The sequence below is a fragment of the Gavia stellata genome, chromosome 21 (genome assembly GCF_030936135.1).
Source record: "Gavia stellata isolate bGavSte3 chromosome 21, bGavSte3.hap2, whole genome shotgun sequence".
NCBI classification, from domain to species: Eukaryota; Metazoa; Chordata; class Aves; order Gaviiformes; family Gaviidae; genus Gavia; species Gavia stellata.
In genome coordinates this window covers 14,905,031-15,031,284 of record NC_082614.1, presented here as the reverse complement: position 1 = coordinate 15,031,284, position 126,254 = coordinate 14,905,031, and the positions used below count along the sequence as shown (strand labels likewise).

Genomic DNA, 126,254 nt, shown 5'->3' with positions numbered 1-126,254 from the left:
CCTTAATGTTAACTGTAAAGGCCTGGGGGAGTACGGAGACAGAGGCTTTACCGCCCCGAGCAACCTAGCTGTGAAGTGAAGGAGTATCGAGCCGTGTTCGTGTCGAGTGTGTGACCTGCTGGCGTTAGTCCCTCTTCACTGTGTGACCGGGTGAATTGCTGTAGTCTCATGTTGGTGCCGGAGTGACGCCCAGACTGCGTCGCTGTCGCAGGCTTACACTCCCGTGGAGAGGCGTCATGTTCTTTGGGTGTTTTTGCTGTTGTTGTGGTTTGTAATGTCCCAGTACTAGTGACGAGCCTGGCCAGTAAGTGACCGTGGACCCTAGTGAAGCTTTGTGTAATGCTGTGTCAGTGTCGTGGATCCTGTGTTGGGGACCCTTCTTCATCGAGCTGTTGGTGACGCGCCGTGCCGGCGAGATGGCCGAGGAGGGCAGCTCTCCTGTGTCCCACGCATTCGAAATCCCCACAGGCAATAGGTGAATGTGTGTCTTTTCTGATAATTGCTGTTGGTTTTGGTAGAATGGTTCCTGCGCCCTTGGTTGGCCGGCAGCCTGGGGAGCTTGTTGACGAAGTCCGAGGGGTTATTTATGGTGGGGGGCCGGGGTGTACGTGTCCCAGCTCGCGCAGGGCTGCGCCGGCCTCCTGCCAGGGGTGACAGAGGCATAAATCCTGCTCGGGAGGGTGCATCCTTCGGGGCGAGCAGTCAAACAGAAATACGGGCTCATTCCAAAGAGAGAGGGACGTTGAAGGTGTGGGCGAGATCCCCTTTCGCAGGGAAGCCGGCGTGACCTGCAGGGAGGACGCCGGGGGCTGCCCGTGCTCTCCCTCGGCGAGGCGCCCGTGGTGCTGCGTGCTCCGCAGCGGTCCTAGCCCAGGAGGCGCGTCCCTTCCCACGCCAGAGGCTGGCTCTCGGGGACTGGTCTCAGAGCAGTGTCACCGCGTGCTCCTCCTCTTGCTGCCCTGCTGTGGGAGATGCTTGAAACGCAGCAGTTCACCGATGCTATATGAAACGCACATTTTCTTAGGCTATTTTGGGCAGCTGGCCAGGTCAAGAACCGCTCTGTGCGAGATGCGCTGGCCAAGTCAAGAGGGAAGAGCTTGAGAAGCGTGTAGGGGACATGCTCCAAACCTTGGTGCTCTCCGAGTCCCGTCTGAAACCGTGCTGGCTGCTCGTGCCGTCGGGGTGATAATCTGAGGCAGGCTTGGGGGGGAAAACAGATCTTGGAGGTCAGCCATGGCAAACGGAGGGATTCGCTCATGTAACACCCAGGCTGTGAGTGCAAGCTCTCCCACGTTTTAAGGTCTCCATTGAAAGCCATTCTTAATCCCCTCTTAGAGGTGGGGGAGAGAGCAGGGCTGCAGCAGCCATTCTGAGTCTGTATTAATGAAAAATCCACTCTCCTGAGAAAGGGAGCCACGTGTTTTACTGTCCTAAATGCCCAGAGTTTACCTTTTTTTCCTTAAGCCTAAGACTCCCCCATTTTTATATTAACAATGTGAGGAATTGTAGGGTCTGGCAATCAGTAGATGCCCCTCCTTAAAAAGTCTTAAATTTGATGGATGTTTTTAGCTTAAGGCACGATTCCTGTTTCACCCATGAAACCTGGTTTGAAGCAAAAGCTGCTGCGTGGGGGGTCCCTGGAAAACCTGCACAAGCTTTTGGTTTTTAGGGCTGAGAAAACGCTGGGTCGTGTTCAGAGTAGGACTGAAATACCCTCTGCCCGATGCCAGCGTACCGTGGGTGCCTGTGCAAGTCCAGATCTGCAATGAATGTCCTACCTTTCTATCACCTTTACTACCCTTGTTTACACCCAGAGTCTGATTTGTGAAAGGGGGCAGACAACGGGCGCGCGGGAGGCCCCGGGGCTGTTCGCTGCCCGTGGGGCTGGGAGCAGCCGTCTGGGAGAGCCCGCGTGCCTCCTGCCCGGCGAGCCTCTGCCTCACCGCGCTGCGCTCGGGTTTGATCCCGGCACAGTTTGATCGTCAGCCTCGGCTTGCATGGTTATTTTTCTCCGCTTTATGTTACACCGGCACCTTTCTCAGCGCTGCAGATGCTTCCCATTGCTGCCTGGCCGAGGGAAGAAGTGTAGGGGGGTCGGATTTGAATAAATTCAAAAAAATTCCGTTAACTGATGCAAGCGAACATACATATTTCCTTCCTGTTTTCTTGAGTGCCTGCCAAGTTCTGCCGCGTACCAACCACTGCTTCCCCGGGGGCACAGCTCAGTGCAGACCGCCTCCCCTCTGCCTGCGCTTGGACTCGGCTCTCGCTGGACCAACCCCACCGCTTCGCTCATCGGGCTCAGGGCTTCGTTGCTGTGTCGTCGCGACGCTGTCGGGATAGAGGCACAGTTTAGTGGGAGTCGGCCTCAAAGCCAACGTGCACTAGAAGCACTGGTGTGCCATTTTGAAGGGTTTTGTAGCCAAATCTATGATGCTTGCAGACTTCGTTAGATTTGTTGCATGAGAAGGTAGATGTGTTTGTCCTCTCCCACGTATTGTAATTGTTCTTTTACAATTGAGTGCCTTAATAATAGTTTACAAATACTGTGTATTTATGCTGAGCTGTTAAACTCTGCTGTTTGCTGTTCTTTTTTTTTTGGTGCTTTTGGTGTTTCCGGTGGCAGTGAGACCGTTACTACTTCTGCATATCGACCTCCCGTTCCCGCTGAGCTCAGCGCTGCTAACCGCTTCCCTTCTGCTCAGTCTATGGCAAAACCAAAGGGCTGCGTTGAGACGCTGCCGTGCCAGCCGCAGCTCCCGGTGCCCCCGTTTATCTATGCATTGCTGCCGAAACGCAGACGGGGCGGCGGGTGTCCGGGGAGAGGTCCCATCGATGACCGGCCGCGCTTTGCTCAGCAGATTGCCGGGTGTGAATCCAAACCCAGTCCCGTTCTGCCAGAAAACCCAAAATGCACAAAACTGGCACCTTATTTCCAGTCCAGGCTGTGTCGGTCTGTGTGATAGCAATAGCTGTCCTCCTGGTTGTCCTTTCCGTGAGGGTGTTGCTTGGCTCGGTCGTGTCCCGCTGTCCCCGCTCTGCGGGAGAGCCGGCTCCCGACCCGGGAGGTGCAGACCGTCCTGGTTAGACCCTGACTGCAGACCGGGAGAGGAGGGGTGGGTGAGTAACGTGTAGCTGTTCCAGTGCATTGCTGTACTCTGTGATAACAATGTTCCTTTTATTTCATGGTATTTCTTAATTCTGGTTTTATATTTAAATATGCAGTATCTTTTGTACTGTACGTTCGCGGTAGGGGACGCATAATGCACTTTTTTTTTACTTTTGTTTGTAAAAATGTACTGTATATTTTATGTGCTTCTTGTGAGAAAAATAAACTTTTTTGTTTTCCTTTTACAATGAGCTCTGCAGCGTTTTTGGAGGTGGGGAAGGATCAGCCCGGCCGTGGGGAACAGGCCCCGCGGAGGCGGAAAGAAAAGGAGGCGACAGGCGCGTATCATCGGAGCAGCAGCCGCCGTCGCCTGCCTCCCACGGTCCCCTGCCCCATGTTATCTCTTCCCGGCTGTCCTGGCTGCGCTCCCCTTTTTTTTTGGGTCCTGGCTCTTTTCTGCCGCCCCTGAAGGCCAGATCGGGAGATGTCTTTGTCTCTCGGCCGTGTCCTTGCAGCGCTGGACGTGTTTCAGCTGCCTTGCTGCGACGGTGAGCCCTGCAGAAACGCACCCGAGCTGCGGCACGGGCTCGCTTGCAGGTTTTTTAAGGGGAAAAGGCAACGAAATAGAAATACGCTTAATTCCTGGAGGCAGGAGCAGAACTGAAACCTGTCATTCTCCGCCTAGCCTCTTTTCAGCGACCCCGGGCTGGGTTTAAGGAGAAGCCGCTCGCATTTTGGCACGCGCTCCCCGGCACTGAGCGGATGTTGGCAGCGGAGCGGTTGTGCGTGTGAAAGCGACGCCTGCGCTGTGCTGAGCCCTCCCCGCACGGCGCGCGGAAAAGTACTTATTTGGAGAGGGGCTTGGTGCTACTGCAGCGATGTGGGCTTTTTAGTTCCCACAGACCTGTGCTACAGTCTCCTCTGAAGAGCAAACCCCAGTGAGAAAGCCGAGGAGCTAAATCCTGGGATGCAGCTCTTCCGCCCTGAGCCGATCCTGCTGCCGCCCCGCGATCCACCCGAGGTGGGACCAGCCCTTCCCCGGCATTCACCAAATTTTGCCTTTAAAGGCAAACAGCGAGCATCTCTCTCCTGTGCCCATGTTACTGCCTGGGATTGTTCTCGCTCTCAAAGCTGCTTCAGGGAGGAACATGTCAGTGTTTACCTTGGCAGGGTAGCAAAGGGCAGGCTGGGGATGCTCTCCAGCTTTGGCACACTTGCTAATTGCCTCAAAGAGTCGTTAACCCCCACCAGAAGTATTTGCTTTTCAGGGGGTTTTTTGGGTTGGTTTGGCTTGGAGTTGGCAGCTGTCTGTCACCCATCAGTCGAGTGCAGCAAAGCGTGATTTACCGCCTGCCCCGGCGCTCAGCCCGGCTGCCCCGAGGAGCTGCAACCCTCTCACCAGGTCCGGCCGGCCGGACCTGGGCAGGGACCGGCACTTGCCACTGGCTGCGTGATGCTCATTTGCCAACTCCTTATGCGCACAGAGCTCCGGCCACAAACTCATTGGGGTGAATTAAGTGACTTACGTCCTACCGCAGCCTTCGCAGAGGCTGGGTTTGATTCCAGTGTGATAAGGGTGCAGCAATACGCTGTGTGAGAGCAAGGGGCTGGGGAGCATCTTCCTTTCACCCTGCAGCTGAGTGTCACCGCGGAGTCGTATGTGGCACGTGCTGGCTGATGGCGCTTCGTGTCACCGGCGCATTTCTGGGCTGCGCTCACAGCTTTGCAGGGACTCGCGCACGGGCAGCAGCTCACCAGCTGGGAAAATAATCTGCAAAGAATGGAGGACGAAGCCCTGGGCTTCGTGGGATGGGCTCGTGGGGGTTTTGGGTCTTCTCCTTACACCTGAGAACATCTCCGGTGGAAAAGTGGCTCTGACCCCAGATGCGGGAGCAGGGTGCGGAGCTGCTCTGCCGCTGCGTGGGCAGGTACCCGCTGCGGGAGCTGCAGCATCAGGAGGTGGAACCAGCATCTGACACTCCCCTGCTGAAGGACAGAGACCCCGGGCTGAGTCGCCCCGGCACGGAGCGCTTGGCTTTGTGTCAAGGCCTTCCGAGAGTTGCCCAGACATGCTTACACCATGACACACGAAGGAAAACAGTGGGAGCAAGTGTGCGTGTGTACAGCTTTTACACCCTGGGGTTAACGCTCTCCAGCGCTGAGCCACAGTGAGCCGGCAGCTCCGTGCTGAGCTGGGAGCCCCAGAGGCGCCCGCACACCAGAGCTCTGGTTTGGGGAGACAACAGCTTCCTCGCTGCAGCGTGATTTGGGGTCCTTGGGACAGAGTCTTTTCCTTAGCCAACGCCATTCTGGGGTCAGATGTTGGCTGTTGGCTCATTTAATTCACACTTCGTGTGGCTGATTGACAAGATGATGCTCCCTGCTCGTCTCGGCTTCCCAAAGATGGAGCTCTCCCCACCGTAGCTGTTGGCAGGTTTGCATCTCCAGAGTTGCATGTAAGATGTCACACGTTAGAGAGGCACCACGAGACAGGACTGCGAAATGGCTGGAGGGTGCCCTGGGGCTGCCGGTGAGTTTGTGCGTCTTTTTTTGTTCCTGTTATGATTGAAAGTTGGTTCTTTACGGAGCGGTTCTTGTTATGGCCGAATGTTACATCCTGTTGTGATGTTGCTATGGCAAAGCCAGGCAACATCTGGAGCAACACGAGTTCTCTCCAGCGACCGTCGGAGCATTTATTTATAGCCTTGTTGGCGAAAGGAGATGCCTGAGCATGAAGCCTCCGGGGGCAGATCATGGCAGGGGCACGGGTGTCCTCCTGGTTGGGGCCCGGGGCGGTGGGAAGACGCGAGGTCCGGCCGGGCCCCTCGCCTCGCCTGCCCGGTGGAGGAGCCCGCAAGCAGGACCAGGCAGTAACCAGAAAGGAGCAGATCTCCTCCAGGACCCTCTTGACTCCCTTCTTTGCCCCTGATGGGAGGAGGATGGTTCCCTACCAGCGTTTCCCAGTTTCATGTCTGCGTTGGGTGACCCCAGGGGTGGTGAGCAGGTATTGCAATGATGTTACTGGGGGAAAAGATCAGGTTTGGCAGGTGAGTGAGGCTGTTTTTAGCGAACGAAGCGATGCGCACAGAGAAGCAGCAGGAAGGACGCAAAGGGCCACTGCTGCACTTCAACGCCAGCAGCCCACTGCAGCAAAGCGGAGAAGCTGCTGCTCCGGCAGTGGGTCTCCAGCTGCCTGCAGCCCCAGGACGATGCCGCTGTGTCGACTTGCACTGGGTGGTGGCTGGACAGCCACGCCAGCCTCTGACGAGGTAGAAATGTCAATATTTTTCTAAGCAGAAGCTGAGAGTCGGCACTGCCGCTGTGAGACAAGCTGGTTCCTGCCACGGATGGGCAGGGAATGCAGGGCTGCAGCAGGCCGGGGCCGAGCTGCGCTGCCGGTGGGGCTCCCTCTCCATCCAGCCGTGGCAAACATGCTGCTGTTCCGAGTACCTGCGGTGGCAGGTCCTCTCTGCGTGCATGCACGCAGGCACACGTGCATTTCATATTGATAGCAGCACCTCTGCAGCTTCAGCCAGGGGAGCTGCTCGGCTGGGGAGCGGCTGATGAGCGGTCGGGTTTGCTCCAGCCTCGGCCCTCGCCCTGGGCATTGCGTATTCCCTAAAAGTCTCTTCCTCTCTGGTTTGAAGGATGGGGCAGCAGCGGCGACGTTGCTGCAGCTGCCATTTCCTTTTATGCAGACGGTTCAGGAGCAGAAACCGCGTTGCTCCCGTGTCAGACTTTCCCGAGCGTTTAATAAGCAGCTCGCAGGGAAGCGGTGCAAAACGCTGCAGGGCAAACCCGGGTCCAACAACCCTGCTGTGCAGCTTCCACACCAGCCCTGGGCTCTACGGTCCGCACACAGGGCAAGCCAAAAAACCCAAGACAGTATCTCTAAATCATGATGGTTTGTGAGAAACCCAAAATGCACGAGGCTTTGGCGTGGGGACCGGGGCGTTGGCTCAAGGGGAAGAACCCCGAATTATTGATCACGTCATTGTGCCAACGTCAAGCGTGCCTGAGTCTGGCAAGTTTATCCCACGGAGACGTGACTTGGCTTTCAAATTTGTCGCTCACGCATCTGGCAGTAAATTTTGCTGCAGTATTTCACTACCTGGCGGGATTGGTGCTGCGAGGTGCCCCCCCACCGCCGGCGACACCAGGGAGTATCGCCCGCTCCTGGCGTGGCTCGGGAGCCTGGCCGCCGGCCCCGGTCCTGCTGGGAAGGGGTTGTGTTTGTTTTGGGCAGCCTCGGCAGGGATTTAAAACTTCCACTGCTAACAAATGGTGTTTTGTCTCGCTGCAGAGCAGCTCTGCAACGTGCATTGATAAAAAACCGTCCCTGCGAGGGGGCCTGGCTGGCTCCCGGGCTGATAAGGGCTGGGATAACTGTCGTCCCTCGCTCCTTCCCCTTGACGGTGGCTGGCACTAGCTCCTGAGCCGGCTCACGGAGCAGGGGACGAGGTGGTGGCATCGTGACAGACCGTGGTCCAGGCGTCATCCACGCAGCCCGTGTGAGCGCGCTGGCTGCGCTCAGAGGGCTGCCAGGCTCCCTGGGGGCTCTGGATGAGGCCCCAGCAGGATTTTCCAGCCCCGCTGCGTGCCAGCGGCATGCCTTTAGCCTGGGGCCGGTGGGCAGGTCACCGGGGGCTGTTTGCAAACTCTTTGGGCCGACGTTGGGGTAACTCAGCCCCTGCCAGGCAGCAGCACCCGGCTCAGCCCCGGCACCGCGGAGGTGCCTGAGCAGGCTGTGCCGCTGCCTGTGTCTCTTTAGGAACCGTCTAGGTGTTTTCCTGCATCCCGCCTTGGGATGCTTCCCTGGATCGGGCTCGGGCAGCCGGCACCTCGTGCACCATAAAAGGCAAAGCTCTGGGGAAGAGCTGCTGGGGCGGGAGCCGCGGCCGCCGCTCGCTGCAATGCCAGGCATCCCGGCTGTGTATAAACGGATTAGAGCCCTCCAGCTCCCCTGCTCCCCCTCCTCCCGGAGAGTTTACAGGAGCCCGTTTGGCAGAAGGATTATCCGAAGGGAGGAACTTTCTACTCGGAGGGTTGTTTAGAGAAATGCCCAGAGCGTTAATAGGGATTTTCGATAAGTTGCATTTTGGAGTCTCCAAAGGGAAACTTGTTTCTGAGGCTGCTGTCGGGCTTCTCTGTTTATCTCGGGCAGTCTTTTTAAAGTCACAGCAATTCCCTTAGCAATAACATATTCCCGCAGATTGTTCCAGCCAGTCCATCTCTGCCCCGCATGCTCTGTGCAGGCGGTATCTCTCCCCGAAACACTGGGACGCAGACCAAGGCTGCGCGCCGCTTCCAAGGAAGGAGCGCTGGGGGAGACGCTCTGCGTCCGTTGGGCGCAGGGCAGGGAGGCAGGGAAGAGTGCCAGGGGCATGGATGCGGGTTTCCAAGCTCTCCGTGAAACCCACGGAGGAGCTGACGGAGGTGATCCTGCCCAGACGAGCCGCAGCAGATGACCTGGCAGTAAATCACGCTGGAAGCAGTGAGATCAGAGGGAAGCCAGGGAGGATCGCTGCACGGGACCGTAGGGAGTTATCACTGCAGCAGGTTGGGGAAAAGAGGAGAGTCCCTGAAGAAAGTCGCAGATGGGTAGCAAGTCCTGCCTGTAAAGTGGTACCGACCAGCAAAGTAGAAGCTGGGGGGTACTTTTACAGTTATTCAGGTGGGATATATTTGGGTAGGGACCAGCGTAGCATCAACTCTGACAGCTGTTGTGTCAGGAGAGAGCCTCCTGCGCTGCCGCAGAGGATGGGCTCCATCACGCCAACATGCATTTTCATCTCTGCTGGCCATGAGGCTAAAAAATGCCGATTCACATGACCCAGGCACGGAGGCTTCCAAGCTGCCTCCGTTTCTCCCAGTAGCGGAGGAAGGAGAAGGCGGTGCTGAAAGTCTGCCGAGACCCAAGGTGGGAAGAAATCTTGGCTGGCCAGTTTCAAAGCATTTGGACCAGGAATTACGGTGACTGAGCTCCCGGCCATGGAAGCCTCCACCTGGCAGTACTATGGATATTTACGGGATGACACAAGTAAGGCAAGGGGGAGAGACTGCGCTACTTCCCGGGGAGCCTCCGCAGGGACGTGCGAGGATTATAGTCTGCTGCAGCTCAGGCGGGAGGGCCTGGGGCACAGGCTGGAGAGGGGGGACCTTCCCGACCCCAGGAGCGACACACAAGCCCCGGCCAAGGAGTCAGAGATGAGCAGCAGCGGGCAGAGAGGGCAGCGGGGGCTGGCAGGGGACCCGTGCTGGGAAGACCACCCCGTGTCGAAAGGGTGCTGGAGAGGGGAGGAGGGAGAAGCCCCTCCGAAGGTGTACGAAATGGAGGTTGGGCACAGGCGAGCAGGCACAGGCAGGACGGTGAAGCCGGTGGTGTACAGGCTGGAGGAGAGCGAGTACAGGCGCCTGATCGAAGAGGCAGAAGCGGAACCTGAGGAGGAATGGGAAGTGCCAGAGCACCAGGTACCTGTGACTCAGGAGGGCTACCCAGGGGATGGGAAGGCGGCAAGTCCGAGCCTAAACAGGCTCAACGCTTTCCAAGGAGTCCTGCGGAGGCAGATAAGCCGTTCGGACTCTGAAAGCAGCGCAGACAGCAGGCAAGTGAATAAACTGACCCTGAACTCTCCCTCGGAGGGAAACAAGCCGAGTGTCCCCATCAGGTCAGATAGCTTCGAGCGAAACGCCATGCTCATGGATTACATTTTGCAAAGCAAACAGGAGGCAGCAACATCTGTTTCCTACGTCCCCAGAGAAAGCAGCAAGGCAGCTGAGAGCTTCAGGCAGGCGCTGAGCTTCGCCCCCCAGCCTGACGGCACTCCGGACCTTTGCCAGAATGGCCAGACCGGCAAGGAGGATCCGGCCAGGAAGCCCGAGCCAGACAAGCAGGTAGTGAAGAGCCTTGAGACAATGGTCCCTGCGGTTGCAAATTATGCTTCGGTGGCTAGAGACACTGAAAAGCTTTCGAGACAGAGCAGCAGCCAGCTCCTTGAGAGCAGGGAACAGCTCGGAGGTGAAGCAGATGCAGGGATCTTCGATTCATACAGCCAGAAAAAAACCCCACCGGCCCCTCCTGTCAGGTCCCACAGCAAAGAGAGCCTGGCTTTGAGTATGAGCAAGACTGTGGCAATGACAGAGGCGCTGCTGGAGCCCCGCAGCGATGCAGCGAAGCCTGCCAAGGAGCAGTGGGCAGCTGCAGGCGTGGAGCAGCTAACTGGAGGCAGGACTGCAGGAGGAGGGGGCTCGGAGGAGCCGGAGCGGAAGGGGAGGAAGAGTCAGGAGGATGAGAAAGTGCTTAAAGTTGCCGACGCAAAGAAAACCTTCGAAAAGCCCAAGCCGGCGGAGGGGAAGGCAGCAACGCCACCGCCCAGCACTGCCAGAAAAGGTGAGGTGTGAGGGCTGTGCCACAGGCGGGCTGGCAGACCCCGGCTCTGCCTCGCGGTGCCGTGGGGCCAGGGGGGATCCGGAGCATGCCGCAGCCGAGGGTCGGGTGGTGAGGGGAGGTGGGAACACGGCGGCTGTGAGGCTTTCCAGAAAATACCCGCCTTGTCATAGCCGAGCAAGAGATGGGATGCGCTCGGGGCACGGTTAGCAATCTATGCTCGTAACGAGGCAGGATGAAAATCGGGTCTACTAGCAGTCTGGTAAAAGTACTTCTTGCAGTGAAACTGTTTAATGAGAAAGGGATTTGCTTTTTAAGCCTCTCCTGTATATAAATAAGTATAACATCCAGTACTCCTATACTGCTTTTCATGAATAGATACAGTGCAGAAGCGCCCCTATGATACTTTCTCCCGTGATCATTGGGATTATTTGCCTCTGACTCTCTCGGCATTGGGTGAGCCAATATAATTTTATTTTAGCTATGGCATAAAAAGGAGGCATTGTTTTCCTTAGGTTCTTTTTCTCCTGCACTGTGACTTAGCTAAATAAGCCTTTCAGGAGAATGACATCAACTTGGAAACCCTTTGACTGAAAAACTATGGCTAAATGAACTTTGTTGAAATTTTACTGGTCAAACAGCAGTTATGCAGAAATAGGGAGAGATTAGAAATGAGTGTTTGTTTGAGAGGTTGGATCCTGCAAGGACATATTAAGCTGGTTAACTTACATCTTCTGTTTATTGATAATCTGCAATTCTGGATTTCCTTGTAAGGGAAAATAAATGTTTTAAGGCACAGGAAATCTATGCTAGCTTTGGACTGAATAGTGCGTTTACTTAAAATAGGTGTGATTATCCCACGGTGCTTGGTAGATTGTGCTGTCATTTATTCTCATTCACAGAAGTCACGAAACCAAGTCAGAATATGAACATTGCCACTGAGATATTGTGTGTGTGTGTGTGTGTGAGTGACAACAAAAAGCCTACAGTGGTGAAAAATAGATCCTACCCTCTCAGGAAGCATCTGAAGACACATTATCATTCCCACTACGTAAAGAAGTAGGGTTGTGAAATATTTGTCACTGCAAACTATCTGCTGTCTGACAGGCTTAGGCTCTGTACGTGAAGCAGCGCTAGTGCTGGCTTTATCGGGGCGTCTGGATCTACGCAGGCTCTCCACTCCTCCTCGAGTGGGAGATTTGTCTGATTAAATGGTACAGCTGATCCGGCGTGTTTTCATCAGCCGGATCAGGCGGAGGGATGTTTTCATCAGCAATGAGGCGTGCATCCTTTGCGGGGAACAGGAGGAGCAGGTGGATGCGATAGGGGATCTTACAGCAGAAGGGGGTTGGAAGGGACTACAAGAAATCATGCTCCATCCCTAAGGCAATACCGGCTGCAGCTAAATCACTCCTGACAGATGTTTACCTACTTGTTCTTCAGGAGAAATAGGGAGGGAGGGTCAAGACAATCTATTTCAGTGCTGAACCGGGAAAATGTTGCAATAAAGAAGAGTCGGAATAGCTTCTCGTTTTGCTATAGCTGTGACAGTCTGGTTTGGGTTTTTAAAAATCTGTTTCTGAACATGTATCTTCCCAAATCTCATACTGCCTAACTGAACACGAACATCTCCCTTATATTTACCATGATTCCTTTCTTATACCTCTGATTTTTCCAGCACCTTTGGTCCAACTTGATCCTAGACAGCAGGGAGAGAAACAGAACAAGATGGCAAAAGGATTCAAAACGGGTTGAATAATGAGGACGAGACTAGGATATGTGATCAGTGTAACACGGAGTGCTACAGGAATCGCAGCGCCAAGCCTCACGTTACTGCTCGCTGCTCAAAGCCCCTGCTCATTACGTGGTGCCTGGCTGATTTTTTTCTGCTATTCAGAATGATAGGAAGTGTCAATCCCAGGATATTCGTGTTGTAAATAAACTACAGCTTGCTTTTTCTTTTTTTTTGTTTGTTTTGTGTTCTGCTTTCTTGTCTCTCTCTTCCTAGTTAATCATCTGGTGCAGTGGAGATAGCAACAAAGAAAATCCCATCTGTTGCAACTAATTGCTTCATTTTTATTTGGTGTCCCAACATTTTAATTAGGTAGTGGGACCACCTCCCCTTTATCACGAAAATAGGAAAAAAGAAGGAAAAATATATTTCACGATCCTGTACAATGATGGAGAGGAAAAATACGTGAGGAAACAGACTAGCTTGAAATTAATGTAGAGATTTCCTTTCACTGGAAAAACGGTGGGCGGCACATATTTCTACACTTTTCCTATAGACGAGTTGGTAGGGATGCGTATGACATCTGTATTACTGCGTATAACATGCATGAGCGTGCATATATGTAGTAATAAATGTGCTTTATGAAATGTATTTTAAATCATTGATAACAATAGCATAAATTATTAATACCCATCCTGACCTAATGTTCACTTATTATCCCTCGTCAATCTCCAGCGTCTTCCATCCACGCCGAGCAGCGCACAAGCGATGTCATCACACGTGCTCGCTCACCGCAGTGCGCTTCCATTACCCTTTGGGGAGGGGGCTTGAAGTTCTGAAACCCAATTTACTGGGTCTGGAAGCAGCGCAGGGACTCATTCGATGTCAGACAGAAAGCTGGGGCAGACCTGGGAATAAAACTAAGGGGTGCTGACTCCTAACCCTCTGCTTCAATTCACATACTCCTCTTTCCTCCTTGCCCACATGCCCTGATAATACTCTCGTACACTTCTCCCTTCCTGGCTGTTATTTTAAAAATCTGATTGAACGTATTGCTCTCCTTATCTTCATTCCATAATTCTACAGCTCCCCTTTCTGGCCAAGGATTGAATAAGGCCGAACTAAAAGGATTTTGCGCTCTCTCTCTCCCCAGACAAACGCTGTGCTGGAGCTGGGGAACAGATCAGCACAGGGCAACACGTCCCTGGGCACAACACGTAATCCCGTCCAAGAGACAGAATTGATTAGCCGTAATCAAGAGCTGTTACGTGGTGGCTATTAGTACAATTTTGTCTTGGCAGCTGCTCAACATTGGATGATCATTGAAATGACCCTTAAAATCCGGGCTTGTAAGCAGTTTAATAAAGCTAGCCTCACCATTCGGTATGTGCGCAACAGACATTGAGAAAACGAGGCAGAAAGAGTGAATCTAATGCTATTCCACGCACAGAAAATGGCTTGGGGTTTTTTTTCATTGCAACCCATTCAGATTTCCCTGCATAAAAAAAGCACTGTATTCCAGTAACGTTATGTGAAACATAAGATGACATCACCGATTTCAATGGGAGCAGCTCTTCTCAACGCTGCTGAATCTGGCCTTGTGTCGCTAAATCGCGAGAGCCATAGAAGAAGAAATATAAAAATAGGCAACTTTCAGGTGGGAGAACATAATGCTTCCTGTAAAGTTATTTAAATACAATAATAAATCAAAAGGCTTCAAGAAATAGATAAGCAGTGGACACAAATGTCCTCCACAGGTTGTATAATTTGGATGTCTGCAAACCTGAGGTCTGAAACACAAACTGACATGTCTGGCATATTTTGCGTGACTTAGAAGTTAAGCTGCAAAATAACAGGACTTTAAATTGCTGATCTCTCTAAACCCTCCGTAAGCCGTTTCCCTTCATTCAGAATATATTTAGCAATGAGGATTTAAGCAAATTGAAATGTTCAAGACAAATTCATCCCTCAAGTGCCTTTCCTGGGTCTGAGCGACGGGGTTGCCGTCCGTCTAAGATTGCTCAGAGACTCCAAGCCAAGGTGTGTAATATCAGCTGCAGGCCAAAGAAGCCATCAAAATTTCTCCTAGAAAGAGGTGCCTCAGGTGTTTGTACCCTTCTTCACCTTTTTGAACTAATAGCACCGCACTGGCAAGGAAGGCTGTGGGGCATACCGAACGCGTTGCTTATAAGGCATGTCAGGATCATCATAGGAACAAACCAGTGTGATTTATTGCAGCGATGGAGTTGATGCATATTTGCAAGCAAGCTAAATTTAGCTGCTGACATAAGTTTCAGAGGTGGAGTCTGTAGACACGGTGCTGTTTCCGTATAAAGGCTGTGAGATAGACTGCAGCAATCGTGCTTCGATGTAGCGGAGGGTAAAATATGTGGGATGGATAAAACCAGTGAAATGTATTTTTGAATATATTCTGAATCTTGTCTGCAAAATTTAATAATCAGGCGTGTTGGTACTGATAAAATAGAAGGACAAACTTTGTTGTGTCATTCCTTGTAGCTGCAAAAATTCGGTAATAGGATATTTTCCTTTACAAAAATTAGAATTTGTGACATATTTTGACAAGTTGTTAGGCTTACATCACTCTGGCTATAATTTAAGTACTGTTTGTTATAATGATTTTATTCAGCTGAAGTGATGAAGATTACTGTTTACAGTGGAACCAAAGAGCATGTGTAAAACCTTAGCCATTCCTTCTGTTGTTAAAGCCTTCAAGCCTGAAATTCATGTCATTTCTTCATCACCTTGCACAGTGAGCTCTTGCGATCTAAATGGCTCATTAATCCAGGTCAGGATCTGGAGCATTTCCACCCAAATGTTTAAGGAAGCGCTAGTGAAAATTCAGCAGGCATCGGTTCCTGCCGAGTCCATCCTTAGTGACCCTTCCAACGCCATGTCGAGCAAGCTGTGCTGCAGGAGTATTCGTCCCTGCAGCGACAATGCGAACCAGGAACCACTCGTTCAGGTGGCAGTTATCTAGAGGATTAGGTTTGAATCGGATTGCTCAGGACAAATTTCACTTTGTGCCCTCTGTGCATCGCTCTCTTTTTAGATGGATGCCAAAAAATCTCCCTTGGTTTCTCTTCCAAGCTGTTGGGTAGTGCCGGGTACTGCTGCCTTCGCTGTTGGTTTTCAGTCCAGGATAAAGCATCACCTGCTACATGATTAAAATATCATTTCAAGCTTGCCTGTTTTGAGCTAGAAGGAGCTATACATATGTATATTTTTAAGAACCATTTTATATGCTTCTACTAATAGTTTTTTACAAAGTTTTAAGCCACATGCAGAGGTTCGAGACTCCGAATAAATTAACAGCCGTGGGACTGGCAGTCGAGACACTCAGCTCTATCACTGACTCATTGTGTGACCTTCAGCAAGTCACCTGCCTACGTGGAACATATGAATCACAATCTAAACCCACTAAACTACAGATTACCTGCAGGTCTGCGCCGATGCTGCCAAACTGCTTTTGTTTTCTTCTTTTTTAGCTTTAAAGAGATTGTTTGAGGGAGGAGGGTGGAGAGTAAGTGTGCTGGGCTGGCTTTCAGAAGGAAGGTATTAATTTCATGGTAATTGGTGCTGTGGGCAGTGCGTGGCAGCGCTGCAGGCTTGCAAATCTAATCTTTGGGTGTATAGTTTTTTTATCAAGGTGTTGCTCAGTATGTAAGAGAGACTTTCCTGCTTACTGAACCAGTGGTTAAACTAGTGTCAAAGTTTAACATATGTTGGAGGACATTTGTTTGTTTAATTTGTAGCTACTGTGGCATCTGATGTTTCCATCAGCTGTAATCAGTCAGACCAGCAAGACCAGGACAAAAGTATCTCTGCGAGGCTTTCCGCATGTTTTAGCAGCCAGCTATCACTTAACAGGGGGTAGTTCACAGCCCTGGAGAAGTGTGGTGGGGGTAGAGGAGCGTTCTCAGCTCAACTCATCACGACACACGTATTTCTCCAAGTTCTGAAGGATTCTAAGGGGAGTTAGGGGTGTGTTGCTCCCCTGAAAAATTAGGCCCCTTAAGCACCTAACCACATGCAAACGAATTTGCAAATATTGGCTAAAACGTGTAAGGAAGCTAGACTAGCTTTTGGTTTTGGCCATGTATGGTAAACACTGTGCAACGTGGGCGCTGATCTAGCATCATTCATCCACTCCTCATGTTCCCTGGAGGAACAGAAACACGCAGTCTTTGAGAGCGGTATTACCCTGCGTGCCTTGAGGTATTTGCTGCACAGGTACACACCTTCTTGCCGTTTACTGTATTAATAACCGTTAGCCTCTTTCATCGCACAGCAGATAAAAAAAACCCTCTTTACAACCACATAAGCCAGCATCCCCAAAAGCAGCTTTTCTTTCAGCGCAATGGGGAGAATCTTGTTTCAACCACTCTCCTGCGCTTCTCATTGAAGTGTGATTTTTAGCAGGGGCTTAAGCTCTCCTTTTGTCACCGTCTTGCCGGCAGTGCCATTTTCCACGGCAGCTACAGGCCCCAGCAAGTCAGCATGACAAACCGAGGCGACACGGTTGTTTTTCTCGCAGAACTGTTGGTTCTCTTCAGCGTGGCTCTGGCCGACGGGCTCTAGCTGCGCCCCGCTTGGCCGAGGGCTCACGGGGAGCCGCATCGGCGGGGCTGTGCCTCAGCCATCGCACGGGCGCTCGTAATTTTCGGTTGTGTTGCCACAGCGCCCCAAACCCTGCCTGTCCTTTTGCCAGCACATCCCCACCTTTGCTGGCACGCCGGGTGTCTGAAGCAGAGGAGGGGAGCGCCATCCCAGCGGGGAGCCGCAGCTGGGCCTGTGAGGGACGAGGCCTGAGGCAGGCTGGGGAGCGGCGGGGGCCGCCGCGGGGCGCCGACCCGGCACGGGGAGAAGCGCCTGAGGGGAACCGGGCTGCGGGGGCCGTGAAGGGGAGAGGGGAGAGGCGGGAGGGCGACGGAGCGCGGGCCCGGCCCCCTCGGGGAAGGTCTCGCCGCCGCTGAGGGGCGGCTGCCGCGCCGCGCGGGCCGCACCGGCCGGCCGCGGGGAGGGGGAAACGAGCGAGCGCGCGACCACGCGTGACAGCGAGCGCCGCGCCGCCACTGGCCAGGCGAGCCGCCACTCACCGCGCCGCCCCCCGCCCTCCGCCGAGAGGCGGGACGGGAAGGCGCGGCACCAGGCGGTGCCCGTAGCGAGGGGGCGTGGCTCCCCGTGGGAGGCGTGGCAACGAGGAGGCGGGGCCTCACGCCGGCGCCGCCCGCCCCCGCCCCGCGGCGGTCAGTCGGGCGGCGGCGGCGGCGGCAGCGGCAGGCGGCGGAGGCGGCTCCGCCGGGCTGAGGAGCGGACGCGGGGAGGCGGCTCGGGATCGCGGTGCGCGGCACGGGGAGGGGGGAGAACCGGGGAGCGGGGCGGCAGCGGGACGGCGCCCTGCGGCGCGGCGGGCGGCAGCGGGGGCGCGGCGGGCGGCCCGCCGCGGGGAGGCGGCGGTGCCCGGCGGAGGGCGGCGGCGGGCGCCGGGGCCGGGCAGGGCTGGGCAGGGCAGGGCAGGGCGGGCGGGGGTCCGGGCGGGCGGGTTCTTCCTGCGCGGGGCCGGCCGTTGCCGCCGAGCCCTTCCTGAGGCGGCGGCCGCTGTCAGCGCCCGGGCCTGCGGGGGGAAGCGCCCTCCCCACGCCGGCGGTTGGGCGCCGCGCTCAGCCCGGGGCTTCTCCCCCGCTCTCCTCCTTATTAGGCAGCGGAGCGGCTCAGGGTCGCGGCGGGTTCCGGCATCCGGCCGGGGCCCGCCGGTTGCCGGCAGGGCATGGCCGAGGCGGGGCGGCCCCGCCGGCGGGGCCGGGCTCTCCCGCCGCAGCCCGGGCGGCCGCACCTGGCTGGTGCCCGCTGCCAGCCCCGGCCGCCTTCCGCGCGGAGCCGAGCGGGGCTTTCTTTTGTTCCGCGGGGCTTTTTTCCCCTTTTCCTCCCCCCTCCCCCCTTTTTTTTCTCACGGCGATGCAGCAGCAGCTCGCTGGCACCGGCGTGTGTGTCGCCCCCGGAGCGCTGCGTCCCCGCTGCCCCCCGGTGCCGTTGCAGAGGACAAAAGATGACTGGAGGGTTTAGTTTTGGTTTGGTTTATTTATTTATTTTTTTTTCTTCACGCCGGTGTTGACCGGCTACACGTCATGCCGTTATTGACGGCTCTTCTGCGTCCATTGGGGAGATGCGTTGAAGTCCTGGCTTGTATGACACGTCCCTGGGCTTTGTTTTTCTGTGCAGAAAGCCACCGTGGTTTAATAGCAATATTTCAAAGGCCAGAATTTAAAGGTTGGTACTTACCCGTCCTTTGTGAAATTAGCTGCTTCTCCGCTGACGATACACGGGAAGGCGGCCGACGTGCAAGCGCACAAGCCTTCAGCTGTAGTACCCCGCTCTAGACAATGTGATGCTGTGACTGCACAGGAGACAGGTCTGGAAAAAAAAAAAACCAACACAAAACACAAAAAAGGGACTGAAAGCTGACTGGAAACAAAAGTAAAACTGATTGATGCAGTTTTATTGTTAAAGATAAGTGATATGCATTAGTGTTGTGGGGTTTTTTTTAATAGCTGTAGTTTCAGTCCTGCACACGTTTGTTTGAGCACGTCTATTCAGCCTATTCATGCCGAGGTGCGTGCGGATTAGCGCAAGCAAGACCAAGGATGATAGCAAAACGAGAGTGACATTTTGAATATACTAGGCTGCGGCTGGCTTTTCAGTTGGCTGATACCCGTTCTGGTTTAATTTTAGGCCAGGCTGTATCCAGACTACCCGATGCTATCCTCTCTCTTCGTGTGCCTCTCTAAGCACGTGCGGGAGAGAAGCTCTGTGCCTGCTGGAAGTGTGGGAAAATGGTGTGAACTGGCAGAGCCCATCCTGTGAGAAGCGTGTTCGCATGTGCTTAACGTGCGATGGCTAGAGAAAACAGCAGGTATCTTGTGTGTGAGGCAGGAGAGGATATATTTGATTTTCGTTTGAATAACAAGCATTGAATCATCTTTTCTGCTCAGGGGGAAAAAACAGATGGCCGTGCACTCACTGAGACGTTTTATTGCAGCTAATATTCATGTTTGCTAATGGCTGTGTACACAAAGGTAGAAGATCAAATACTGTTGTGATAAAGTCAATGCGTGTTTATTTTGTGTATATGTATTTTTTTTTAGTGTTTTCAGTAGCCGTAGTAAGACCTGACACACTCGGGTACATGTCAGGGAGCATTCGCTTTGTGTTTGTTTTAATACGGCACTTCATAATAGTAATTTTTCAATGGTCACTTGTAGCCTGTTATACAGATCGCTTTAATCAGCATTTGTGTGTCTCTCTTTATGTTCTCTGTTGGCATTACTCTATCTTCTAGTGAGCTGCCTTTTCAAACATCATTGGATTTTTTCAAGTTAAATCTTCATGCTTATTGCATCTGTCACTTCTGGGATTCACTCCAAGCAAAAGGCAGAGATTCAGTTTAATGGCAATGAGAAGGAATGCGCAGAAGGGTAAAATATCAGCTTTCCTGAGCGCTGCAGCAAAGGACGCTGAGAGATCTGCCCTCAGTAACTGTTCCGTGCATCCTGGTCAAGCTCGATATTAGACTTTAATGATGGCTTCATAAAATGGGTCGTTAAAGCACCACGTTGCCTTTTGATCATGAGAGAATTGATGTTACTGGTTTTAATTTGATTATCGATTCCGAGGAATATAACTTGGATGCCAGCTTCCTATTTTGAAGACATGAGCAAAATGCTTCCTGGCCTGGGTTTGCAGCTTGGTGAGGTCATCGGCGCACCACTCCCAGGGCTAGGAATGTCCTTTTAGGCAAACTCACAGGCACATTTTCACTTGACTGTTAAAGTACGGGTTTGTTTGTTTTGATTTTGTTTTACCGAGGCTTTTGTGATAATCTCAGTCCTTCTCTAAGGATGTGTTGGAACAGAAACTCACTGAGGATTTGAAGTGCCCCAGTTTAAGCGTTTACAGGGCATATGAACAAGAATTAAATGTCTGTGTTCTCTTCTAGCTCTTTCCCTGTAGTCTCCCCCACCTAATATTTTTGGTCTGCTTGTGAACTCTGAAATTAGTCTGATTAGAAACTGCTTACAGCTTCAGTTTACAGTCACCCTCGTTATGTAGCCACATGTGAAAAGTCAGATCGGCGGCGGCTTTAGGCTGACAGGACGCGAACCGACGTTGCTTTGTCATGATTGGCACAAACGCAGGCGGTGGTGGCATTGCGGGGGTGAACGCCAAGGCAAAACTGAGGCAAAAAGGTTTAGGTTAGCTGAAGTGGCTCAGGACAGCTAGCAGTGGAAGTGGATTTTTCTGGGTGTGTTGAATATACTGGTGTAGTTGGGAATCAGTTACTGGGCCCTTTCTTTCGATTTGCCAATAGGACTGCTTTGTTCTATTTTTCCTCCTGTGAGTAACTATACTAAAAATGGATTATTTGTTTCTTTTTGAGGTTATAATCGTTCAGTACATGACTCTTCATATGTGTTTTTAGATGATGGTGTTAGGCACATAAAATACCAGGGTGACACTAGAACTACTCAGCTTCTCGGCGTAGCGGTGATGAGCCCGAGAGGTCCCGCCGGCAGGTTTGGCTTTGTGCCGGAGGACTCTCCGGTGCAGAGTCTGGCGCTGGTGGTCCTTGGAGGAGAAGTTCCTAATGGAATACACCAGCCATTAGCTCTGTTACCAACCATTACTTGTGCGTGTGCCTGTGTGGGTTTGTGCAGCGAATACAAATCTGATCAGAGTTAATGGCTGGATGTGGAGGTAATGACGTAGCTATAAAGTAGAAGGTGACTGTTGGGCAAATAGATAATTTTACTTTACACCTGTCCCATGCAGTTCTTCATGCCAGTAAGACATATGTTATCTCTTTACAGCGCACATCTTCGTAACAAGTCACAAATGAAATGGAAGAGGCTTTTATGATGGAATACCATAAAAGCTTTAAAGTCCCACTCTGTAGGTCAGGAACTAGCAAGGAACTTGACAGAGAAATAATGAAAATGGTATCTGCTGCTGCCTCCCAAGGGGAGAAAACACATGTTTTTCTTTTGGAGGCTGCCAGTCTGCTGGTGCTCTCACGGTGCTTGTCAATAGGAGAGGTCGCCTTGGTTTGGAGGTGACAAAGTAAAACACAGGCTCTTTGACCATTTCTCCTCTTTGCTCTTCTTCTTCGTTAATGAGTTAGATACCAAGGTGGTATCACCTGCGTTGGAGAAGGGACGATAGCATTTCTTCAACATTATCACGTTGCTTTTTCAACATTATTTGCTTTGTCTTATCCGAATTTTGTTGATGATAACAATAAATAATATGGTTTTTGCTATGAGCATGTAATGGCTCTTTTGACATCTGGCCGTCAGTGGAAGAAGCTGGATGTGGTTGGATCGGTTATAGTGACTCTGTTTGACATTGAGCTGGGCCTCTCAATCCATCGTAATTAGGTGGGGGTTTTTTGTTTTCCCTTTTAATAATTCAATTTGAAAAAGCAATGGAAATAAAACAGCGGTGGGATCTGACTTAAAGTGATGAAGGTTCAGCCTGATGCAGTCAGGCGCGCCGAGATGAGCTCCAGCTTTCCTCTGGAGCGTTGCTGAGCTGCGCTTCAGGCCAAGTGTTCCTTTTAGGAAGAACCATGGTTTCCCTGTGGCTCTCCAAATCTTGTGTGGCCATAGCATCTTTGTATGTAATCTATGTACATATATGTCTGTACAAGCATATATATAATCTACGCCTGAGCGAGATTTCGTAAGACTAGATGGGGATGGTGTGCCTAAAACTACACCTGGTTTGCATCCATGCATGAACCTAGGCAATACGTTTCACCTGCAGTTCCTGGTATAAGTAGTCCCTGGAAAATGGACTTCAAATCACTCTAGTCAGAGTATTTAAAATGTGGGAACTTCCCCTCCCTCCTTCTCCATCCCCCTAGTTCTGCATATAGTTGCCATAGAGACCGTGTGCTGTAGTCCTTGAAAATCCACTGTTTATCTCGCATAAACGTAAAAACCTGCTGTATTGAAACATCACACTTTGAAGCGTCCCCTTCCCGTGGAAATCTGATAGGGACTTGACATCCTACGGTACTGCACGTTGCCGTATTGGACGTGTGTCAGGCACAACCAGACAAACTGATAATGGGTATAATTAGCACCACCAGGGATTAGCAGGCAATAACAAATTCAAGCAGTAGTAAGCACTCTGTCCCTTGGGAGCCAGGCAAACTGGCAGTGCTGGGCAGATGATCACTTGCTATGGAAGATAGTCATCAGCATGGTGAGGGCCTCAGCTCAGCGCTAGTATTACCTCTTGAAATTGCCTTTTTTTTTTTCCCCCCTTTCACTTTAAATACTTAAAAACCTCACAGTTTGTTAGTTCATGCTGGAATCTTGAACACCCAACTGGCTCGGGGTATATGCTTGGCATTTACTTGGCATTTTTCATCATACGCTGGCCAGTCAGTGTTCCAGTTGTTTCCTGCGGTTACCCGTGTGAAAGGGATTGAGATCCTTGTTTCCAAGTTGGAAATGTGAAGTTAAGCATTTTGCTCAGGGTCTTGCGGGTACCAGGCTGGGAATACTTCTAGCACGTAATGCTAAGTGTACTTGTTGTTTTACAGGTGGTTTGTATGTTTGCACCAGCACACGTGGTGGGATGTGTGTGTATAAATGGCCATTCTTACACTTAGCTTTTCAGCTGTTCATTTCTTACTGCAGCACTTACATTCATTGTACTGTATGTTGGAGGTTGGAGTAAATAGGCACAAAGCTGTCCAGAACAGGAGGTGGATTAATTTTTTTTGCGTTTTCCGTGAACGTTTTTTTTTAAGGTTTATTTTCATTTTTTGGATCTGCTGAGATCGGTTTGCAAGGCAGGAAGAAATCCTGAGCCAGCTTAGACAAACATGAGTTGCCAGACATACTTCAGCAATATATACTTCTGCTTTAGCGCGGCATGAAGTGTAGGCACCAAACACTTCCAGCTGAGTGCCATTGGGCCTTCCAGCATCTCTTTCCTGGCCACTGTTGCTTTCTGGAGCAATTTGTTAAAGTTCTGCGTGGTGTTTTAAGGCACTGTGGTTTAAAGGTGGGCTACCATGGTTTGGCCTCCTGTTTCCCCATGCTTTGGATGCATGTGTGTTATCTCTATACTCTTCACTTTGCTCCCTGATGTCTCTTTGGGAGTGAAGGTTATTATCTTTTTGTTCTTTAAATGTAGTGCTTGCCACATGAATCTTCTGGCCTACTAGGGGAATTCTTAAGCACTGTGAAAGATCCCATAAAAACCAGCTGGGGCTTATCTCAGCGTAATACTGCCTGTTGTTTTGGCTGGTGTCCTCCAGATCTGCTGTAAATGCCACAGGGACTCTCACAGGGCTGGAAGCGTGGGTTGCACGTGCAGTAATATGACTGTCAAGCCAACAGGTAAGTAAAGCTTAAAGGTCATCAGGCGCAGGCTGTAGTTCTTCATGCCTCTTCTTGAAAACAAGTTCCCCAGCTGAGAGCAGCCAGCTGCAGGTCCCTTCCCCGAGAAATCAGCCTTTGCCCGGGGTGCAGTTCCCCCATCAGGGAGCTGTCATGGGAGCGCTGGAGTGGTGGGGACAGCAGGTATACCCCTTGTCCTTGGCACGGAGTCTGTGGGTGTAGGAAGGTGTTTTTCCTTCTTGCATCTGAAATATTTCTTCATAGCATAGCAGGAATGTTTATTAAAGCTGCTTACTAAACTAAATACTCTTTCCTAAGTCATTTTTTTTCTTCTTGCCTGCCTAGAGAGGTGGGAAGGGTGCTCCGTGTTGCACTTGTGGCTTGACACCAGCTCGCCCAGGTTGCTGCCGCCTTAGCTATGTTGTGCAGCGGCTGGGGCTCTGCCGCAGCACAGGACAGCAGCCTTGGCCTGAAACGGATCAGCGACAAAGAACATCTGTAGGACAGAGGAAATGTGTTTGAACTTGGAACCCTTTGCTAAAACAGATGTTTGAGGGGCTGTAATTGGTACCACAAGACAGGGATTTAAAATCAAGTTAGCAGATTGAACTATCTGGATTTGAGTTTTAGCCTCCTCCAGTCCCTTCCTCCCTCCCCCAGCCCTGATTTCAAATTGCATGTTACGGAAATGGGACAGAATGACAATGGTACTCTTTGAATTATAGGCTGCTTGGCCAGAAGAGCTGGCAGGACAGCAAATGGAAATCTGGAGAAATACACGCCAGTTCCAACTGTGAGAATTGAGATTCCTTTTGCAGCTTATCTGTACAGCATTAAAACCTGAAACGCATTTGCGTTGTCCAGTCGGAACCTTGTGCGTTCTCCTCTGCTGAGGATATTGTCTCGTCTTTGACAATTAACCATTGTTGGTTTTATTTCAAGAGCGTCAGAAGTTCAACATGTGTGCCTCACCTGTTGGATGGGTGTTATTGAGTACCTGGAGAAGTGAAAGTTGCTAAATTGGGCTCTGATTTAGCTAGCATTTGGATGAAGGTGTGTGTGAGGGTATGCTAACCAAGCCCACTACTATTTTTTGGAGTAGAGAGTCTCCATTCAAAATTGCAGTGTGATGGACCGCGCTGGTCTGTGCTGTAACTCTAGTCTAACCGTGACGCTGTCCAGGTCTCTGGCCCATTGCGTTTGCCATTACAGGGCTGGAAACAAAACTTCAGACGCCCCGATGGTGGTGTATGGCTGCAGCGCCAGTCCAAGAGGCGCTGCCATTACGCTTGGCCATCCTCCTCCTCTCTGATCACGTCCCCCGAGGCAGCGATGTCTTCTCAGCAGGCTCCCAGCAGGTCTGGGTATTGTGCTCCATCCAGCAGACCAGCGGAGCATTTGTGGTTGGGCAGGGCCATCTGGAGAATGCTGCATCCTTGCTTGGTCAGTCTGACTCACACTTGGCTGGTCTGTTTGTGAGCCTCGGTTGTGCTGATCTGTTGTTTCTGCTTTATTTTGAAGTTGTGAGGAATTTGTGTCCCGGCTAACTTTATGTTTATAGCGGAGGGCTTTCTGCAGGTCTTGGTTTCCTGATGGTGGCTCTTGGGCTGTAGTGCTACAGCGCTCTTGAAGAACTGGGACCTGCGACCTTTTATCTATGAGATCGTTTATCTCCTTAAAACATCTGTAACGTTTATAGTTTCTTCCTGTGGATACCACGGCATGTTGTAATTGAGGGGGAATAGAAAACAGTTTATCAAGTCCTTTGGAGACTTTTTTTTTTGATAAATCTTCTTGTCTTTTTTTTAAGGAATGATCCAATTAACTGTAAGTAAGGAGAAGCAGTGTAATGTTTCCAATAATGTCTTAAAGCCACCGGAGTTTAACAGGAAATGTGCTTACCTTAGAAAATACTCTGTTAATCAAATTACCTTCATGTCTGCATCTCTTGACTTTTGCAGAATGGGAAATCCCGCCCATGTTATTCTTTCTGTGCTTTAGGCTCCCAGTGCCTGGGTACTGCTATCTGCTTGGCTTCTAGCTTAAGTTCATTGCTGAAGAGGACAGACTGCATCCTGTATCGGGAGCTGAGTGTCAGGCCTAGTGGCTACCGGTGAGCTCCTCTGTCACACAGATAGAAAGACACATGTTGGTCGTTTATTTCATTTGGGCACGATTGCTTCAAGTTGTAGGAAAAAATGCAGTTGTTTTCCGCTGTTAGCACCCTGTCACGTTAGGAAAAAAGTGCTTGTGCCTTAGCTGGTTAAATTGGGAAAGGTGGGACCTGGTGGTGATTTGGTGAGGAATTAGTGAAGCTATGGTGGGGAAGAGCCGTTTCTCTGTTTGTAACAGCCGTCCTTGGCTGGTGCTATGCTTTTGCCCATTTCCCAGGTTAAATATAAAACCTTGCAATGTGTCTCAGGAATATGGTCTGGAAGAAGCTTGCATGTAACCTTCAAGAGAGCAGAAGAATTCAGCAAATTGGGGTAGCAGCTCTGAACAGATTGATACTTCCTTGTTAGCTCTGTTGCGCTGATAAGAGAACTAGGTCAGCTCTGTGGAGAAAGCATTTTATCTGCATACTTCTCTTAACTGGAATCCTGGCGCTTGGCTGTTGTAACAGGCTTGCTGACTTGCAGCTCTGTGCAGGGGGTTGTGCTCTCCCATCTCATCTTTTCCTCGGGGTCAAAGTGTGGTCTGAAGCCCCGTTGCTTTCCTCTCTGTGGCATGTGCTGCTTTTACAGTGGGGGTGATGCAGGCAGTCCCCAGGGGTGTAAGTAGCATCTTCCATCATGCGGGTGTAATGTCTCTGGCTGAAGTTCATAGGGCTGTTGTTCAGCTCTGGAAGTTTGTTGCTCCATCTCTTGGCAGTGGGTGAGGATACAGTGTGCGAAGAAGCATCTCTGGTGTTTATTCCAGTGCAGAAAAGTGGAGGAGAACTAAGGCTCTTGGAGGGGAGCATATGAAAGGCTATGGCCTTTCTGTGGTCAGCTGCTGGTCTCTTAAGGTGGGAGTCTGTCTACTCCAGTGCAAAGATTCCTTCTCCTTCCCTTCCCTCTCCGAAAGCTTGTTCGGTGCCCCCCGACTGTACAGCTCAGTCTCCAGTGGGGGCAAAAGTGGAAGCCGAAATGCAGAGATGCACTCGGGCATCCAGGATGCTTAATCCACAGGTACCCTAGTCCTCTTTTCTCTGTGTATTCTGTATGTTACTTGCCTCTCTGAGGTTTTTTGCTGGGTTTCAATGCTGCTTTTATTCTCTGCTTTGCTCTCCCCTGTCTTCTGTTTTCATTTTCACTGACCTTTTTTTGCCCAGTGTGCGTTAAATTGCTATCATCCAAATATCCCCAAATACATCACCCATCGCTGCCTACGAGGTTGGCAGCTTTAGTGCCGGCTGAAAGAAGATACTGTAAAAAATGTAAACCCAAAAGAGGAGGTTGCTTTTGGAGGTTGTTGCTCTGGCATGTACCCGTTCCTGCTCCTCAGCTGCTTTGCCATTTCAGATCCAGGGTTTGTGTAACTGCTGCAGTGTGTCTCTTTGCTGGTTGCCCATCCCACGATGGCCTCCTGATAAATTATTTTGTGTAATGATTTTTGTGTGCGTTCATTGCTCTAGCTTCATGGTAGATGACACAGTTCAAATGAAGCCAGACAATGCTCTCTGTTCGCGGTAATGAGTTAACTGCAGTGTCCTTTCGTCACTGTAAATTATGGTAAATGATGTAATGTTAGACCATAAAGATACAAGCTACAAAATCGTGTAAGTAGTAAGATCCCCAAGAAGATGAATTGCATACCTGGAAATCTTTAAGTAAAACTATCTGTTGCATCCCTGTGTGCACGTGAAAGGAGTGTCGGCCACAGCATGGGAGATGTGCACTTGAGATGAGCACGCACAGGGTAAACGCTTAGGAAATAACACGTGCTTCTTGATGATGCCTGGAAGATTTAAGTGTTATAGGCACTTCTGACTTAAAGTTCTTCATGTTATAATGGTCTTAGTATGATTGTCTGAAAAACAGAATCATATCAAGTATTTCACAGGGTAGAACCAACACCTTGCGCTTTGTCCAGAATAGCAATTTCAGCTTATTTTAAGGTTTGGGTTATGTTACATTTTTGAATGTGCTGGGCTCCCCAGTTGAGATATAATCAAATTCCCTGGTAGTTTGTGGTTTAGGTTCCCATCCCAAAATAGAATCTCGCCAGTGGTATAACAGCTGGAAATTTCAGTATTAAGTTCATATTCCAGCTTTTTGTCTTTAAAATGAAGTGAAATCAGATGGCAGGGTCTTGCTCAACCTCGACTAAAGTAACCAAAGGCTGAAAATAATCTGTGCACAAATATGATGTATTTTGGAATTGTAACCATCTGTAGTAGTGTTCACCCGTGGTTTAAATAACCCTGAACATCTGAAAACAAAAGTTCTGTCAGCAGTGGACTTAATATGAATTAATTTGAAATGGTATACCATAGAGGGAATAGCATTATGTTTAAAAGTAGAGAACTGCATCAAGGTATTCATGGCTGTTCCTTTTTTCTGCCAGAGGTTTCGTGTGAAGTCGTAGGGCGAGTTGAAATTTTTGTGGCCATGTGATATTTTTTTTCCCCACTTCCTCTCTTGCCTAAATATTGCAAGACTTAATATCATGAGACGGAGTTCATTGATTCCCTTGATACTTGGAGAGGGAGATGAAGTCCTCCTTCAGCCTTGCTGGTGGCATCCTGGTTCTCCACCGTGACAATGGTGGCAATTTACTGCTCTTGTGGTCTAATGCCAGTCGTGGCCCTGAACTCACTGTAGGACATGTGATCGCCCTGGTCTCCCGTGGCGGTTCGCTTGCTCCTTTGGGGCTTGTCAGCCCATGCTCGTTTGGTTTCAAGGAACGGATGGTCTTTGCTGCCATTTCTGTCTGCATGGCTCAACTGGTGGAGCCGGCAGCAAACGCTTGCTGGCTTGCTTCCCCCGCGGATGTGTCTCACTTCCCTTCCTCTGCCAAAGGGGTGCTCCAAAATGCTGTCCTTAATGATCTGGCAGACTTATCTTCTAGATGAGTGAGTCTTCTGAGACATTTGTAAGACACTGTCCTGTGCAGTATGGTAAGGCTGTAAAGTATTTATGTGGAATATGTGTGCAACTAGACTAAGCACAAAGCAGCATATGCCCACAGGCACACGTACGTGTGTTGGCGCTTGAGTACAACATGCTGTGCGCACGCATGGGTTGCAGAGAACCCACGGAGGTTGCACAACCAAGCGCTCTGAAGTTAAGAAATGCCAGAAGTGAGCGATTAGGAAATAACCTGGGTAGTATTTGTTCCCTTTTTCACATGCGGTGGGGTACGGCTGTTAGCTCAGTCCTCGCTCTGTTGGGCACACAGTGATGGCCGCGGTGGTGGGATGGAGGTGTCCTTGTCTCTGTGGAGCAGGAGGTGCGATGGGATGGTGGTCTCTTGATGGCTTTAAAACCTCTGCATGCTTATAGCCTCGGTTCCATATGCGGCTCTGTACCTTATCTACCATGTGATGTTCAAAGTGCTCTGAAGAGTGAATTACTAGATTCCTTGTGGGCTTTTCTGTGGTGCTTATCTCAGTGATGGCCAACTGCTCTGCAGATGTGGCTCAGCCCTGCTGTGAGGGAGGGTCTTTTCTCTGTGCTGGGCGCACTTAGGCCTCAGGTTGAAACATCCACGGCCTGATTATTGGCTTAGGATTATAACATACTTCCTTTTTTTTTTTTTTAAAGAGGTTTCAACTCTGAGTGCTCATCGCTTTTGCAGATGAGGCCCAAGCAGCTCAGCCCAGGTGTTCGGAAAGACCTTGGGCTTGCACAGTCAATGCATGTCACTGGTGGGACTGTCCCCTCTCCCTGCTGGCCCCAGTACCCTGTCCAACCGTAACAAATGAGGCAGGTGCCCCCGGTATTCATCATCATTCATAATTGGTGCTGGTGGCATTGCCCGTAGTGCATCTTGATTTATTTTTTTCCCCCTCCTTATCTGCTTCTCACGTAATAGTTATCTGAGACTGTACGTTTATTCCAAAGCTGCAATTGAAGTGATGCAGCCTCTTCAGTAAGGCTCTAATTCTGAGTGTGGGGGCTCACCATCAACAGCTACAACTTAATCTTGATGTTTTCCACTCAAGGAAGAGCCTTTCCAGTCCCAAGTACCAACCTTTTGTAAGTGCTGTTCTCCCCGTCCAGCGGATTTGTATCTCCTCACACCCCCCCCTTTAACAGTAGCCTCCGGCTGCCTGTGACTTAAACTAGCTTTTTATTGCAAATGTCTCTTTCCAGAAGGGATCACAATCACATGGGCTGAGCAGGATTTTGCCATCAGTGGGGGGTTTTCCTGTAAGTGTTCCCTAGCAGGATGCGTTTCCTCTTGCATAAGCAGGCTGAAAACCCTCCGAAGCCACAGAAATACATCTGTTGGATTCTTGAGACAGATAAATCCTTTATAAACAGGAAAATGGGCAAACCCATGGTAACTCTTGTGACACATCGTGATGGGAGATCAGAAAGAAATGGAATGAAAAGTATCACTGTGCAAGCATGGCTGACGGCATCCTGCATTTCTAAGGTCCTTTTAAATGCGGACACGAAGGCCAGCGCTGAGCCGCACGGGCACAGACAGTGGGAGACAAAGTTAGATGTTTGGTAAAATTCAGCTGGAAGTCACTTGACATTTGGGGGGGGCGGGAAAAGAAGAATTTTGAAGGCTCTTTCCGATGTCCCCAGCAGGACGTGTAAGATGCCGTGCGTCGCGGAGCGGGATCCAGGAGATCAGCGTGGTGGTAGATCTGTCAGCACTTCTATTGTAGTGGTCTTTGCAGGGTGTCTAACGCTTCTGTTTTAATTTTGCTGAGGGCTGTAATTCTGGCAAAATTTAAACTCCTTTCAGCTCCTAGTCGTGAGGTTTTAAATCCTCCAAATTTGTACTTTACAAAAAAAAAGAAAATATTTCCTGTCTAGCAAGTGTACGGAGATCGTTCCAGCTCCTTAGCTAAGATGTAACAGCGCAGACAATGATCTAATTAGACTTCCTTTTTTAAAACTCTTGCTCCAAGTCCGCTTCCTAAGACTAAATCCCTGGCACAGCCCCGTTGACCATGGATGTGCTTTCTTGCCCACTCGGGTATTTCCAAAGTCACTCCCCAAGGGTCGCAGGTGAGGTCTTCGCATGCACAATAGGGGCCGAATCAGCCTTTCCTTAGGGTGAATCACCTCGGATATCGATAATCCTACAAGTGGCCCAGCTGGGAGGCCTTGCCTCCAGCCTGCCTGCACATGGCCCTGCTCAGAGAACCTGTGGCAACCAAGTTCAGCTGTGGTTTTCTTGCAGATGGTGGAGGAGGGGATCCTTTCCACTGCAGCACTGAGAGACAAACGAGGATACTGAATGCTCATCACGTTTTAACCAGAGGCTGGGGTAGGGAGGAGATGACTTTTTTCGGTGCTGGGGATCAAGCTCACCCTGGTTTTGTTTTTCACCTGCTCGCTTTCTGTGCCGAAAGATCCGCAGTCGCTGCTCTTCATAACTACAGCCTGCACATTTCCCCCCACCTTCTCTTTGGAGAGCAGCCAGATCAAAATGGCTGTGATCCAACGCCAAGAATCACTCCCTTTGCTATGGAAATGAGGACTTGGAGGCTGCTCACCATGTGTTCATCGGAGAGTTCCTGCTAAGGATGATGAGCTGTAGGTGGGGAAGAGGGCAGCGAAGGTGTGCTCGAACAAATCCGCTTGAACAAATAAGGATATTTTTGGATACATCTGACTCTTTGCATTTTTTAAAAGTCATTTATAGAAGCCCAAAAAATTACCCTTTTCATCAAATCATAAAAACGAGGGAAATAAAGTAGTGGAATTGCACCATAGGACAAAGGGTGTTTCCCTTCCATCAGAGTGGAAGGGGTGGCAGATCCCCCAGTATCTGATATTTGAGCATATTTTTTTTTGTGGTGTTCTGGTATTGATCAAGCGAAGGAAGGATATAATTATCCAAGCTATACAAATAATCCTTCTTCTTAGCTATCATATCCACATTCCCAGCATTAAAGCGGACAAATTGCAAAACCCCTGGGCGTATGATACGTTGACACCGGGCAATTTGCTGCGCGTTAACTCAGCAAGGCAAGTTTAAGCCTTCGCTTTACCTCCTTGTAAACCATCAGATTTTAATCTTGATGCACAGTGGGATGGGAACATTGCCAGTGGGGGAACAGTCATGAAAACTGACTGTGCGCAAAGCTGGGGACTTTTCCCTCCTCCTAGACAAGTTAGACACCCCAGGCAGATGAGTGAGTAGGGTTTTGCCGCAAAAAGAGCTGCGAGGTGTGTTTTCAGAAGGGAAAGGGTCTGAGCTGTTCGCAAGCTTCCTGCGGTGTTGCGGCACATTGGGCTTTGCAAGAAGAACCATCCCTGCTTCTTCAGGGTGGCCTGGTGTCACCTCGCGTGCCAGCGAGGGATGGAGGTGGCAGGGAGGGAGGGGGCGATGCTGCTCTCGACCAGCTTACAGCTGGGAGGAGCCCTCTCGGGATGAAAATGTCTGACAGGTCTCTGAATGAGTCTACATAATAAATTAGTAACTGGGTGTGGAACTGCATTTTTTTATGATGTATCTTAATTGGGCCTCAGGCAGCTTGATAGTACGGCGTGCTTCTTGTCGTTCGGGGATCTTTGAGTTGAAATACACCTTTTCTTTGTGCGTGGTTCAGTGGGACTGGGGCTCCGCTGGGATCGTGCTTTGAATCCACCCAGGAAACAGGGCTGGTACCCCTGGACGGAGCCGTGGCCACCCTCCCCGCTGGGGACAGCCACGTGTGCGTCCCTGGGGAGCCCGCCTGGCCGCCGGCGCTGGCAGCACGCCACCTCAAGGCACAACGTACCATCTGCTTTGGCAGAGTTTCTCCCATCCATTTTGGATAACCTAATCTCTTCCTTTCCCCGAAAACAAAACAAAAACCCGCATAGCGCTGTGAGCAGAGCAGTTGTATTCCCCCCCCCCAATAAAGGTGCACTTCACTGCCAGGTGATGAATTATCTGTCCTGTGTGCGTAATGGTTTGCTCCTAATATTTCATAGTCCCATTGCATGAAAGGTACTGTCTGCCCAGCAGCTGCAGCTGCTCCAGCCAGCTGTAGAGCTGAACATGAACTCTCAGAGTGTTGCTGTGCATCATGAGTGCAAAGAGAAATCGGTGTCTGGATTTTGTGCTCTTACCTGCTGGCGGGAGCTGGAGAGTAGCTCCCGGTTTATGACTTCCCATTGCGCTTCAGTGTCACTGGGTGTGTCCAGTGTGGAAGAGGCCTTTTGTTTGTGCTGTAAGTGAAATAGTTGGCAGAAAGCGTCTTACGCAATTCTGTTGACTGATGGTAAGTACAGAGGAAGCCTAAGTTCATCTATAATACGACAGTAATCATTAATAATTTATATATAGCTGTTTTCACGTGGACATTTTAAACACCCTAATCATTCACAAAATTTTGCATTTAAAAACTACACCTGTTTTCTCCTAAACTGCGTGAGTTCTGAATAAAATGGTGGTTTGTGGCACTTCTGTAGCTTTGAAATGACTGAGTTAATTGGGGGAGATTTAACAGGACATCAGGATAGAAATGGTACCGTGAGGAACGCTGCGGGGAAGAGCCACCTACGTGCAGTGGCTGGAAATTAAATGCAGAGCCCTTCACACCCGTGCCACCAGCTTGTAGACTTCAGGTCATGGGTGGTCGAAAGCCATTGCAATCCGCTTGGCCCCTGTGGAAGGGGTTGGTGGCCTTCACCCCACACCTGGGGACAGATGTGCCCATCGCAAAAATGACACCGTAGCTGGTGCATTTATTATCTGTGTCTGCAGAGAAGCTGGTGACGCTTTTCCCCGAAGGGGTAGCGCTTGCCAGCTGGGCCGTGACCCCTCGGTCTGGGCTTTGCTCTTACCGTCGCACTGGTGACTCTGACGGCACTTGCACAGCGGGACCGTGTCAGCAGCCGCTGGAGATATGGCCAGTGCCGATTCCCAAACGCTTCGGCTGGACATGGTTGGGGGGAGCTGGTAGAAAACAAATACTCTGATTATTTTTTTTCTTAGCTATGTGGAAACTGGAGTATTTCACTTGATGGCTGTCTTATGTTAATGGTAACATTTTTCTTCTCTTCAGACATATTCTGTGACTGCTTATTTCCCAGCTCTGATGAGCGCTTTCCTCTAGTTATTCAGCTTTTTGTTGCTGTTAAGTTTTTTTTTAACCTCCAAGACTACAAAACAGCGATCATTCCGAAGTCTCTTTTTCGCTACGCTTTCATGCAAAGCCTTTGCAGTTAGAGACAGGCGTACAACCTTTTATCGCTTCTGCTGTAGACAGGCTGTGCAGAGGGAGACGTGCTGGAGCCGCATTTGGAGTCTCTCGCTTGCCAGCGTCGGGCTGGTGGGTCTGGAGCAAGAAGCTCCGTGAAGCTGAGCAGTTTTTCCCAGCCTCTGCTTGTGCTTGGGGACCTACTGGGAGGCAAGATAGGAGGTGGACTCTGCTTGTTTTTTATTTTTTTAATATTTTTTTTTTGCTTCCCCTAGAGACTGGGGCAGAAATATTTTTCTCAAATGTAAAAGCAAGATGCTATACGGAGGCTCCTCGTTCTCCTGCAAGCAAGGGAGAAAAATCTTGTACGATGGAAAAAGTCCTTCACAGATGCGAGGGCTCCATGAGGTTGCATACACGGAGGGCAATACAGTCGCTCGCTTCCAGGGTTGGTGTTGTGCCCGTGTCTTCTTCCAGGGCTTGGGTGCTGGCATTTTCCACGCCAGTCTCCCTCCTCTCTATTCTAATGCAAGCCGCCTTGAAAATTATTTTTCTCAAGAGAAGAAGTGCTACAGACACACAAAGTTAATTTGAGTCATTAGCTTGTTTCCATTACTCCTTTCTGCCCAGGAAACTAATTTTATTATTTTTTAGTGAGATTTTGGAGTTAGAAGAAAGAAATGGAAGCTAGCGAACATGTGGAACCACTTCACAGGAACACCGGATTTTGAGAGCTTGCATTTTTATTTACATCTTCTGGACCCTGTCTGACTTGAAAGTAAACAAGTTCAATCTGAGACCAGATTTATCCCTGAAAATATGTGGAGACTTGTCTAAAAACTGCTTTTGGGATTAGGAACTTCCTTTACTGCAATAAAAGAATACATTTACAATGGGAAAGCTGATGCTTAAGCGGCAAATTCTTTCTGTGAAACACCCTGGGAAGTGCAGTTCAGTTGTGTTTGGTGGAAGACAGCCTGAAACTTTATTTTTTAAAAAAAGGAAAAGGCAAAACTGGCTGAGAAGTTAGTGGGTCTAAAACCAGGTGCAGGATTAGTGAGTGAAACTGTATTTCTGTGTTGCTGGAAGCGGGGTGATGGTGCAGATGAGAGGGGTCCCGTGGAGGTCCTTGGCAAGCATCTTCTGGGCAAGCAGGAGGTCCCTGCACCTGTAACTGATCTCCTTCTTTTGACGTTCCTCTTCTCTGCAGACACAATGAGGCGAGTGGTACGACAGAGCAAATTTCGGCACGTGTTTGGCCAAGCGGTGAAAAACGATCAGTGTTACGACGACATCCGCGTTTCCCGTGTTACTTGGGATAGCTCCTTTTGCGCAGTAAACCCCCGATTTGTTGCAATAATTGTAGATGCTAGCGGTGGCGGAGCGTTCCTGGTGCTGCCTTTGCACAAGGTAAGTGCTTTTTGTAAGTTTTCTCGCTATTACATGCTCCACTTTGTTGTCATTTCAGCACTTGTTTATGAATAACATTAAGGCTGTGAAGGCTCTGCTGTGTTGTGACATGCTGCTCAGTAGTGCCATGTAAGAATCCATTTAATGTCTCTGTAATCAGCCTGATGCTTCCTGTACATTAAACACAGTAAATAAGTGGTTTGCTTGACTAATCTGAGCCACTTATTTATGGCAGAAGTTTCTACGTAGAATCATACTCCTAAGGAAGCCTCTTTATTTATGATAGCAGCGGTCAGGCTTTTCCACTGTCAAGGCTTCAGCTTTTTGAGCTCTGTGAGTATCGCTTAATTCAGGAACGCACCTGAACCTCATCACTCCTTGCAGCCTCGGGTCAGATGGATGCAAAGGAGTGGGCTGGATCCAAGAAGGGCATTTCCATAGGCCTCGTGGCCAGGGCATCTGAGCTGGTGGAGGCTGCTGCCAGCCCCTTCAGGTACTCTTTCTCTGTCCGGTGTAAGACAAGAATAATCTCGGTAAGGAAACAGCTCCTCCAAGCACCTTTGCAGCTGTCCTGCAGTTCTCCCAGATCACAGGGCTGTGTCTAGGGTTTACTATACTTCAGCCAGATTTTGTTATCCCCTAGTACCTCATGTGCAGAGGAGAGGGGCTTCATCTGACCTTGGGCAGGGAAACACCCCTTACATTCTCTGCTGTGCAGAATGCTGCTAAGTCTCCAATAAATAATCTTTCAGTGAGCCCAAATATACACTCTACTTCTTTCCCTTCTACTTCGAATTTATTTGTAGAACCCCAGGGGTGTGCTTTGCAAAAAAAAAAAAAAGTTAGGTTCCTGTCCATCAGCCATGAGAATGGCTGGATCAAAGGTTTGGAGGGAGGCTGAAAAGACAGGCCTTCCTGGTAATCTTTTACAATCCTGTGGCATAAAAGCACACAAATGAGCAGGAGCAGTGTCTTGGACTGAAATAAATTCCTGGTGCCCCCTGATACTGCATGGAAAAAAACCACAGAGCATCTTTCTGCCACCCTTGTTGGAGAGCAGTGCTCTCATCTCCCTTTCCGGTGCTTAACCAGCAAATTCTTGTGATGAAAGTCTTTCTGTAACATTATTTTGTGACCCTTAAGCTTTTCTCTTAACTATACACTTAAGATGCCCTCAGTCTGTCATCAGCCCTGTCCTTTTTTCCTAGCTCCATTTGCAGATCTGCCCTGTTTATATATAGAAATAGTGACCAGAATCGAATATAGCATCCCACATGGCGAGGGCATTGCAGAACAGAGGCGGCGAGTGCTCCCTTAGCCTCGGTTGTGCTAAGCGAAGCCAGCCGAACCCCTCGCCTCCTTAAACAGCTCTCTGGTTTGCTTGTCTTATTAGCAGCCCTTCTTTGCCAGTATTCGGGTTCGCGCTCCTCTTCGGGCCCCGTGGCCTGCTCTTGCCTAAGCCACGCAGGATGGCACCCGTCTTGATGAGCAGTTCCTTGCTCAACGCAGCACGCGGTTCCGCTCGTGTCGTGGCACAAAGGCCGATGGCAGAGGACGCGCACCCCTCTTTTTTTTTTCCTCTTAACTTCCCAATGTTTTCTCAGTCCCTGGCAGAAATTCCTGCTGATTCCGAGCGATCTGGCCCTTCGTGTTTTTAAGCGCCGTCTTGTCTTTGGTTTTTATGGTTATTCGGTTACTCCTCCTGCCCTCCTCTGTATTTGGCATTGCCTTTGTGCCCTCAGCGATGTTCCTGCCTTGCCTTACGCAGCTCCTCGATACTCGCGTACGAGAAGGTTTCACGCAAAGCTGGAGGAGCTCTGTTCCCAAACCCCCCCAGCCTGACGCGTTCTTTTGCTGGGCAGCACCTCGCTGGCTTTGCTCTAACCCCTTCCCATGTTCCTCGTTTATTTTTATAGCCTCGGCTGATGAAATTGCTCCTTCAACACCCTAACGTTTTGACTTCTCTTTGAGCGCATTTAGCAGAGGTAATCATTGCGTTCCCACAGCATGATCCTCGCTGTTATATTCAGGGAGGGGAGAGAAAAACCAAAAAAAGGTCTATTTTTAAAGCATGGGTTGGGTATGATTTTAAAATTGAGCCGTAAAATTACACTTGCTGCACATCGGTGCCTTCGGGAGGCTGCCGGGAGAAGGGCCCTCCTCTCACCTGCCCCGCGCCGCGGGGGTCACTCCGAATGGCTTCTCCTGAGGCCTGACCCTGCTTCCGCGGCCCCCGTCATCACAGAAAAGGCAGTTTTTACTCATTTTAAGCGTCTTTTTTATTTTTTTCTCCAGGAATGTTGTGGGGTTGTGTTGCGGCGGTGGCTTTTTGCTGCCGGGCGGGCGGCTCCCCTCAGGGGTGATCGGCGGGGCGGGACGAGCGCCCGGGACCCCGCACCGAGCACCCGTGTGCGGGGGGGGGGGGGGGGGGGAGGACGCCGGCGTTTCCCGCCCCCGCCTCGCGCGCGCGCACCCGCTGCCGCCGCAGCGGCACTGCGGCGGCCGCGGCTTTTTACCTTATATGGTCATGGCAGCGCTCGGGGCCGGCGGCCGCCGCCGCGCTGATTGGCGGGGGCGCGGCGCGCGGCAAGTGCGCGGCCGTTAACCCCCGCGCGGCCGCGGCCCCTCGGCCTGGCCCGTCTCCGCGCTCCGAGCCGCGCCGCTCCTCCGCCCCGACCCGACCCCGCGGGGCGGTGGCGAGGGTCCCTCCGGCAGCCCCCGGGTGGAGGTGTGAGGAGAGCCGGGGGGCTGCAGCCTCCCTCCACCCCTGCAGCCCTCCTCCACCCCCGGGGCTCCGCGCAGAGCCCGGTGCGGAGCAGCCGGCGGGGCCGGGGCAGCCGAACCGGGTTTGCTGGCTGTGGAAACGCTTTGTCTGGACTTCCTGTTTCCTTGCATGCACATGTGCAGGGGCTTTGCCAGGAACTCGCCATTCCCATGCTCCAGCAAGAGCCGCGGCCACCGTCCGAGCCGCTGAAAATTGCAGTTCCCACAGGTTGGTTGGTCTGCAGAGAGATGGCCTTCCTTGGAATGAACCACGTCCTTTTAAAAAGCTGTAACTTGTATCGGTTAATGGTGTGGAGATAAGAGTCGAGCTAATCGTCATTAACTGTACGCACCAGGGCAAAACACTGAGAACTTGCCAGCTTATTCTGGACTATGGGGGACTGGTACCGAGCAAAGTGCTGGTGTAGAACCTTGCCATTCAACTGGAAGCTTGCAGGCTTTTAGAGCTGATTTTCTTTGAGCCTTATCCCAGGCAAAACAGTAGGTGCACAGGGAGGGAAGCCTGGGATAAAACTCTTCAATCAAGTGGTGCGTCCCTTGGCCTTCGCTTGCTGGGGGGCGAGTGCTGCTGGATTAGTCGGAGATGGCCTCCGGCATGGCAGGTAGGGCCTGCGGTTAGGGAATTGAGTCAGGCACGTCAGGGAAGAAGCAGTTCTCCTGCTCGCATCTCCCGGAGATCTCCGGTGTGAGTGGGGTGGGTGCGTGCCGCTGCCTCGGTGGCTCCCGGCGCACAGGAGTGTCGTGCAAGGGCTGGGAGTCGGTGGTTCTGCCTTGGCCCTGCAGCCATCCCGGGCTCAGCCCGGACCGGGTCGATAAGCTGCCCAGGGAATTGGTGGTGGAGTCACCATCACTGAAGGTGTTCAAGGAACGTGTGGACTTGGCACTGCAGGACATGGTTTAGTGGGCATGGTGGGGTTGGGGTGATGGTTGGACTTGATGATCTTACAGGTCTTTTCCAACCGTAGTGATTCTGTGATGGGTTGCTTGGTGTTCGGGTGGTGGGCTTGTCGTCTTTGCTTCTGCGTGTCGTTCCCAGCAGAATGAAGTCAGGACTGGTGGGGGGGTTGGACTAGATGATCTCCAGAGGTCCCTTCCAACCCCTGTCATTCTGTGATTCTGTGACTGCAGGTTATCCTCTGGGATGCAGTTTGGAAGGGCTGTGCCCCTCGCTCTGCGGTGTTGGGTGCGCTCATTTCCCTTCGGATGACAATTGAAACGGGACAGAGATCCCCTCCTGTCACAGGAGAGGGGTTGGGGGGGATACACTCACCCAGCTTGGTGGGTGATCCCCGTTTTACAGCCCAGATGAAAATTGTGTGGGTTTCTTGACGTGCTGGGGAAAAGTGACTTGCAAGTACCTGGGTTTAGTGCGTGGTTCTGGTGCTGGGTCTACATTACAGCAGAACTGGACACAATTATTTATTTTTTTCCCCTCCTCAAAAAATCTTCGCTGTTTGTCTCTGCAAAGAAGAAAGCTGCTGCAAAGGGTTGCTTTTTGTTTCAGTTCATCTAGAAAGATGCCTTCAGCTGACAATCATGTTATGTAAGGCCTTTAGAAGAGGCTTATTCAGTCCCCTTTGGATATACCTTTTATTAGATTTTCCATTTGTGTGCCTGACTTCATATTGCACTCCCTTTACATAGGCGGCATTCCTATAGAAGCTGTGATGAGATGGATGCCCTGAGAGGCAATTAGCGTGTGGGTGGGTGAGTGCACACCTCAGGAATGATCTTCTTGGAGGAATATGTTGTTCTGCAAGTGACATGCCTTCGTGTTCAACCATGGCATATGTAAGTTGTTAATCAGCTGTTCCAGATCCTCATTCCTCCAGGAAGGACTGGGGGAGAAAGAAAACCCATCTTTTTCTGAATTGTGTGTAAAATAAAATCAGGAGGTACTGCTGTGATGGCATCATTGAGCCCTTCCAGCAATTTTAGGTGGAGCGTGGATGGAAGGATGCGAATTAAAATGAGTTGCTGTCATCTTGCCTTGGTTGTTGCGGAGGCCTTGTCAGTACTAGTGCTGTAGGTCTTTTTCGTAGCAAGGTCCCTGTGAGAGAAGTTTGCAAGGTTGAAGACTATGAAGGGATATTTCCCCCTAAATTTTGGTCAGACTTCCATGCAGCTCCAAGCAGTTTTGAATGTTGGGTGGAGGAGATTAAAATTCAAGACCGCTCTGCAACAACTGAATAAAAAGGCAAGACATTGGTGGTTTTTAAAGATCTAAGTTATCTTGTGACCAGTGGAACTGCTAAAACCTGGTTTCTTGCAGATTTTTCCTACATCCACTCTGCATGGAGCAGATGTTCCCCTGCTCCCTTACGCATCCTTTCTCTCTTGACCCATCAGCATGTGCGCACCTCCCATGGGTGCCTCACTAGCTGCTCGGGAGGGATGTGGGCTTGAGTTATAACTGAACCTCCCCTAGTGGGGCACTAATTTGGATTTCTTTCTTTTATTTCACCTTGGATTTTTCTCTAAAGCTGATTTTAAAAAAAAAAAAGTTGAGTTATTTATCACTGTCAGCTTGATTGCAATGGCTCATCAGGTTCTAGTGTACTAGGGAAGAGAGGGCAGGCAGTGTGGCTAATAAATCTCATTTCTCTAGGAAAGCAAGCAGCAAATGCTCTCCCCTGTCTTACGGCCAACCAATGGTTTGCACAAATACTGCTGCAGTTTTAAGGCCTTGTCAAATAATGAAAATAGAAGTTGTGCTTGATAGTTTTGTCTGCAAGCAGGCATGAAAGAGCGATTGTTGCACTTCGACAGCGCTGTTTAAAACTTCCAGCTAAACTGAAATCTTGGAAGTCCAGGGACAAAATTAATTCAGCAGAAATGGTTGGAATAGAATGGCCTCTTCCCTGGGATCTGTCCAGACTTTCTTCCATCTCCTCCTTCACTGTCTGCATTTTTACTGGTCCCATTTTATTTCGCCGTGACTGATGTTGGAGTCCCGGATGATCTATTCCCAGCTCTTGGGGATGAGCGTGTTTGACGTGAGGCTGTTTGTCCCCGTGGATCCTTTCTGGGCACTGCCTCCTCGCTCAGCAGCTCTGTGCTCTCTGGATGGGTTCTCGTCTTTCATCGCCCCCTGAATTGCAGCGGGGCTTTACCACTTCATCCCAGAACCCTGAACTTTTAGGACACAGATTAGTTTTCCTGTGGTTGGAAAGGTAGTATGCTTCTTTTACTAATGCGGGAATTAACTGCTTCAGAAATCATACTTTGGGGATGGAACTCCAGATCTTGTTAGTTGTAATGTAATTTCTGGGCAACAGGTCTCTTTGTTTTGCATCTCTGCATCTTCTGCCCGAAGGGCTTCCTCAGCTAAAAGTCAGCTGAGGCTGAAATGTAATTTTGAAGTATGTTCAGAGCTTTTCTTTAGAAACGTTAGCTGAAACGCTGGAGCTGTGCTACGCACCCAGCTCTGAGTGACAGGAGTTAGCCGTTCGGGTTGGATTTTGGGGGGTTGTTTGTGTTGGTTTTTTCCTTTTTTTAAAGCCAGAATGTGAGTAGCTGATTGTTGCAACTAATTTCGTGAAGGATTTTGCAGATAAACAGGCCCTTTTCCAGTGTAAAGCATCCTGCAGTCGCAACCAGCTCTTACCTCTACGTTCTCTGGTCAGCTGCAAACCATGAAGTCCCTCAGCTGCTGCAGCTCCTCTCCCAGCAGCGAGACCAGCCTCGCCATTGCTGCCTGCTCCACCCGCCTGCCCACACGCCTGAACCCTCCAGACTGGGCTTCCAGCGGGGGTGCCACAGCTGCTGGGGCCGCCCAGTGCCGTGGTTTTAAAAGCCCTGCTCTCACTGCTCGGGCAGGGTTGGCTTTGTGCAGGATTCCTGTCTGTCACCGCCATTTTTTTCCCTCCTCTTTGTGCATCCATTTAGGTCTGGGCGCTCCGGAACAAGGACCTTTGTCTCCGTTCTATAGCAGCCTGTAATGTCTACTGTAATGTCACAGCCCTGCAGCTGTCAAGGTGATAAAATGAGAACAGGAGCACTGCTGAGGAATTTTTGGAGGGCACAAGTGATGTTTATAGTGGTCCGGTTTGAAAGCAGTATATAGTTATGAATGCCTTACAGTCTCTTACTGCATGACATTACAGTAGACCTTTTGGGAGTAACACTCTTCATAATCTTCCAAATTAGTTATGGATGCCTTGATTGGTTTGCTGGGTGACTAATGTCTATTTGTCATGGTCACGGGAGAGCAATGCACTTCCATTACACCCTACTGCAGTATTTTCTCCCAACTGCCTCCTGCACGACCAGCTGCTGCAACCAGAGGTGGAGGTGGCCAGAAACTTCACTTGCCTGGACTTTGTGAAACCTGAGTTTGTTGTAAGGAAAACAGACAATTTAGCTAAGAAAAAAGGAATATCCTCTCAAACAGAGAAAAGGTACTAGTCGGTTTGTATTTCAAACTTTGCAGTTGTGACCTGATTTCCTTCCTCAAACTTCTGCAAGCTAAGGGCGGGGGAATTGCTTTTGCTTGTGCAATTTGATGCCACTTCCCTATTTTAAATGGCGATCTTCATGAGCACAGCCATGGGTTGGGGGAAGAAGCAGCTGTTCTCCGTGATATTTTTACCATAATCCATGAGCTGTTTCCTGCAACCAAATGCCCTTTTCTGGCAGAGAAGCCATTGTAAGACAGTCAAATTAATTCATAAAACTACCACTTCTAGGAACCGTTTTCCTGTGCCGCTTATCTGTCCCTTCTGGATTTAATAACAATTTTTTTTTCCTTCTCGTCTGTCACTTTTTTCTGACCTGGGATACATGAAGGCACTAAATGCATTAATTTGGTAAAGTCAGCTTACCACCTGTTGAAGGACCTGAATATTGAGTGTGCTTCTAGTCAGTGCCATCCAGTGTGTTAGTACTAATCCTCAAATTCACCTTTTTGGCTAACTTTTTGTAAAACACAACTCTGAATTTCAAAACTTGTTACTGTGATGTGTTGCTCAACCAGAGTCCTAATGGATTATGAGAAGGGTTTAATTTCTTGAAGTCGTACCGAGTTAATTTTAAGCTGTGTATCAGCACTTGAGATTTATTTTAAATCCTTAACTAATTAAAAGATTACATTTTAAAAATAAATAAATAAATCCCCAAACCTGCGAGCATTACGGTAGCACGAAAATGCACCCATCTGGCAGCGGAGCTGCAAGCCTCGTGGTGTTCTTGTAGGAGAGGCATCTCTTTTAAAAGGAATTGTGTTTAGAAGCATTGAATCTGGTAATTTTACAGGCTGGTGTTTGGTTTTTTTTTAATACCCTACTACAGGCTTCCTGGTCCTTCATTTGGCAAAGCCCCCCCAAATACTGTTTTTAAAGCTCTGTGTGCACAGCTAGTCCTGCAGGATGCCAGGGATAGGGGTCTTCTGCTCCGGAGAGGGGAATGCTGCTGGGAGGAGGAAGCCTACGGTGTAGCCTGCACAGATAGTATTTGCAAAACTGGCTTAGAGAGGTGGTAAAGTAACACATCTGAGTTAAAAACTGCCCATTTCTCACCTTGCTGGTTGTGGTCCTGGGGCGGTGACATGAGTTACTGACAGCCCCTCCCATTCCCCTTTGAAGGGTCACGCTTTCTAATAAAAGTGTTTTCTTTTTTTTTCTTTTTTTAAAGTGGAGCAGATGAAGTGCATTTAGAAGCATTGCTGAGGAGAGCTCTTGCTTTTTGTTATGTGTTCAGGAAAGCACCGTAGCTTCCTCTGCGCTGTGAAGATGGTTTTGTGTTTCTGACCGCAAGTCAGTAGCTTCTCTGAAAGTCGTTCGGCTTCTGCTAGCCAAACTGCAGCTTTGAGCAGCACGGCAGCCTTTTTGGCCAGTAAGCCCTTCTGTCCATTTACATCCTTATTTATTCTCATTTTGCTGTTTTGACACTATTTGTGGACCCTGGTGAGCAGCTGAGCTGGTCCTCTAGTGCAGTAGTGCTGTGCCCAAGTGCAGAAATTGATGCTGCAGGGCTGTGCATCTCCCCTGGCGTTGTCTTCCTCTGCCAGACCCTGGGGAGCTGTTGTGTTTGCAGGCAGCGTGACATCTCCTTCTCTTGTTTGTACTCTGCTTGCTCGGTTTTGTACGTTTTTGTGAATAAATATGCTTGAGGTTGCTTGAAGTTATTACATCTCCCACACTGCTTCTGAATAACGTCTCATTTTCCCCATCCTTACTCTGTCTGTTCCCTTGTTAGTAATTTTTTTCATGTGTCACTGTCAACATCCAGGCAGGAAAGGGGTGTATTTTACAAATGGTGCAGATAAGCTGCTGTTCACCTGTAACATGGTGCAAAGATATTTCTGCTCAACTTGGTTGAACTTCCCCTTTGTGCATCTGCAATTTCTTCTTGATCCAGATGGCTCTGACCCGAGAAATGTTTGCCGTCCTTGTCCAAAACAGCCGTGCCAGTGCATCCATCTCAAGTTCCTTAGCTTGGTGCCAAGACTGAGCTTTGCTGTAGCTTGCTGCTTGCCCTGCCGAGGAAAGGGGACTCGCTCCTCCGTGGGAGCTGGAAGCCGGTGGCTGTGCTGGCCCCTTCTGCTTTCGGGCATCGGGAGCTCCCTCTTGTCGCAGGCTCACACAGAGCCTCTGTCATCTTGCTGCCTTCGGAGCACTGCCGTTTAGTGAGCTAATGGAAGTACGAGATAGCTGGTTTGAAAAATGAGCCCCGTTTTAGGTGATCAAAAGCAGGCGGTGGGGTTGCCTGGTCCCTGCGGTCAGCTGGCTGTCACAGGCAGTTGGCTGCTGCTGCTCGTGCTGTTCAGGTTCATCGTGATCAAAACTGAAAGGTGAAGTTTGTGGTTTAATTTGTTCAAATTGACTTTTTTTTTTCTTCCCTCCAGTAATAAATTACTGTAAAAACTCTAAACTAAACTGACAAGCACTTGTGCAGCCTGCAAATAATTACCATAGGCTCCTCTTAGAGGATTACTCTGAGTCCTGCCTAGGAGCAAGAACAGGTAGTCACTGACGTCTCTCAGTATTAGTCGTATTTTTTCTTTTGATTTAAGTCTATATTTGTATTTAGCCTGTAATGTGACTTCTGAAATATGTTCGTGCGCATATGCTCTGCATGGTTCATTTTAATTAGATAAATTAAAATGGATGGACTATACATGTCACTTGGATGTATTAATTTTTTAAATCCTATTTCACATTATGGCATCCAAGAGGGATTACACAGACTTTAATTTTTGAATGTCTGCTTTATGGCTTTTCATCTACAACACTTGCACTTTTAGTAATTTCAAAAGCATTTGAATCACTGAGACAGTCTTTTTTTGAAACCTAAATTTGGCCATTTGGGAAATAGTGGTTGTTTTGTTTCTGTAACTTAGTCTTTTTGCATCTATATCTTGTTTTGTTGCTAGCAGAGGTCTTCAGGTCAGTAGTCTTTAAAAGCCAGTATCCAGCATTATTCTGATCCTTTGTACGTAAGACAGCGTTGAATAGGAGCAGCCTTCCGCATGGGGATGGGTAGGAGGCATATATTAAAAGATGTAACCGCCAAGGTTGGGGAATGCCATCACCAAATGGCAGAAGTGAAATGCCAACCATTTCTTCTGCATGTTTAAACACAAAAGACGACGACCCTGTCCCAGACCTCTCCCTCCTGCCTCTCTTCTCCCATCACTCATAAAAAGGCCATCGCAGCATTCCCTGGAAACAAAACCCCTCGGAGCAGGAGCTGGATTCTGGCCCTGAAGTGCAGGAGTTTCCTGCTCACCCTGCCGCTACTGCCATGTGTCTTCGATATTTTAAATATTCCTTCCTCTGTGTGCAAGACTCGACCAAGAGAGATAATGATGATGATCTAGAGTGATTATTTTATTTCCTTTCACACGGAGGAAGCTGGGGTATTAGGTGCATCAGCAGTTTGGGGGGGGTCAGATGTTTCGGGATATTAAGGGGCTCCATCAGCAAGATGTAGACCCAGTTGACAAAGTTGGTGTCTCTGCAACAGCTGCCTTGGCATCACTAGGTTTGTCTCAATTCAAATGGGAACATCTCATTAGCTTGTTTCCTTGGGAATTTTATCTTGGTAGTGAGCTCAACTTTGGCAACATGCTGGTGGCCTTCATCCTCTGGCTGTAGAGAGGCAGGTAGGGATCAGGGGTGGGTGGCTGTGGCAGTCTGTATCAGCAGTATTTATTCCTGGAAAACAGTATTGTGCTCTGCACAACTGTGTCCTAAAAACTTTCCATCTAAGCAAAATAGTTCCATGATGAAAACAAGCAGACTTGGTAAATTCAGTGACCAGCAACACTCTTCAATTAAAATTTTAGCTTGGTTATCTTTAGCTGTTGCTGACCACCGTTGTGAAGCACAGACAAAAACAGAGCTTCACCAGGCAGGCAGAGCCCTCTTCCCGAACGATCGGGGACGGACAAAGGGACGGCATCGCAGCAAATGCTGAGATACAGGCAGCAAAGCATCCCTGCATCCGAGGGGGAGCAAAGGCCTCCTGTGCTGAGCCTCTGAACCCTTGTCTCGCACCATCTGGAGTTTCCAGCTAGTTGGTGCTGGAGAAGAGTTGCTGGTTCATTTCCTCTACCGTTACGTGAGATGATTCACTTTTCATGGAACTGTGAATACCGAAAGAGTTAATGGAGAGTTAGGAAGCATCTTCCTCCACTCTGAGATGTGCTCTATGCTGTCTGTGTATTACAGCTCTCTTCCTTGTTTTCCCCCTTCAGACAGGCAGAATTGACAAGTCCTACCCAACAGTGTGCGGCCACACAGGACCGGTGCTGGACATAGACTGGTGTCCTCATAATGACCAGGTCATCGCCAGTGGCTCTGAGGACTGCACCGTCATGGTAAGTGTATTTAATTTGTCTTACGGGGCAGCGTTTGCTTCATGCAAAAATCCTGCTGCAAATGACACTTGTATTTCTAAAGAGATCTCCTATACTGACACCAAGGGCAGAGTCCTTGCTAATGTGAGAGTGGTCATGGGCATTCTGCACGTTTTGTCTTGGCTTAAAAAATGGTGCTAACTGGGCTGCAGGACCTAGCTAAAAATTGGAGCGAAAATAGCAGAGCAGGCTTTATTACCTGCGTAACAGCAGAATTTGGACTCTCACAACTGGCACTTTCTTCTCACGTTATGTTGGAGAAGGTGCAACCTCAGACTTCTGAGAAGAATCTCTTTAGCACTGAGATGGCACTTTGAGTAACGAACTTGGGCTGTGTCTTCCTGGCTTTGTCTTCAGTTGCTCTTCCATTTTTCCCTCCCCTGGGGATTTGTCTGATCTTTGGGAAGAGGAAAGAGAAGAAGGAGTGCCAGTCAGTGGTGAGGTGTTTTGATCTGTAGTGCTTTGCAGAAGACTGAGATGGTTCCTGACCTCAAATATCCTAATGGATGCAATGGTGTGTGTCGAGAAGAGGTGGGGATTGAAGGGGAACAAGCGCATCAGGTTTCAGAATTGCTTCAGCCCTTGATTTAAGGATGTCGCTTTAATTTTTTCCTATATCTACAGGCTGTGAGTAGATGTCAAAAGGTTTTTTTTTTTTAATAAATACATAAAAAATAATCCAAATTCTGCACCTGCCAGCCTTGGTCCTGAGACCTATTTTACCTCAGTCAGAGCCCCCTGAACAATAGACGACCTTGCTCCGTGATGGATGTGGAATCCCGTGTATGCAAACACAGCAGAATAAGTGAAAGAAAATCCTTGTAAGATGAAATAATGCCAAATAACTTCAGTGATCTTTGGCCATATTTAGAAATGCTGTAGGCTGAATGTTATATTGAAATCTTATTATAGATCATGTCAGATAAATTCCTTTGCTTCTGTTCATCGTTAAAATGTTTGGGAGGGGATTCATCCCAAGAGGCTTATCCTGGGACAGCTCTTGCCTGTGATCTCTCAGTCTTGGAAGCTGAAGCATGTTAACAAAATGTACTATATTTAATATTAAACAAAACAACAAGCTTCTGTGTTTGTGATGTTCACTACTGGGCTAGAACTAAGCTTTGAAGGATGGAGGAATGTTCCTCCAGAAACCAGGATCCAGAAGGGCTGCAAGTCAGAAGGAACGGTCTCTGAAACATGAGCATCAACAGAAGCAGGCGAAACTAAGGTCCATAGCTGCCTTCTTGGAGGCAAAAGAAGTTTCTAATCCAAGTGCAATGAGAAATATGTTGTGAGGCTCCAGAGGGATTGAATTATGTAGAAAAACCAACAGTGTTCAATTACATGTTGTCCAAATGCTCCTAATGTAGACGCAAACCGTCTGCAAGAATCTGAGCCTACAACTGTGCAAACAAGCTCCGTGGGGCGTGGGTTCACGGTAGGTTGTCTGCTCTGCGGTTGCTGCTTATCTGCACACACTGAAGTGAGGGGTGAGCTTCCCCTCCGTCCCCAGAGGCATCGCACATGTGGACAGACACCGCGGTGTAGCTAGCTGCAAGTTTGCACACTCGTGTTTGTGTATGGCAGCTGTTGGTGTGACTGTGTCTTGAGTGGAAGGCAGCAAGCAGCTGGGGAGGTGAACTAAGTGAGTTGTTGCTATGCGTGAAGGGACGAGCGTACGCAACTCATGATTTGGAAGATGTTAGGCGCATGTTAGCGGGAGGTTTAAAATGCAGCGAAGCTGAGTGCCAACAGCAGCGATGAAGAAAGCAAAGAGGACTAGCTAAAGACTTAAGTTGATTCTTCTGTTAAGTATCGCATAACTTCTGATGGGAAATGATGTATCCCAAATCATTTGGGACAGTTGTTAACTGGGCTGGACAGAGCTAGCGTAGGTAAAGAACAACCCTGGCCTGGACTATTTGGAAACAAACTGGATGAGCTAATGAGCCTTCCCATTTTTAATTCCTCTTCTGTCCTGGCACGGGTGATTTAGCATCCTGTTTTCTTTGCTTTTCTTTAATAAAGGTTTTGGAGTCCTGCTTCCTGAACAGCCTGTCACTGAATAAACTCATCTTACTTTAAAGGATATGTGGTTGTTCATCAGGTCTGAACTCTTCATTAGCCAACGTGAAATGAGAAAAAGTGATACGATAGAGGAAATCACGTGGCTTTCTGCAGAAGTGGCAGCTGTTTTAAAAAAATACCTTATGTTTTTAAAGATCATCTGTGCCTTAGCACTCCAGGATTTAGGATCTTAGCCTCTGCCACAACAGAGCTCATCAACGTCAGCTAGACATGTATTGAGGGAGAGAGCATGGCTTTGAGATGCTATCTAACCAATGTCTCCGAGATGAAGAGGGCTGATTCCCTGCAGCCATAACTTTGAACTGTCTGCAGCCTTTGTGTTACACAGAGAAGGTTAACTTGGTCCTTTCAAAAGCTAGAAGCATTTTCATATAAATAAAAACTCAGATCTGTAGAAGGTGGAAGTACCCTGTGAGCTGCATATAAACCTTGAACAGGTGTGGTATTTGAGATCATTAGACTAGGGATTGAAATAGGGGACTGGGAAAGAAGACATCTTTTTTCTGATACTGCTTAGCTTTGAGGCTTGGACAGTGTTAGAGGTTTAAGTATTTGCAGCTGCATCCAGATTTGATGAGAGGCACTTGCTAGGTGTGATCTGACAGTTTAAGGCAATACACTCATTACTTCTGCTGTCACATCTGATGCCTTCAGAAATAATTTGGAGGTAGAGAAGAAAAAGATGGTGGGGGGCAATATTTAGGACAGCTCACCGTGGCAAGACCACCTCTGAGCAAGTCACGGTGGCAGTGGGTATAAGCACATCACTGTCTGATCCCAGCAGAGGAAAAAGTAGAACGGACCTCTCCAAAACACTGCCTGCCGCCTTCTCTGCGGGAGCTCATGGAGGAGCAGACGCTCTTCCTTCGTCCCACGCTGGGCAGTCCTCGGGGCATGTGTTGGCCTCTGTCCCCTCCGGTCCTTGCCAGTTGGAGTGCGAAGCCGACAGATTCCTTTTGAGTTGGCAAATACGACTCACTTGAAGGGGTTCGAAATATAATGAAATACTTGTAGTCTGCAAGTGTTTAAGTATTTCCTCTTTACGCCTTGTTCCCAGTTCTTCAGAAGGTGGCCCACTTCATATGTCCAAGAGCCCTAATCAGACAAGCGATGCTGTGTAGGTGATGGCAGTGGCCTCTCTGCCCCATTTGCTGGGTTTTTTTTTTTTTGCAAGATTTCTCTCTTCTTTTGCAGAAGAGCAGGACGGGGAGTCCCCATCTCCTCCCCTCTGAATTGCTCTCAGAAAGACTTCCTTTACAGTCCTGTGGCATGCGGATACCTTCTGTGGCCTCTTCTGGTATTCTCTTTGAAGAATGATTTTCTTGTGCCAACAAATAAGGAATTACTTAAATATTCATGCTTGATATTCTGCTGAGTGACTGTAATGTACTGCAGGTTTTTTAATTCAGCTGGAAAATGTTTGATTGTATAAAGGCTTGTAGATGGTATCAGATGGCCTTTCTCAGATACGGAAAATTTGCTTCATCAGAAGGTGAACACTAATGAGTTCGCATGTAATGGCCAGAGTAGAGCTCGTTTGATTGAGCAAATTGTTTTAAAAATTAAACCAGAGCGCTTGCAATGACCTGGGCCACCAACCTCTGATAGCAGACAGTTAAGACGCAGTAACAGGACAGGATGAATCGGGACCTGCTAGCTGTGGAGAAGGTCTTATAGCCATGAAAAATGGATGCACAAAGTGCCTTGTCTTGCAGCGATGCCAGAGCAGGGATGTAGATAAAACCCAGGGCTCAGACTCATTTGTTTCATCACGTAATGTGAATATAGGAGTTGATGATATTTCTAGAAGTTGACTTAATCGTCTCTGCAGGTTGAGGCAGAGCTAGAAGAGACAGGTTTTGATTCTCTTTAAAGGGTATAAAAAAGCGCTGAAAAAGATTGCTTTATTTTCTTTCTCATGTGCTGTTTGTGCAAAACCTTTCCCCCTCCTGCTCTTCCTCTGAGACCCAAACCTCTACACACCACCGTGGCATGACTTCACTTCCTCGATCGCAAACAAACCAGCCATGTTAACTTAAAAAGAAAAACCACAAAAGCAAAAAGAAACAACAACCCCAAAAACCCCCACAAGTGGGAGAGTTGACGAACTGTTACTGATGTCCAGTTAATCTTGGAATATTTTAAGGTTTCCCTTGTGTACTCATTCTGAGTCCTCACCTTCAGCAGGCTGGGTCCTGCATCCAAAGCTAAAGTTCCTTAATTTGCCCCCTGAATCTAATTTCATCCCACGCTGAAGACAGGCACCCCACCCTGTGCAGGAATGAGTGGGCCAGGTCGCTTGGGAGCATACCCTGACCTTTCACACTCCTAGCCTTTTTTTGCAATACCAAGCAGGATTATTAGGTCAATAGTTTCTGTAATCTGCAGAGGATTACACTGGTCTGCAGCTGCTGTAAACTATAGGGGCTTTCCCTTACAGAAAAAAAATCTGTCTGTCCTCCAGAGGCTTTCAAAAAATCCTTTTCGTTGGTATTTTGCCTCTAATACCTCCCTTTCCTCTCCCACCCCCTGCGCTCGCTGGCTCACATTTAAACTTGGTCCTGGAGTTTTCTGGCACGTAAGTTACTTTGCTACGAAGCTGTGCTCACACGGAAGGATCCCTGAACCCTTCCCAGCTGGGACAACGCAAAACAGAAAAGGGGGTCTCAGGGACCTGGTCCCTGTGCTCCGGCTGCCCCCCCCAGCAGTGAGGAAGATTGGCTGCAGCTGCAGGTGTAGAAGCTGCTCTGACCCTGCTGCTGTCCCTGTGTGGCTTGTCCGCAGGTCATGCTTGGCCCAGAGGCTTGTGCTGCTCCTTGGTCTTTTCGTGGATAAATTCAATTTTCGAAGCTTCCTCCACAAGCAGGGTGAGGCTGAGTGAGTTGGGGCAGGCCACTTTATCACACCATTTCTCTCAGGGGAAGAAACGGCTGCGTTCGCCAAGGCTTGCCGTTTTCAAGGACTCCTCAAGACCCTGGAATAACTAGGTGTCTGGCTCCCTGCTTAATCCTCAGTGTAACGTCAACTTGCGTAGGTTAGTCTTCGGCTGTCATGGCCTTTTCGTCTACTGGAGAAGTGGTTTTGGTGTTTTTTCTTTTTCTCAGCCCCACGTCAGCTGTGCTGCAGCATCTGCCTGCCAGGCAGAGCTGTCAGACCCAAGCTGCTTGTGTCGAGCATCCTCTACCCCTGCATGGTGGCACCTGATGCTCTCCTGGGCACCCCTACCTCTGCTTCGGAGCCCCTGGCTCTCCTGCATTGCCTCTTCTGCTGGCGTCCCCCAGTTCTCGTGTTCCCTTTCCAACTTTCTTACTGGTTTAGGTAATACTTGTTTTCTGCAGCATTGCATCAGTGTTTACAATTAATTGTGAGGGGTTTGGAGGTGGTTCAGCGGAGAGACCTGTATACAGTTACCATACTAAGTGCAGGTACCAGTTTTAGCAGACTGACATTAAAGTTCCCCTGTCAGCAGACATGTTTTAAATTGTTGCTACTGTCAGGTTGTTATTCCCTGACTGGCAAGAAGAAAGCTGCTTCTATAAAAATTGACGGCTTTGTAACCCAGTTTTATCGTGTAATGGGCAGGTGAGACGATTTGTTGCTGTTTGCAAGGCGTGTTGTGTTTCAGCACAATCTTCTGAGAGCATGCTGTGGCTGCACTCACCAGCGAAGCTGGTGTTGAATTGGAAGTGAGCGGGACAACATCCTGCTTTTCCAGGCTAAACAGCTTTGGTTTCAACCTAATTTTTTAAATGTGGTAAAAGCCTCAGTTTATGTCATCTTGTTGCTAGTACTGTTCCATCAGGCAGGAAGAGAAAGAGGGATTTTCAACTCTTGCAGAGAAATTCTCTGCTGAGGTTGTGTGCCCATTGCAGGTTGTTCCTCCTGGGATGCTGAGGGTGCTGGGAGGGATGGCGCCGAGAGCTGCGTCGGTGAAAAGTGAAATCGTTTTAGGGTTATTTAGAGGTGAGCTGGTACACGCTGAGAATTTTTGCATCTCGGTGGGTTTTATTTAAGCAGCAGCCATCCCTGCGAGAAGGGAGAAACTGGGATCAGTGCAAAAATCCATGTCGCCCTCACGCATGTTTGTCTGCCTTGCTTCCGAAATCCGCTCAGCTCGCATCTGCTGGCTCTGACAGCTTGCTTGGGCACGGTGGGCAGGGTCTGGCAAGCCCTATTATCTAACTCCAGAAAAAGCAAACAATAGAAGGCAAAGCAAATGTGCTCTAATACTGCCACCTATCTATAAGTAGCTATAATTGCTCACTGATGGGCTTTCTATTTAATTTTTTCATACGCTGTATGTAGGTCAAATTCAGTTCAAAGATGATTGTCCAGTGCTGAATTGCAGGAATAGTTTTGGTAGGGCTGATCCTGCCTTGGGGCATGGGGTGATGGGTTTTGTCTCTCTCGTCCCTGGTCCCTGCCAGCTGCAGAAGCTGCCTCCTTCAGTGCATAAACCTGCTCTGACTCTGCAGCTGGAATTCCAGTGCTCTGCGATCCTTGGGGTTCTGTTCCTCCTCCTGATGGCACTTTCCTGAAGATGCTTGCAACAGAAGGGCTGTGTAACCAAGCAGCCAAGAAGCCAACAGGCAGTTTGCTGCATTCAAAAGTAGTTTCTGCGATGCTAACTTGGGCTGCTTTAACCTTTGCCAGGACAAAGCTGCTCTTCCCCAGTTAAATGGTATCCGAAAGGAGGTTCTAAACACAACGTGAAAACTAATTGCCAGTATTTCTAAAGAAATAAAAAGTAGGCACCAGTATAGCTGCAGTATTGTTCCTCCGAGGGACAAGCGTAATTTGAAAAGACAGCAGCTTGTTCAGATGGAATTTGAGCTGCAAGGCAAATTTTTTTGAATCCTTCTCAGGCAGCATCTGAGATGATTGGGTCTCTGGACACAGCGATAACGGGGTGTTTGCAGCATAAGTAGCCAGTGGTTACGTGCTGGCAGTGTGGGCTAGGAAGGATGTTACTCACAGATCAGCTGAAGGTTTATTGGTGGCTGGGAACGATTCCCTCCCTGATTCTCTCCTGTTTATGTTGAGAAGCAACAACTCAGACTTCTGCCATGGCATGACGCAGGATGCAGGAAGCAAACGAGTAACGCTCTCTTCAGAGGGGATGGCCCTTGGCTAACTATCTTTCCTTTCCCCTTTCCAGGTGTGGCAGATTCCCGAGAATGGACTCACCCTGTCCCTGACAGAGCCAGTGGTAGTGCTAGAAGGCCATTCCAAGAGAGTCGGCATTGTGGCTTGGCATCCGACGGCACGCAACGTGCTGCTCAGTGCAGGTACGGTGCGTCAGGGCTGTGGGGTCAACAGGCGTCTCTCCCTCGCGTTTTGCTTGCACACCAGGTATTTTGGAGAAGAGCTTGTTGACTCCTATTCCTTCTTTCCTCTCCCAGCTGCTTAGGGCTGATGAATCACAAGACTAATGGCAGTGCCTGGGAACACCGGGACGCATGGCTCACAGCCCCCTTCTTGTCTTGGCCTTTTATTATCTTCAGTTTACAGGGACATGAACCAGGAAATTGTCTGGAGGCATGAATTACAGTATTAAAATTGTTCCAGACTTTATTTGATCTGCAAGTTTCATCTGCTGATAACTATTTACATCTGCACTCTCCTCATCCCTGTTTTCATATACTTTCATAAAAAGCCCAACTGTTTCTCCTTTTCACTGATCCCTGCAAGGTATCCCAGAGTCTGGCTGTTCCTTCCACAAGCTTTCATTTTCAGCATTTTCCAACTTGTCTCCTTTACTGGTACAATCTATGCAATGAGATTCTTTTGACCACTGAAAAACAGTCACATCATTATGGAAATAAAATGGATAAGTCATTATCCATTAGCACGGTCCAAGGCTTTCATAGCATGACCTTTAGGCTGGAGCCCAGTAAAAGAAGCTGATCCTTTCAGCTGGACTGTCAGATGAGCTGTGTGCTTTCTGTTGATATAAATGCCTTCTGAGGTGTACCAGTTTGCTTTTGATCTGGTTTTCCCAAAAATGCTTGGAGGTGCAGACCTTGTGGCAGTTAATGTAATGAGACTCAGTGTGAGAACATACAAAAGGAGAAGGTGATTTTTCTTAGGTAGCTTCCTCAGACTCCTGTACTCAGAAGCAGCAAGATGTGTGTGTCCAGGCAGTCTGGCCAGCATTACTCTAAGAAACACAGAGGAGAAGGGATGCTGTCAGGTCATTGCAGTCCCCAGGGTTCCTCCTGGTGACAACAAACTGATTTTGGATGTCTTTCATGCCCTTTGGGAGTTCAGAGTGATCGTTATTTTTTGCCTCGTTAAATGTTTTCACCCCTCCAGACCCTTAGGAGAAATTGCTCAGTCACACATAGTGCTTTCCTTCCCTTACCTGGTCCTCCAGTCCTGTTCTTTATTTTGCTGTCATCTTTTTTAGGCTTTATTTTTGTCTTCTTGCTGTCTGGTCGTTGAAAAAAAACCACCCGCCTGATGGTTGTAATCCTTGTGAAACTGCTGACCTCAGCTTTTGCTGGCTGCCATTCTTTTTTCTCTGTTCTGCTGTTTCTCCTGCTGTCACTTGCCTATTTTCCATCTGTGCCACTTCTACTCTTTCTGCTGCAAATCTCCCTGACCTGAGAAGGCGATGACTGGCTGCCAGCCCGTATTCCCACATATAGAGGTGTTAGAACATCGCCTCTTTGCCCTTGGCATCTCTTGCTCTGTAGTCCTGCAGCTGAGCCAAGACCCAAGAGCTCTCGCACAAAGCTCCTGCAGTAGCAGGGGCCAGGGCACACTTTCACAGACCTCCTTCAGCTGTACCACTACCTCCTGCTTTTCCCTTCAGCCTCTTCTCTGCCAGGGACCTCTCCTGTCCCTCCTGCCCCCCCATGCATGCAGGCAGCACGTTGGCTGGGGTGGGAGCCCCATGGGAGCAGCACGTGGCCATCTGTGGGAGCAGTGCCCAAATACTCCCTCATAAACTGCCTTTTTTTGGGACAGCTACAGCACCTCTGAGAAGGTGCGCGACGCTTTCAAGGGAGGAGTTTCGTGCCTTCTCTGGCTGCTTGGTCCCCGCTCTGAGCCTGTATTTGAGTGAGGATTTGCTGCCTGGGGCTCTGCATACATGACAGTGCACAGACCATGTTTAAGAGTCAGCATCTGAGGCTCTGCAGCTGCAGCAGGTTTTATTCCTTGTTCCCTGCTGCTGTATACACCAGTGTTGTGACTTTAGCTGTTACTTTCTATTTTAGGTTGTGATAATGCAATCATCATCTGGAACGTGGGAACAGGTGAAGCCCTTATAAACTTGGATGACATGCACGTGGATGTGATTTACAATGTGAGCTGGAATCGCAATGGCAGCCTAATCTGTACAGCTTCCAAAGACAAAAAAGTTCGAGTTATTGACCCCAGGAAACAAGAAATTGTTGCTGTAAGTTTGCATGGTAATTAAAGAAGCAACTGGGTTTCACTCCAGCAGAAAGTTAGCAAGAGCGTGTAGAGAAAGAACCTTCTTGCTTAGTATATATACCATGTTTAGTCATGTTTTTCAAAGTGAGGAAGAAATTACGGAAGGGATGGCGGTGGTTGAAGGATTTGTCTGGGTTTACTGGGATTAGTGTTTGAACTAGGATTTTAGGGCTCAGTTTTAAAACCTGCAGGAGTGTAATTCCACATCTAATCCTTTTGTATAATTACAGTTCCAAAGTTGTGTATGCAAAGTGGAGATCTAGCAGCCTGCATCTGTGTCATAGCTTGCAAAGAAGTCTTCCTTCAACCTTGCAAGAGTCTGATAGGCAAAGCTGAAACGAGCCAGGAATGACCGCTTCTTTTGTGGTTTAGTGATTGGTTTCTTCCCTCAAGCATTGGGCAAAGATGGTTGGATGTTGCTCCACGTAGTCAGCACCCTGCGTGGAGGATTCTGTGCAGCCAGAAGAGAAGCCACCACCAGGTGGGCTTCCTCTTCCTTGCTAGAGGCTAATTTGTAAATCTCTTTCAGGAGAAAGAGAAAACCCATGAGGGAGCCCGGCCCATGCGAGCCATTTTCCTTGCTGATGGAAACATCTTCACAACTGGCTTCAGCCGCATGAGCGAACGGCAGCTTGCCCTTTGGAATCCAGTAGGTTCCTGTCGCGTTACTGCTTGGCTGTCATAACGTCCGCTGAGTTACTAGCCCAGACCTGAAGAAACCCACTACATTCATAGTTCATATACTTGAGCATATTCCCTCCTCCATTTACTGCCTGCTCCTGCTCAGGCTTCCTGTGCCAGAAGGTATTGCCATTGTTTAGGCTGGATGTTCACTCAGTAAAGGAAATGAGTTCTCATGTATCGATCCCCGCCTTACCAAAAGCAGCGATGAAGCTGGCAGCTGCACGTTCAAAGTGTCTGAGAAGATGTACGCAGAAAGCAGAGTGGCTGTGTGAAGGTCGCTTCGTTCTATACGTGATATGTGCAGAGCAAGACAGCAATAATCCCATCACGCTGGCACAAGACACTCGCTAACATGACTATGTCACATCTTCCCCTTGACTTTGTGAATTTTCTTGGGTCCTGTTTTTATTGTATTTTGTGATTAAAATGTCCTTGGGGGATGAATAAGCTTGTGAACATTTACAGCATTTGTTATTGTAACACACAGATCCTTCAGGGTGGTGAAGACACCACTGCGTGGTCACTAGCTACAAAGAACTGTTAATAATTTAGATCCTATGTTAACACGAGCTTTTCCATTCTTCATTAACATCCCTGGCATTTTTTTATTTCCAGAAAAACATGGAGGAGCCAATAGCCCTTCATGAGATGGACACCAGCAATGGGGTCCTGCTGCCGTTCTACGATCCAGATACCAACATTATTTACCTGTGTGGCAAGGTAAAGAGAAGCTTTTGGAATGACTGGGTGTGTTTAGAGGGAGGCTTCTGTTGAATGAATGATGCCTGTGAAATATTGCCCAAGTGTCTCGATTGAGAAAGGTAGAACCAAAAAATTAGCACTGCAGCGATGGTCAGGGCTGCAGACAAATCAGGCTGCCCTAAAACCAGTTTGATCCTCACTCTGCAGGACCATCCAGAGATGGATTTACTTCAGTAAAGCTGCTCTTAATGCAACAAGTCAGATACCGTTATCAAAACATCTGTTGTTGGTGTTGACACGAATGGTGGTAGGTTAGTGTGGGAGGAAGGTACATTTTAGATGTTATCCTCCTTGTGCTTGAAGATGATGGAGCATGTAGCAGCACTCACTGTAATTTTGCAGGGTTAGATAATAGAAAACTGGCATCACGTGCTCCTTTCTAAAAGCAATTTGTAGGCATTAAGTGCTCTAAAGTGCCCACTTCTGATGCCGCAGCTTTGGACTTCCTACAAATAGGAGCCAAAGGCAAGATGAACAAGCGATTACAAAGGAGGATCCGTGTAAGTACATTCAAGAATCCCATCTGTGTAAACAGCTAATGAGAAATACTTGTTCTGTATCTGCTACCTCTTCTGCTGTTTTAGAGACGCTAGTGTAGTAGAATTGCCTGGAATCAAAGAGAAACTGGGTTTTAGCCTTTCTGCCTGACTGTAGCAGAAAGTTTAGCTTTTTCACAAGAGGGGATGTGGAAGTTGACACACCCAGTCTTGAAGCACGAGCTCAGGTCACTGTACCACAGTATTTTGAAGGACAGCACTTACCGCTGAGAAACTGTTCAGCTAATATACTTGGGTTACAGTAGGGACCTGCTTTATGGTAGTTCTGTTGGTGCCGTATGGATAGCGAGAACACAGCAGTGTGCTGTCTGCTAGCGACTGCTGTGAGCAGCCTGGGATGAGACATACTCGACTGGTAAGCAATGGAAGTTTTATCTTGAAAAAAAAAAATAGCTATAAACTGTGAATTGCTCCATGGTGGCGTTCCCTTCTTCCTGGAAGGGAAGGCTCTCAAGTGAGACCGATGGCTGCCTAGCCTAGCAGGGAGCAGGCGTGCGGGCACGGGGAGCGCTGGCCCCTCCAGCCTCTGGAGTGGTCCTCCTTTCATTTCTTGCAGGGTGACAGCAGCATTCGTTACTTTGAGATCACGGACGAATCCCCCTATGTTCACTACCTCAACACCTTCAGCAGCAAAGAGCCGCAGAGGGGCATGGGGTTCATGCCAAAGAGGGGCCTTGATGTGAACAAGTGTGAGATTGCCAGGTAAGGAGAGAGGCTGTCAGGGTGGGTGGTGTTGCCTTAGCAAGCTGCCCCGTTGCGAGCTCAGCCATTCAGAAATGGAAAGTCCTGCTGGGTGTAGGACCCCGCTGTTGGAAAGACCTCTCTGCCACACGGTGGCTTCTGCAGTGTTTGTTGGTACTGTGACACAAAACGATTCTTGTGCTGGGCATAACATGATGTAACCTCAAAATACGCTGGGACTTAGGTTGAGTCTGTTACAGATGAATGAGTGATTATCTAGCAGAATACATTGTCTGCAGAAACTTAGCATCAGGTCAGTTACAGCCTACGCTGTCAACTTATCGATGATAAACTTTTGATGCCTAAGTCTGATAACAGCCTCCAGCTCGTACACAGCAAGCAGGTTGGGAGCTGATTGCAGGAATTTAGAGAGTAAGTAAAGCAGCAGTGCAGTCACCAGAGTGTAGCTGTGATTCAGAAAACATGGCAAAGGAAGAAGGCATCTCAGGAAAGCAGGTTTGTGTCACTGCAATGGCTCCTGGCACACCGCTGGTAGGGAACATGCTGGGTGTTGCCCCAAAGCGTTTTGATGCTCCTTTGGTTATTAATGAAAGCAGGAGCCCCTGAAAAGGAGCAAAGCCCGCACTTGCCTGAAGCACCTGAGCATTTCAGCAGCAGTGCCCAGTGGCCAGGCTGAGTGTGGTGGATTTTGTGGCACTGGCCCAAAGCAGGACTGCAAGGGGTGACCGGAGTCTGGAGGCACGTGTGAGCGGTGCGCAGGCGGCTGGCTAGCGTGTACCTGTAAATTACTGGTGTGGTGCTTGTCTCGACAGTCTGAGCAGTGGGCTGTGCCTCACTGACAGCCCCCCTGGCCAAAGTGCGACCATCTGAAGTCACCCAGTACCTAAGAGGGGAACTCTATATGCACCCAGGTGGTTTTCTCCAGCCCTTGCAGTGCCCTGCAAGTCCTAGGGCAGCCCACCTGTGACTCCATAGGGTTGCTCGTTTTCCACCGCCTCTGTCTCCTGGCACGCTGCTGTGCATGAGCACCAGAACCGAAGCCTCCTTTGCACAGTGTGTGGGCTGTCCTCACACCTAAGTCACACCTTTTCTTTTTCTTTGCAAGGTTTTTCAAGCTCCACGAGAGGAAATGCGAGCCCATCATCATGACAGTTCCTCGAAAGGTGAGCGCTATGTGCTGGTTATGTGGTTTGAAGCCAGCCTGTGCCTTCCAGCCCTAAAGCACTTGACCAATTCATCTCTTCTGGTTGCAGTCGGACCTCTTCCAGGATGACCTGTACCCTGATACAGCTGGCCCAGAAGCAGCTCTGGAAGCAGAGGAGTGGTTTGAGGGGAAGAATGCCGATCCCCTTCTCATCTCCTTGAAGCATGGGTACATTCCAGGCAAGAACAGGGATCTCAAGGTGGTTAAGAAGAACATACTAGACAACAAGCCTGCCGCAAACAAGAAAAGTGATCTCATAAATGCTCCAAAGAAAGCAGCTGATGCCTCAAACACCGTGAGTAAAATTCACAAGCTTTTGGGGATGGTGGCCTGAGATGTGATTGCCAGGGTGCTGCATCTTCAGAAGCAGTTATAACAAAGCTCAAGCATGTATGATTTGGGTACCCCGGGCCTGCGTGCCAGTGGGTGGCTTGGAGTTGAGGTGGCACGTGAGTTGTGGCGTTCCACGTGAGGTTTCTGTAGCTGTGGGAGATCACTGGGAATTGTGACACAAAGGAAAGCTTGGCTTGTTGGTACAGCCACCCACCTGCTTGGGACAGCTTCTGCGCACCTCTTTTTTGTGTAAAACCCAGCACAGACAGTGGGACAAACAAACCTCAGACTATGCAGGTCCAGAAGGAGGTCGTACAAGTTCATAATTGGGGGCTGTAGCTAACGCGTGGTATAGTAATATGCAGAAATGTCAGTCAAGTAGGTCCTTAAATGGTGTTAAAAAGCAGATAGTGGCTCAGTATGTCCTTGAAGCTTGCACTGCTGCTTCTGGAAATGCTGGTCCATGCCCTGAGCATCACAGCTGTCGCTGTGCCTGTGCCAGGCGTGCGGTATGTACTCCCCCCGCTTGCCTGCGCACCCTGGCACACTTACGGCTTGTGAGAATCCCATTCAGAGGAGCCCCTTGCTTTGAAAACTCCTGTTTGCAGAGCGTGTCCTGCCAGCTCTCCTAACAAATACATGTCTTGTCTTGTCTTTCAGCAAAACGAAGCCAAATTGGATGAGATTTTGAAAGAGCTGAAATCTATAAAAGACACGATCACCAACCAAGACGAGCGCATTTCCAAGCTGGAGCAGCAGATGGCAAAGATCGCGGACTGAGCGGGGCGAGCGGCTGGCCCCGCCAGCCCAGGCACATTCCAGTTCCCTGTTCGGCAAGCAGCAGCGTGCAGCATTCCAGTACGAGCTTTCCTGTTCTCCTAAATTCACGTCAACGAGAGCCGATGATTAAAAGCCAAGCTTTTTAGTGAAAGATTTTTTTTTTCCTGATGTTTTAATGAATTTATGTGACTGTGTCAAACAAGTCAAAAAGAATAAGTGCTACTTTTACAGTCTTTTTTTTTTTCCAGATGTTATGAATTCTTGAAAACAAATCCATTCTGACTTTCAATGTTGTGCCCAAATATCTTTTTCTAGATTTAGGGACCAATGCCACATTGTTCTTAACCATTTTTTAAAGTTGCCAAAAAAAAAAAAAAAGTTGCTTTTTATTTTTCTTATTTGCCACTTTGCAGTATTTGTGTTTTAAATTTAAAGGGACAGCACTGCGTGTGTGTGCGTGTGTGGGTGTGCGTGTGGTGGGTGTTTATACTGCTCAGAGAACAAAGCTGAAGCTATTTTGTATAAATCTTCAATTTCGAACAATCAGATCGGTTTCCTTTGCAGTGTGGCCAAGGCCGCTGCTGAGACCCCTCAGAGATCGTACGAGCTGCCTTTCCTGCCTCCCTAACGTGTCCCCATCACCATTGTCTGACAGTTTAAAGAAAAAAAATCCAGTTCTGAATGAGGTGATTCATCTCACAAAATGCCTCTTCTCCTTTTACACCCTGCAGAATTTTTAAACTAGCATCATGTTGCCCTTTAAAATAGTCCCATGTTTCGGATTCCTCTAGCCATGTCCAAACAGGCATGTTTTATTTGCTGGGTTTTTTCTTATTTTGAGGCAGAAGTTACTCTCATGCAGGAATTGTTTTTACGTTTATCCATGGAGTACAGAGTTTAAGGTGTGCCACGGGAGATGCGAGCCATGGGACATTGGCGGTCACCAGTTCTCCGTGGTGTCCGTTTCAGCTGTATGCATTGCTGTAAATAGTTGTTTCCGCACCGTCACGCTCTTCGGCTCATTGACTTTAAGACGCTTTTAAAAATCTGCGAGCTTGCAATTCTCTGGCCCCTCACATTAGTGCTGATGTTAGAAATTTAGACTCTGCTTCCAAAGCAGCGTTAGCAGTAGCTAGGTGACTACCATGACGGGTCTGCAGGAACAAAATGCCTCCATTACTTTTTACAATTTTTTTTCCTCTCTCCATTGTTCCTGCCTCCCCACCCCACCGTGCCGCAAAACTTTGCAGGAAATGACTTGTTCCTAGGTCAGACGAGTGCCCTCCATCCCCAGACCCCTGGCACTCCCAGGCCTTCGGAGTGGCAGGGAGTTGGGGAGGGTGGTTTTGATCCCAGTTTGGAGAACTGGTTTCTCACACGATCCTTTGAGGTCCTTGGGGGGAGAGACCCTGTGAGCACCCCGGGCTCGTGAGCTCCTCGTGGGATTTCTTGGATGCCTCAGCTCAGCGAACCTCTGCTCAGGTGGGGTCTCCCCTGTGAGGGGGGGCTGCCCGTGTCAGGGACGGGGCAGGCACCGGTCCCTGCTTGCAGGCCCTGTCCCTGGGGCGCGAACAGGATCCGTGCCACCCCGGTGGGCTGTGCCAGGCTGGATTGGTGCTGCCCACCCCAGCACAGCCCGTCCCCGCCATGCCGGGGAAACGTCGGCAACCCGTGTCAAATCTAATGGTGGGCAAAGGCTACGGGGTGTCCGAGAGCTGCCGGCTGAGGAGCCTCAGTACCTGTCCCCGCTGGGGATCGATCCCTGAAGCAGCTCGCTGCATCCCCGCTGTGTGTGCACGTTTGTGTGCTTGGGAGCCGCCGCACCAGAGCAGCGTCCCCCCGCCCAGGGCATCCCCGGCGGCTGCCGCTCAGCGGGGGGGCACGTCCCTTCGTCCAGGCTGAAGTGATTTTTTATCTTTTTTTTTCCATTAGGTTAGCTAGAATTCCTCAAATTCTCCATTTTTTCCAGTGTTTGCATGTTCAGAACTTACAGGTTAAGGATTCTCTGTTCTGGAGGGATGTCTGTGTGTGTGTGAAGGTGAAACCACACCGTCGGGACGGCCAGGCGACGTAGCTGGAGAGGCATGAGAACGCGATGTGAAGAGACAGAGGATGTGTTATTATCGCATAGCATGAAAGCTTCATAAAAGTGGGGTTTCTTTGTTTTAAGTGGCGAGCACAGCAGGAGGGACGAGCGTCCCCTGCCCTGTGTCCATGACCGCTGATGCTGGATTCGCAGTCCAGACGCTCCGGGTTATTTGAATGTTTGGTGACGTTTTTGTATTGCAGTAAATGGCTGAGATTATGTGTACTTTTTTTTTTTTTTTCATTTTTTTTGGGAAAACAAAACCTAACGTAATGCTCCCCCAAATGGTGATCTCTGTGTTGATTTGTATGTGTGACTTCAGGGTTGTGTGCTTGGGGACCTTTTGTTTTTTCTAATTGGAGGGAAATAAGTTTTCTGAGACGCTGGATTGAAAAGCCCAGAGACCGGTGTGTGGTAGACGGTCCGAGGAGGGCGGAGGAAAGGCCGCCCTGGTCTTTAGTTTATAGCCTGTGTTTTATTTAAATGAACTGATGCCTAGCCAGGCTCAACCGGAGTCAGTGCCTGAAGCTTTTTGTAGCCGTGATATCCCAAAAGAGAACCAGCGAAGTCCTGAAAGATGCGCTCTTATAGAGCGGCCATAGTATCTGTCCAAATATTTGCTTCCATTTTCAAAAGATAAAAGTCATTGATTATAAACTTCCTCTGGTTTGCTTTTTCTTTGACTTTCTGCATCCTGCACCCACCACTGCCCGTTAGCACCTGCGCTTTAGGTTTTATCAATAACTGGGTTATTAAATGATGGCACTACCCTTACCCACGGCGACAGAAGCCCGAGCGTGTGGGGTTGCGGCTGAGCAGGGTCTGTCCTCTGGGACTCCTCCGCTCTCATCTGCTCTGTCCCGGGGGAGCCAGGGCCCATCCCCGGGGTCGCCCATGGACCTGCTGGTGATTTCCCTGCGAGCGAACCCAAGAGCTTGGCTGGATGCGGGACTTGATGGCACGGACTTGCTGGGGGGTCTCAGGGTAGCAGAGAGTGGGGTGCCGTGGTCTCCGGAAGGAGCAGCACCGGCTGGGGGCTGCCCTGGAGCTGGGGGGGGGGGCTCGTTCTGTTCTTCCCCAGCTGAAACCTGCTTCAAGGGTGCAGGAAACCCTGCAACGGCAAAGAAAGCCCAGGCTGGAAATGGCATCGCTCAGTCCCATCCAGGTTTGAGAGCCTTCCTCCAGCGCGGCCTCTCCCCGGCCGCAGCGTTTCACCCTGTGTTTCCCAACCACCTTCAGCTGCCTCCGGTGCGCCCCGACCCTGGCACAACCTCAAAGGCCCGGCCGTGCCTGGGGACGGGACAGGGCTACTCTCTGAGAGGCGATGCTCCCCAGACACGCATGCACACTCCGGACCCGTCCCAGGGGATGCTCATCCCTCCGCCGCAGCCGCTCCTGCAGACCTGAACCCCATTTTCCATGCGTGTTTTCCCACGAGTGATCTGGGGCCGGCAGGAACCGGGACCTTCTTCCAGCCCCCATGGCCAGGAGATTTCGAGAAGGGACGGGGTGAGTCTGGCCCGTGGCACGGGGGTTTCACGGTCCTGCCGGGGGGAGGCGGAGGTGGTGGGGCTGTTTACGGCCCCGGGCAGCAGCCGCAGGGCGTTTGCTGCGGATGTGCTCTTGCAGCACCCTTCCTGTGGCTGCACCTCCTGCCTGCTGCCGTGCCGGTGCTTGCGGTTAGGGCGGGGTATTTCCCAGCCGGTGCAGCGCCATGCAGCCGGGACAACACCCGGTGGCCCCCGCAGCCCCCCGAGAGCTCCTTGGCCCCAGCCAGCCGTCCTGGGGACGTTGGTGCTGAGAGAAGGGCCCCAGCGCGAGGGTAAATGCATTAAGCCAAGCCCTCGCCCTCCTCCTCCTCTTCCTCCTCCTTGCGTGCAAAGGCCGTTTCCTAGTGTTGGGGTACCTCCATGTCCCCTCTCGGAGCACTGTGACCTGCCCCCCCATCCCATTTGTGCCTCCACCATGCCCGGGGAGGGCCGGCAGCCCTGGCACCAGGTTTGCCGTCACTTCTGCTTTTGGGGCGGCGCGAGCCCCAGCGCGCAGCTCAGCGGAGCCGCCGGTGGGGCCAAGCCGGCCAGGGGACTCCCACGGTGCGCCCAGCACGCCGGGGAGGGGCAGGAGACCCCTTTTTGGGGTGCACCCCACGCCCTGGCTGCCCTCGCCGGTGGGTGCACGCAGTCCCCGACCCTCGGTGGCCCCGCTCCTGGCGTGACGTCTTTCCCCCACCGGGCTCTCCGAAACCACAGCCGCTCTTCCGTGCCCGCCTTTCCTTCCCTGCCCGGGCAGCAGGCACAGGCGGAGGGCAGCCCGCGACGCCCCTCGGGTTTCGGCGGTTGCCTGGCCCCGGGGCTGCCCTCGTGCCCCCGTGCCAGCGCAGCCGGGCCCTCGCTGGTGATGCCTGCCGCCGCTGCAGCTCGGGGTCCCACGATGTGCCCTGGCAGAGGTGAGCCCCGGTGGGAGGGTGCTGGATCGGGGCTGGGCCCCAGGGGTGCTGTGGGTGCAAAGGGGATGCTCAGGGTCCCCCTCGGTGCATGCGCGGGTCCCCAGGGAGTGCCACGCTGCGCGCAGCGCTGGTCCCTGGGGTTTTTAGGAGGCAGGTGGGTGCTTTGGGGACGTGGGAGCCTCCCGGGGATGCTCGGAGCTGGGGGAGCACCGATCGGCGGTTGGATGCTGTTGGGTGCGAGGACGCGGGGACCTCGCTGGCCTCCCCCCACCGGGGCTGCTGGGGGGCCGCTGGTGTAAGGAGGGGGGGATTTGGGGCAGGTTTGGGTGGGTTTGCCTCTCCTCCTGCTGCAGCGCAGATGCAGAGGCACATGGTGGCCTGGGCCCAGGAGCCCTGCGCCAGCCCGGCCGGCGGAGGGGGAAGACGGGCACCCCGGGGCGGGGGTTCGACTGAAACATGTGCGGCATCCTTGTGCTTTCATTTCTGCACAGGGAATCATCCTGCAACTGCCCTTCCCACAGCAGCCGTCTCCATCGCGGCTCGTTTCCCATTTCCAGACACTCAACTTCCTTTTCAAAACTTTCTTCTCAAGCGGAGTCGGCGGGGCCAAGCTCCCGCAGGCAGAGGCAACTCCGCTCTGCCGACCGCGGCTGGGGGAGGTCGGTGGTCGCATCCTCCGGCCCCCCCAAACCCAAGGTCCCCTCTCCGGGAGGGGAGGAGGATGCTTTGCTCAAGTGCCATCCCTCCTTGGGGCCATTTCCAGCCTGAACAATAGAGCTCAGCATCCCGTCGCAGGGAGAGGGACCCCAATTTCATCTGCCCACTCTGTTCCCCCCGCAGGTCCCATGGCGCCGGGCCGGGCCGTGCTGGTGCTGCTGGTGCTGGTGCTGGTGCTGAGCACCCTGCGGGCGTGCGGGGCCGTGCGGCCGCCGGAGCCAGGGGAGCACCGCAGCGTGCAGTGGGTCTGGGGGGCGGCCGGGCAGGCGCAGGCTGAGCCCCAGCCGCTCTCCCGCAGGAAAAGGGCCGACGGCGGGCAGCAGCCCAGCACCACCGCCACCGTGCCGGGGCACGGCCACACTGCCACCGCGATGCCCAGCAGCAACAACACCGATTCCCCCGAGCCCGACCCACTGCTGGGCTCTGTGCTGCTGAAAGAGCCTGGCACCAACGCCAGCGTGCACCGGGGACCTGCGGTGCCAACCACAGCCAATCTGCAGGATGAGACCGACTCCCCTGAGCCCGACCTGCTGCTGAGCTCCGTGCCACCACCAGCGCCCAACACCACCGCCAGCCTGCACCGGGCTCTCGCGGTGCCGACCACAGCCGATCCCCTGGATGAGACCGATTCCCCCGAGCCCGACCTGCTGCTGAGCTCTGTGCCACCACCAGCACCCGGCACCACCGCCAGCCTGCACCGGGCTCTCGTGGTGCCGACCACAGCCGATCCCCTGGATGAGACCGATTCCCCCGAGCCCGACCTGCTGCTGGGCTCTGTGCCGCCAGCGGAGCCCAGCACCCAGGCAGCACCCCGAAAGAGCAACACCACCATCCCCAGCTGGCTCACATCACCCACCGAGGAGGCGACCGTGGCCGGCAGCACGGACAGCCGCTCCTCTGTGGGGCCACGCTCGGCCACCCCCCCAGCCCTCGGCCCCACCACCACGGGTTACAAGAAAGTCAAGAAAGCCGGAGCCCCCCCTGCGCCGACTCGTTCGGCCCCTTGGGACACAAAGCCGGGGGGCACCGCGGTGCCGGTCCCCTGGGACCCCAGCAGGGTGATGGGCAAGTGCCTGCTGGCCATCCTGCTGCTGGCGCTGGTGGCCGCCACCTTCATGGTGTGCACGGGGGTGCTGGGCGCCCTGCTCTGGCGACGGGCGCGGACGGCACGCCGCCGGCTCAGCCGCACCGAGATGGTCTGCATCTCCTCCCTGCTGCCCGACGGCGAGGTGGCCGCCAACGGTCCCAAGCCCGGCCCGGCCCGGCGGCCAAAGCTGCTGCTCGATGGCAGTTCCGAAGCCGACGGTGACAACCTGACTCTCAGCAGCTTCCTGCCGGAGCACTCCTGAGCCGCGGCGATGGCATCCTGTGTCCCAGAGCACCGGGGGGCCGGCGGCTGCACTGTGGGCATGGTGCCCGCTCCCCGGTGCTGCCACGCGTGGAGCCACGGGCAGGGGACCCCCATCCCCTTGGGTTCGTGTTTCGATTTGGACCGGCGTGATGGGGAGCTGCTTTCCCCTGGGGCGAGGTCAGCCCTCGAGGCTGACCCCATTAAAGCGTTATCCGGACATGGTGGTCTCTTCCTGGTGGGGACAGTGCCCACCAGCCCCCCCGGCCCCCTCCCCTCCACCACCTGCCCACATCCCCTGCCAAAATTTCGCTTCTCCATCCTCCTCCCCCAGCAGCAGCCCGAGCCGCCCCGGGGAGGGGAGAACAGAAACGAAACCCGCGGCCGCCCGGTGCCGAGCGGGGGGCCAGACCCAAGGCGGGTGGGGACCGCAGCCCCGGGACCCCCTCCCCACGTGGGGCTCGGCCTTGTGCCGCGACGTGGGAGCGGAAAGGGTGGCGGTGCCGGGGCGGAAATGCCGGCGGGGGGGAGACGGGGACAGGGACGGGTGCGCTCGTGGCATAACGTGTTCCTGCCCTGCGGTCGCCTGCAGCGAGGTGAGGGGACGCCTCTGGGACCGTCACTGCCCGTTGGGGTGGTCCTGTGCACTCAGGGCTTGTCCCCGGTGGGCAAACGGTGGTCGCAGGCTCTCGGCCTCGTAGGGCAGCATCGGCCAGGGCTGTCCCTGCCTGGCGGTGGCCGGGCTGGGAGGGGTGGGGAGAGCAAAGCCGTGAGCACCCACCGAGGGTGCCACCACCATCGTGCCCGCAGCCGGGGCTGAAGGGGGCTCAGGTTTGCTCCCAGGTCCCACCTCCCCCTGGTGTGCATGTGTCGGTCACCCCTCGAGCCACCAGCCCGACCCCTTCCCTGTGCCCGGCCCTGGGGGAACCGCCCGAGGGAGCAGAAATGGCCCAGGACTGTCCCTGCCCTGCCAGGCTCGGTGTCCCTGTCCCCACGTCCCCATCCCCACCCCACCAGGCTCAGTGTCCCCATCCCTTCATCCCCATCCCCGCCCCACCAGGCTCAGTGTCCCCATCCCTTCATCCCCATCCCCGCCCCACCAGGCTCAGTGTCCCCATCCCTTCATCCCCATCCCCCCCCCACCAGGCTCATTGTCCCTGTCCCCACGTCCCCATCCCCACCCTGCCAGGCTCAGTGTCCCCATCCCTTCATCCCCATCCCCGCCCCACCAGGCTCAGTGTCCCTGTCCCCATGTCCCCATCCCTGCCCCGCCAGGCTCAGCATCCCCATCCCTCCATCCTCATCCCTCTGTCCCCATCCCTGCTGTGGCCAGGCCCAATGTCCCCACCTCTCCATCCCCAGCCCTGCCCTGCCAGGTTCCGCATCCCCATCCCCACGTCCCCATCCCCACCCCACCAGGCAGCTTCCGCCGCCCTCGATGTTTGCAGCGCACGCTTGGGCAGCGAAGCATTTCGGCAGGCGCTCGCGGCATCGCTGTGCCACCCCGTCCCGAGCTGAGCCCTGGGTGTGCCACCGCCTCAAAAGCCACTTTCGGGGGTGGCCGTCCCATGGGGGTGTTGGCAGCACAGCGGCTCACCTGCGCCCCGGCCACCCCGGCCCTGCCGCCTGCTTACATTCGCACTGTGCTTCGGATATTTTCCATCTGGGGCCGAGCAGCCGCGCTGGCCCCGTGCCCTCCTGCAAATGTAAATGTTTACGGGTGAGTCAGCGCGGGCGAGGGGATCCGCAGCCAGCGGCAGTGGCCGGCCCCGGATGGGACACCCCGGCCATGGGCTCCCCAAGCGATGCCACCCTGCTCTGCCCCCCCGTGTCCCCACGCATGCGGACGCAGCGCCCTGCCGTGCCGAAAAGCAGCCGCAGGAGTTCATGGCTGGGCTGTAATGGGCACCGAGGTTCATGTGGCTCCGGGCTGTCGGGGCCAGGCGGGGAATGGGAGTGCGCAGGGACCACTCTCACCCCCAGACCCACTTTCTCTTGGAGGTGAAGGGATGCTCCCGTCCTCCGGCTTCACCCCACAGCGGCTCGCCCAGCCTCTGCCCCGGTCCAGGTGAGGATGAGGCTGGCGGGTCCCAAGAAGGCGGATGGGTGCAGGTTGGAAGGATTGATCCTGCTCTCGCCCAGCCCCGTGCCTGCCCTGCGCCTGCTGCTCTGGGAGCCCAGCGAGCAGCGAGGATAAACTTTCCTCCACCGCCGGAGCACGAGCCGGCTGCCAGGAGCCGGGAATCGCCCTATTTGGCATAGTCGGCAGGTCCTGTCGGGCTGCCATCTCCAGCTCACGGCAGAGGAATCCGCAGGAAGCCAGCGCGGTGCCGCAGCAGGATCCTCGGGGCAGGCCGCCCCGGCCAGCCTCTGTGCCCTGCAGCGGGAGGGCAGCGTGCGGTGCACGGGGCCACGGGGCTCTCCGTGGCACGATGCTGTGCTGTGCATGGCACGATGCTGTGCTGTGCACGGTGCTCTACACGCCATGGTGCAGCTCCGCAGGATCAGTCCCCTCTGGATATTTCGCTGGCACAGCAAAGCGCAGCCCCACGGAATAAATTACAAGCAGAGCAGGGCCGAAATGTCTCAAATTGCAGGTTACCTCGGGCCGGCTGTGCCGCGGAGCCGAGCCCTGTGGGTCCCCACGTTCCAGCTGCCCCAAATTACAAAGCGGGGCCCGGGCGGCACAGCCCTGCCCAGCGCCGAGGGCCGAGCCCTCCCCAGCCGCAGGCAAAAACGGCAGCGTAATGGCCGGTGTGTGCTGGCATCCCGCGCTGCGTGTCCCCGCGCCTCTGCCCCCCGGGCAGGGATGGGGACCCCGGACAGGGGTGGTGGGGACTATGACCAGGGAAGAATGGGGACCCTGGGCAAGGAGGGATGGGGATTGTGGCTAGGGCGGGATGGGGACCCTGTGCAAGGAGGGATGGGGATTGTGGCTAGGGTGGGATGGGGACCCTGGGCAAGGAGGGATGGGGATTGTGGCTAGGGCGGGATGGGGACCCTGGGCAAGGAGGGATGGGGATTGTGGCTAGGGTGGGATGGGGACCCTGGGCAAGGAGGGATGGGGATTGTGGCTAGGGCGGGATGGGGACCCTGGGCAAGGAGGGATGGGGATTGTGGCTAGGGTGGGATGGGGACCCTGGGCAAGGAGGGATGGGGATTGTGGCTAGGGTGGGATGGGGACCCTGGGCAAGGAAGCCCAACCCAACGCCGGCGTCACAGGTCGCACAGCGGGGAATCGCAGCCCCCATCCCCATCTGGGCTGCAGGAGTGGAGTCCAGATGCCGCTGGAGCTCCTCCAGGCCGGCTGGGCTCGGCAGCACGGCCGCCCTCGCACCCCCCGGCCTCACCTCGCCTTTCCCCCTTCCCCTCTAAGATTTCAGCACTGATCACTTAAGGCCGGGAAAAGCCGCCCCAGCAGCTGCATGGAGCCGCCGGCTGCAGACAGACGGACGGACCCGTTATTTCTGGGAGCCACGATTACGTTCAGTGACGCTGGGAGAAACCCAAATGGCGCCAGTTCCCCTCCGGCTTTCCAGTGCCGGCGGTGATGGGAACAGCCGCAGCCTCGCGGGGGTCGCAGTCCCCGGGTGCCGGCGATGGCTTTTTTGGGGGGACGTGGCCGGGTCCCCGGGGAGGCGCGCGGAGGCGAATAGCAAGAGGATGAGGTCACCCGTCGGCGGCTGCAGCCTCTTGAGCAACTTCAGCCCAGGCGGAGGGGACCGCGGAGGGGTGGGCAGAGCGCTGCTGGGCGGGGGGGCCCAGGCGATGTCCCCGGACCCCCCGACCCGGAGACGGTGCCCTGGGGAGCTGCGTGGCCACCGCTGCTGCACTGGTCTGGGGAACTGCAGGGGTGGTTTTCTGCACCCCTGCCTGCACCCCGAGGCAGAGGTGCCTGTGCCGGAGCATTTCCAGGCTGCGGTGTTTAGGACATGGTCTCCTGAAATGAAGCGGGGGGGGGTCCTGAGCCCTGTCTGCCCCCGTGCCACACTGCCAGCCTCCAAAAATGCCAGGGCACCGAGCCCGACACCCTCCCTGTCCCCCTTGGCCCCGGGTGTTGGGTGGCCTCAGTGGCTGCACCCCACCAGCTCGTGCCTGCGCCCAGGGAGGGCAGCGGGGTTTGGGATTGTGGGACTGGGCATGGGGACAGGATCCGGCCCTGGGCTGGGATGCCGGGACCCAGGCATGCATTGAAAGGCAGCTGGGTGGCGGCTCCTGGCACGGCATCACCGGGAGGCGTTTTGAGGGGTGCCAGCACCCCGGTCCCACCACGACAGCTCAGCCACGTGGCCACAGGACGGAGTTTTACCTCCTTCATCATGGGCAAAAACACCCTTGCAACAAACACCCCTGCCACCCCCTTCCCCACTTGCACCCTAAAAAGTGTCCCCTTCCAGCGGTGCTGCCGGGATGACGGGGGGCACTGGGGCTCCCCCCCTTTTCTGGTGGGGAAGCCCCCCAGCCCCCAGCTGGCTTTCGGCTGGGAGGGGGCCAGGGGCCGCCTGCCCCTCGCCGGCCTCCCGCGCTCCCTCCCCAAACCGGCCCTAATGAGAACAAGCTGGTCCTGGGCTGCGGCGCAGGAGGAGGAGAGGGAGGAGGAGGAGGAGGAGGAGGAGAAGGAGAAGGAGGAGGCTCCATCCCAGCAGGCAGCAGAAAGAGGCGCGAGGAGGTGAGGGAGGTGTGCGGGACAGACCCCGTCCTCCCGGCTCCCTCCCGCCGACGCGGCGGCTGCAGGCGAGGTGAGGATCCTGCCGGCGATGCCAGCCTGGCCCCCCAATTTCGGGGTGGCTCCCAAGCGGGGCGCAGGCTGCCCCATGGCCAGGGGTGCCGGGGTGAGGTCTGGGCAAGGTCCCTGCGGCGGGACGCGGGATGGAGCTGTGCGCTCACGCACGGTTTGGAGGATGCTGCGCCTGGACAGCATCAAAATCGTGACCTTCCCGAGCGTTTGGGGAGCGGAGGGAAGCGGAGCGGGGTTTGCCTGCGTCCGGCCAAGCCGGAGCCGGGGACGCGCTGTGGGTCTGGGGGTGGGAGAGGATGGGGGTGGGATGGAGATGGGTACGGAGGGCTGGCGATGGCCGCGGCGACAGGCCCTGCTCTTGGCACTGATTTGGGCTTCGGTCGGCCCCTCTGCGGCCATGGCTGCTCATGGCTCCGCTTGCTAACGGCAAATTAATGCCTTCGCCTTCCCCGGGACCCCTTTCCCCGCCGCAGCCGAGGGGCCCCTCTCTGCAGCGAAGGCGGCGGAGGGGGAGGATGAAGGGGCTCGTCCCGGCCCCCTCAAAAACCCTCGTCCTGGCTGTGCCACCATTACCGCAGCAGCCCAGAGCCCATGGCAGCGGCGATGCCTGTGGTGAGCCGGGAAGGTCGGGGGTCCGGGGGTCCGGGGGCGCCTCCCGCCTCCCCCGCCGTTTGTTTGCTCTGGTTTAATGCAAACCAGATTTTTGCAGCCGGGAAGGACCTGGAAGCCAAGTCCCGCTGCTGGAGTCCCTCCTGGTTTGCAGCGCTGCTGGGTTGAGTTTGTTTGGGGGGAAAATGGGAGGCGGGGTGGGATTTGGGGGGCCCGAGGTTGGGGGAATTGTCCTGGGGGGTCCCCACCGACAGACGCAGGGAGCTGGTTCGTGAGACCTTCCCGTGGGGCTGTGCAGAGGGGAGAGCTCTGGGACCAGCTTGATGGCGTTACATGGCGCGGCGCAGCCGAAACACGCTGCCATCCCCCGGGGACACGCCGTGACGCGCTGGGGACAGTCGCACCACGCTCCCGAACCCCGCGGGGGTGCAGAGCCCAGCCGGGGGCTCGCCCCGGCTCATCACTTCGGGCTTTGTGCGGGGATGGGAAACACTCATCCCATGTCCTACAACGTGTTGTGGGCTGTGGCTGCCGGCGTGGGGCAGATCCAGCCCCATCCCGCACGGAGGGGCACAGCATGGCGAGGGGACAGTGTTGGCAGCCGCCTTCGCCCTTCACCGGTGATGCTCGGGCAGCCGAGCCCCCTGGGACCCCCAGTTCACTGCACCCCAGCTCCAGGGCTGCCCCTTTGCAAAGGCTCTGGGGGGCTCCTGCGCCCCGTCCCGGCACTGCTTGGCAGCGCGGCGGCACCGGGGTAAAATCCTGCCGCCAACCTATTTTTAGCCACGCTCAAGCTGGGAATCATTTGTAACGGTCTGCGCCGGGACAAGCGGTTGGGAAATGCCGCTCGCGCCGGGGGCCGGCCCCTCTGCCGCATCGCCTGTGTCAAAGTTTCCACTGGAAACCTCAATTTTTAAGGAATTTTCTAATCAGCCAAATGACCGTTGTCTGAAGCTGGTTCTTGGCGGCGGCCCCGGTCCCCTCGCCGTGCACGCAGCGTCCCCCAGGCTTAAGCAATTCGATTCAGCTGGTTTCCATCTATTTTTTTTTGCAGCGTCTCGTTGCAAAACAAACGCAGACCCTTGCTCGGCGTCGGGGCAAGGAAACCGGAGCTGCTTTTTGCTTTTCTTAAGGAAATTCAGCTGGGTGAATAAGCGACCGCCGGAGCTAACCGTCGGTGATTCGACGCTTGTGCTTGTCCTCTGTGCCGAAGCCGCACGCAGGGCTCGGGGTGGGTACTCTGTGGGGCTTCGCTTGGGCCAGGGCTTGGGGGTCTCGCTCCATCGGGGTGTTAATGTTTTGCCCTCCCCTCTGCATCCCGCAGGTCGCTGTGCACAAGCCCCGGGGGAGATGGCGGTGCGGCTGGCGATGGGCGTGTGGCTGCTGCTGCTGCTGCTGGCGGCAGCTCCGGTGCACTCGGCAGCGCCCCGGCACGCTGCGGTGCTGCCCGATGGCGGGGGCAGTGGAGATGGCGAGGAGGTCTCGGCCGCACCGCCTGTCCACCCCGTGACGCCGGGGACCGGCCCGACGGTGGGGGACGTGGTGGGGACCACAGTCACCAACAGCTCTGCACCGGGCGGCATGCTGGATGGACTGGTGGACTTCTTCAAGGAGTACATGCTGCTGGTGGTGGTGGTGGGCTCGCTGGCCTTCGTCCTCCTCTTCATCATCTGCGCTGCCGTCATCGTCCGGCAGAAGCACAAAGCGTCCGCCTACTACCCCTCCTCCTTCCCCAAGAAGAAGTACGTGGACCAGCGGGACAAGGCAGGGGGGGCCCGGGCTTTCAACGAGGTGCCTGAGAAAGCCCCCGACCCCGGCGCCGAGGAGCCCCTTGACTGCAGCCGGCAGCTGCAGGCAGACATCCTCGCTGCCGCCCAGAACCTCAAATCCCCCCCCAAGACACCGCTGGCCAACGGGGCCCGAGGGGAGCAGAAACCCCCCACCGAGGAGGAGGAGGAGGAGGAGGAGGAAGGAAGCAAAAAGTTAGGCGAGGAGCAACCCGCCGAGCCCCCTCCCCAAAATCCAGGCACCGAGGAAGCGGCCGGTGCAACAGGAGCAGGGGGTGAGGGGGCCCCCAACGCAGCCCAGGATGGCCCCCCGGACCCCCCCAGCATCTAGGGCAGGGACTTGGTCCCAGGCAAGCCCGAGGAGCCGCCGGCTCGGGGGGACGCCCCGCGGACACGCGATGGACACGGTGGTTTGTTGCTCCATATGTACGTGGCGGCTCAAGGAAGCCCCGATGAAGCCCCCCCCTGCTCCCCCCCCACCCCCTCCGGAGCCCACCGACCCTTGCACCGGCGGGATGCCGTGGCAAAGCCATGGGTTTTTTTGGCAGATGGCGTTTCTGGGCAGTGCTGGAGTGGGGTCAGCCCCACGGCTCCTGCTGTCCAAGGGGCTTTTCCCACCCCCGGGCACTGTGTGGGTGCACCCCTCCCAGCTCTGGCTCTGCCCCCCCCCCGTGCTGTGCCGGGCAGCCCTCGCCCTCCACCACACACCACCAGCTTTCTCCCAAATGTGATTTTACTAATCAGCAGCATCCCGGGCGCCTGGCCGGGAGCTGCATCCCCCGGGCAGAGGCGCAGCACTGCAGCCGGGGGGCTGTCTGTACAGCCATCCCCCCCACTCTGTGGGGAGTGGGGCAGCGGCTCGATGCGACCTCAGGCACCATGGGCTGGCTTTGCCAATTGCTGTGACCACCGAGGAATGGAGGAGGGGATGACCTTGGCCATCCTTGCCCTGCTAAGGGGAGAAGGGAAGAGGATTTAGCAGCAAGGACCTGTCCTTTCATTTTTCTGCCCCAAAGCTGCGGCCCGAGGGCAGCCCGGAGCCCAGCTGGACTTTTGCCTTATTTTCTTAACCCCCCAAGCTCGTAATAAAGACGTTTCCTACGCAGATCTCCTCTCCCGTGTGTTTCTGCAGCTGGCGGGGTGGCCGAGGCACAGTCCCCGTATCTGCTTGCTCCTTCAGGGCCCTCCCCGCATCATGCTGGTATTGGGGTGCACCCAGTTTCGGCTCCAGCCCCACAGGGCCCACATGCCCCCAGAGCCCAGCAGGAACAGCCGGCCCGGCCGTGCTTCAGGCTGAAGGTTATCCATGTGGGTGAAACCCCCAGGAGCTGGGGGGGAACGCGCTTATCCTTCACAAAATCTGTACACCGACGCGCCATTTCTGGGAAACTTATCTCGCAGCCCACAGCCGAGGGCACGGGGGGGCTGCGGTGCTGCTGCACGCCTTGGCACAGGGACCCAGTTGCGCCCAGTGGGGGTGCAGGCAAACCTGGAGGGCAACACATCCCCATACCCCTGTATCCATGCATCCCCACATCCCTGTAACCCATTTTGTCCCAGCCACGGGGCAGGAAGCCCATGCATCGGGACAAAACCTTTCCTCTTGGAAGAGCGTGCTGGCTTTTATCTCCCTTTTGCCCCTATTTTGTCAAGGGGCTCTCGCAAGCACAATGAGCCCATTCTGCCCCAAAGCGGACATGGGCATCTGAAGTTTCCCTGATTTTTATTTTTTTTTTTAAACTAGGAAACTGCAGGACTGCTCCCAGGGAGCGAGGCACATTCCTCGCTGCGGGAGGGCAGCAGGAGGCAGGGGCCATGCCGAGGGCCAGCGTCTGGCACGTGGGGCGGTGCCGAGCTGAGGTACCGCAAGAGCAGTCTTGTGAGAGACAAACCACAGCAGCAAAAACACGTGGTCTGCTCCGCATTACAAAAAAAAAAAGTTGTGGACAGATGTATTAGAATGAGCCACTTTTTTAAATGTGGTTTTTAAAACACCCTAGGTATGAAAAAAGGCAAGTAACATTTCTTGGGTAGTTTAAAAATCTTAAGAGCAGGCGAAGTTTTCAAATGTGTTTTGTTTGTTTTGGAAATCTATGAAAATACTTCCCTGGAAAAGCCACCAGAAGGCACCGGAGAGCACAGAGGCCTGCAGCACAGAGGGTAAGCCATGCCAGATCTCAGCAAAACATTTAACTTTCAAAGTTAAAGTTAAGTTTTGAAGTCCCAGGGAGCCAGCCCACACTTGGCAGGCAAATCCTCGCGTAGGTGACCACCACCCACGCTCTCCCGAGGACCCACTCCTCTGGCAAAGCTCAGCTGAACCGTGCCTGGCAGGATGCAGAAGCTTCATTCCCAGAGACTGACCCCTGCTCCCCTGGGAGCTCCCCCTCAGCTCCGCTATTCCCCTCATGGGTTCGAATCCGAGGGCGTACCTACTCTCAACAGCGTACTGGGCCAGGCCAAAGGTTGAATTCTTATAGGAGACACTCCAAAATTAAGATTTTTCCTCTAACGGGAGCTTCAAAGAAAAAGAAGAAAGTATTAGTCATGACAGGATGCGAGCAGAAGCAAGCCCTGCTAGCACTGAGTCTGCATTTCCTGGAGTGGCAGCAGCCAGCACCCAGATGCTACTTGCTGGGTCCCCTCAGTGTATTGTCAGTGGCCTCTGGTGCCGGCTGAAGCGTCCCAACACCCCAGACAGAAGGAACTCCCATGCGGACTGCGAAATGAAACGCCGACACAGCTGTAAACTTGCAGGCAGACGCGCTGCCCCACATTTGTATACTGCATTGATACACAGACTGATCTGCAGTTCTTACATAAAGACCAAGGCAATGTTTCCCACTAAATTCCATAAAATATTAGGCAAAACTATACATCTTCCAAAAAAGTGCAGCCCTTCCAGTACCGGAACAGCAGGATTTTCTCTCCCGAGAGAAGCCACAGAGTTCTCTGCAGCTGAGCAGTCGTCTTCACTCTTAAGGTTTCACACACAGTCGTGAGAGGACACAGGCTGCTGAAACACCCACATCCCAGACGTGTAAGCACTACGAGAGTGGCCGTACACACACGAAGAGTGACACGTTGTGCGTAAGTTGTGCGTATCTTACAGCTTCATTTAGTAGTGCGCAGGATCCTACTAATAGCTAGAATAATTGCACTGCAAATTTAAGTGGAATGAGAACAAGCTTTACAGTCAGTTTAGGCATTGTTTGCTTTCTTCTCTGACTCTTCTTTGTTTGGATCCTGCTTCAACTTGTAATCGGCCAAGGCAGCCTTGATTGCGTCTTCAGCCAACACTACAGAGAGAACAAGACAAGTATTTCAAGGACAAGAAAGAGTCATTTAGAACAAAAGATGACATAAAAACAGAAGCAGCCAGCAGTTACCACCACTGCAGGTAGCACTGGTTGGCATCTTAGTAGAATATAAGAATCTGAACGCTTCTTATCAGTCTGATGAGCTACGGAGTCCAAAAGATGAAAGAGACCTGAGAATTCTTAAAATAACCCCAAAATCAGAACATATACAAGTTTTTCTTGCGGGCCACCCTTAGCTGTTCCTTGTGCAGAAACTTTATTTGGAAAACAACATTCAGAAGCATCTGTGCTATTCCCAGAGTTCTCCCTCTCAAATACACGCTTGTGTTTGAACTTTCACCGTTTGGTCCTCTACTTACTCGAGCAGTGCAGTTTGACGGGAGGAAGGCAGAGTTCTTTAGCGATATCCGTGTTCTTGATTTTCAATGCTTCGTCAACCTGAAACACAGTTAGCGTGTAGTCACTGGTCACGTGAGGTACAACACAGGCTGCAAAGGCATGTGCTGCAAGAGTGCTTTACTGCTCCAGAGCCAACCAAATCCACACGGAAGAACTTCTCAACTGCCAGGGGCAGTGAATGATGTCGGAATTAAGGAATGGCTCAGAGTGAGCAGTGGTGGGAATGAACCAAAGCATACCAGTGTTACAGATTAAGTGTCACAGGGGGATTGGTCTATGCTTACCTTTTATCATAATATAGAAACACATTTCTTGTCTGTCAGAAAAAGACAAGACTCCATAACTAAGCTTTCTTTCAGAGCCTATGATCTGCATGACTTTGCTTTCTGCACAAGACACAAAGTTCTTCCCTGCAGATTCATAGAGGTCCTTAGAAAAGGCAACTATTGCTCTAGAAGTCAGACCACTAACGGGGTTGACAGTCACAGAATTATTAAGGTTGGAAAAGACCTATAAGATCATAAAATCCAACCATAAAGTCGCTGCTTTCTAAGCTACTGTACCACACTGCATGAAGTCAGCGCTGGCATTCCTAGGCCCCTGTTTCCTGTGCGGTCCCAACACAGAACACAAGCAGGTTTGAAGCTCTGAAGGTTTTCCGCGGTGCCACCTCCAACTCCGGCGAGGACCCTTACCGTTTTCCCTTTGACCCACTCCGTCGCCAATGAACTCGACGCGATCGCCGACCCGCAGCCGAAGGTTTTGAAACGGGCATCGACGATCCTTCCGTTCTCATCCACTTCCACCTGCGAGAGTGGTGGTGGCACCTCAGCGGCCGGTGCCTGGCCCCAGAGCCACCCTCTCAGGCCCAGGCAGGGCCCTGGCTCCCACCGTGCCCTCAGGGGCAGGACAAGGCCTGTCTGGGCCCCAGGGGACGCTTCAGGGTTGGGGGGAGTATGAGGGAAGGCCACGCTGCACCCCTGAGGGGAAGGAGGCAGGTTTGGGCCTTGCAGCAGCCCCACGCGAACCCCCTCCCACGGTGCCAAGGGGTCCCCAAGGTCACCTGCAGCTTCATGACATCGCCGCAGGCCGGGGCGCCCACCAGGCCGGTGCCCACGTTCTTGGCGTTGCGGTCGAGGGAGCCGACATTGCGCGGGTTCTCGTAGTGATCCACCACCTGCCAGAGCACCGCGTCACCAACAGCCACGGCGTGTCCGGCCCCCCTCACCACCACCCCCGCCTCCCCGCAGCCCCTCGCCCCTCACCTTCTTGTGGTAGCCCAGCCTGGCCGCCGCCTCCCCGCGCCCGGGCCGCAGCAGCGCCGCCCCCGCCGCCCTCAGCGCCGCCATCTTGAGCCTGGCGGGGACGAGCGGCCCCGCGCCGCCCTTTTATAGCCTCGCGCGGGATGGCCACACCCCCCGGCCCCGCCCCCGCGCTGCCTCAGGCCTGGCGCCGCCGGGCGGCCGCGTTTTACCCCGAGCGCGGCGGGGGCGCCGTGCGAGGAGGGCGAGCGCTGAAGGCCGCCTGCGGAAAAAACAAACCCCGCGCTGTCGCTAGAACGATCAATAAACGCTGTTTCCAATCACGACGCCGTTTTTATCACGACACCCGGCGCATGGGCGGAGCGCGGCGGCCACACTCAATATGGCGGGGAGCGGCGCCGCGCACGCCCCGGCCCTCCTTGGAGGCCCCCTGACAGCCAGGGCCCGAGATGCCCGCGGCGCTGCCGGCGTCTGAGCCGAGAAGACAAGGGGTCCGGCCCCGGCGGCACTCACCGCAGCGCGGCACCGGTGCGCGACCGACCGCGGAGTCCTGCGTGCGGCGGCTCGCCCCTCTCCTCGCAGCGCTCGCCCGGCGACAGTGCGCGGTGGCGGGACAGGCGCCGCCGGGACAGCCCTGGCAGGCGGCGGAGCGCGGCTGGCTGCGAAGGGAGCTGCATAAGATGGCGGCGGCGGGAGCCGAGGCGGCTGCGGTGGCGGCGGAGGAGGAGAAGCGGCTCCCGGAGGGCGACCCCGAGTCGGGGGGCGACTCGGAAGATGAGGGCGACTCGGACTCGTCTGGCGACGGTGAAGATGAGGAGAAAGAGAATGAGGCCGAGATCCAGCGGCTGGAGGAGCAGGTGGGGCCCGCCTGGGCCGGTGGCGGCGTGGGGAGGGGGCGGTGGGGCAGCACCGCGGCCTCCGCCTGGTCCCGGCTCCTGGCCCAGGGCAGGCCTGGCTGGAGGCTGGGCCCCGCGCTGGTGGCCTGCCTGCATTGCTACGAGAGACGTGCCGGCCCCGGGAGCCCCGCGGGAGCGGCCCCGGGGCTGTGGGGAGGGGTCGTCCCGGAGAACCGAGGCCTCTCCTGCGGCAAACCTCGGAGAGGGGCGAGACCCGGCCTTCGTGGGGTCTTCCTTTTGTGACTGCCTGTTGGAGTGGCTGCGGCGATAACGGGAAAACATCTATGGCTGTTCGTGTGGTTTGATGTTGAGAACTGTCAGGACGTGAATGTTTGGAGTCTGAAGTGGAAGCTAGGCGTTTGGGGGATTTTTGAGAGGGAAATCGGAGAGGTAAGCCTTAGCGGGCAGTTTGTACTCATCTTAAAAAAAAAAAAACCAAACCACAACTTTGCTAGTTGTTTGGGGTTTTTTTAATTGCCTTTGAATAAATTAAAACATATCTGGCTCTGTTGAAGAAGGCTTTCTTCATTTTCGACTCCTGGGTCTGTTTCTGCAGCTGGTAGCTGCTGTACTCCTGGTGCTGGCATTTGTACTGCTGAGCAGTAACCTTTAGAGCTTAGAGCAGTAGGCTAAGCTCTAAGCTTAACTTGAAAGCTCTGTTAAACTTGGAAGTGTTTTTTATAAATGTCTGCTTGTGACCTGAAAGCATCTTGCAAACAATAGTGAAGTTGGGTACAATTCTGTGCAGGAAGGTAGGTGTTGTCTTGGCTATGTGAACACATGATGAGATTTGTATGCCCTATAAGACAGTATTATGTTCTGCTAGATGTTTTCTGATTTCTTCATGACTGTCACGCAGCAGTGCTTTTAAAAAATAATTTTTTTTTTTAAGCTTTCCATCAATGCTTTTGACTATAACTGTCACTTGGATCTGATAAAGCTGCTGCGCCAGGAGGGAGAGTTGGTAAAGCTCAGAAGAGCTCGTCAGAAGATGAGTGAACTCTTTCCACTTACCGAAGGTACAGAGCATCTTCTGCTCATGTTGCAGCCAATACTGCTTAAGCATCATTCATGTAAAATACTGTTGTTTCAGTAGTGAAGTAATGTGTCTGCGCCAGGCTTCAACAACATTGTTCCAGTCCAGAGATACCTAAAAGAACGCATTTGGAACTTTTTAAACTCTGAATGCTGCTGATGTTAATGGCCAGCATTGACCTTAGCCTCTGCCAGACACAGGGTAGCAAGCCTGTTGCAGGAATTCGAGTTCTTGCCACTTGCAACTGCACTGTCCTGCCCTGTCCTCTGCCAGAGGCTGCTGTGGTAGAATGGAACTGCTGGGGGGATTGTTTGTGTGTGCCCAGCTACTCCAGTCTCTGGTCAATCCGTCTGTTAGCTGGGGGAGTTGCTGCCAGGATACGCCTGTCCCTGGGCTGCAGAAGGTCGCACGTTTGCTTGTGCTGCCTTTGCTGTAGGGTACGTTACTGTAGGTAACATACTGCTGTGGGAAGGCAGCAGTGAAACAGCTCCAGTCACTTAGTCAGTGAATGTGACTCAGAGCCCAGACAAATTCCTGCCAAATGTTAAATTTCGCAGGCAAGCAGCAAAAAATACGATGATGTTGGTGGAAGTTGCAGGTAGCCCTTGAAGTGGGTGTTTCTTTTTTATTTGTAACACAGAGGCAATGTAAATATTGCAGAGGCTGTTCTGCCAGTGTGCTTTTAGCCTTGGCGAGGGAAGGTTTCCTTCTATGCATGTGGAAGCTTGCAGCCTCTAAAGTCGTTTACTGTTTCTTGCAAAGTGTGAGGAAAGGTGTACCTCTGGATGCCTCTTTGGTTACTGGTGCATACTGATCCTCTGCCCACGGTACTGATAAATTGCTGCTTGCAACTTCTGCTCTCTTTAAATAGAATTGCGCTTGTTTAGTACTAATTTGAAAAGGTCTCTAGCAAACTTTTATTTTAAATTAATTGTGAGTAGTTGTGGAGGCTAAAATTGCTCTTTTCTCCCCCTTGGCCCTCTACCCTTTTTTTTGTTACTAAAAGCTGTCATAAAAAATTCAAAAAGTAGATTTAACTTATTCTTTCTGAACATCGGTAATGTATTCTAGTCTTCTTCCTTTCAGAAATTTGGCTGGACTGGTTGAAGGATGAGATAAAAATGGCTTCTGAAAGCTCTGAGCGAGAGAAGGTTTATGAGCTGTTTGAGAGAGCTGTGAAAGACTACATCTGTAAGTTGTTAATATATGCTATAGAATGTATTGTGTTGCATTCAGATTATGGCTTCCTTTTTCTAGGAAAGTTTCTTCCTTCTGTTACAATGCAGAAATTGGATCAAAAATATTACTGTGAAGTATCAGTTTTTCTGAAGCATCTGAGTTAAAGGCCATTCAAAGGCAAGGCTTTAAGTACTATTGCAGTCTTTAAGATCTTCTAAACGAATGTTGTAGAAAGTTTTAAATGTGTATTTCGCACTTCTCTAATCTCTAAAAGCAGCAGGTATTGCGCTCAGGTAGGGAATGCTTTCTCTGTAACCAATTACGGGTTCTTTAGCACTTTCTTTAATGAAAGTGAATGCTTCTAGAAGGCTCATTTCTACTCCTGTCTTCTGTGTTGGTTAGCACTGTCTTTACTGTCATTTCCGCTATGTGACAGCTCTTTCAGAACATAGTTACTGTCTGTGAGACAGCGTTCTTGAAAGCCTGTGAAGTAGGTAACCCTAGCCATGCTGCAGTACCAGGCTCTGGTTGTCCTCGTTAAAAGTGAGGGAAGTACGTGGTGTCTTGTCTTTCCATTTCCCAGGAGCTGCCTGCAACTTTTAGCCTAAAGCACTGAATAACTGCATGCTCTTTGGGTATTGTGGTGAGGTGCTGAAAACATGAAGCCTGAAGAAGCAGAGAGGGCTTGGTAGCATTGAGGCGAATCCCTTGCAGAAGCTATATGCAAAATGTAACGTTACAGCACCGGCATAGCTAGCCTCACAGAGTGTCGGTGATTGTTTAGGAAGAAGGAATGGAGAGATGGAGAACTGAGAGGGAGTATCCTCTAGATCTGCTGGGTGGATTGCACTCGGGGTTTGGAAAGACTTCTTCTGGAGCCTGAGATGTGCAATCTAACATCCATTGGTTGGATAGTCTCTGCTGGGGGTCCCTGAACCTAATTTGCTCAGATACTGCTATTGGTGGGAGAGGTGCCAGGCAGCTAACACTGTTATAGCAAATCCTTCTTCTTCATAGTTACGCTGCTTCAGCAGCTGCTGAACAGGCAAATGTAGGAGTTTGGAAAGAGAAGAAGGACCTGCTGTTGGGGGTGGGTCTTGATGCATTTCTGATGGAGCTTGTGTACCAGAGGTAGCATACAGGAGTCTGTGTCAGTAACGACCACAAGAGTGACGTCTTTCAGAAGGCAGAATTGTAGCAGCTGGTACTGAACCAAGAGCATAGAATAAAATATTTTAATTTTTGTTTACTACACTGGATGGTAAAGAAAACTGTCATGTGCTTGTCTCTTTGTGGGTATTTGGGAAGCAGGGAGATGCTTTATTTATTTTTGAGGGGATTAGGCCATCTGTTTCTCATAACTTTGTTTAGGTCCTGAAATTTGGTTGGAGTATGCCCAGTATTCAATTGGTGGCATTGGTCAGGAAGGAGGAATTGAGAAAGTTCGCTCAATATTTGAGAGAGCGTTAACTGCGGTTGGACTGCATGTGACAAAAGGAACAGCTTTATGGGAAGCATACCGCGAGTTTGAGAATGCCATACTGGAAACGGCACAGGTAAGGCCAGTCTCCTGGGCTCTTGCAAGAATCAAGTTGTGATGTGGTTTCTGAGGTCATCTTGTGCTGACCCCTCATCAGTCTCCTCTGAGAAAAGAGGCTGTAATGTCACACAGTTGTTTCTTTTCAGCTGTAGAAATTGACCATTTGGTCTGGGAAAAACATTCTGTGTATTTAGTTGATATAGTAATGGATTTGTGTTTAAATAAGATCACAAAATCTCATATCCAGCAGCAAAGTTTCGTTCTACTTCTTTAGCTTGAACTGATCAAGAATAGCTTTAAATTGAGTAGCTTCATTATGAAACGCTGTTCTTGCCAGTGAATATTTTTGCGTATAGTCGGGGATGTTTGTATTTCAGCTTTTAACTCACTTGTTATTTCACCCTTTTTGTGACTTTTGGATGATAGTATATCATCCCTGGAATATACTGTTTGACATCTGCAAAAGATACCTTTACAAGATGGCCAGAACGTGAATATTTCTTTTCTTTTCTTTTTTTTTTTTTTTTTTTTTTTTTTTTTTTTTTTTTTGTCATTTACTACATAAGATACGGAAGTTAAAAGATGTCCCTGCCCATGGCGGGGTGGGTGGCGTTGGAACTAGATGATCTTTAAATGTCCCTTCCAAACCCAAACTGTTCAATGAAATGCTCTAACCAAGGACTAATGGGAGAACACCCTTTCATTCACAAACAAAGAAAGCTGGAAGTTTTGAATCATCTGTGCACACACCAGGGATTTATTAAAAAAGTATTTGGCAGCCCAGTGGGTCTTTGAAATGGCACGATCACACGCGGCTTACTTCTTTGCAGGTTATTATGTCCCTATGCATGTGTCAGCTTTCAGTGAGGAATGCTTTTCACATTCATCCAGCTTCTGAGTCTAGCAATTTCCAAGTTTTTGCTTTCACAGCAGTGACCTGAAATTCAAGTGGGCTGTCTCTGTTCTTCGAGGATCATGTAGTCATTTGGAGCCCAGACCCCCAACCCGTAAACAATACCCCATCATGTTCATCAGCTCAGGCTTGAGGGAACTGATTAAATTTCAATCCTTTTGTTTGTAGCCAGCTCCTGGCAGCGTTCCATCGCCTGAGCAGCAGCAGATGCTCTGTAGCCAGCTTGAGAAGATCCACATGCTGTTCAGGCGCCAGCTGGGGATCCCGCTGTTAGGTAAGAGCCAGTGCACTTGGAGAGATGGCATGGATAAGCTGTGTTACGGCAATCCAGGCGTTAGTCATGATTATTTTTTTGGTAGAGCCACACAAATTGCAGCTGTAGTATTTGTGCATTCTTTAATCAATGACATTTACCTGTCTTTAGGGCCTCTTGAATGATGCACAGATCTCTTTTGTTCAGAAATATTCTTACTCATTGAAACGTGGTTTATCTGTTTCCTCAGTACATAATTTGAGGGTATTTAAAGTACAAGTGACGAGCACAAAACATGACCATTAGGAACTAGGAATTCAGCTGTGATGATCACTACATAAGAACTTTGGTTGGTAGGGAACAGTACACGCTGATAGCTGGATTGTTAGAATTCTGCCATATCTGTTTCATTCTTTAAACTCCTTGAGTCCCTTTGCTTGTGGCTTTACTTATAGGAGAAAGTTAAGCACAGTTCTTTGACTTTTTCATTTGCATATTGAAAGAATTTGGGTTGGTCTCTTTAAAGAAAAGCCTTGGGAAAATCTTGTCACTTTGGTTTTCTAAATCAAAATCAGTAGCTTTAATATAACTTGTCCTGAGTTTGTGTTGTAGTGCACTGGACAAGATGAAGTGTCTGAATCCTGTACACATGCAGTAGTGTGACAGTTAAGACACAGAAGTGTAAACAGAAATGTGTTAGAATCAAATACAGGTTGAATGTTGATTATTTATTGCTGTAAGTTATTGATGGGGTTTCATGTCTGTTTTAATAGATATGGAGGCTTCATATGCTGAATATGAGGAATGGTCAGAAGATCCGATACCAGAAACAATAATAAAGAATTACAAAAAAGCTCTACAGCAATTGGAGAAGTGTAAACCATATGAAGAGGCACTGGTAATGCTGTTACTTATACCTTGCTTTAAAACTAACAGTTAATTGCTTTGGGGTGATTTTTTTTTCCCCCCCCAAACTTATTTTTCTAGTCACAGAGATAAAGCAGCTGTGTATTGGTAGGTGGCTCTTTCAGCTGTGAGCAATGTGAGACAAGAAGCCTCACAACTGGGTATACTGGAAACCATTGAATCTATTGACCGTGTCAGGCCACCCTAAGGGGCATCTGAGTATTCTGGCTGTTTCTTCCAGCATTGACGAGTGTGCTGGGCTAAGAGGAATAAAAAGTAGGGATCTGAATGGCTTCAGAACCAGGGGAGTATTTGGAGATATGTGAAAATCAAAAGCTGTTGATACTTAGTGGCCAAGCTCTTGTGTGAAATTTTGTGTGAGACCTACTCTGAGTAACAATCGGAACGGTTTAAATCTTCTGAAGAAAGCATGGTTCAAATGTTTTGTATCTCTGTTTGTTTTATAGCTGGGTGCTGAAACACCAAAGCTAGCAGAATATCAAGCTTACATTGATTTTGAAATGAAAGCAGGTGATCCAGCTCGCATTCAGTTGATCTACGAGAGGGCTTTGGCTGAGAACTGCCTTGTGCCAGATCTTTGGGCACGCTACAATCAGTATTTGGTAAGGAAAAAAACTTGGATGTCTGTGATTTTACTTTCCTCGTTTTTTTAACCTTAGTGGCTGATAAACAAATGACCAGTAAGTTCTACCTGAATACTGTCCCTTAGTCTTTAAATTCTTCAGAAACTGATTTTCACCTCACCTTTTGGTTTCTTTCTGTTTTCAGTGGCGTGTTTATTGATCAAGTGAGCATTTGCCACTTTTTCCTCTAGTCATGTGTTTTCTCTGCAGAATTAAACTGGGTGTGGGCATTGAGGCTTGCGCTATCTGGCAAAGAGTTGACTAGGTGTAACCAGCTGTACTGTGAGCCCTGGTGTTGTCTCTGGTAGCAAGTCATCCAGAAGCATTGCTTCTGAGGATGTCCCTCCTTTCCTTCTAGCTTTTGTAGGCAAAGCAGTTCAGTGGTGTCTGAATCACTGGGGAGCCTGCCTGTCCTTCCGGAGACACAGATAAATTAATGACAGTGCTTGTCTGAGGGTTGCCAGTGCTCTCCTGAATATTTTACAGTGGAGAACAAAGAACTGATTTACCAACAAGCCAAAGCAAACCCAGATGTTTAGTCTGTATTTACATGTGGGCTAGTTAATGCTCTTTGCCTTTTAAGTTCAATACGATTTTTAGGGTTTTCTTGTGGACAGAAGGTTGGTCTATTAAGAGATCAGTGTAACTCGCTACAGGAGGCTTACCTAGGCTGAGTTGCTCCGTCATGTCTTTATCTTACCAGCTTGAGACAGCAGGTTGCGGGTGGAACAGTGCCTGCCTCCCTTGAGTAGGCTGTGTGTGCACCCTCTTTCTTGGATCCTTTCTTCCCCTTTTCTAAACATACTAAGAACAGTTGGGAATTCACTTGGTGCCTTTATTATATTTATCTCATTGGCAGAAAATACCTAACTGGCTTGGTTAGAAGCACAGTTAGGTATTGCAGACTGAATATGGCATGGAGTTCTTGTTTGTGTTGCTCGTGAGCATATCCTTTCTGTTTTGAAGATGTTCACTGGGTTTTTAGGACTACAGAATTTAAAATACCCATCTTTTCTTAGCTTTTCAAATATAAAATGGAGGTAGTGTTTTAAGGTCTTGGCTCTTTATAAGCTGGTATGTCTTAGATGGGCTTGCTGGCTAACAGGAACCGAAAACTTTGTTGTATGATTATTTCAGGACCGGCAGCTGAAAGTGAAAGAGTTGGTCTTGTCTGCTCATGACCGCGCTGTTAGGAACTGTCCCTGGACGGTTGGGCTGTGGATTCGATACCTTTTGGCAATGGAGAGGCATAGAGTTGATCACGGCATTATTTCCGGTAAAGAAAGACCATCTCAGCAAGACTTCTTTACACTGCAGAACTGCTCTCTGCACTCTGAATAACGCGTGATGAACGGTGACCTGTAGGAGGCTGTAGGATTTGTTTTCATCCTGCTGCAACAGTCTTAAAGCTGAGGAAATGCACGGTAGCGTGCTTCTAGGGCAAAGCTGCTTTTGTTGAGCAGCTTCAATTCTGAGCAAGCAATTTACTTCAGCTTTGCATGAATATTACTGAGTTAAGCTGGCTTTTACATTTGCTTCCTAAACCAATTTAGCATGTGTAGGATTTCTTGTATTTTCCTATCTTCCTAGAAATGTAAGGTGTACATACTTCTTTGTGCTATACACTGTAGCTTGCTAATCGTGTCAATATTTGAAAAGTAAATATGTTTCTGTGGGTGTTTTTTTCCCCATTTCTTTCAGAAATGTTTGAAAAAGCTCTGAATGCAGGTTTTATTCAGGCAACGGACTACGTAGAAATCTGGCAGGCATATCTTGATTACCTGAGAAGAAGGGTGGATTTTACACAAGGTATATATGATAGATGTATGAATAAATATTTAAACTGTTTTCTGTGTACCTCTCTGAAACAGTGGTATTACTTTTTAAAAAATTTAACAGTAATTTCATATCTTTCACAAAAATTACTATCTGGCCAGTTAGTGACTATGAAATATATGAACTCAGTTGGTTTAAGGCAGCTCCTTGCTGACAGAATACGTTGTGCTGATGCAAAAAATGCCTGCCTTATATTTTTAGGTACTTGGTGTTTTTTACTGAAGTAATAAGCTTAGGTTTCCCTCCCTCCCCCAGTAAAATCATTGCAAGTGTTAGGGAAGAGGTTTTAGCGGATGGGAGGTGAAAATTAAATTATTATTTTAAGGGAATTCTTTCTTTTTTTCTAAAGACTCGAGTAAAGAACTGGAAGAGCTGCGGTCTGCATTTGCACGTGCTGTGGAGTATTTGAAACAAGAAGTAGAAGAGCGTAAGTTAAATCATCCTATACATTATTTTCTCTTGTTCAAAATAATTTTTATAAGACTAGTTCTCCACACGGTATTTAACTTGTCTTCAGGTGTCTCGAACATTTTAAGAAAGCTACAGATAAACATTCCATGTACAATGTAGAACTCGTTTAATAAACACTTTGTTTCCAAGAGCCATTCACAAACCGTACTTATTTTTATTCCCAGGATTCAGTGAAAGTGGAGATCCATCCTGCACCATCATGCAGAACTGGGCAAGAGTTGAGGTGATGTTTCTATCTGCTGTGTTTAAAATTGCTAGACTAGAGGAAATCGATTGTTTTAATCTTCCAACCACAGAATGCAATCCTTTTGTACTTTGGCATTTTGTCTGGGTAACTTCAGTGAGTAAATCTTTCCTTGTCCACTCCTGTGTCTGTACTGGTCAAGCACATAGTGTGGCTTCAGGCTTGAAGCGCAACATCCCAGGAAAGAAACAGCATTCCCTTTGAGAAAGTTGTCAGGACTGTTAGCGTGTTTATACTGCTGTGGCTGCAGTATGGTACAGAGATCTGCAAGTAACTTGGTTAGCGGGCTAGGCACAGTGGCTTGGAACTGAACACTAAATCTGTAAACTACCTTGAATCCTGCCTGATCTAGTGCTGCCTACACTAACTAGTTTCAAACTAGTACAGGTATCAATGTGCTGGTGCAGTCACGGCCTGTGGGTAGATGTTTTCCTTTCCTTCATTTGCCACAGGCTCATACGCATCAGAATAAATTACGTTACTTTTGTGTTATAATTTCTCTGGCCAGAATGCATGGGATGGCTTGCCAAAGTCTCAGGCGTTGTAATCCTCCTGAACAATATGGGCCTGAATCTGAACGAATTACTTCCACTTTCTGTCCACTCAGTAGAGGGAGGAAGCAGGTACATCCAGGTGTGATTCAGCTTATGCTAAAGGAGTTCTAATAAGTCAGCTGTCTAGCGTACTCATGTACCTCTACAGTTAGATCAGGTGAATCCCACTCGGGTGTCTTAATCCATTTCCCCTCTTCCCCTGCTCCCTTTCCTAAGCGCTTCTCTTAGACTGAGAACTGGTTTTGTGTTTAAGTGCTCTATTAGGTACATTCATGAATAATGACAAAAGGAAAAATTCAGAAGCAAGTATCTAATTTTTTTATAATGACCAAAATTAAATGTATGTGGAGCCAGAAACCGAGATTGCTGTAACAGGTGGGCAGGGAAGTATTATTCAGTAGCGGGATTGCATTAGGTGTTCATTTTGATCGCTCTAAGGAGCAGATGTATCTCCCTGGGTCTCTGTGCATCATCTGTGGCGGTTTCTTGTTTCGGGGGGTGGGGTGGAAGCAGGGGAGTAATGGTGTTGAACAAATAATCCTAAGTTATATCGAGCACTTTGGATGCTCTGTTTCAGGCCCGCTTATGTAACAACATGCAGAAAGCCAGAGAACTCTGGGACAACATTATGACTAAAGGAAATGCCAAATACGCTAACATGTGGCTGGAGTATTATAACCTAGAAAGGTAAGAGCTTGGCTGGTTGGAAGAGTTAATTAACTTTCTAGTTTCCTCATCTGTGCGAGACAAGACTTAGATGCTTAGCATGGGTATACCTCATACAGGTTTATAATATGCTTTTGAGGTTCTTACAGCAGCTCTACAGTATATTTCAGAAGTATTACAGCAACAATGTGTAGTGCGAGTTTGCTGGGGGAGGAGGGAAAACGTTTGCATAGAATATAGTTAACTGTCCTGTCTTGTAATCTTGATGTGGAGGATTGGCTCCTTACTGCCGCGGTTTCCCTACCGCAGAGCTCACGGTGATACCCAGCACTGCAGGAAGGCCTTGCATCGAGCTGTGCAGTGCACAAGTGACTATCCGGAGCACGTCTGTGAGGTGCTGCTCACGCTGGAGAGAATAGAAGGTAACTAACTGCACGTCGTCTCCTTTTACCCCATCTAGTTAGTGTACAATGATACAGAGTGAATTTTGATCTAGTGTTTTGTGTTCTGGTGAAGGCTTATTTTCTTTTCACTACTGTAGCATACACAAGCAGCTCTCTTTTCTTCTTTTCTGGTCTGACTTGGAGCCTGCTGAAATGACTGGGTTTTTCCATGCCTTTTTGGAGCGTTGTACTATAAATGAGGGGTTTCTGCTTTGCTTGGTTTTTGTTTTCTTTTTCTTTGAAGGCTACTCGTTATATTTAGAATTTTCATGTGTGATGGCTAATATTAAGAGCAAGTTCCATGAACTTATTGACTCTTTAGCTTTCCTGTAATTGGAAAATACAATTCTGGGAAAATAATACAAGGCTTTTTTTTTTTTTATCCTTTAGGAACACTGGAAGACTGGGATGCAGCTGTTCAAAAAACAGAAAACAGATTAGCTCGCGTTAATGAACAAAGAGCAAAGGTCAGAATTTTCAGTGAACCACCTGCACAGTGTATAGAAAATACCTCTTTTAAGGTCATGCTTGTCTGAGTGTCAGAGTTCTAATGTTGGTTCCCATAGATAAGGCTGAGTTGTCTTAAAGCCTCAGAACTGTTGATTTTAGTTTAAAACTATGGTTAGTGTCTCTTGATGCTTTTTATCTTTCACCTTTTGACCCTTGGATGGATACAAGAGTAACATGCACTCCAAGAAAGCTGTAAGAGCGAACAATTGAGATGTGCTTTAAATGAAGATCCCATTAGTGCTGTGTTTCATGGAGCTTAGGAGAAAACCCTCCAGGTTCAGCACTCTAGAAAACAGCATGTAAGAATGCTCTGCAATCTGCAGTCATGAGAATAAAATACCTTCCGTATTTGTAGGCTGCTGAGAAAGAAGCTGCTCTGGCAAAGCAAGAGGAGGAGAAGGCTGAACAACGAAAGCAGGCTCGGGCAGAAAAGAAAGCTTCCAAAAAGGCTAAAAAAACCAGGATTGGAGACAAGCGCAAAGCAGATGATGATGATGAGGGTGAATGGGGACAAGAAGAAGAAGAAGGTAAAAAAAAAAACAAAAACCAAAACCCTAAAACTTCAGACCTCTGGCAACAGGGTTATCAGTTGCCTCCCTTCAGTTAGAGGCAGGTGAGGAAGTGCCATCACTGGCATCTTCAGAGCTGTTGTCTGTTCAGGGGCTCTTTCTCCTAGGAGATCTTTGTGGTAGTGAAATGAAAGCAGGACTAAATGGTTTTTGATTAACAGAAGTATATGTTTATAAGAACTTCTATAGGGTTTTTTTAGGTTTTCCTTATTTCAGAGAAATAGTGATTTTATTTTTCTTTGTTTTAAAAAAAAAAAAGTAATTTTCCTGACTCATCAAATGACATGGAGACATGTGTCTAAATTGGGTGTATTCAGTATTGTAGCAGTCTCTTGGAAGGTGGTAACAGAAGACTTTAATTGATTGCTGCCCTTGGGAGTTTTGGGATCTCTTACATTTTTGTGTTTCTTACTTTAAAAAAAAAAAAAAAATCCCATTAGGCAAAGAGAAAGAACATGAATCAGTAGTTGTAACTGACAGAAAAAGGGAAAAAATATCCCTGTTGCTTTCATCTAAATACTTGCTTATCTTGGTCAAATAATCTGTTGTTACTCATTCTTAAAAACCTCAGGGAGATCTGTATTTTCTGTCTTTTAAGACCTGTCCTTGTATTTGGTTTCACATGCCATTTCCAAACTCCAATGTAATGGAGGACAGCTTCATTTCAGTGGTGAATGAAATGGTGTAATTTTTTTAGTAAGGCTTTTCAATTTCATTAATCAGCAGAGCAGCCCAGCAAGAGACACAAGGGAGATGGTGATGGTGTACTTCTTGAAGAAGACATGGAGGTAGAAACTGGGCTATTTGGAAGAAGTGGACCTGAAAAGCCGGATCGCCCAGCAAACCAAAAGGAAAAGGCATCTACCAGTCGAAAAGACATCCCCAAAGTTTTACATGACAGCAGTAAAGATAAGGTCACTGTCTTTGTCAGCAACCTTTCCTACAACATGGCAGATCCTGAAGTGAAACTGAAAGAGCTCTTTGAGAGCTGTGGGGAGGTAGCAGAAATCCGTCCAGTATTCAGCAACAAGGGGACTTTCCGGGGCTACTGCTACGTAGAATTCAAGGAAGAAAAATCCGCTCTCCAAGCTCTTGGCTTGGATCGTAAAGTTGTGGAGGGAAGACCAATGTTTGTTTCTCCGTGTGTTGACAAGAACAAGAATCCAGACTTTAAGGTAAACTTCTATTCTTTCAAGTAATAGGTTGAACAGTGGGACTGCATAGGAAAGCTAGCAGAATATGTTGCTTCCAGAGGGCTTGCATCTATTGAATTCATGTTGTGCTAGTTTGGAATGGTAATGTTAACTCTTAGCAGTAAAACTGTTTTCTGGGAGCTCTTGCATCTTATGTTAATTTGCTATAAACCAGGACTGACACTAGTTTACTCAAGATTTGCAGAAATCTGCTAATCTGAGCAGCTTGTTAATGGTGTGAGGTACCCAGATTCCTACTTGAGCACCTCAATCTGTAAAGTACTTTTTTGGTTGAGTCATACAGTTGTGGGTATTTGTTACACAACCCGCTGGTTCTTGTTAACAGTCTGCACTAGATAGCAGTTGTATAATCAGTAGTTTTTTGCATTACAGAGTTATTGTACAGAAAAACTTAATGGTTCAGATAGTGACGACTGAGCAAGAAGACTTTATCGATGGCCCTTCTCATTGTGAAGGAGACATAGGTGTTTAGAAGCGTCTCAGTTCTTAGAATTACTTGCAAGTCCTTCGTGTATGCCTGTATGTTTATATGCAAATATCTTTCAAGGTACTACTCATGACTTGAAGGTATCACACAAATAGGAAGTACTCTAGCTCTTGGAGGTGTAATAGATTGAAATCCTTGGAGTCTCTGACTGGTTTGGTATCTAACAGCCTCTTCATTTCTTCAGGTGTTCAGGTATAGCACTACACTGGAGAAACATAAATTGTTTATATCTGGTTTGCCATTTTCCTGCACTAAGGAAGAGCTGGAAGATGTGTGTAAAGCACATGGGAATGTGAAAGACATTCGGCTGGTCACCAACCGAGCTGGAAAACCCAAGGTAGGCATCCTTAAAGCACTCTTAATTTTAAGAAATCCTTCAAAAAGAAGCTCTTCGTGAGGTTTGGATACAAAAAGTAAGCTTTCTATTTTAAAAGTTGCCAACCTGGCTTTGCATTAAAACTTGTATAAATCCAAGCATTTCTACAGCCCAGCGTGCTTTTGTGCCAACAAATAAGAAGTAGAAGGGGAAGAGGAATTTTTCCAAAATACTTCTTAAATTGCACAAGAAGAATGCGTGGTATAAATGGGATGGAGGGGAAGATGTTTACAGCACTTCCCGTATAGTAAAAATAGGCATTAGTAAGTCTTCAAAGAATATTTGTTTTTAAAGTAACTGACTAGTGTAGGGTTCCCCTGATACAACTGATTCCCCCCTCTCCCTTTCTTCAGTTTCTTGAGGGTATTTTTGATACCAGCTGCTGCAATAATAGATTTGCCAGTGAGAAATGAGCCACCTCTCTGATGGGGCTTGTTATTTCCATCCTGGAAGAAACGACTCCTTATTAAATAAGAGACTCTAAACTAGCTACTGCTCTGTCAAAATTCTACCTGACACCTTGGCCATGTCTGCATGTTGGGCACTTCTAACAGGTGCCATCCTGGTGATGATGTGCATGTATTTTTTTAAAAAGTATTTTCTAGCTCTTGGCAGTATCTCAAGTACAGTTCCTGTTGCATGCATACCTTGTAAGGAGCACTCTCCATGTGTACCCCCAGTCTTGCAAGCCATGTTCTCAGCTTAGTTTGAGCTGGGATTCTGTCTAAACCTCAAATAAATGTACTTTGAATATTATATAAAATCTGATGTGTTTCCTGTGAAACTGGATAATCCAAAAATACATCTTAAGGGTTTGAATGTCGTTTAGAAGAATAACAACAATAGAACTGGGAGCCTGCAAACTGGTGTGCTCGCTGTAGCAGATGCTGGGGCGTGCCCTTTTGTCCATTTGCTGGAAATAAGACCCCGTTACAGAAGGTGCTCTGGCAGCAGTTAGCAGCTGGTACTTCATGAAATGAGGCGGATTCATTTCCTGCAAAGAATGCTTTTGTCGTCAGTCCCCGTTCTCAGGGCAGCGACGCCAGTCTCTTTAGAGACAGTGCCTGTCAGTTCTGTTAGAGCAGCTCAAGATGGGTTTTACTGCTCTTGAAACCAAGGTGGCCACACTGGCCCTATGTTAGCAGACTTGACTCTGTGAGTGCGAGTTGTAGCTTAGTGAAGAATCACAAGAGAGTTTGCGTGGATCTTTCTGTTCTAGCTCCATAGATTGATTTATCGTTTCTTCCACTATGAATCCAAATCTGTCCAGTACCAGATTCAGCCTGGATATGTGTATAATACACATTTAGAAGTGAAGATTTGCCACTGATGCAGTACTTAACCAAGATCCCAGTAAAGTAAATATAATTTTCTTCTTTTCTTTTTTTAATACCTCTTCCACAAATTAGGGCATCATGAATGAGAGTCAAGAAATGCAAGTTGTAGATTTGTGTAGATAAGAATTTTTTTAGTTAAAGAATACTGTGACTCTTAGCCATGTTCAGGTCCACTTTCTGCATGGTTTTCTTACCAGCTGGCCAGATTTTTACCAAAAGCTGTCATGCAGAGAAAGAAGCACTAAAACTAATGTAGGTTACCCCTTTTTCTTATTTAGGGCCTGGCCTATGTGGAATATGAAAATGAAGCTCAGGCCTCGCAGGCTGTGCTGAAAATGGATGGCCTGACAGTTAAGGAACATGTCATCAAGGTGGCGATCAGTAACCCACCTATCCGAAAGCTGCCAGACAAGCCAGAGGCAGGCAGAGCCTCGCAATTTGCAGTACCACGACAGGTTTATGGAGCGTAAGTATTAGTGAGGGAGACTGTTTGGCAATGCGTAAAAAGAAAACATGGGGTTTCTTTCTATGCTACAATGTAGGAATCTTCTCTAGAATATGAGAGAATGTTTAAAAGGTAATGAACTGTAAAAAATTGGGTTGCTGGATTGATGCGGAAAAGCAGACTTTTCTTCTTTACCAATAGAAACGGGTCTGTAGGGACTATCAGGTGTTAGACATCCTGTTGGATCTGATGTTAGCACCTGAGCGCTAATAACTTCCACGTCCTCTCATTCTGGAGAACAAGCCATTGTTCACAGTGAGCATTAAGGTTGCTCATCTTTTCGAGTGCTCCTGCTGCTTAGCATTGCATTGGCGTTGTATTGTACGTGCCCTGTAGATTAACACGGAGCTTCAGTTTCTGGGGACTGTCGGGCAGCTGTTTTCTGCCAGGACTTGGGTATACTGTTTCAAAGGGCACCCGCTGAAAGCTTTGCACTACTTACTGCTGAAGCAGATGACAGGAATAGTATTTAAATGAGCGTTCCTCGTAGTGAACAAAGTCCTTTTTGTTTCCACAAGCTAAAACAGTATGTTCAAAGAGCACCGGGGTATTTTTAAATGTCATTTCTTGTTCTCCAGGCGAGGGAAGGGAAGGACACAGCTTTCAATGATGCCTCGTGCGTTACAGCGCCAGAGTAATCCTGTGGCTAAGGCTGAGAATGGGATGGTCCAGAACTCACCAGCAACTTCATCCGAACCCCCTGAGGAGCCTAAAAAGATGTCCAATGCTGATTTTGCCAAGATGCTTCTGAAAAAGTGAGCAAAAAGTCTGCAATCAGCGGGTCTGGTAAAATGTGAAATGCCTTTATGGAAGCCATGTTGTGTCCTTATGCTAGCAAGGAGAGAACGCCAGTCACAATCACGTGTAAATACTGTTCTGGACTACTGCATTCATCGAGATCAGTATAGGTTGGTACAAATCCAGTTTTTTCCTCTAAGAGCAAAGAGTTATACTCTGTTCTGGTAAAATGGCGTTATATGATTCCTCATATTGAGGGTAACGAGGGGGGAAATATTTCCTGTACAGGTTGGGTGCCACATCAAGTTTTACGAATACTTTACAAATATTTCTCTTTCATTAACGAATGAGATGCAATGTGAAAGCCTGGCGCTAAACTTGTCAGGTTCCACTGGCCAGTTCAGATTGTGATTGCAGTCATTCTCTCTGACAACGAACCCATTTTACACCCAAACACACACACACACACACAGGGACAGTCATCTCCTTCCATTAAGAGTTAAACGGCAGATGCTAGTAACTTCACCACAATGGCCTATTTTAGTATTGGGAGAGTTTCTATACGTATGTGTGTATATGTATATACACAAATACACATATATATGTATTCAGTTAATGTTCTGTTCAAGCTGACCTGTTTTTTATATTGTGTATTTGTAAAAGGCATTCGAATTATTATTTTTAAGTGTCATGAGATAATACTTAGATCTGGTAATTTTTGTTTCCCATAAGCTGTACATGCTGTTGCTGAGGACCATTTTTTTTGGTTGTTTTTGCTAGCTAGCTCATGCGTCTTTTGCAGGTGGTTTCTGTATGGTTTTGTACAAATGTGAAGTGCAAGCTGACGTTTCTTAGTTTATTAAACTCAAGTTCTCAAAGGTTTTCTATAAATACTGTTGCTTTTGTTTAAATGTGGGTGTTGGAATTGCACTTATCCTATGGCAGCTGGGTAATACTGATGCACCTCGCCTCTCCTGTGCACTGAGATACAGTGTCACTTACGTACCTTTTAAGTAGCTCATTCCATCTGGTATTAATATCCTGAAACCACTTCAGTAATCACCTCGGACTTTAAAATAATCTTGTACATGATCTTGGACAGGAATATTAACTGCTTCTAACTTTGGAAGTCAACAGCCACAGGGGTTGAATGTGAGGGGGGACCCTGGTACCAAGTTCACTTGTACAACACAAGCACTGCTGCAAATAAACACTATTTTCAGTGCTGATTTGACTTGGCTTTACTTTGAGATGGGAGTCTGCTCCATAGCTTTGAAGCACGTTGACATCGGCAGTTGTGGTGATACAGCAAGGGACCAAGTTGTGTCGGTGCTTGTTTGCAGTTGGGTGTGCAGCCCCTTCTGTGCCAGACGCTTGGGCTAGCCACCCAGTATTGGGATTGTATCTCAAAATCAGCTTAGAAACGTTCTAACGATGCTTTAATATGAACCTTTGATTTGTGGGGTGGGAATGCTACCGCTGGCCTCGTTCTGATGGCAGCTAGGCCTGTGTGCAACACTAGCGATGAATTAAGTTTCTCTTGGTTGATGGGCTTGGACTTGCCGCTTCAGAGCCCCCTGTAACGCCCCACGCTGCACTACGGTTGTACGCAGTTGAGGGAGCCAGGATGTGTGCCGTGTAATGTGCTACTCCACGAACTGAGCTGCGACGACTTCTCAGTTCACGGCAGCAGAAGAGAGTTTTGAGAACAGCCTATTTCAAACAAAGACTTTTAATATTAAAATAGTTTATTAATCTGTTACTAAAATAACATCTTTTTCCCCCCAGAGCTCTAAAGTGCAGATTTTATTTATACTCACCTTGCACTAGAAAAATAAGTGTGTTTTGTAAGGGCAGAACAACCTTTCTCGTTTATTGTTTGCTTTCCCTTTCAACAGTAATGGGGACGTAAGCACGGAGTGGTGCTGTAGTATATAGGTAGCTCCTGGTCTCGTCCTATTGTCTGCTTATATAAAATGTGTCCTAACTCCCTTGCAGGTAGGAGAGAGTTAGAAGGGAAGAAACTTAACACTGGCTTGGGACAGTCTGACAGCTTATGCTGTTTTGCAAAGGGTTTAAGCTTAACAGCACTCTAAATGGGACTGAATCGAAGTTTTCTGAACTTAGAGGTGTTGGGATCCATTACACTGTTATACAACTGGCAGGCAGGGTGTAGGGAGCTATGTTAGGCTGCAGGTGCTTTTACCTTAAAAGCAAAAATAAGGTATGCTGCTTTGAATTGCGCAGCAGCTTCCAGGTACTACGCTAACTGCCACTGCGGCACAAAGAGGCCTCCTGTGATACTCCTGATCACAGTAGTAATGTGACCTAGTAATTAATTGTGAAAAGTTCTCTTGTGTAGATTGAGGAAACTTTTGGCAAACTTGCTATACAAGTTCTTACCAAATTGGCACAGCTGATGAAGGTTCTCTCACGGTTATGTATAATAACATTTTCTGCCCACAGCTTTGCAGAAGCGAGCTCTTTTCAAACCCTGAACTGAAATGTGTAAGGAAAGCTGCAGTTTCCCAGGGATCCTGCTTGATGAGGTGGAGTTTGAGGCATGGCCTCAGTGCACTGGGTGGTCTTTCTGGCTGAACTATAGCAAAAGCACCTCCCAGTTCAGTGAAATAAGTCAGAGAGCATTTCTTCTCTTGTTCCAGTCACATCATCTGTAATCTTAAACCAAATACTTCCCACTTGTTGTACAAAACTCACCCTAGGAAAGGCAACTGAAAGTAAACATGCAAAGAGCTACGGAAAACAGAGATGGGAGGGGAGAGATGCCTTTGAACTGGAGTTTAGCCTCCTTCCTGATCAGCACTGTCAAACTTGTACGACTGGCAGGAAAGAGACTGATTAAGATAGCTGGGAGAGTGCTCTTACTGCAAGGGTTGTGTTTTGGGGTTGTTTTTTAACAACAGGGAGGAGGTAACACAAAAGCAGCAACTCAGTTAAGCCTTTGTCTTGCATAGCAGCTCCTTGACAAGGTAAGACGATGCCGTTGACTGTGACTAGGTGAAGGGTTGTGATTGAAGCAGCTTCTCGAAGCTTAATTTTTAAGGAGAAATTAAATTCTGCTTCAGCTTGTTGAGCCCCTGACACCTCTCCCCATCTCCTTCCAGTAGCACAAGCAAGTTACAGTGCACAGTCAACATCAACAGTTCACGTTTCAGCTTGGCATAATGTATATAAATAAATTATATTAATTTAATCCAATGTAAGACACTTTAAATAAATGAAATGCTAAAGAGTGACACCTCCTGTCAAGTTATTTCCCCGCAGGAATACTGAGGGGCTTGGCATGCTATTCTCCCACACGTTTGTTGGCTCCTGAATGTCTGCAGCCCTCAAGTCTTGACAGGGATGGTTTGTTTGCATCCAGCAGTGCTGCCATCTGCCTCAGGTAAGCCTACGGAGTATTCTGTGGTGGCGATGAGCAACATGTCCAGAGTTGTCTCGGTACACTTGGCAATAAAGCGTATGAAAGGCCTCACGTCGCCCTCGTTGGCTACTTCTAAGACATGATAATACTCGGCCCGTTGCTCCTTGCGGATTGTGATGGGCGGGTAGCCTGCCTGCATTAGTATGAGGTTCATCAACAGGCGCGAGGTCCTTCCGTTGCCATCTACAAATGGGTGGATGTAAACCAACTTGTAGTGGGCTAACGCAGCAAATTCCACAGGGTGCAAGCTCATGGCATCTTCCGAGTTCATCCACTGCACAAACTCCTGCATCTGTTTCTCAACATCCCGGGGATGTGGTGGTATGTGATGTCCTACAAACACCTGAGTAGTCCTGAACCGCCCTGCCTCCACGGGGTCGGCGTAGCCCAGCACTCTCCGGTGTATCTCCAAGATGTCGCTGATGGTTACGGAGCCTATCCGTGATACCAGCGTGGTATTGACATATTTCAAAGCTGCGTGCATGCCGATCACCTCGTTCTGCTCCACTAAGCTTTTTCCAGGAACAGCATATCTGGTCTCGATGATGTGTCGTATTTCTGACAGCGTCAGAGTGTTTCCTTCAATCGCAACCGTGTGGTAGATGTGGTGGTAATAGGACTCCTCCATCACTCGGCGCAGGGCGGAATTGCCTTTGGGGATCGCCATCACTTTTTTAACTTTGCTGTCAATAATGCTGAAATACCTCTGATCTATCTCCTCAACTAAAGGTAGTGTCCGGTCCCGATTGATCAAAGCCTTCTCGTTGCAGGGAGAAATGGTTAGTGCTTTGGAGTACAAATAGTCGGCTTGAAGAATGTCTTTTTCCTCTTCAGAAAAGATACCAAATTCATTCAGGGCATCCACGTAATCAGGGTCCATTTTGAGGGCGTACACAAAGAGTTTGTGGGCTTTCTCCCGCTTCCCTTGGCGCTTCATTTCGAGGGCTTGATTCAGAGCCGCTTTGGCTTCTGACTTCACTTCTGAAATGCAACAATAACAGTTAGATAACAGGGTAGTGAGCTTTACTGAAAATCTCCGGAGACTGTCACTGTTCACCGCTATAAAAACTAAATAAAGCCAGTCTGGAAGAACCGTAACAGAGACCTGGTATTCCAGCCTTTGCTGGGCTACAAGTGCAGAGGCTTATGCCACGTTTACAGGCCAAGTACGCAGCAGCAGAGCTGTTCCTGGCAGGAAGCGTGGCGAGGCCAGATCTGCGAGCAGCACGGCTCAAGCTGGCCACAGGCATGTAGCCATCCCGGCAAACCTCACTGTGGCCACCAGGCTGCTCTGTGTGGGAGGACACAGAGTTTTAAATATGTTCTCTTGGCAATAACGCCAGTTCTTTCGTTAGAAGCACAGCCCACAGCTGCTAACAGTGCTTCTATCTGTTTTTTCACTGAACTATCAAACATCTTCCCAGCAATAATAGCTTTAATGCAAACAAAGATACAGTGCTGGAACTGTAATGATTCCTTTGAATGTTTTCCAAATTAATGTCCTGGCCGATAAAGGCAATGACCGTGGCCTGTCGTTGCCAGAAAGGCTGTTCTGTGACAGCCAGGATTTCGGGATTAATGCCGTGTAACCCAGGTTACTGTGTATTAAAACACCACTCTCTATTCCAGTTACCTTAATAGAACTTACTAGTACTGAAGGCACGAGGAAAAACTGAGAGACAAAGCTGGTGCCGAGAGAACGCCAGCGCATGGCCTTTCCGCAGGGCAATGGAATGCAGTTGGGCGGTGGCCGGGCTGGCGATGGCATGTCTGACCTCTGGGTCACTTACAGCTGATGTCAATTTGCAGCTGGGCAGTGAGAGTTCGTTACCATTATGGGGTTCAGGAGATCATCAGGTAGTGGGGGCAGATCTCCAGATGCCAGTTGTTATTATACAGCAACTCAGCTGTTCCCCTGCGTGTGCCCGGGGACGCTCTTACCTGGGGAGGCTTTGCCTTTTGGCACCAGCAGCTCCAGCCCGTTGGAGGTCACGCTCAGTCCGGTTGTTTGTCCTGTGTATCTGGTGACCCCCGAGGAGCCTGCGCCCAGTTTACTTTTCAGGAAGATGAGTCCTTTGAGCACTGCATGGCACTGGTCTTCCACAGCAGCCAGTGGGAGCAGCAGCATCACCAGCGAGCCCAGGACGAGCACGAGCACGGCCGCCCACCTGATGCGGACCCACAGGGTTATCCATTTCAACTCGGGATCTGTCGCCATAGACACGAGATTCATCCTGCTTCCAGCGCAGACAGGAGGAACATCTCCTTTCCCACTGCTCCCACCTGGGAATGCAAACAGCTTTAGCCAGAGCTCCGTGTCGCAGGGCAGGCGTGGTGCTGGAGACGTGGCACCTGAGTGGACTTGAGCGTACGTGCTGTGGGTTTCTGTCACAGCCATTAGGGGTTATCCCAAGCACCCACCTTTCCCTGCCACCTCTAAGCGCATCAGGGCAGTATTCAGCGTGACACAAATCCTTATGGGATCCGCTATACGTTGATGCGACAGCAGCAGCGCGAGGAGCCATCGATGCCGGTGAGCAGCATGGGCACCGGGCTCTGCAGGGATGAAGGAGCTCTGTCCCGTGCGCGTATGGCGCAGCTACGCGTCTCCTCCCTCCTCCAGGCCTGCCACCCCCGCAGCCAGAGGCTCCGGCCTCCTGCGCGCCCTCCCGGTGTGGAGATCCCACCCCAGACCCCCGTGTACCCCCCCGGCGGTTCTCCTTCAGCCGCCGCTCCTCCTCCAGCACCGTTCCCTCCCCAGGCCTCCTTCCCCCCGCCTGGGCCCCCCGCACCCTCAGCTCCTCCCTGCCCCGGCCCGCACCCCCCTGCCTGCCCCGACCTCAGTCCCCTCAGGCCGGCATCCTTCCCGCCACCGGGCCCGCCTCAGCCCGGGCCCCCGCAACCCCCAGCCTCCCCTCAGGCCGGGGTCCCTCTGACCCCACCAGCACCCCCACGGCCCGGGTCCCCCCTCACCCCCAGGTTCCCCGCCCCGGGGTCCCCCCAGCCCGGGTCCCCCCATCACCTTCGCCACCTCCCGGAGCCGCCAGCTGCCGGCTACGGTAGCCCCGCCCACTGAGACCCCGCCCTCCGCGCCCTGCCATTGGCTAAACCGCCCCCCTTCTCCTTTTCTATTGGCGCTCGCAGCGGATCCTTCTCTCTTGTGTTCCGCCCCCCTTCCTGCCCTCGGCTTCCTGTGGCGTCTTCCGGGTAGCGCCACGCCCCCGACGCGGGAGAGGCTCGTGGAGGGTGAGCACTGGTGAGCGCTCACGCCAATCATAGGAAGAGCAGCCAATGAGAAGAGAAGATGGAGGAGGGGCGGGCCCACTTGCTATTTAAGGACTAGGAGGCCTCCCCCAGTTGCTAAGCGACGGCGGCGGCCCGGCGGGGGGCGGGTGGCTGTCGCTCCCCTCAGGCTCGGGGCGGGACCCTGCGGGCCGTGGCCGCCACCGCCGCCGCCGCCGCTCCCCTCAGGCTCGGAGCGGGGCTCCGGGGCTGCCCGTGCTGTTGGGAGGGTGGCCCGGCCCGGCCCGGCTGGGCCGCTTGAGAGTGCAGGGCCGGCGCGGCCTTCTCTGTGGAGGGGCTGGGGATGGCCAGGAGCTTCCCCCAGCCGGCTGTGGGGGGGCGAGGCAGTGGGGGGGGCACCGCGGATCAGCGTAAGCACTCATAGCTTGTTTATTTGTATGGCAGAAAACCTCTTCTGCCTGATAGAGGCGTTCTTGTCACCTCTCCCTGGCCTTTCTGGAAAAATAATCGGGTTTTTAATTATTTTTTAATATTTTCTGCCTTAAGGCAGCAGAGTGTGTCAGTAAGCGCCGTACCTGGGTGCTCCGCAGCAGGGCTGTGCCTCTCCCCTCCCTCCGCTGGCGACCAGGAATGGGAAGAGATTTGACAAAAGCTGAAGGAGAATGTTTTAGGGAATTGCAAGTAACTCCCCCAGATTGCAGTATCCAGCAAGGTGATAGACAGTTTTCTACCAGATGCTTACACAGCAAATCACCACTGGCAGGGAAAAATACCCTGGTTTGTCAGAAATAAATTGTGGCAATTTAAACTATTTTTCTTCTTTGTAGCTGATAATAGTGAAAAGGCAGGTATGGCAAACACAGCTCTTGGCTTGGGAGGGTTTGGAGCTCTCCCACACGAGGTGCCCAGAGGGATGCTAAAGAAGGTGGGCCCGGATTGCTTCTCTGCAGAGGATGCACACCGAGCTTCTGTGCAGCACAGACGTTAACAGCGTTCTTCAGCTGCGCTGGCTCCTCTCGCTGTGGGGTATTTCACGGGGAGGCTTTACCAGCATCTGTCCTTCCCGCTTGTGCTTACTGTTACAGCACTGGCTGGGGTGAAGGAGCAAAGAACGTGTCTAAAACTTGCTCGTGATACTGGATTGGGTTTGTTGGCAAGAACTTAAGAAGAAAAAGGAGCACATTTAAATTATTTTAGTAAAATGAACAGATGTTCTTAAACATGAAGTTCAAGAAAGGCAAGTACTGCAGTCGGGAAGAGGAATTCAGGCCCAAAATATGCCTGCCTCAAAATATGTCCTAATGCCCGCTCACGTGTCTGCCTCTGCGCAGGCTGTCCATCGCAAAGCCCCTGAGATCCCGCCTGGTGTTCTGAGCACAAATACAGTAGTCTCTTCTTGGATACTGTTCCTCACAGCCTTGCGTTTCCCTCACACCTGTTGGGAATGCACCAAGGGTCCCTTTTCTGAACAGTGACTTCAAACGAAACCTTTTGGAGGAACTGCTGGTTTGGTGGTCTCTTTGCATGGTGGGTGGACTCCCAACGATGAGGACAAGCTGCCTTTGTGCCCGAATGATCAAGGAACATGCTGCCAGTGCTTAAGTAAGAGCATAGTATGGGGCATGCTGTCCCACAGTACTGATGCTGTCTGTGCACAGCTTCCTGACCCAGGTTAGCTTTGTGCTGCTCCTACGCCGTTCTGCTTCCTCTACAAACACCTCAGAACTGGGCTGATGTTGCGTTCCCATGGAAGTTTCCAGGGACAGTCTTCTTTGTCTTGCTCATTTTCAGCGGGAAAGGCAGTAACCACTCTCTCAGTGCCGGGGCTCTCTGAGATGTTTATTGATTTTACTGGGATTGATAAAAGCAGCTTGATGAACTCAGTTCAACCAGTGTCCCTAAAAAGAGACTGACAGCGCCTCAGCTCTGGGACCACTCAGCAGCAAATGCAGCCCAAGGCAATTCCTGCAGCACAAAATTACCATGTCCTCCAGCCATTTGGAGCCTGCCAGAGCCTGTTAATGCTGAAAAATAAGTTTGGGGGATAATGAGCATTCGAAGGATGAGCAAATCTATCTGCCCTTCAAGAGGAAGCTTCAACAGAAGTGTGTATTTTCCTCAGTGCCAGTGAGATGGCACCCAAGCCTAATTATGGAATAATTATAGAGCGATGATGTATTTTCCTTTTAAAAATGGTGAGAAGCACATTTAGAATCTGTTCACCAATTAAATCTGATCCAACAGAGGAGAACAACACTGATAGCCAGGAACGCCTGGCATCTCATCCTGGCTTTGACGCCTCTCGGTAGCCTTGGAGTGGTACTTCTTCGTGACTGCAGTGCTAGAAGCTGACGATGCCACGCCGTCCCTCAGGGATGCCAGCAGTACTGCTGATACTTGGCATTTCTACAGCTTTTCCTCAGCGCGGATCCGGGCTAGCTTAAGGATTGCCATGGCCAGTATATCGTACATCACAATTATTTATGATTTTGTCGGGGATAGCGAAGGGAGATCCCAATGTAGATGGCAGGAAAGAGTAGGGCTGTGAAACGCTGGAGCTGTAGCCCTGGGTTGGCCCGCTGGGGCTCCCTGGCAGCTCTCAGCGTGGTTGGATGTGGACGTGGACGTGTCTGGAGCCATGGTTGTGCCGAAGGACTGTGATCTGGACCCTTAACCTCCAGGGAGAATCTGCATTTGAAACGGTGCTGTTGGTTACGGCGTTGCAGAGGGACACTGAAGCCTTATGGTTGCGTCATGGGAGAAGATGTGTGAGAGGCTGGTTCTTATTACTTAATATTTGAGGCTGAATCCGGTGAATGCGGAAGCAGCCGGGGCCCTGCAGCCGGTAGATGGCACTGACTCATTTTGCTGCTCTGTAGAAACTTCCCAGTGTGCTGCAGTCGCTCTCCTGGACCTTTATACCTTCTGCTTTTAGAGGCAGTGATCACGAAAAACATATTTTAAGGTTGAGTAAGGCTCTGGCTTCCTCTTGGAACTGTTTGTACTGGGATAAAAATCGCCTTTCTGTGTGCTAAGGAGGTTTTGGGGAATCTATTGCTGATGAGGCGTAACGGTGGCTGGCAGCACAGACTTCATGTTCCTCTGAAGCTTGCACAGTCTGATGGTGGCTGTTAGGCTGATCCTTGTGATAATCTTACCTGACATAAATTTGGAAGATGTGATCAGGCAGAAGTGTTAGTGTTGTTTCTTTCCCGCGTTCCTGGGCCATGTGTTAAAAGGATGTGGGGGGGGGAAACCCCAAAACTTTGCAAAAGGGAGGACTTGTCTGCCCTCCATTGCCAGCCTAAAGTCCAGCCGTGCTGCAGAGCGGCTGGAGGTGGAGCGCTGCAGGCCCAGCACCCCCCGCGAGCCTTGCCATGCTGGGGGTGCCATTGGTCTCTTTTTGTACCCCTCCAGCCTGGGTTTCATCTCTTTTATTGCTTGCGCCCTTGGGCAGTGTCGCTGGGGCTTGCTGGCGACTGGTTGCCCTTGAGTTGTTGGGTTGAACCGAGGCAATGAGGAGGCAGTGATCTGCTTGAGGAGCATCACTTGGGAAAGGCTCCTTGTCCGCATGAGGGTCTTGTCAGGAGAAGCTACTGGATGCAGAATTGCATATTGAAGTGTGGGATTTTAATGAATGAACAGATGGGCAAGTAAGAGATCAAATGCCTGGCGGTAAAGCTGTCACCCAGGTCAAAGCAAGGTTGTTGTGAAAAACGGTTTTGACGTTCTCTGCTGCACCGTTTGCAAGGCAAACGGAAACCACGTCCTGGATCCAAATGCTAGCGAGCAGTGCAAAGACCAAAGGGATTTTTAATTAAAGAGAAAGTAGAAGGGTAAGCAAAAAGCAAGAGCTAGATTGCACTGTGGTGATTACTTCTTCTAGCTGCAAACCAAAGACATGGAGTGAGGCTAAGTTCAAGGCTAAGTGAACGATTTAAGCTCTTAGTGCAAACATTGAGAAGCACAAACAGAAGACTGAATAGATAGCTGAAACAAAGCTCTGAGAGGGTGCAGGAACAGAGGGCTTTGTTGGCTCTCTTAATGAATAATGCGGAATGAGCTTCTCGGCAGATTGGTTTGCGGCACTGGGAATAAATGGACAAAAGGAAAACTTTCAAAGCAATGCTGCAGCTGAGCGCGATGTTATTTCAGCTAAGCTGGGACGGAGCTGTTCTAACGTCAGACCAGTAAGCTTGTTTCAACGAGCAGGTCCCAAGCAAAAACACTCTGTGATGTCTGGGTATAATGAGGAATGCAATTTGGAGGGAAGAAGGGAATAAGGAGTCCCATCTGTGGAAGAAAAGCTCTTTCATTATTGCACTTGTGGTCAGCACAGTTTTTCAATCAGCCACACATTGCTGCTGGTTTGGAGGTCTGGAAGGCTGTGGAGCACAGAAATAACCACCCGAAGCGAGCGGCGAATGCTGCTGAGCTGGTACTGTCCCCAGGCAGGGACAGGGGTGGAAATGGCAGCGCTTGGGATGCCTCCCTGTTCTAGTGCTTGTGAAGAGTTTTCAGGCATGGTGCTGGGAGCTGTGGAGAATGGGGAGCAAACCTGAAAACTCTTGGGAAGAAAACAACCTATTTTGTGGGAGAGAATATTGTTTCTCCTGGCAGTTCCTGTTCTTGCTGGCTGTTCTGCCTTGGAGTAAGAAACGTCAGCTTTACGGAAGTTGAGGGCTGTAGAAAGCCGCAGTCATACATGATCCCAAGGTTGGAGAGGACATTTCTGGGGGACCTCAGTTTGTTTCTACCACCGAGCCTCATTAAGGAGTTCTCGGCCTTTTACTTGCAGTCCCCAGACTCCGTGGGAGCCCTGCCTCAGAGGGGACTCGGGAGAGCAGTGAGGCAAGTGGCTGCATGCTCGTCTGCAGCCTGTCCTTGAAGCTGAGGTGGAAATGCTGACTCTATAATAAAGAGTCATTTCGGACTAACTGCCACATATACTTGACTAATGTGACTCCATGCCAGGCAATCTGGAAATATATTAAACCCATGAGCTACTGCAGCAATGATTTGCATGTCAATAACAGAAGGGAAATTGTCTCCCACAGCCTCCTCTCTGGGTTCTGATCCTGTGAAATGCCAGGTATCCCCAACTCCAGTCCATTTAATTGATTGCAGGAGACAGCGGAGACCTCCTGGGATAATGAGGGCTTCTGGGGTAGCTCAGTTAATCTCTTGCTTTTACCTCCCTGCTCCTCTGGCTGAGTGAGGGGGGTGGCTCAGCTAAAAACGCACAAAAGCGATGCTTGTTAAGAGGGATTTAGCGTCAAAGTCTATGTAGGCGCATGTTCCCGCTGTCCATCCTCCTGGCACACTGCACAGAGCTTAATCAGTCTCTGACTGAATATTGGGGAGCACGGAAACCTGCTTAGGACGTGGCACAAGGATGAGCAGCTTCCCGATAGCCACACAGGGGTGAAAACAACCTCCTGATCCTTTCCAGGTGCCAGAGGAGCAGTTGGATCAGGGCAGTGCTCGCAGCACAGCCTGGCAGAGAAGGGTGGTGAGCTGTCTGCACCGCAGCAGAGACCTCTCCTCCAGCCGGCACGCTTATCTGGGGACGCGTTTGCAAGACACATCATTCAATAGTTAAAACTCTGCAGATTTGCTGTCTCCAGGGCTTGTAATCTAGGACAAGGAGGGCTAAAACAGGCAAGAGGGTAGGTGTTTTGTAGGAGCAGATTACAAAAGGAGCTATTTTACCTTGTAAGAGTCTCAGCTCACCCCCTGCTAAGGTACTGACAGCTGTCGGAGCTCAGCAGGTGTCCCCACAGAGATTTGGGGGGGCAAGGCAACAGCTTGTCAGACTCAGAGGTGGCACCTCTCCTTGCTAATGCAATGGTGGGACAGACTTGGCTGCAGGTGGTCCTTCCCGCAGGTGGGGAGCATGAGGCTAGCACCGTTGGGGTCTCTGGGGGCCTGTGCGTGTGCTCGGGGAGATGCCTATGCCGTTGGCTGGAGCGGGGCTGGAGGCAGGTGGCCCTGGTGGCCACGGCCACCACGCTTGGGCTCTCTGTGCTCAGGGATCCTCTTCTAGTCTTAAGCTCTTCCTTTCTTGGACTTCACTTAAAAACCCCCACCCTGATTAGATCTGGGAATGACTTGATCCTCATTAGTCTTGCCTTTATTTTTTTTTCTTGGTGATGTTCAGCTGCAGAAGGCTTTTGGCAGCTGAGAATGGAGCCAGCGGTGTTGTCCGGCTGGAGGTGCTTCCTCCCAGGCAGCTGTCCCCATCCTGCCTGCTTTGGCTTGGGGGACCGGGATGTCCTTCTGCTGCCTGCCAGAGCCCTGGGTACAGGATGCGGCCAGGGGAGAGGCAGAATCTGAGGGTGGTCTGGGAACAGCCGTGTGCTGTGGAGGGCCACGGGTGGCTGCTGAACAGGGGGACATTTTTCCTTAAAGGTGCCAGGAGAGGGGACGATGCTCGGTCACCATGGCAACTGCAGCCGGCGCAGGGATGCTGGGGAGGCAGCGGTGTGTCCTGGCAGAGGGGCTGGGGGATGCTCAGGGGGGCTGTGAGCGAGCCCCGTCCGGGCTGGGCTGGGTGCTGGAGGCCAGCGTGTCCTGGTCCTGGGCCGATTTCCAACATTTCAGTCTTTTTGATCAGTGCGGACTGCCTGCGAGGGTCTCTGCTCAGCCAGGACTGCTCTGAGCAGTGCTTGATAACGAGGATGCTCCCCAAATGCAGTCTTCAAGTGCTATTTAAGTTCCTAAATCCCAGGAAGTGAAGCAGCGGCTCTGGAGCAGAGGCCTCGGTAGCTGCCGGCCACTCCAGCTTTGCTTCTCCATAAATCTGTTTCCAAAGTCTCCCGGAGCCTGGGATATTCAAATGGCTCTTTATATGTGCTGATTGTTAAAAATACAAACCAAAGCAGGTGGATGATCCACGATAAATCATAAAGCACCTCTGTGGTTAGTAACATTGACGTGGAGATCTGGTCTCGGGAATTCTGTGCAACTGTTTTCTCAGCACCTACACTCAGAAACAATCACAGCAAGAGCTGGAAAAAATGGATTTACAAAGCAATCTGTGCTGTTCTCAGCAGAGCTGAGGCGCTGACTCGAGACCCCTCTTGGAAATATGGAGAAAGAGCATGTGTAGTTCACAGCTTTCTGTGGCGCTCTGTTAATTTTCCTGCGTGCTGCTAAATAAAACGCGTCCTCTGAAATTCCTCCAAATTAAAACTCAGGCTCCCCTCTCCCCCCTGCCAGTAACGGTGCAGAGAACAGCCCCTGTTCATTACCCGCAGTATAACTCCATCTTTAGCAGGTTCCTCCAGCGCTCTGCAAAACTCGGAATTGTGTTAGACTTTTCACTTTATACGACTGGATTTAATTACTTTGGAGATGGAATGTTAAATCTCCTCTGTTGGGCTTTATGGCTTTCAACAGGAAGAGGCTGAGCTGGAACAGGAGCTGCGTCTAAATCTCTCTCTGTGCTGGTATGTAGGGCAAGCACCACGAGCAGCTTTCGCAAGTGCTCGGCATCGCGTGGAAGCTCCTTGCTGCGCTGTATGCGCGCCGCTCTTCTCTGCCGACGCCAGGCACCACGCTGGGCGCGCCCGTCTGTTCCTGAGCCCTCGCTGCTGACTCCCTGTTCCCAAAAGGGGTGATGCTGCCGTGGGCTCCTGTTCGGGCTGGGTGAAGGGACGGGACAAGCTGAGTGCGACGTGCTGATGCTCCTGTGCCAGCTCCGTCCTGGCTTTGTCCTGTGGGATGTGGACACAGCGTGCCTTTCTCCAGGAATGCAATGCATTAAATAAATACATAAATACAGTGCAGCTAGGGCATGCACACATGGGCTCGTGCCTTGTCTGTCAGCCCAGGTGATTTGTCTAAACCCGCATGCCATCTTAGCGGTGAGGAAGCCTTTCTGATGAAGCGCTGTTGTTACTCTTTCTTGCTTCATAGCCAAGTTGCTACCTGCTTTCTGGTACTCGAATCTCATGCCTGGGCCCCTCTGCATGCCACCCCCTCCCTGCAGCTCCCTGGCAGCGAGTGATTGTCAGGCTGAGCTCCGGCTCTCTGCGGCTTCCTCGCCTGCCTTTCACTCATCTCCAGAAGCTGCAGCTTACATCTGTGCTGTTTGAGCTAATGATCAGCTACTGTCAGGTGAACCGAAACCCCAGCCCATGGTGTTGGCAGCTGGATGCAGTTCAGGTCCTGAAAGCGGTGGCACATCTGTTGCTTTTGCTGCTGGGCCAGCACCGTCCCTTTGCACAAAGCAGCGAGATGCCTCCCTTTGCTCAGGGATCTGTCCATTTTGGAAGCAATCATAAGATTGCCATTTCTCCCAGGCGTGGCAAATGGCTTCAGGCGAGAGCTAAGAGCTCTGTGGAATCACTTCAGCGGAGCCGATGCTTGCTGAATGTTTCGGTAAACGGCCAATGCTGGGTCATAATTCAGTGTGGCTCCTCTGGGGACGGAGCCGTAGTTGGGCCAGCAGTGCTGCACGGCGTGGCTGTGTGCTCAGTACGAGTGCAAGCCAGGACAATGCTCTCTGCTTTGGTGGGGATCAGCGTGCAAGGGCTTTTTACTCCAGAGGGAAACGGGAATGTTTCTCCTTGTTCTGCATTCATGGGCTCCTGGCCAATGGCACATCAGTGTCATATATCCAGGGCTACCAAGGAAGAGAAAAGCCTGAGGATGGAGGTAGGTGGCCCTTTGCTGTCCCGTTGAGCTGTGGTCTGGGAAGGTGCCTGGTGGTGACCTGGCCTCTGCTCTGGGAGGGCTGGGTCACTCGTTAGTCCAGCTACCAAATTAGCGACAGTCAGATCGTGCAGAAAACAGCAGCTCGCCTGGGAGCCCTTGAATGTCAGGAGGAAGTAGTAGCCCCATCTTTTATAGTTACTTTATTTGCAGACGTTTAATTGAGGCTCCTGCTGACATTTGGGTTACGTGCCTCGCCAGCCGCGGGCAGCAGGCTGGGCAGGCTCCCTGACTTCCCAGAGCACGAACCTGCTAATAACCGGGCTTCTGCAGAACCCAATCTTCACTGCGTTTTTGTTCTTGTTTAGTTATTACATTTAGTCTCTAGTGACTACAGAGCTGACAGCTGGTAAAAATTTGCATATGGCATGAAATTAAGTGAGTTCATTTTAATGTCTAATCTGTGCAAAGCTGAAATTTGGTTTCTAGAAGCCTTGCTTTGCCTTATCATCGCTGGCACATCTGCTTCATGCATTAGCCTTTGATTTCTAAAAGTTTATTTTCCCTGTATTTCACCAGGATGAACAATTAGAGCAGATCTTTGCAATCTTTTGCAAATGCTTTAACACCAGAGCTCAGGATCCTCTGGTGTGTGCAGCAAGCGTTCTGCCTAGCTGTTGAGGAAGCTCCCTTGCATTTCCAGCGGGCCTTTTTGCTGGGCTCTTCCCAGCAGCGATCTGCCGTGAGAAGCTCCCCTAGCCCTTGCTGCCGTGGCATGTTCAGCAGCATGCTCTGGGATTACACAACGCCAGTCGTAAACGGGCTCCTTCCAGCCAGCGCCTCTTTGATCAGCTTCCCCCGAGCGTGCTAAAGTTACTTCTAAGCCTTCGTATGTCCTCAAAGCGTGAAGCCGGCTTCAGAACTGGGCTGCGCTATTTATTTCAGTTTCTATTCGGTCTTTTCTCCTTCACCTCTTGTGCGAAGTGTTGAGAGGGAAACCAGCTGTGCCCAGCGTGGGGTATGGTGGGGAAATTGCTCTTAGACCTTGTCTACGCTCGGGGAATACAGACACAATTTCTCAGGTGCGGGGAGCTCTGGAGTAGCTGGTCCTGCAGCTCGTAGTGTTCCCACCTCTCTGTCCCTGAGATCAGAGCATGTCCCGTCAGGGCTGGTTTGGGGCTCAGGGATCAGGCAGCTGGTAAGAGTGATGTGTGAGAGGTCAAAATAACACAGCAGCTGCTAAAGCCAAACCACTGACTTGTCTCATATCTAACAGGGCTCTTTACTGGTATTCTAAGAGCGGAGAAAATGCTGGATGGATGCTGTAAACGCTTTGTAAGAGCTGTTTCCTTCAATGTAAATGAGCTGGTGGACTGGCCTTCCAGTACGCTGTGCTCGTGGTGCCCGGCTGTGGGAGAAGACGACAAAAGCATCTGGCAGGAGCGTTTGATGTTTGAGAGATGTCATTTCTGATTCAGGTCTCCACCCCAGTAGTGTTTGGAGGATCCGGGAATGCAGATGGAGCATCTGAAAGGAGGTTCTTGAATATTTCCAGTTGGGAGAGAAGTGAAAGACTCTGAATCTCAAGAAGCAAGTGCTGAGAAGGCATCCATCCAGATGTGGCCCCGGAGCAGAGCTCTTGCAAGCAGTTACTCTTACACAGACCAAAATGGCTCAGGTTTGTCCACGCGCTGAAGCGGAGTTCAGATCCAGACAGCGGAGAAGGGGATGCCGGGATGGTGATGCTGAAGACAGGCAGGTGGGAATGGGCTGGGGTGGCCAAGACATGTCCCAGTGGGCTCCCTCCAGCACAACCGGGATTCAATAATGCTGAAGTTCAAGAGAGCCCTTGACTTGCTCTTTTCTCATGTTCTCCACTAAAGATCTTGGCATCATTAGGCCATCAGCTAACCAACTCCTTGGGATGTGTCTCCTTCTCCTTCACCTGCCTTTTCAGGTGGGGCAGGTGAAGCCCGGGGCGGTGAGAGGACAGACTCCGATCATACAGCCGTGAAGCTGGGTCAGAATTCAGCTAGTGTGGAGTGCCCTTCTGCAGCCCCGGCCCCCCTGCGTGCCTTGGGTATGTGGCCTCTGCTTGAAAAGAGGCAGAAAGCAGAAGCAGGGAGTGGATTTGACAAGAGCACTGTAGTCTCGGATTTGTGTAATGAGCTGGAATTGCAAACCTTGTGAATCTAGCTATGAGAAAAGAGTAGAGTTCACTGCAGTTGTCTCTATGGGAGGTCTGACCTTTCTGAGCTTGAAATTCAGGACTGAGAAAGCAAAATCCTAGCTTTTTGGCAAATGATACGAGTTTTCCTCCAGACCATCTGGAATGGAGTTTGGGGTTGGGTTGATTTGGGTTTGGTTTTTTTTTTTTTTTTGCTTTAAAGTGTCTTTTATTTAGCAGGCAAGACATCGAGAGACTAGATGAGGAATGGGGCAGGGGCAGGAAAAGCAGCACGCCCGCAGCTTGTGCACAGAAGCCATTTGCAAAGGCTGCGATGCTGCTGAACAGCCTCTTGCTTTAGCCTCCCCAGCACGGCCAAGAGAGGAGCCGAAGGGCTCCTGCCTGCCTTTCAGCGTCAGCAGGGTCCGGAGGGAGCTCTGTCCTGTCCCTGCCGCGCTCGGCCCTTGCAGGATGCCACCAAGCACCCAGGTCTGCCTTTTGCTGACCGAGGAGCCAGACCTGGCTTTGAAGAGTCTCCGTCGCTCAGTGCTCCCAAGCAACTTGGGGTCTGAGCCCTGGGGTCTGCGTAGCGCCTGGGTAGGGCCAAAGGGACGTGGTGGGGGAGCTGCACGTTGGCATCAGCAAAGGCCCAGGGGAGTCAGAGGATGGTAAAACTCGTTTGTGGAGGGAAAGCAAGTTCTAGTAGAGATGGGTTGTGCCTTTGTCTCACCCAGGCTGCAGTGGGGTCGTGCACACCTCCTCTCTGCTGGGGTTTATTAGTGCTGTCGCTGGAAAGATCCTGGCGTAAATAAGGCTCTTGGCTCAGGCAGCTGCTCATTCAAAGAAATCAATTCAATTAAATTGGACTGGGTGGAGGCGCAGTATGGGTGCAAAAGGCTGTGGCAGAGGGCTGTAAATCCTGGTTTCGGCAGCGCTGGAGCTGCCCCTGCACTTTCCATCTTCCCCCTTTCTCTGAAATCAAAACCCTCTTCCAGCTCCTTCCCTTGTCCTTGCTTCTGCTCTTCTTCGGGAGGAGAGGAGGTTGGCAAGGCGAGAATTGCAGAGCAGGAGAGCCGATAAACCATTGCTGTATTTTGCAGGAAGCCGTGTGGGACTGGGTGCTCCCACCGCGGGCAGCGCCGTGACCCAGGCTCCGCAGAAGCGGCCGCCTGGCCGTGCTGAGCGTTGCCGGCCCGTGGAGTCGGCCCTTCTGAGAGCTCCTTGCCTCATTCCAAAGAAACACTGATTTGCTAGGGGTAATTTATTTTGCAGTGGGTTTGCTGCTCGGCGGGCAGTAAAAGCAGACAGGTTGATCTCAGCTGTGTTTGAATGCAGCTTCCCTGCCGGCTTCTGCGCATAACTGCTGCTGCGGCTGGGTTCCCTGCTCCGCCACGATTGAACACCACCACACAAACAGCTCCTGGGTTAATGAGATTAAATGTATCCGGTGGAACATCTCTATTTGTCTGGAGTGTGCTTCTTGTCCAGGCGCTATTTAAATCCGTGTTTGAAGTCGTGAGGCTTTGCAAATCCGCCTCTCTGCGCGCACCATCTCTAAGTTTTGGTCCGAAGTGGGGTTGAAATTTCCCCCTTGGGCTTATCAAAGCCTTCCCTGGTGCTGAGCCGTGCCAGCAGCCAGCCGACGGGCTGATCCCCCGGAACCAGAGGCGCGGGTTGTAATGTGGTAGCTCCCTGCACTTATTTGGCAGCTGAATGGGAGGATTGGGGATTTTGAAATGAGCACAGCAGGGAAGAAAACCCCATGATCTAAAGCAAGCAAGTGAAATCTCATTTTCTCCTTGAATTTCAGAGGGCTGAGCAGCAAACAAACAATTATTTCCCTGTGACTTTGCTGGGTAGATCTATAATTCTTGAGTGACAGGGGACTAGCGCTCCGAAAGCGAGCTGCTGGCTGATGGATAACCGGGGCGACGGCGGGGACAATGATCTGCTGGCACAGCGTGCTCCCCCCGCCTGCCGCACGGTAAATCAGCGTGGTGGGGTGAGACCTCCTCAGCGCTGCCGAGATGCCTCCGTCCCTCGCTCCTGGGACCCATCGTGGCTTGCCGAGTCTCGGAGGTGCGGGGCCGAGGTCTGGCAAGGCAGAAAACAGCAATGCTGTGAAGAGATGCTTGGAAGGAGCAAGCGATTCTGTGCTGCGTTTTTCCCCCCCCTTGGTGCAGAGCGTTTTATGTGCTGTAAAATTTGTGGTGTTATTGGGAATGGCATTTTGGCTGGGGTTTGTACGAGGGAGTGCTGCTAAATATAAATAAAAGGTAATTGTTATTTCTTTCAAGCATAACTTTAATTTTTCTTTAATCCCATGGCACAGAAATTCAAATCCTGTTCTTTTGTGGGGAAAGGAGATGCTATTTCCGCTGCCTTTTTCAGCAGTCCTTTTATAGATGGGAGATAAACCGAGTGGCTCCAGTGAGGTCGCTAAGGGTGGGCAGGGGCGCAGGTTGGGAGCAGGGCTGGGCTCTGAGGTCCCAGGGGACAGCTCCAGCTCCCTGCTGTAGCCAGCAGCAGCCTGTTGCAGTTTTAATTTCCAAGGAAAATCAGCAAAAGCCTCCCTCCCCCGCCCACCTTTTCTGGTATTCCAGTGATGTTCAAGTCAGGCCTCTGCCTAATTAGCTTGTAAATATTACTGCAAGTTTTTTTCTCTTTTTAGGCCAAGCACACCGCGTTAGACAGTAAGTGGAAGGAGAAAAGCATTATGCAAGCCACGAGGGAAAAGCATCTGTTTCCCTTTCTCCCGCTCCCAGCACAACCTGCCGCTTAAGTGCAACAAAGACACAGCTCTAAAAAGTACCTGTTCTTGTTGGGGAAGCGAGAGAGACACTTTAAGGTGTCGGTATTGAAGTTTCTCTGAAGGACCATGCAGCTGGGGCATAAAATGTGTTGGGAACCAGGGCAGAGGGTGGGAAATGCACCCTCCGTGTTAGCAGGGGGGATGCTCGCTGGGGGCGCGGGGCAGGACCAGTGTGAAATCCCCCAGAAGATACATCAGCCTTAGGAAAAGTGTCTGCTGGTCACACTCCAGCAGGAATTAGAGAGATGTCCCTGTATCAGCTGAGTTATCTGCGCCTGACAGTCCTGGAGAACAGAGCTGGGGTCCCCTGGGTGCCGCCTGCCCGTGCGGAGCATCCCTCGCCGCTGCCCCCGAGTGTGGTTTTCATTAGGGAGCTGCTTAAAATGTGCTCGGCGGGGCTGGGGCCGTGGCTGGAGGCTGAGGCTGGAGAAATGCAATTTAGCACCGTAGCTTCCGATTAAAATGACTTCACGGGGTTGAGGGGGGCATTGGCAGAGCCAGAGCTGGCAGGATGCTGCCCGTGGGGCTGGCTGTGCTGGGGGCAGGTGGGGACAAAGCGTGGCCTCAAACTGCGCTGGCCTCCCGCCCCTTTCCCATTTCAGTTTTGATTTTCCCAACAAAGCCCTGAGTTTGGGCAGCTTGTGGCTTCTGGAGTTGTTGGAGAAGCTGTGGTATTTCTTGTTTTTAAGCTTAAAATAGCCTGGAATCGGCTCTTCATGTTTCCTGGAGTCTGCTTCGCTTTCCAAACCTAAGCGAGAGTCACCACGATGCGCGCAGGAATTAAAAGCCGTTGCCAGCCCTGGATTGAAGTCCGTGTGTATTTTACAGGCCCGCGACAGCTAATGCAGGAGCTGTTCCCCTGATAAGCATTATTTTGGATCACAATAAAAGCCACATCAGATCAAGGCTTTTGGCAAGACTCATTTTATAGTGGTTATTAAAGGCTGAAGTGAACTGCTTGGGGATGGGCCCCAGGGTGCATCAGTAAATAGAGAAAGCAGAGGATCAAATAAAATGAAACATGTTTTGGGTCTCTAAAAACCATCTTTAGAAAGAGCTTGGCGTTATTATTGTTTTCAGTCTAATGTTGTTTTCTGCCTAAGTAATGTCGGGGAAGTGTCTGAATAGCTTCCTAATCTGCGAGGGTCCCAAAGGCATAACGTTCGGAAGGAATTGGATTAACGCTTATGAAAAATAAATTACAGGCTGAGTGCTCGTTAGATGGTTTTGAATTAATTCATTGATCTGGGGCTGGAGTGTTAGAAAATAGAGGGGAAAAATAACTGACGGCACTTTGTCCCCAAACACACGCGACTCTTACTGAATAAGCACAGGGATGGAGCAGCAGCTTTCTGGTGACCCCTTCGATTTGAGGAGCCAGTCGAGCTGTGTGGGCTCCCAGGGACCCATCGGGGCAGGTGGAAAAGCCCGAGGGACTCCCTGGCTTTGGCAGCCCAGGGGAAGAGCGGGACGCTGCGGGATGCTGTGCCCTGCTCCATCACGCACAGTGATAAATCTCCCTCCTGAAGATGCTGTCATCCCCCGGGAGTCGGGTGGTGGAGAAGATGGAGCCAGGCTCTTCTTGGAGGCGCAGAGTAAAAGGCAGATGGCAGGAGGGGATGCTCCGCTGGGCGTAAGGAGAACACCCTTTGGGGCGGGGGGGATCCCCCCTGCGACAGGGGCCAGAGCGGTGGTGGGATCTCTGTCCCTGGGGATGCTCAGGGCTCACCTGGAGAAGGTCCTGACCTGCCTGCTGTGCTGGGAAGCTGGCTCTGCTTTGAGCCGGGGCTCAGGCCCGATGATCCCCAACATCCCTTCCAACCTCAATTAATCTGTGATTAATGAAAACGGCTCTAGGTACAAGCGTGCTTCTACCCAGCTTGAGCTCCAGCTTGCCCGTCCTTGTTGACCACGGCAGCTAGCCAGCACGCAGGGACGAGTGGTGGAGTACCAGCGTGCAAACCATCAGTGCCCTCGCGCAAAAGGGCGCCCAAACAGGGCGGGCTTGAACAGCAACATTTTTTTTTTTGCCAAGTATTTATGGAAACTCTAACAGGCGTTTGCCATTCAATGCCATTTTCTTTTTTATTGCTGCTTTCTCGATCTGCGCGAGCTCTGCCTTCTCGCGAGGTGCTCTCTCTGCCCTGCTGCAGCGAAGTAAGTTTCAGTGAAAGCTGGAAACTTGGCAAACTTCTGCAGTAGAAAGTGAAGCTGGTGTTTCTTTTTAAAGGCTGAAAGCAAATACATCCCAGGAACCGACAGTCCATTAAAAACAAAGATAACAGAGTCTCTGGGTGCCTCTCTGCTGGCAGTCGTCTGGCTTCCCATATTTACTCGATAACGTGATGGCTAGCGCAGCAGGCACCGATATCTAAAAATAAACGAGGGAGCTGTTCCTTTGGGCTCTGGGTTAATCTGGTTTGGGGGAAAATTGTTCATAGTGAAAGCTCGGGAAATCACGCTATTGCTTTTTTAACCTAAAGTGAGACTTGCAGTGCGGTATAAACGAAGAGCAGCCGTAATGAGGTATTTCTCACAAGGCACGTGGTGTGTTTTTCCACATGGGTCAGTGCGGGTGTGCATCCCGCCACGCTGCTCTTACTGGTGTTACTGGTCCTGCTATCAGTGAGGTTTTGATTCCAAGACGCTTGTTTGGGGCTCCCTGCCCCGGGGTCGGTGCGATCCCTCTTGCCGTGGCCACGCTTGGAGCAGGTCAGCGGTGCCCACTCAGCCTCAGCACCATCTTACTGGTTTGTACTGGAAGCAGCGGGACGGGGTTGCTGGGGATGGCTGTGCCTATTGCCACCCTGGATGGGGGAAAGGGCTGACCCGAGGAGCTTGGATATACCTGGAGGATTTATTTGCCCTGACGGCTCCTGTGGCAGCGATCTGGGTGTCGATGGCTGGACTCTGCTCTGAGCTGCTGGCTGTGGGTTTTGGCCATCGGCAAGGTGGGCACCGCTTGGCACGAGCCGAGTCCCCTGGGGCGTGCGGGGACCCTCGGTGGCCAGGTCTGCCGGGACGAGCGCGGGATCCTCCACTCGCCGGCAGTAGCGTCGCTAATTTACACCCCGCTCTCCGCAGCACAGCCCCCCTGGACCATAACCTGCTTATTAAAGTCAATTAACTCGTTAACTCTGCGCGCAGGGAGCTTTGTCTTAAAAAATAAAGAAAGTGAAATTTTCGCTCTGAACTGGGTCAGAAGCTTTTCTTTCCTTTTTTTAATTTTTTTTCCCTCTTCCCTTCCTGAGACAGGTTTGGACCTTGTTCGGCAGTGGCAGCCGGCAGCTCGGCTGCGGGGATCTCACGCTCTTCCTCGACAGAGGGCATAAATCCTCCTGAAGGAAGGGGAAGGAGAAATACGCTGATGCTGAGCTGCTGCCATATATCCTGGTGCAGGGAAGCCAGGGCCGTGCCGGCAGCTCTTCCATGGTGAGTGTCGCTGCCAGGGCTGTTTTGGGGTCTGAGCCTGGGTGCAAGGGAGAGGGGGTCCTGAAGGAGGAGCAACGCTTCAGATTAAAGGATTTGCAAACGTCTGATGAAACAAGAGCCTCCAGGCTTCCATTAATTAACAAATTAGCTCATCAAAAGTCTCCCTAATTTGTCGACTATAAAGCTGCCCTATTAATTAAACAAGAGGATAGATTTTAATTTGCCTGGCAAAATTGCACATTTAATTGATAAATGACTCATTTAAACCATTCTTGGTGAAAGTTTCCAGAAGCGGCGATGGGGAACGAGCGAGGCGTCAGCGCCGGGCTCCCCCGAACGAGCAGCACCCGCACCCGGGGGCTCGAGCCGCCGGCTTTGCGCCCGCGCCGGGCTCTGCTCCCCTGCATCGCCGGGGCTTGGGGACCACCGCCCGTCCCTGCCGATGATCCCATCACCTCTCCTCCTCCTGCAGCCTGCCCTCCCCTCTAGCACCGGGTTCTGCGGGTGCTTAATTGACCCACCTGCTAATTGGGTCTGACTGCATCCAACCGCCTGTTCCTCTTCCCCTAAATCCCCTTAGCTCGCTGTTTGCCGTGGCTGGCAAATTATTTAGCAGAAACTCCGCACCGACTGCCGGCCAGCGCTCCCTGGGCTTCGCCAGGGTTGGGGAGATGCCAGGATGGGGGCGGCGGATGCCGCGGCAGACGGGAAAAGCACTCGGGGCTGGGGGTGCCCAGGGAAATGCTTTATCTCTCCCTCGGGAATTATGGCCCCGTCGTTCGTCCTTGAAGGCAGCTTCAAAAGACCCGTGCCAGTTCATGGTCCCTGCTAGCGATAAAAGCAGCTTCCCTGCGGTCACTCGGCCCCGCGGCCGGAATTTCTTCCTCTGCTTGAAGGACAGGGGCATAAATCGGAGGTCGCCTGACATTCAGATGATCTCTGTGTGGGATTAATTGCTCACACATCTCCCCAGCCAGACGTGCCAGGGAAGCAGCATCGAGCTGGGGTACCCCAGGTTCCCTTCTACCAACCTTTTTTTTCCCAAAAAAAAGTAAAGAGGCCTCTTTACAGGAGAGTGGGTGAATTATGTGGAGTCCTGCCCGAGTTTTCAATTTAGCTCTATTGATTTTTAAGGTCTTTTCAATTACTGAATCCTTCTCGACAGCAGCGTGCGGAGCAGCTGTACGTGAGCTTCATACTCACGTATGGCAGCGACCTTCTGCGTCTGCTCCAGGCCAACCGAGGCACAAATAATGAGGATTTCCTCTGCAACATTTAGTAAATAAAAATCAGGAATTCATTAGCACAAGAACTTGTCTTGTATGAAGAGAAGACTGGAGGAAAATGGGAAGCGCGGGAGTTATCATGAACGTAATATATGAAGCAATTTGAATTCAGGAGAAGGCAATTTGAAATCTTATTAAATTTTCTTCGTCTTTTTTTTTATTGTAAGGGTACGGTTGGGTGATTTCTGAGGGAGCTGGAGATTAAAAAAATACGTGGACAAGAAGAAGCGACCTTCCCTCGCTGCCGGGCTCGGGCCGTCCCCGCTGCCTCGTGGCTCTCGGACAGGAGCTGCCGGCTGGGGAAGACACGAGGGGTCAGGAGCCCGAAAAGCTCTGAAATCCCCCCAAAACCAGAGCAGCCCACGCCTGATCATTTCACTTTCTCTTCCTAGTGAGTGCTGGAGTATTAATAACCTTTTGGTGTAAAATTACGGCATTTAAAAATTTCATTATGTCATGGGACATAAAGCAGAGGCAAACCTAATTAAATTACTGATAATTAAATTGCTGGCCCCTCCAGCAAAGCCTGGGGGGAGGCTGTTGATCCCTCCAGCTTTGCAAGGGATCCAAATTACTTGGCTCATCTTTTCTCCCAGCAAAGCCGGAGCCGAGCTGCCCGGAGCCATAGGGAAGGAGCCGGGCTCAGCCCCTGCACTGGCTGCGGGGAAGCCGGGGCGGGACGGAAGTGATGCTCGTGGTGGATTTATTTATTAAGGTCCATAATTAATAGTGAAGACATCCGTGGGAGAGGGAAGCCGTCGCCTCAACGGGGACAGGGGGAGGGTGGGATGGTTTTGGTGCTATTTAAAGGAAAATCTAAAAAGGCACCAGGCTGCAAATACTGCGGTTCCTGCCAGCTCAGCAGAGCTGGTTTCCTCCGTCAGCATGGATGCGGCCGGGGGCCCCCGTGGGGGGACGGTCCCCAGCCCCGCTCCCGCTCTGCAGCATCACTGCTGCTGACTCTGCTTCCCCCATCCCGGGGCTGGTTATTCCAAAATACCTTTGCGGCCCTTTGATGTGGCCTATTTCTAAAAACCCGGCAGCAATTTGCGGAGGATTTCCTTCCATTTTGGGAGAGGCCAGGAGCGGAGGGGGCTGAGCACGGCCGTGCCGCCCAGCTCTGCCTGCGCCCAGCGGCACGCACGCTGGATGTGGCCGGTGCCCTTCCAGACCCCTTTGCCGAGCCACCATTGCCCACTGGCACGGTGCCGGGGCAGCCGGTTCAGCGCCGTTGGGAGCGTTGTCGGTCACAGGAGATGAGAATGGCACCATGGCCATGGCACGTCGTGCCGCATCCTTTGGGAGGGTGCCATATCCATCCCTGTTAGCAATGCCAGGGCTGGCGAGGCGAGGGGTGATTAAAATAAATCTGCTTATAAATAGGAAGGTGTGCTCCCTGTGACAGGGGACGTTCCCTGTTGCAGGAGGACGCAGGGTCAGACCGTCCTGCCCAGCCTCCTCCTTCCCCATGCATTTGAGAGCCAGAACAGACATCGCCGCGCTGCCGCCCTTCGCTGGCCTCGGGCTCATCGGCGCGGCCGGGTGCTCGTCCCGCGGTCCCGTGGTGACAGGGTGCAGCGGTGACGCAGGGGACCCGCAGCGCAGGGCTGGCCGGCTCCACTGACCCCATCCCACATGCTCTGGGATGGAGCCTTAACCCCCAAACCCCGCCGAGGGTACCGGGAGTACCCGGCACGGCCCCTTCGGGCTGCGTGGTTCAGCCTGGAGGAGCCTCGCTGGGGCTGTGCGGTCTCCTGGGGCAGCAGGGAGGTTTGGGTTTCCCTTTTGGAGGCAGAGGTCTCCGGTATTGATGCTGTTCCTCGTCTCCGGAGAAGGGCCGGGCCAGCCTCGCTGTTACGGCTGGTAGAAAGCAGCTTTTCAGTCACCCCGGAGCAGGTCCATGACCTCCACCGGCGGATCCATGGCAATCTCAGCACCGGCCCCGCCACGTGGATGCGATGCCGGTGCTTTCAGCTGCTCCTGAAACTCCCCCTCCCGAAGGCTCCGCAGGGGCTGGGTGTGCTGCAGCCCTTCTACAGCAGCAAGGAGCAGGGTCTTTAATCTGCTGATGGGTTGTGCCCTGCGAGATGGAAATTAGGACTGGGCTGCTCTGCGAGATGGCCTCTGGAGGTGCTGCAAGCAGGGCTGTGGGCGTTCGGATAAGGTGATGTCTCATCCCAGCGTCCCTTGTTTCTCCGTAATTGCGCCATGCGTTTATACCATGGGGCTGGTAGCGATGCTGTGGGGCTGGTACCCGCACCCCTGACCGTGGTCCACCCCGCTGCCCCGATGCCGGGAGCTGAGGATGGAGCCACCCCAAAGTCACCTGCTCCAGCTGAAATTTCAGGTGCTCCTTCACTTGGTGCTGCAGGGAGGGCACCTTTGGGCTGGGGAATATCTCTCCCCACCGGGGACTACCAGCCATAGCAAATATCCAGCAGCTCTGCAAGGAAAAGCGCTCGGGTGATAATTACAATGTGTGACGAGGGCTCTCGAGCGTGGTATCGTGTGGGGCAAGTGACTGATAAGTCCCGTGCTCCCTGGGGAGCGGCGTCTCAGCGAGGTGCCCAAGGCCACCGCGTCCGCCGGGGCCGGCACTGGTGCAGTGATGCTGCGTGGCTGGAGTCAGTCCCCGAGGGCACCCCGTGCGTCTCCGCTGGATCTCAGGTGGGTGTTTGGTTTATGAAATGCCTTTTCTCTAAGTGGCAGTGTCGGAGGGAGCCGTGCTGTTCTCTGCCTCACCTGTAATGACATTGTCAAACTAAATTTCCAGCCATTTATATATTTATTAAAAAAAAATATATATATATATTTTTAATATCAGCTCAATATATCTGCAGCAGGGTTGCAGGGTCGCCCTGCTCAGCACCTGACGTGCACAAGCTGGGATGATAGGTGCAGGGACACCCCACCGCCACCCATCCATCCGGGCTCCGCATGCTCTTTGGGCACCCCGAGGGGGCTGATCCTGCCCGGAGGGGTGCCCCAGCCCCGGGAGGGGCCGTGCCGGTGCCGAGCGTGGCAGGCTGGCAGGAGGTGCCTTTGCTTTGCCCATACATCCCCCGTAAGCCATGCTCTTAGGCAATTGTCAACCTGAGCAATAAAGTTATGTACGGGGCTCCCATTTTCTGCCCCAGTTGATAACGGAGACAGTAAATGTAGCTCGTGTGCTATTCACCGCTGTGGTTTAAGCCCTGTCACTCAGAGGGCTCAGGTTAGAGCCCTTTCTTCCAAGGTAAAAAAAAAAAGCGCAAAATGGAAGTAATTTAAATAGACAGTTTATGCTGTTGGTGTTCCAGTAGCTATCACCAGCTCTGTTTGGTGTGGGATGTATTATTCATGAGATTTCATTAATATGCAAATCTGCATCACTTGATTGGCTCTCCTGGCACGCTTCCAAGGCCCTTATAAATTATATAGGTGCCTGGCTGCCCGGCCCCGCTGCCACGCTGGGGCTGGAGCGAGCGGGGGGCTCTGGGGGGCCATCAGCCAGCCTGAGCCCGTGCAGCGCGGCCGGCTGCCGCCCCGGCACGGTGCAGCTGCGGTGGGAGCCCCGTGCCAGGCTGGAGCTGCCGCCGGTGCCTGCCCGGCCCCGCTCCTGCCAGCGCGGCATCG

The 126,254-nt window shown here is 51.1% G+C and overlaps 6 protein-coding genes across 7 annotated transcripts; 4 read left to right on the top strand and 2 right to left on the bottom strand.

Annotated features, from left to right (window-relative positions):
• Positions 1–17,543: 17,543 nt before the first annotated feature.
• CORO1C (coronin 1C) lies at positions 17,544–63,326 on the top strand. Its single transcript, XM_059827451.1, has 11 exons — positions 17,544–17,589; positions 35,171–35,370; positions 46,853–46,975; positions 54,261–54,390; positions 56,326–56,507; positions 57,075–57,194; positions 57,845–57,949; positions 59,105–59,250; positions 60,356–60,413; positions 60,504–60,749; positions 61,448–63,326. The coding sequence occupies exons 2-11, from the start codon at positions 35,176–35,178 to the stop codon at positions 61,565–61,567; spliced, it is 1,425 nt and encodes a 474-aa protein (XP_059683434.1). The 5' UTR covers positions 17,544–17,589; positions 35,171–35,175; the 3' UTR covers positions 61,568–63,326.
• A 3,861-nt stretch (positions 63,327–67,187) lies between these two features.
• Positions 67,188–68,165, top strand: SELPLG (selectin P ligand). Its single transcript, XM_059827929.1, has one exon. It carries the CDS (start codon positions 67,188–67,190, stop codon positions 68,163–68,165), a length of 978 nt encoding a protein of 325 aa, XP_059683912.1.
• A 6,696-nt stretch (positions 68,166–74,861) lies between these two features.
• Positions 74,862–75,629, top strand: TMEM119 (transmembrane protein 119). Its single transcript, XM_059827928.1, has one exon. The coding sequence runs from the start codon at positions 74,862–74,864 to the stop codon at positions 75,627–75,629; it is 768 nt and encodes a 255-aa protein (XP_059683911.1).
• A 2,415-nt stretch (positions 75,630–78,044) lies between these two features.
• Positions 78,045–80,366, bottom strand: ISCU (iron-sulfur cluster assembly enzyme). The gene is made up of 5 exons (XM_059827816.1): positions 80,283–80,366; positions 80,081–80,194; positions 79,713–79,823; positions 78,978–79,056; positions 78,045–78,597 (listed from the first exon to the last, which is right to left on the bottom strand). The coding sequence occupies exons 1-5, from the start codon at positions 80,364–80,366 to the stop codon at positions 78,500–78,502; spliced, it is 486 nt and encodes a 161-aa protein (XP_059683799.1). The 3' UTR covers positions 78,045–78,499.
• A 593-nt stretch (positions 80,367–80,959) lies between these two features.
• Positions 80,960–98,811, top strand: SART3 (spliceosome associated factor 3, U4/U6 recycling protein). 2 transcript variants are annotated; one of them, XM_059827559.1, is made up of 19 exons: positions 80,960–81,136; positions 82,068–82,194; positions 83,298–83,402; positions 84,762–84,946; positions 86,012–86,117; positions 86,870–86,994; positions 87,470–87,625; positions 88,784–88,922; positions 89,348–89,455; positions 89,832–89,909; positions 90,118–90,176; positions 91,329–91,438; positions 91,727–91,839; positions 92,251–92,327; positions 92,726–92,897; positions 93,666–94,114; positions 94,825–94,977; positions 96,632–96,819; positions 97,437–98,811. In XM_059827559.1, exons 1-19 carry the CDS (start codon positions 80,960–80,962, stop codon positions 97,615–97,617), a joined length of 2,808 nt encoding a protein of 935 aa, XP_059683542.1. In that variant the 3' UTR covers positions 97,618–98,811. The 2 variants fall into 2 exon arrangements, with proteins under 2 accessions (XP_059683542.1, XP_059683543.1); XM_059827560.1 differs by lacking the exon at positions 80,960–81,136 and having other exon boundaries at positions 82,139–82,194; positions 93,663–94,114.
• A 2,051-nt stretch (positions 98,812–100,862) lies between these two features.
• On the bottom strand, positions 100,863–104,142 carry FICD (FIC domain protein adenylyltransferase). The gene is made up of 3 exons (XM_059827859.1): positions 104,064–104,142; positions 102,983–103,324; positions 100,863–102,022 (listed from the first exon to the last, which is right to left on the bottom strand). Exons 1-3 carry the CDS (start codon positions 104,140–104,142, stop codon positions 100,947–100,949), a joined length of 1,497 nt encoding a protein of 498 aa, XP_059683842.1. The 3' UTR covers positions 100,863–100,946.
• Positions 104,143–126,254: the final 22,112 nt, after the last annotated feature.

Excerpts from the sequence above, each read along its gene's own strand:
- SELPLG (XM_059827929.1), top strand. The coding sequence starts at position 67,188 with ATGCCCAGCAGCAACAACACCGATTCCCCCGAGCCCGACCCACTGCTG.
- ISCU (XM_059827816.1), bottom strand. The coding sequence starts at position 80,366 with ATGGCGGCGCTGAGGGCGGCGGGGGCGGCGCTGCTGCGGCCCGGGCGC. Across the intron at positions 80,195-80,282 it reads GGCTGGGCTACCACAAGAAG|GTGGTGGATCACTACGAGAA; the intron begins GTGAGGGGCGAG and ends GTGCTCTGGCAG. Across the intron at positions 79,824-80,080 it reads GCGATGTCATGAAGCTGCAG|GTGGAAGTGGATGAGAACGG; the intron begins GTGACCTTGGGG and ends CCACTCTCGCAG.
- TMEM119 (XM_059827928.1), top strand. The coding sequence starts at position 74,862 with ATGGCGGTGCGGCTGGCGATGGGCGTGTGGCTGCTGCTGCTGCTGCTG.
- SART3 (XM_059827559.1), top strand. The coding sequence starts at position 80,960 with ATGGCGGCGGCGGGAGCCGAGGCGGCTGCGGTGGCGGCGGAGGAGGAG. Across the intron at positions 82,195-83,297 it reads ACTCTTTCCACTTACCGAAG|AAATTTGGCTGGACTGGTTG; the intron begins GTACAGAGCATC and ends TCTTCCTTTCAG. Across the intron at positions 96,820-97,436 it reads CCACGACAGGTTTATGGAGC|GCGAGGGAAGGGAAGGACAC; the intron begins GTAAGTATTAGT and ends CTTGTTCTCCAG.
- FICD (XM_059827859.1), bottom strand. The coding sequence starts at position 104,142 with ATGGCAGGGCGCGGAGGGCGGGGTCTCAGTGGGCGGGGCTACCGTAGC. Across the intron at positions 103,325-104,063 it reads GGCTCCGGGAGGTGGCGAAG|GTGGGAGCAGTGGGAAAGGA; the intron begins GTGATGGGGGGA and ends TTGCATTCCCAG. Across the intron at positions 102,023-102,982 it reads AAAAGGCAAAGCCTCCCCAG|AAGTGAAGTCAGAAGCCAAA; the intron begins GTAAGAGCGTCC and ends GTTGCATTTCAG.
- CORO1C (XM_059827451.1), top strand. The coding sequence starts at position 35,176 with ATGAGGCGAGTGGTACGACAGAGCAAATTTCGGCACGTGTTTGGCCAA. Across the intron at positions 57,195-57,844 it reads AGCTTGCCCTTTGGAATCCA|AAAAACATGGAGGAGCCAAT; the intron begins GTAGGTTCCTGT and ends TTTTATTTCCAG. Across the intron at positions 57,950-59,104 it reads TTATTTACCTGTGTGGCAAG|GGTGACAGCAGCATTCGTTA; the intron begins GTAAAGAGAAGC and ends CATTTCTTGCAG.